This window comes from Manihot esculenta, chromosome 9 (genome assembly GCF_001659605.2).
Source record: "Manihot esculenta cultivar AM560-2 chromosome 9, M.esculenta_v8, whole genome shotgun sequence".
Lineage (NCBI taxonomy): Eukaryota > Viridiplantae > Streptophyta > Magnoliopsida > Malpighiales > Euphorbiaceae > Manihot > Manihot esculenta.
This window is the reverse complement of record NC_035169.2, coordinates 13,052,902-13,185,070: the sequence shown is the minus strand read 5'-3', so window position 1 is coordinate 13,185,070 and position 132,169 is coordinate 13,052,902. Positions and strand designations below refer to the sequence as shown.

Below are 132,169 nucleotides of genomic sequence, written 5' to 3'. Positions count from 1 at the left end.
TCAATATAACCCATCAATAATAATTACTTGTACCGATTAAAGTGTTTAAATTCTAACTATATCACCAATATAGATAACAACTAAACTTTTAATAAACAATAATATTATCTGAAATAATATTAATTCCGCCAAAATAATTTATCTAATCTTATCAAAGATAATAATGCTTCTAACATAGACCTTCAATATTAATTCGGTTATCCAACATAGACCTTCAATATAATCTTAAAGGCAACTCTATCCACTTTTAAGTGATGAATCGAAATATTTATCAAGAAATACATTAGGAATCCATACACTCTATCTATGTCATGTTCTTAAAAGTTGGGTAGACTCTACAATCTTCCTTATTTTTCTCATAGCTAGAGTAACTAATATCTCATTAATGAGATAAACTAACCTCTTAATCATGCCTACCATCTCATAACTATCTAAAGTAACCCCTTAATCATACCTACATAACTATCACTTATTTTATGTGTGTATTCTTCTTGTATCTTCAATCCACTTTTACATAATGTTTAGATAATTAATCTTTTTTTAAAACCCTTCAATCTTGTATAATGATAATTAAAATTTTTTTCCCTCGAAGGTTACGACTGTATTTCGATATCAAACAATCATTACAGTAAAAAGTGAAAAAGAAGTTTGGTCACTAACATGTTCTAGCCTATTTCACCTACTCATGGCTCTCCTTTTTTTCATTTATCTTATATCATAATATTTATAAAATTTCTCTTTTTAATTATAAACAACACAAAAAACAATTATGTTTTTTCGAGTACATTATCGCTGTCATAGAATTTTTCTATACCTTATTACTGATGTCTCTAGTATTTTATTTTAAAAGGATATAAACTTTTATTAGAAGTCACTTCATAGCAATTCGAAACTTGTCATGATACAACTGCATCAAATATACGGCATCTACCATATCCTAGCAGATTCTTAAAAGTGATGCACATAATTTCCACTCAATGCTCCAATGTCCATAATGTAATCTGCAGCTTACAATACACACATTTGCAGCATTGAATAGATTATCGCGATCACGACTTTTGACTATCACCTCTATCTTCTAACACATGTTGAATGTCAAATAACATTCTTAGCCAACTTACAAAAACCTATAGTAGAGTTATATCCTGACCTTAACTTATAAGGTATAAACATTTGCTTATACTTGTTCCTTCTCCTTAATACCTAGAACGGCCTAAACGTTAGCTCTAATACCACTAACTGCAACACTCCTATAAGGTTATTTAACTAACCGAAATGGAGATATCACGTTCCGTGGTGCTTCTCTTATTTTTTCAATTAACTATTATCATGTATTAACGACACCGAGAGAGAAGATACAAAAATAAAGAATCGAAAGGTGAATAGAGTTAGGAGAAAGAACAAAGTCAATATCTACTTTTCTGAAGCCAAAATGGTGGTAAAGCGAGAAGTCTAATTTTTTGTGCGAAGGACGAAGTCGGGAAAATAAATTCGACAGCGAGTGACGGCATCGAAGAGAGCGTTTTATATTTTTCTACACCAATTAAGAATTTTAACTTAACTAACCAAGGATTAATATCTCACCATGGTTATTTAAGGTGTAGCGTAAAGTCCACCGTCAAGTAATAAAAGAATACAATATGGCCTGCTACCGACAGATGCTCCCCCACTTTCAATTCATATTTGGAAAGAATCACCAAATATTTTTAAATCTTAATTTATTGTGCCAAGAAATAAAATTTTGGATTTTTATGCCATTATCCTTTTTTTTTTCAAGCAACAATTTAATTTAGTCTACTAGTGAATGAGGATTTGGGGTAGCTGCGACACTTTGTCTATGCCTTATAACTTCAAATGCCAACTTACGTTTTATATCTAGACTGTGACACTACCTTTTAAGAGTTGTTTTATATCATAAATTGCACCTATTGGCATGCCAATTGCCGTTTCTTTGACAAGCTTTCCAAGTTATTTATTTTAGGTACTTCAGTATGCTCCTACTCTAAGTTATAGTCAAGTTTTGCCAATATTAAGGGTCTAATTCACTCATGGTCTCTTTATGAAAATTGTTCTCCTATATCTTAGATAATTCAGTGATTTCTTTTGTGGCTTTACTTTTATCTATAATCTTATAAACATTATTATTTGCATGTTAATTATTTTAGTCATACTAAACTTATTAAATTTTCATTAAGTAATTCATTCGACTTGAAAATCTATTAATATGGCTTGATTTTACATCGCTGCTATTTGCTAATTAAAGTCTTAACATTTATTATCTTTGGAACGCACCCGAAGGCTGCCTACGTACCTCCAATAATAACATAATGTTTATACTAACATAATTTATTCTAGCTAATAATCAACCGCATTATCACATTATGCTATTCAGAAATAATTTTATTCATTTATTCAATAATATATTGGAGGAATAAGGGTTATATCTAGAATCCAGTAAATAACTAAGGAAACATAAATAATTATATTTTCATAGCTATACTTTGCACAATATATTATTAAGAAACTAAATACCAATATTCAAAACATCTATGCATATATATATATATATACGCACATATTTATATATAAACAGATATCAATATAACCCATCAATAATAATTACTTGTACCGATTAAAGTGTTTAAAATCTAACTATATCACCAATATAGATAAGAACTAAACTTTCAATACAGAACAATATTATCTCAAATAATACTAATTCTGCCAAAATAATTTATCTAATCTTATCAAATATAATAATGCTTCTAGAAAGTTAAAAAGAATAAACTATGGCGGTGATTAATTCGGTTTTCCAACATAGACCTTCAATATATTCTTAAAGGGAACTCTATCCACTTCCAAATGATGAATCGAAGTATTTATCAAGAAATACGTAAGGAATTTATACACTCTATCTATGTCATATTCTTAAAAGTTGGGTAGACTCTACAATCTTTCTTATTTTTCTCCTAGCTAGAGTAACTAATATGTCATTAATGAGATAAACTAACTCATTAATCATACCTGCCATCTCATAACTATCTAAACTAACCCCTTAATCATACCTACCATATCATAACTATCATTTATTTTATATGTATTCTTCTTGTATCTTCAATCCACTTTTACATAATGTTTAGATAATTAATCTTACTTTAAAACCCTTCAATCTTGAATTATGATAATTCAAATTTATTTCCCTGGAAGGTTATGCCTATGTTTCAATCTTGAATTATGATAACCTTCCAGGGAAATAAATTTGAATTATTATAATATTTATAAAATTCCTCTTTTTAATGATAAACAACACAAAAACTGTAATACCCGGCTAGACTCCGGTATCGGAATCCCTACCGTCCGGTGGGATCTCGGATGTCGGAAACCTCTAGAAGGGTAAAACCATGTTTTTATAAAATGTTTTAATGTATTTTATGTTTTTAAGTAAAAAAAAAAAGGAAATTGAGTTTTGAATGAAAAAGACCAAGGAGACATTTCCAGATTCGGCCGCCGAACTTGCATGAGATGTGGGGGCACGTTCGGCTGCCGAAAGGTGGTCTGCCAGCCCTATATAAGAGCTCCATGGCTGAAACGGGCGAGTTTTCTCCCATTTTCGGCCACGGTGAGTTCATGCTCTCCTATGGTTTGTTTTTTATTTTTTCCTCCGATCTTTCATGTTTTAACAAGCTTTAAGTTGATTTGAAGAGATTTAAGCAAAAAGGAGCAAGTTTTGGAAACTTGGAGACCAAAGAGCGGATCTCTCCCATCTCCGAGTTGGATCGTCTCTCCTCTCGTTCTACAAGAGGTAAGAGTAGATCCATAGTTCCTTACATGTTTTAAGTAAGTTTTATGAGGTTTTATGGGGTAGAAATCCATGTGTAGTTTTATGTGAAGTTTATGGGTTTATGTTATGTTTATGAGCAATGTTGGTTGTTTGATGTGTTGTAGATGGGGTTTAGGATAGTTTGGAGCCCCTAGGAGCTTGTATACTGGAGTATGCATGTTGTAGAATAGGAAAATGCATGATTGTATGAGTTGGGAGGCATTTGTGCATGTTGGAGCCGAGTTTCTGCCCTTTGGGAGAAACCAGGTTCGGCAGCCGAAGGCTCTTTCGGCCGCCGAACCTGCCTGTGGTAGCATGAATCGGCTACCGAACCCTGCCCCCGAAAGTGGACTTTCGGCTCTGGAAGGGAGTTTCGGCCGCTGAAGGTGCCGCCGAACATGCATGAGTTTTGTCTCTGGAAGGAACCTTCGGCCGCCGAAAGTGCCGCCGAAGGTGCATGACTTTCGGCTCTGGAGGGACTTTCGGCCGCTGAACCTGCCGCCGAAAGTGCCCTGTTCAGCCATTTCTTGCATGTTTTCTATGATTGTTTTTAGGTGTTTTTAGGGGGTTTTTGGGAGAATGTTTAGACTATGTCAATATATGTTTGGTCCCTCATCTGAGTCCACCTGTGTAGGTTCGGACCCGAGGAACCGAGGAGGTTAGCAGTGCTAGCTGCTTCAGAGTCCTTAGAGCATCAGCCAGAGGTGAGTAGAACAGAACTATGCTTTAAATTTAATGAAATATTTAGCATGATCCATGCATCATAAATGCCATGTTTATGTAAGTTGTATTGCATTAGTGATCACGAATATGATGCATTGCATTTTTACTGTTGATGTGGATGGATGTTGGATGACCCACTAGCTCTCAGTATGTAACCTAGGAAGTCCAGGGCTGCCCATGCCACGCGTCCTGGCACCATGTCAGAAAGTCTCGGGCTGCCCATGCCACGCGTCCGGGCAAATGCATGATTGTTTATGAGAAATGAGAGTTATTGGTGACAAGTCCGTCCTTGATGTGAAATGTCTGTGCTATGATGCATTCCATGAAAGCATGAATAATTAAAATGTTTTATGGTTCTGCTCACTGGGCTTTTTTAGCTCACCCCATTCCCTTAACCCCCAGGTTTGCAGGTACAGGATAGACCAGGAGGTCAGCAGGAGTCAAGTTATGATTATGTAATAGCTAGATGTGGACATGATAAATGATGTAATATGATAGACATGTAATGTAATGAAGTTATTGAGGTTTAGAATTTGTGCTTGACCCCGGTTTATACAGTGTATCCCTTTTGAATACATGATCTGTGTTTTGAGATGTTTATGATGTACTAAGCTTAATGTATGTTATGATACCCCATTGGAGTATTTGATGAGGACTCCAGTGTGTGGTTTATGTTTATGTTATGTGCATGCACAGGTTAAGCTTGGTTAAGGAAAAGAAAAAGTTTATAGTGTTATGGTTATGTTTGATCATGTATGGGATTAAACAGGTTTACAGGTTTATGTTTGGCTTGCTACGGGTCCCGGCGGCCTTAAGCCGATCTGGATCCTAGCGCCGGTAGCAGTCCGGATTTCCGAGCTGTTACAGAGTGGTATCAGAGCCCTAGGTTCACATGGTCGGACCTATAGTGTGTCGGGCTCATAGATGTTATAGAAGGTCAAGCACAATAGGAAAGATCATGTCCACTAGGATAGGATGAGTAGTCCTGTCTTTTGATGATGATGTGAAATGCCATGATTATATGCATGTGCATTAATGATATGCTATGTATGTGATGTATGTGATGCGGGTTCATGTGTCTCCACATGAACCATATGATGCTGATGTGTGCTATGTGTTGTTTTCAGTAAACAGGATGAGGGGAACTCGTCGATCTGCACGATTGACTGGAGTACCACCGGAGGATGAGGGCATGAGTGCCCGTCCCCCTGCATTGCCAAGGGCAATGTCTAGTAGATCCAGCAGAGAAAGAGCAATAAGAGACCCTAGAAGGTCTTTGGATATGAGCAGAAGTAGATCAGTGAGGGGAACAGTTCAAGGCGGAATGTCAGTAGATGTGGGAGATGACATGGATGTGGATGTCTCTAGTATTTTATTTTAAAAGGATATAAACTTTTATTAGAAGTCACTTTATAGCAATTAGAAACGTGTCATAATACAACTGCATCAGATATAAGGCATCTACCATATCCTAGCAGATTCTTAAAAGCGATGCACACAATTTCCACTCAATGCTCCAATGTCCATAATGTAATCTGCAGCTTACAACACACACATTTGTAACATTGAATAGATTATTGCGATCACGACTTTAGACTATCACCTCTATCTTCTAACACATATTGAATGTCAAATAACATTCTTAGACAACTTACGAAAACCTATAGTAGAGTTATATCCTGACCTTAACTTATAAGATATATACATTTGCTTATACTTGTTCCTTCTCCTAAATACCTAGAACGGCCTAAACGTTAGCTCTAATACCACTAACTGCAACACCCCTATAAGGTTATTTAACTAACCGAAATGGAGATGTCACGTTCCGTGGTGCTTCTCTTATTTTTTGCAATTAATTGTTGTCATGTATTTCATGACATTTTTTCCTACCAAAAATACTCTAGAGTCTCCATCCTAAACTGGTTCTAATTCCATCTATGAATAATAAAATTTCACTTCAATGAACTCTCAACCTTTAACCCCCAAACTTCATTCAATCACAAACACAATTTTCAACTCAGATCAACGCTTCTAATAATTATACCAATATAAAATTCTTCTCATGCAATATTAATTACAACCCACATATCTATTATGTACATGCCATATTTGTACAACTTTCATTATATCAAGTGTTAATAGTGAGAAAGGAATCACAAATGAGTGTGTCTAGTTTAGTAATTTTTTTAGGGGCAATGGCATAAATATTCCAAATCTTTGAGGATTTTAAATTTTAATCCAAAAGTTTTTTCCTCTCGAAAATTCAGCAGAGTCTCCTCTATATATTGGTCCTCATTCCATCTATCAATGATAAAATTTCAATTCAGTGAACTCTCAATCTTAACTTTCCTAAACTTCCTTCAACCACAAACACAATTTTCAACTCAAATCAACACTTCATAGGTACCAAGTGTCAACAATGAGAAAGGAATAATGGATTGAGTGACCACATTATTTATTAATATACTTTTAGATAATGGCATAAAAAATTTAAAACTTTAAGGATTTTTGCATTTTAATTAAAAAGATTTAATTGCTATAATAACTTAGAATTTAAAAACATTTAGCGATTCAATTCAAATTTGAAATGTAAATGGGAGAGCATTTGCCGGCTGCTAACGTGGCGTTCCTTATGTATTTTTTTATTACTCAATGGTGGATCATGCGCTACACATTGAATAACCAATGTGAGAAATTAACTACCGGTTAATGGTAAAAATTCAAGTCTGGTGTTTAACTAACCTGACTTAAAGTCAAATTTGGAAATTGTTGCCAGAGCAGTTCAACTACGCCTATCCTATGCGAAGCAACGCTGCAGTCTACAACATCTAGAGAGCTCAAATCATAGTCGTCTAATAACCTAGGATCCTTAGTCATCAGTACCACCGCCGGTGCAGTCTGTGCTACGTGAGTGATCTTACACTCCTTAATTACAGTCAACATTGTCTTCATATCAAATTTACCCATGGACACCACCGCCGCTCCCATAGGTAAAGCCCTCACGAAATAACATAAACCATAAACATGAAAATAAGGCAACGAAAAAAAGGAAGTTACATCTGCCATCCAGGTCGTGTAAACCTCATGACTTACAGCCACCATACATGTGAAATTTCAATGAGTCAAAACCACTCCATTAACTCGATCAGTAGTCCGTGAGGATAGAGAATCATCGCAGGGTTCAATTGGTAAACCTCTCCTCCTTTCATTTCTCCACAGTAAGCTAGACTCATCATCAGCGATTCAAACTCGGGAGAGTCGAGTACGATTGTTTTGAGATTAGGAATTATATGAGTAGGATTCGACGTTACGAACACAATTACAGGTTTTGACAGCTGAATTTGGTGGAGAATCTCAGGTTTAAAGATAATTGATTTTTAAGGAGAGGTAACGACACGAAGAGAGAAGATACAAAAATAAAATATCAAAAGGTGAATAAAGTTAGGAGAAAGAACGAAGGCAATATCTCCTTCTATGAGGCCAAAATGGTGGTAAAGCAAGAAGGCTAATTTTTTGTGCGAAGGACGAAGTCGAGAAATTAAATTTGACAGCGAGTGACGGCGTCGATGAGAGCGTTTTAGGTTTTTCTACACCATTTAAGAATTTTAACTTAACTAACCAAGGATTAATATCTCACCTTGGTTATCCAAGGTGTAGCGTAGAGTTCACCGTCAAGTAATAAAAAAATACAATATGGCCTACTACCGACAGATGCTCCCTCACTTTCATTTCAAATTTTGAAAGAATCGCCAAAGATTTTTAAATCTAATTTATTGTGCCAGTAAATAAAATTATGGATTTTTTATACCATTATCCTTTTTTTTTCAAGCAACAATTTCATTTAGTCTGCTAGTGAATGACGATTTGGGATAGCTACGACACTTCGTCTATGCCTTATAACTTCAAATGCCAACTTACGTTTTATGTCTAGACTATGACACTGCCTTTCAAGTGTTGTTTTATATCATAAATTGCACCTATTGGCATGCCAATTGCCGTTTCTTTGACAAGCTTTCCAAGTTATTCATTTTAGGTACTTCTGTATGCTTCTATATATCCTAAGTTATAGTCAAGTTTTGACAATATTAAGGGTCTAATTCACTGACGGTCTCTTTACGAAAGTTGTTCTCCTATATCTTAGCTAATTCAGTTATTTTCTTTGTGGCTTTATTTTTATCTATAATCTTATAATTATAATTATTTGTATATTAATTATTTTAGTCATATTAAACTTATTAAATTTTCATTAAGTAACTTATTCAACGTGAAAATCTATTAATATGGCTTGAATTTACATCGCTGCTATTTGCTAATTAAAGTCTTAACATTTATTATCTTTGGACCGCACCCGAAGGCTGCCTACGTACCTCCAATAGAGGATCATGTCCACATAGCTCTTAACAATAGATAATAACATAAAGTTTATACTAACATAATTAATTCTTGCTAATAATCAACCACATTACCACATTATATCTACAATCCAGTAAATAACTAAGGAAACATAAATAATTATATTTTCCTAGCTATATTTTGCACAATATTATTAAGAAACTAAATATCAATATTCAAAACATGTATATATATATATATACACACAAATTTGTATATAAACAAATATCAATATAACTCATCAATAATAATTACTTGTACCGATTAAAGCGTTTAAAATCTAACTATATCTCCAATATAGATAACAACTACTCTTTTAATAAACAATAACTATCTAAACTAACCCCTTAATCATACCTACCATCTTATAACTATCACTTATTTTATGTGTGTATTCTTCTTGTATCTTCAATCCACTTTTACATAATGTTTAGATAATTAATCTTTCTTTAAAACCCTTCAATCTTGTATTATGATAATTCAAATTTATTTCCTTAGAAGGTTATGACTATGTTTCGATATCAAACAATCGTTACACTAAAAAGTGAACAAGAAGATTGGTCACTGACATGTTCTAGCCTTTTTCACCTACTCATGACTCTCCTTTTTTTCATTTCTCTTGTATTATAATATATATATAAAATTCCTCCTTTTAATTACAAACAACACAAAAAACAAATATGTTTTTCGGGTACATTGTCGCTATCATAGAATTTTTCTATACCTTATTGCTGATGTCTCTAGTATTTTATTTTAAAAGGATATAAACTTTTATTAGAAGTCACTTCATAGTAAATAGAAACATTTCATGATACAACTGCATCAGATATAAGGCATCTACCATATCCTAGCAAATTCTTAAAAGTGATGCACACAATTTCCAATCAATGCTCCAATATCCATAATGTAATCTGCAGCTTACAATACACACATTTGCAGCATTGAATAGATTATCGCGATCACGACTTTAGACTATCACCTCTATCTTCTAATACATGTTGAATGTCAAATAAATTTCTTAGCCAATTTACAAAAACCTATAGTAGAGTTATATCCTGACCTTAACTTATAAGGTATATACATTTGCATATACTTGTTCCTTCTCCTTAATACTTAGAACGGCCTAAACGTTAGCTCCAATACCACTAACTGCAACACTCCTATAAGGATATTTAACTAACTGAAATGGAGATGTCACGTTTCGTGGTGCTTCTCTTATTTTTTCAATTAACTATTATCATGTATGTCATGATATTTTTTCCTACCGAAAATACTCTAGAGTCTCCTTTCTAAACTGGTTCTAATTCCATCTATGAATAATAAAATTTCACTTCAATGAACTCTCAACCTTTAACCCCCAAAATTCATTCAATCACAAACACAATTTTCAATTCAGATCAACGCTTCTAATAATTATACCAAAATAAAATTCTTCTCATGCAATATTAATTACAACCCACATATCTATTATGTACATGCCATATTTGTACAATTTTCATTACGTCAAGTGTCAATAGTGAGAAATGAATCACGAATGAGTGTCTTGTTTAGTAATATTTTTTAGGGCCAATGGTATAAATATTCCAAATCTTTGAGGATTTTAAATTTTAATCCAAAAGTTTTTTCCTATCGAAAATTCGGCAGAGTCTCCTATATATATTGGTCCTCATTCCATCTGTCAATGATAAAATTTCAATTCAGTGAACTCTCAATCTTAACTTTCCTAAACATCCTTCAACCACAAACACAATATTCAACTCAAATCAACACTTCATAGGTACCAAGTGTCAATAATGAGAAATGAATAATGGATTGAGTGAGCACATTATTTATTAATATATTTTTAGATAATGGCATAAAAAATTTAAACCTTTAAGGATTTTTGCATTTTAATTAAAAAGATTTTACTTGCTACAATAACTTAGAATTTAAAAACATTTAGCGATTCAATTCAAATTTGAAAGGTAAGTGGGGGAACATTTGCCGGTGGCTAACGTGACGTTCCATATGTATTTTTTTATTATTTCACGGTGGATTATACGCTACACATTAAATAACCAATGTGAGAAATTAACCACCGGTTAATGCTAAAAACCCAAGTTTGGTGTTTAACTGACATGACTTAAAGTCAAATTTGAAAATTGTTGCCGAAATAGTTTAACTACGCTTTTCCTAAGCGAAGCAATTCTGCAGGTTACAACATCTAGAGAGCTCAAATCATAGTCGTCTAACAACCTAGGATCCTTAGTCATCAGCACTACCGCCGGTGCAGTCTGTGCTACGTGAATGACCTTACTCTCAAGAATTACTGTCAACATTGTCTTTATATCAAATTAATAAATATCAAATCCTGGAAATAAATTTAGAGATAATTATTTTTATATTCTTACAATTTACTCTAATTAATTAAAATATTAATATAATTTTAAAATTATATTAAAATATTTTTATATTCATATTCAATTAAATAAAAAAATATTTATTAATATTTATTTATTTTAATTGTTAACTTTATTTTAAATAATTAAAATATCTATATAATTTTAATATTATATAAAATACTCTTATATTTTTATTATGTTAATTAAGAATAATATTTGTTAATTTTTATTTATTTTATCATTAATTGATTATTCAAAATAAAAAATCTTTTAATATAAATTCAATTAAATTTTTGTATTTTTATTACAAACCATTGTCTTATTTATTTAGTTTTTGCTAATTAAATCTTTATATTTTTATTTAAAAGTAAAATAAATCCAAATATAAAATATTCTTATTTTTTAATAATAAAATATATTTTTATTAATAAATTTTTTTTATAATTATTTACTATCATTATGTATTTTTTCTATTTTTATATTAATTAAAATACTAATTTCTAATTTAAAAAATAATATTTTGTTAAAAAAATATTATATTAAGTCAGAATTTATTTAGTTCTTAAATAAAACTACATAAATTTGTATAAATAAAAAAAATAGATTTAATTTACCCTTAAATAAAAATATATGAGCTTAAGCAGAGTTATTTTTATAAATTTTTTTATTTCAATTACTTTATTAATAAAATAAAATAAACTATCAATCCTTTTTATCTGTCTTTATATTTTCTCATATTTTTTATATATTTTTTATAAAAAAATAGAGATTTATAATTAATAATAAAGTGTTGGTAATTTAAATAATCTCGAATTAATTGACGAGACCACTGAGTCGTAAATTTTTTAATATGTCATCAATTTGAATATACAAAAAAATCTTTGGTTTTATCGATAAATTAATGGTAAAATGAATACAATCTAATAAATTTTTTAATTAATAAAATAAAAATATTAAAATATTTTAATATAATTTTAAAATTAAAGATTTTAATTGATTAGATTGTATTATTTTAAAATCAAACCGAACTGAATCAGACTAGTTTAATTTAAATTGGATTTTACTAAAATTGATTCAGTTTGATTTTTATAAATATTAAAATTTTAATTTTTAATTTATTCACTTCAATTAAATTTCAAACTGAACCTATCGAATACTAATTTAAATAAACTGCGAAAGTGAAACTTTAACTTTAATTTTTTTTTTCTTGTTATTTATTCTTTAAATTATAAATTTGTTATTATAGATAATATTAAAATTATTATTAAAATTTTTAAAAATTATGATTTAATCTCTCTATTTTAATAAAATTAAATGTTTAATTATACCATTTTGAAAAATTATAATAGTTAGTTACTGTATTTTTTCTTTCGTTTACTTTTTTAATCCTCAAATAATTTTAAGCATTAGATTGAATTTCATTTAAGCATTACAATTTTATAAATATAATTATACAATCCTCTAATGTTTAATTTCATCAGTTTGATTCTAAAATGAATCAGCCGCCTTTTCAAAGAGTTTACCAAATAGATAAAATAGCTCTTTCAAAATGTATTATCTAGATGAAAAAGTTAAACTAAATATCCTCATTAACATTATATGCATATAGTTAGGGATGATTATTCATTCGGTTCGATTTAAAATCAAATCGAATTTAATAAATTAAAAATTAAAATTTTAATATTTATAAAAATTGAATCGAACTGATTTTGATTAAAAATCGAATCAAACTAAATTGATCTCATTCAATTCAATTCGATTCGATTTGATCAGTTTTAATTTTTAATAAATCTTTTATTTTTTACTATTTATTTTTAATATTTAAAATTTAATTAAAATATTTTAATCTTAATATGATTTAATTTCTCTATATCATTGAAAATAACATATTATTATCACTAATCGGTTCGATTCAATTTTTTTAATTTTTTTATTAAAATCAAATCGAGCTAAAATAATTAAAATTAAAAATCAAACCAAATTAAATTGAATAAAAAATAAAACTAAAATTTTAAATTAATTTAATTCAATCAATTTTTTTAATTTCAACTGAATATTACTCACTTTGTTCACTTCTATATATAATTAACATGTTAATATTGATTAGTTATTCATAAGATAGTCAAAGAGTTAACGTTTGAATGATATTTTCTTCTAAATGATGTGTTTCTATCCGAATGAAAAGTTATTGATCCGAATCTAAATATTATCATCCAGGTGTCAAGCATTGATTTAAATGATAAGTATAAAATCAGATTTTATCACTGGAAATTACGAGCGACACGTGTCTATAATTTGAGTGAACATAGTACTGAGCAATATCAGTTATATAGTCACGTAGATTAATTTTCAATTTCACAATTCATACTTGAATTAAATATATTAGCCCTTGAATTCATAATTGATGGTGAACAAATGTAAATACAGTTTATTTATTTACTAATTAGTTAATATATTAATTTTAAAAAATATATTAAACATTCTAAATAATTTTAAAAATTTATTAATTAATTATTCGTTAACTTCAGCTATTAAATATTATAAAAAAATAAAATAATTTTTTATAAAAAAATTAATTAATAATTATTTTATAAGATTGAAAAATTAATTAATGAGACTCTGTCAATTGTGGCCCGTCACTGAGAATCAATCAAATTTTCTGCTCCTGAAGGAAGTTTCACCAAACAGTACTTTGATGTTGGCTCTTTCAAGATCTTGGCACAACTTCCTGCAGCCATTTGTTTCATCATCTTGTCCCACAATTGACATTTGTTTCATCATCTTGTCCCGCAATGAAGTATCAGCTGCATATGTCATAATTAATTTTTTTTAAAATAATTAAAAATAGAAAAGGACTGGAGAGAGAGAGAGGAACAATACGTTCATATTTTTTGGAAGAAAGCATCTGAAGGAAATGAAAATCAAGATTTCAAGCTTACAGCAAACTTATTTTAAACAATAAATTGCACTACTCACTTGTTATCATCTCAACATTCAATCAAGAGGGAAAATAAAAAAAATAAAAAAAATAAAAAGTTGCTAAATTTCTTCATTCCTTTCAAACAAATTATATTGCTTTCAATCGTAGCATATATGTTCACTTTATCAAGTTTGGTTCACATGTTTTGATTTTGGTTCACTTGTATCAAATGAAAAGATGTACTTGTCTTGGTGTGACACTGAGATTGATTTCAAAAGTGTCACCAATTGGTAACATTTTGCAAAATATAAATTTTCAAAGACAGTTTAGAGAACTTTATAAGAGGAAGCATTTTGAGAAAAGCATTGCATCATAGCTTTTATGGTTCCTGTTGGAGAAGTGAGAATTCCACATCGATAAAAGAAAAAAGGAAGAGTTAATAAAGTGAAGTAAGCCCAATCCAAATTGCCTAAGTGCATTTTGAAGATAGCTACCACATCAAGTTCAATTAAACCCCATTATGAGATCTAGCACTCTCACCACATGCAGACTTGGACCAGACCTATCATCAAATTCCAACAGTGATATCGGAGCCCAATTGAAACAGCCAGGCCCAAACTGACACAAATAACTTTTGGGCCCACTTTCCACTTGGCCCAAAATGGTTAACCCAAGTTATTTAGTAGTTTCGTGCTAGCTATTATATACAATTCCAATTTCTCATCCTCTGCCGATGTGGGACGGATTTGCGCCGCAAATCCGCAAGCAGACAGCTTAAGCAGCTGACCATTACACTCGGTCCCGCTAAATTTGCGACGTCCTCGTCGCAACTGAAACCATTACAATTGCTAACAAGAACCGGACCCTTGGGTATTGTGCTTCGCTAATACCTCGGGCGGCTCCACCTCGTCTCACACGGGTAGCCCTTTCCTCGCAGGCCCACTAGCTCCGCACAATTTGTCTGACCCAGGGTGGCTCTGATACCAATTGAAATAGGCGGGCCCGAACTGGCCTAATAACTTTTGGGCCCACTTTCCACTTGGCCCAAAATGGTTAACCCAAGTTATTTAGTAGTTTCGTGCTAGCTATTATATACAATTCCAATTTCTCATCCTCTGCCGATGTGGGACGTATTTGCACCGCAAATCCGCAAGCAGGCAGCTCAAGCAGCTGACCGTTACAACAATAGCCTCACGACTTATCATGGTCCTCTAGAGTGGGTCGAAGGACTCCCAAGTATCCTGACTAAGTCATTACCCACGTGAACAGTGGCATGCAACATGGCCACCAAGCTCTCCTTAAAATTTGCTTTCCATTTCTGTTATTTATCTAAGTAGTGTCCATCATCTAGCCACTCCTTAAGATAGTGCCTAGAAGACAAGATCAAGTAGTGTTGCATTCGTATTTAAATACCAGTATATTGAATGGAAGGGGAGCTCAAATTTAATCCAACAACCTTGGTATATTCTCACCCTAAGAAGAATACTTCTAAACCCAAAAAACTCTAAGAGGCTTTGACTAGGACCTAACATTGGTATCAGAGCCACGACAACCAATAAATAACGAATTGAGAATTTAGAGACAACTCTCAATGGCCTCCTAACAAACCTTGTTTGAATTGAGGAAGGAGTAGCTGACAAACTGCACCAATTGGAAATAACTATTTCGAAACTCTCTAAATCTTTTGTTTCTCATCGTATCTAACTCAACCTATAACCTTCGATCCAGCACTCTAAATTTTCATCTCACCTGACAGGAGAGTCATCACAGAATTTGTGTGAAGGTGCCAGGCCTCCATTTTCCTCTAAATTGGCAAAGCTGGAATTTCCACGCTGTAATACCCGGCTAGAGTCCGGCACCGGAATTCCTGTTGTTTGGTGGAATCCGGGGTGTCGAAATTCTATAAAAAAGGTAGAATTTATGTTTTACTAAGTGGTATGATTTGTATTGATGTTTTAAGGTTAATGGAAGTGAGTTTTGAGTTGAAATAACCTAAGGCAGTTGAGCCAAGTTCGGCCGCCGAAGGTAAGTTCGGCCGCCGAAAGTGTTCGGCTTCCGAAGGTAAGTTCGGCCCCGAAGGTTGCATGAGTTTGCATGCGATTGGGCAGCCGAAATCGAGTTGGCCAGCCAGCTTTTGGGCATCCTTAGTCAGCATTTTGGACAGGTGTTATGTCCACCTTGTTGCCAGAAGCTTGGCCACGTCTCCCATGATTTATTTGCTGAGTTTGAGCAGATCATGTAGGAGTTTCCTAGTGTTCAAGAGATTGTGAGAGTGTTGAAGCAAAAGTTAAGCTTTTGAGGGTTAGTACGGTTGAAGACGAGTTGATCTGTTTTCCTTGGATTCAGAACGTTCATCTTCCTGTTTATAGAGGTAAGGGAAGATCTGGACCTTGTTATATGGTTTCTGAAGGTTTTATGGGGATAAAGGAAGGAGATGCATGCTTAGGGTATTAATGATAGTTTTGATGCTTTATGCATGTATACATGTTTATGTGTTATGTTTGTTTTGGTTGTTGGGGTTATTAGATAGTTTTGGACCCCTGTGAACATATACTTGAGTATATGTATGTTGAGGAGGTGAAGTTTGCATAGGTTGAGAAGTTGAAGGAAAGAAGGAGATGGTTTGCCGTTGAAGCTGAGTTCTGGAGGAACTCAGGTTCGGCAGCCGAAGGTTCATTCGGCCGCCGAACCTCCTGCATGGTGGCTAGGTTGCCACAGCTTGCCCCCGAGTGTTTTTGCATGTTCGGCTCTGTTTGGGGGATTCGGCCGCCGAAGGTGCCGCCGAAGGTGCTTGAGTTTCATCTCTGGAAAGGACATTCGGCCGCCGAACCTGCCGCCGAAAGTGTTTTGTCCAGCTTTTCTTTTGCATGTTTTGCATGAGTTTTAGAGTAAGAGTAAGGGATTTCTTGGGTAGTGTAAAAGAGTTATTCTTAAGATAGTTTGGTCCCTCATTTAAGTCTTTATGTGTTTATACAGACCAGAGGAACCAGAGAGAGCAGCAGTGAGTACTGCTCCAGAGTTTACTGAACCTGCAGAGTCAGTCCAGAGCCAGAGGTGAGTGGAACTAAACTTAATGTTTTTAATGAAACAATGGAATGTTTTAGCATATCTCATGCATCATGATTATGCAAATAGGTTGCCTGCATTAGTATTCACGAATATGTTGCATTGCATTGTTAATTGTTGGTGTGAGTAAATGCTGAATGATCCAATAGTCTCTGAGTTAAGACCAGGAGCCTTTGACTACGCCCTGGCAGGTATAGTAAAGTCCAGGAGCCTTTGACTACGCCCTGGCAGGTATAGTAAAGTCCAGGAGCCTTTGACTACGCCCTGGCAACGGTAAGTACAGAGGTGTTATACACACATATACATATATGACAGGAAGACCAGGTGCTCGATTCTACGCCCTGGCACGGAAGTTACTGAGACTATGTGGTGACAGGTTTACTCTTGATGTGGCTTGTCTGTGTTATGACGCATTTCATGAGATCATATTTTATGACTGATTTTGTTATTCTACTCACTGGGCTATAGAGCTCATCCCATTCCCTTAATCCCAGTCTTGCAGGATTTCAGTGTACAGTGTACAGGGGAAGGTCAGAAGAGTTCAGAGATAAGAAAAGAAACTTGTAATAGCTTAGAGTGGACATGTAATATTACAGAGATATGTTAATTGTGTTTACAGTTAGAATTGTGCTTGACATAGTTGTGTTGTAAATCTTTGGTTGTGTACATGATCTGTTGATGTATATATTTTGCTGAGTATGTGAAAACCCAGGCTTAACAGGTATGAGATAACCCATCTAGAGCCAGCTCTAGACAGGGGTACAGACAGAGATAGTGCATGCACAGGTTAAGCCTTGGATCAGGAAAAGAGTTTTTATTTTCACATAAAATGTATGATCATGTATGAGATTTACAGGTACACAGAGAGTATAACAGGCTTGCTACGGGTTCCGGCGGCCTTAAGCCGACCTGAATCCTAGCGCCGGTGACGGTCCATTTTGGGGTCGTTACAGATTAGTATCAGAGCCCTAGGTTCATATGATCGGACCTATATAGAGAGTGTCGGGCTCATAGAGATTAGAGTTGGTCAAGCACAATAGGAATCATGTCCACTAGGATAGGATGTTGAGTCCTGTCTTTCTGATGCGATGAGATGCATATGCATGTGTTTTATGTTTGAAATATATGTTTATGTGCTGATATGCTATAGTATGTGTTGTTGTACAGAGGTAAGATGCGAGGAACTCGTCGATCAGCTCGATTGACTGGAGTCCCATCAGATAGTGAGGGAGTAGCTGCTCGTCCTCCTGCATTGCCAAGGGCAAGGTCACAAAGATCTAGCAGGGAAGGCATGTCAATAGACCCTAGAAGGTCTGTGGACGAGAGCAGAAGAGGAGTAGTTAGAGGAGGTGGATCAGAAGAAGTGAGGGAGGCCATGGAGACAGATCCGTCTATGGATGAAGGTATGGGAGAATCCGAGGGAGGCGTTCAGGCCTCAGGTTATGGCTATCCATCCTTGTTTCAGGATCCAGAGTATCCGATGGAGGGTATGTCGGAATACTCTCGTTTTGACCCATATCCTACATACATGCCATATATGCCATATCCTCACTATTACCCATCATATCCACCATATCCTATGTATCCACCCTCCCCTATTCATCCAAGTGCAGCACACCCAGAACTAAATGAACCAGCACCTCCACCACTACAAACAGAACCAGTAGCCCCTGTTGCCCAAATTTTTCCATCTAGTTCATCTGGAAGTAAGGTAAAGATGACTGAGTACCTTAAATTGGATGCTCCTAAGTTTACCACAGGAGATGATCCATTTGAGTACCTGAGATTTGTGAAGATGATTACTGATGAGTTGGGTGCAGATGACAGTAGAGCCATAGAGATGGCAGGATTTACACTGAAGTGTAAGAAGGCTCGGGAATGGTTTAAGAACTATATAGAGCCCAGAATGAACAGTATGTCGTGGGGAGAGTTCGCTAATGAGTTTGCAGGGTGGGCTTTTCCTGATAGTTCCAGGGAGATGAAGATAATTGAGTTTGAACAGTTGAGACAAACAGATGAGATGACTGTTGATGAGTTCACAGATAAGTTCCTAGATCTGCTTCAGTACGTGGGTCAGGCCTGTGATACTGATCAGAAGAAGGCGAGGAGATATACCATGAGACTTCATCCTAGGTATTCTTCTTTGATCCTTCCAGCATAAAAGGAAAGTTTTCACTCTATTATAGATGCAGCCAGGAAGATGGAAGCTAGTGCTAATATTCAGAAACAGTCAAAGGCACAGGCTTCGGGTTCTAAGGCCCCCAGTTCAGGTTCTACAGGCAGTAAGAGATGGGATAGAGCGAGAGGAACAAGGAAAGGGTTCTGGAGTAAAGTCAAGTCAGGTCTGGGAATGGGTAGTGGCTCAAGCTCTGGCACAGCTGTTCCAGCATGTAGGAGATGTGGGAGACCACACAGAGGAACTTGTCAGTTGGGATCTACAGCTTGTTTTAGATGTGGACAGGTAGGGCATTTTGCTCGAGAGTGTCCTCAGGTGACTTTTGTGGCACCTTCCCAGCAGATGAGTTCAGGCAGTGTAGCTCAGCCAGTAGGGCAGCCAGCGGCTTCAGCTATGCCTCAGGGTAGTGGTAGAGGTAGAGGGAGAGGGGCAGCCTCTACTTCAGCAGCAGGTTCCCGAGGTGGAAATCCTGTAGCCCCAGCACGGATTTTCACTTTAACTCAGGAGGAGGCGAATACATCGAACACAGTGGTGTCAGGTAATCTCATCATTGGGTGTTCAGATGTGTATGCTTTGATGGACCCCGGTGCTTCTCATTCCTTTATTGCTTCGAGAGCCATAGAGAGATTGGGTTTGATCAGTTCTGAGTTAGAGTATCCTCTCTGGGTCAGTGGACCCAAATGTGACCCATCAGTGGCAGTGTCAGTCTGTCGTTTCAGTCCAGTATTCATAGAGGGTAGATGCCTTCCAGCTGATCTTGTGGTTCTAGACTTGACAGATTTTGATGTCATTCTAGGGATGGATTGGCTATCTGCATATAGTGCTACTTTGGACTGTAGAGAGAAGATAGTGAGTCTCAGAGACCAGGATGGGTCAGAGTGTGTCTTCAGAGGAGACAGGAGAGGTACACCCAGAGGTATGATTTCAGCCCTTCAGGCTCGTCGTTTGCTTAGGAGGGGTTGTCAGGGGTTTCTAGCTCATGTGAGAGAGCTAGACAGTCAGGTTAGGGAACCAGCTACAGTACCCGTGGTCCGAGAGTTTCTCGATGTTTTTCCAGACGAACTTCCAGGACTACCACCTGGTAGGGAGATAGAGTTTGAAATAGAATTGCTGCCTGATACCAGACCTATCTTGATTCCTCCCTACAGGATGGCGCCAGCAGAGTTAAAAGAGTTAAAAGAATAGTTGCAGGACTTGGTAGATAAGGGTTTCATCCGCCCTAGTACCTCACCTTGGGGTGCTCCAGTACTTTTTGTCAGAAAGAAGGATGGATCCCTCAGACTTTGTATTGACTACAGACAGTTAAACAAGGTCACTACCAAGAATAGATATCCTCTGCCTAGGATTGATGATCTGTTTGACCAGCTAGCTGGAGCAGATTGTTTCTCTAAAATAGATCTGAGATCTGGATATCATCAGTTGAGAGTCAGAGAGGCAGATGTGCCTAAGACAGCATTTAGAACCAGATATGGGCATTATGAGTTCTTAGTGATGCCGTTCGGGTTGACTAACGCCCCTGCAGCATTTATGGATCTCATGAACAGGGTATTCAGTGAGTTTCTGGATCACTTTGTCATTGTGTTTATCGATGATATCTTAGTGTATTCCAGAGATGCAGAGGAGCATGCCCAGCATCTGAGGATCGTTCTGCAGACACTGAGAGAGCATGGTTTATATGCCAAGTTCTCGAAGTGTGAGTTTTGGTTGAGGAGCATTTCTTTCTTGGGACATGTGGTATCAGCAGATGGAATTGAGGTAGACCCCAAGAAGATAGAGGCTGTAGCTAACTTGTTGGGAAATCCCGAGATTAATTGCAACCCAGTTGCGCAGCGGAAAAATAAAATTTTGGATTTCCTTTCCCAGAATCCGAGTGCTTCGTTTAAATCATAAGAAGAATATGAGACTAACCTGTTAATCTCGTAAGAAAGATACACTGGCGGACTGATGGTGCTGCCTTTTCAAACGAACACCCTCTATGGTATCCACACGAACGTCTTCTATCCTTCTAGAGTGCTAGCTCTTTCAAAGACGGATAGATCATGTGCTCCACAATCTGCAATCTTTTAGACTGAGTTTTCTCAAAACTTAACATCCCATACTCAATCTGTAGAATGAGTATTTATATATCTCAGTCTTTTATTTCCACACAAATCCTTTTCCTAAAAGGAGTTGTATTTTTCCTACAATTCTTTTCCTAAAAGAATTGTACAACTCTTTTCCTAAAAGAGTTGTGTTCAGAACCCACTATCACAATCTCACAGATACTCAAATATCTTTATGTGATAGAGTCCTATATCTGTAACAGTTACAGATAGACTGCAGATCTTTTAAATATTATTATCTCATAATAATAAATAATTAATATTAATAATAATAACACATTATTATTATTAATTATACTAATGGGCTTTTAGCCCATTAATATAGCACATCAACAACGTTCTTGTGTGTGACCCAATAGGCTCATATTAATTGGCAATAGGCCCAGTCCAACAAGGCCTATAAATCATAAGTGGCCTCTAGCAAGACATTATGACTACCCAACTAATATGAGGATCAATAGTCCGATAAAGCCTATTAAATAGAACATGTATTAATCCCTTTGTCTCACGATATCTAGTTTGAACATAAGTCATGGTCAATGTCAAACTTATATTGTTCAAACTTATGATTTCTCGATCTCTAAGTAGACTGATAAATTCAAATGATATTGATCACACTATCAATTCATTTGAGCACGGCCATGCATTTCTCAGTCTCACTTATCGAGGGGCCCAGAAGATATCTCTCTCATAAAGAGGGACAAATCCTATCTTGATTGTTCATTTTCCTCTACATAATTTCTATTATGTTCAATCATAACCTTTATGATTGTCCGATTAAAGACAACGTTTGATTATGTCAAAACATAATAGTCCTTATGTTGGAAACTATGACAATCTCAAGTCAAAGGATTAAGACATAACTACTTTGAGATTCACTTATGACAATGACCCATGTAGTGATCTCAATGCGGGTCCATCCAATACTTTGTTCTCCAACAAGTATTTATGATTATTGAATTATATCAACATATACATAATCATCTCATGATTATCAATCAATAACCATACCAGTTATATTATTATCATCATAATAATAAGTAACCAGGGATGATAATCATTATTATGTAACATGCAAACAAATAATAATGATAAAAACCTCTTTTATTAATAACCAAAACGACATGCAAAAAGGCCCAAGATAATGGCCTAGGGCATATACACTAACAATCTCCCACTTGCACTAGGCCTAATTATACAAGTATCTAATACCCGTAGACCTAGTGTGCTGATCATGCTTGACCTGTGAAAGAGGCTTGGTCAGTGGATTTGCAATGTTGTCATTTGTGTCTGCTTTGCATATTTTGATATCTCCTCTGAATAAGGTGATATCGCCTGAGTATAATTTTAGATCTCTAGTGAGATCTGGGCTCCTTTGCCTATGCTATGGCACCGTTATTACTATAATAAAGGTCCATAGGATTTGCAATGCTGGGAACCATTCCCAACTCTGAGATGAATTCCTTCAACCAGACTGCCCTTTTTTAGCTGCATCTGATGCTGCTATATACTCAGCTTCTATTGTAGAATCTGCTATAGTGCTCTGCTTGGAACTCTTCCAACTAACAATTCCACCATTTAAGTTGAATATGAATCCTGACTGCGATCTGAAGTCATCTATGTCGGTTTGGAAACTAGCATCTGTGTAACCACTTACAACTAGCTCGTCTTCCAACCCTCCATAAACTAGGAATGCATCCTTAGTCCTTCTAAGGTACTTTAGGATATTCTTGACAGCTGTCCAGTGACTTTCACCGGGATCTGCCTGATATCTGCTTGTTGTGCTCAAGGCATATGAGATGTCTGGTCTAGTACATAACATGGCATACATGATAGATCCAATAGCAGAAGCATAAAGGATCTTATTCATCCATTCTCGCTCATCAGATGTCATAGGACATTGATTCTTGCTGAGATGAATACCATGAGTCATGGGCAAGAATCCTCTTTTGGGATCTTGCATGCTGAACCTTTTCAGCACCTTGTCAATATAAGTACTTTGACTCAGACCGATTATCCTCTTAGATCTATCCCCATAGATCTTAATACCAAGGATATATGCAGCCTCACCTAAGTCCTTCATTGAAAAAGAATTCCCTAATCAAGTCTTAAACCTTTTGCAAGGTAGGGATATCATTTCCAATGAGTAATATGTCATCCACATATTGAACTAGTAACACAACTGCACTCCCACTAACCATCTTGTAAACACAAAATTCATCTTCATCAATGAGTAAAAGTTCACGATTATCAGTCATGAGAAATCCATATCTCTCAGGCTGATGACGTGTCTTATCAGATCTGCATGGGACTTGTGTCACCCTTTCAGTCTCCACAACTGTTTGTGGTACTGGAAGTGGTTCTACTGGCGGTTCAATGCTCTCTTGTGGTGCTTGAGTTTTCTCAAGTCGCACTGTACTCCCACTGAATCTCTGAGAGATAAATTCCTTTTCCAAAAAGGTACCATTTCGAGCAACAAACACTTTGTTCTCTGAGGGAGTATAGAAGTAGTATCCTTTGGTTTCCTTAGGATACCCCACAAAATTGCACTTGATAAATTTTGGAGCTAACTTATCTGAAACTGGGCGTTTCACATAAGCCTCACAACCCCAAATCTTAATGAAAGACAAACTGGGCACTTTCCCAGTCCATAACTCATATGGTGTCTTTTCAACCGCTTTCGATGGTACTTGGTTCAGAATGAATACAGCTGTTTCCAAGGCGTAACCCCAAAACTATAAAGGGAGATCTGTTTGACTCATCATAGATCGAACCATATCTAATAAAGTTCGATTTATCCTTTCAGAAACATCATTCCATTGTGGAGTTCCTGGTGGAGTTAATTGTGAAACAATTCCACAGTTTCTAAGATATTCGTCAAACTCTTGGCTCAAATATTCACCACCTCGATCAGATCGAAGCATCTTAATAGTTCTACCAAGTTGATTTTGTACTTCATTTTGAAAAGTTCTAAACATTTCAAAAGATTCATGCTTATGTTTCATTAGGTAGACATAGCCATACCTACTGAAATCATCAGTGAATGTAATGAAGTACTGATAACCTCCCCTGACACTAATGCTTAGTGGGCCACATACATCTATATGTATTGAGCCCAATAAGTCTGAAGCCCTTTGACCTTGTCCAGTAAAAGGGTCCTTTGTCATCTTACCAAGCAAACAAGATTCACAATCTTCAAATGATTCAAAATCAAATGAATCTAACAAACCATCTTTATGGAGCTTAGATATGCGATTCTCATTTATATGGCTAAGACGATAATGCCATAAATTTGTTGGGTTTAACTCATTTGGCTTAGTTTTCTTAGAAGTTATGTTATAGATATTGTTGTCTCTAGAATCATCTAGATTAAGGACATAAAGGCCATCTTATGAATTTGCAATACAATAAAGCAAATCATCTTTATTAATGGAGCATTTCTTATTCTTAATAAGAAATGAACAAACCTTCATCGTCCATAACAGAAACTGAAATAATATTCCTACTCAAAGTAGGAATATAAAAGCAATTGTTCAGAACTAACAAAAACCCATTGGGCAATACAAGTTCATCTGTCCCTACAGCTATGGCAGCAACTCTTGCTCCAATGCCTTCACGTAGGTCCACTTTGCCCTTTTCAGTTTTCTACTCCTTTTGAGATCCTTCACATTTGTACAAACGTGAGAACCACATCCGGTATCCAATACCCATGAAGTAGAAATAGATAAATTGATATCTATAACATAAATACCTGAAAGCCGTAGTCTCACTACTCTTCTTCTTCTTGCACTCATCCAAATAGAGTTTGCAATTTCTCTTCCAATGCTATGGTTCCTTGCAATGGAAGCAAATTCCTTCCTTAGGAACTATTTCCTTAGGAACTTTTTCCTTGGATTACCATTTAGGCTTGCCTCGTCCCTTAGGCCCATTACCACCTTTAGACTTGGGCTTCCCCTTATTTTTCATGGGCTTACCCTTATTGACATTCAAAATTTGGGTAGGCCTTTTCTTGATATTTACCTCAGCTGTCTTTAGCATCCCATGCAACTCAGGAATGGATTTCTCCATATTGTTCATGTTATAGTTCATGACAAACTGAGAAAAACTGCTAGGTAAAGAATGTAGGATCAAATCCGTGGAAAGTTCTAAACTCAAAGGATAGCCAAGCCTAGCAAGGTGATCAATGTAGCCTTTCATCTTTAAAACATGAGCACTAACTGAATCACCTTCAGCCATTTTGCAATCATGCAATGCAATGGTAGTTTCATACCTATCCTGCCTAGCTTGTTGTTGGAAAGCTTGTTTGAGATGGACACTCATCTCATAGGCCTCAAGGTGCTCCAGATCCTTCTGAAGTTCTGGGCACATAGTTGCCAACATAAGACATCCAATGTCATTAGAATCATCCATATGCCTCTTATGCTTGTTCTTAACAGCATTAGTAGCATCAGCAGGAGGTGGTTCAGGGACAGCTTCATCAAGCACGTAGGACTTTTTCTCTTGCTTGAGAACAATTCTCAAGTTTCTAAACCAGTCAATAAAATTAGTCCCATTTTCTTTCAGTTTATCCTTCTCAAGGATAGATCGCAGTGATAAGGTGGAATTGTTATTAGCAGCCATAATTATCTACAAAAATATGCAAACTTAATTAATTTAGTAAACAAATTAATATTGAGGTGATAATAATCTCCCACTAAAATACAACCCTCAAAATAATAATAATATTTTAGTGGGCTAAGATCCATATTTCACCTAATTCTAAGTCAGCTTTGGCATGACGCTTAGAATTAAGTTATTTAGGTAGGTAACCCCTTACCAATTACATCTAATGTAACTCTTAGATTATGAGGTATTGACATCATATGTCAAATGCATGTTATACCCCATCTAATGCCTTAGGCCCAAAACCGTTTTGATAGCCTAATTAAGCTCAACCAAAATTAAATACATGAGTAACCATTACTCATCCTACCTTACTAGGATAACCTAATGCACTTTGCTTTGGCAAAACCTGCATTTTGGTGATCTTAGTCTTGATAGGTTTTTAATATATGGGTGGCATTAAAACTTAAAATTTTAGAGTGAGGGTTCAATTTTAATTTTAATTATTTTGTCTTGCATATATATATATTATAGCATCCTATATGCATATATATATATAGACAATAATGTATAGTATCTCATACTAACATATGACAAAATAATAAAATATAGTCATTTAAATCTGATTTAAAGACTAAAAGAAAATAATAAAATATAGTCATTTAAATCTCATTTAAAGACTAAAAATAATAATAAAATAGTCATTTAAATCTAATTTAAAGACTAAAAGAAAATAATTTTAAAATATAGTCATTTAAGTCTAATTTAAAGACTAATAATTTTAAAAATTTATTTTCTTATTATTATTATTATTTTAAATGTTATTTTTTTTTTATTTATTTATTTAGGGGCAGGGGCAGAATCGTAATTTCTGCATCATCTTCCTCGTGAAGAAGCCTCGGCCGCCGGCGAGCTACCAGTAGCCCGCCGCCCCCCACTGTCGCGCAATCCGCCGGTGCGCGGCCCACCGGCGCGCGACACGCCGGCGCGCGAGGCACGCCAAGCCAGGGCGCGACCCACCGTCGCGCAACCCTTTCGGGCGCGCGACCCACGGGCGCGCGATCCACTGGTCGCGCGACCCACGGGCGCGCGATCCACTGGTGGCGCGCCCGCCGTCGTTGCCAGCCCAGGAACCATCGGATCGCGCAACGATTGCGCCTCCTTCGGCGCCGGGGCTGCAAGGTCGCGACTCCCATAGTGATCCCGTCGGTGACGTTTGAGCCTGCTGGTGTCCTATAGCCCGACGCCGGCAAGCTCGGAATTGCCGGTTCTCACGAAATCGGGGTTTCGCCGGTGACAGTCACGCGACGGTTGATCGACACATCCGCTGTTTGGGTGTACTCAAACTGTCCATCCCGCAGGAATAGTGTTCATTGTGAACACGATTTCCAGAAATTATTGTTGTTTTAATTTTAAAAATTTAAAACAACAAATCAAAACAATTTTGATTCAAGATCCAGAAAGAAAAATTTTAATTTAATTTTTCTAACAATCTAAATGATCCAATCATTCATCCATAAATTTAACCATAATTATCATGCCATTCTAATAAACATATATCGCATATATAATATTAAACATGGCATAATAAATTTAAACGAAAAGCACAAGTAGGCTTTGATACCACTGTTGGGAAATCCCGAGATTAATTGCAACCCAGTTGCGCAGCGGAAAAATAAAATTTTGGATTTCCTTTCCCAGAATCCGAGTGCTTCGTTTAAATCATAAGAAGAATATGAGACTAACCTGTTAATCTCGTAAGAAAGATACACTGGCGGACTGATGGTGCTGCCTTTTCAAACGAACACCCTCTATGGTATCCACACGAACGTCTTCTATCCTTCTAGAGTGCTAGCTCTTTCAAAGACGGATAGATCATGTGCTCCACAATCTGCAATCTTTTAGACTGAGTTTTCTCAAAACTTAACATCCCATACTCAATCTGTAGAATGAGTATTTATATATCTCAGTCTTTTATTTCCACACAAATCCTTTTCCTAAAAGGAGTTGTATTTTTCCTACAATTCTTTTCCTAAAAGAATTGTACAACTCTTTTCCTAAAAGAGTTGTGTTCAGAACCCACTATCACAATCTCACAGATACTCAAATATCTTTATGTGATAGAGTCCTATATCTGTAACAGTTACAGATAGACTGCAGATCTTTTAAATATTATTATCTCATAATAATAAATAATTAATATTAATAATAATAACACATTATTATTATTAATTATACTAATGGGCTTTTAGCCCATTAATATAGCACATCAACAACGTTCTTGTGTGTGACCCAATAGGCTCATATTAATTGGCAATAGGCCCAGTCCAACAAGGCCTATAAATCATAAGTGGCCTCTAGCAAGACATTATGACTACCCAACTAATATGAGGATCAATAGTCCGATAAAGCCTATTAAATAGAACATGTATTAATCCCTTTGTCTCACGATATCTAGTTTGAACATAAGTCATGGTCAATGTCAAACTTATATTGTTCAAACTTATGATTTCTCGATCTCTAAGTAGACTGATAAATTCAAATGATATTGATCACACTATCAATTCATTTGAGCACGGCCATGCATTTCTCAGTCTCACTTATCGAGGGGCCCAGAAGATATCTCTCTCATAAAGAGGGACAAATCCTATCTTGATTGTTCATTTTCCTCTACATAATTTCTATTATGTTCAATCATAACCTTTATGATTGTCCGATTAAAGACAACGTTTGATTATGTCAAAACATAATAGTCCTTATGTTGGAAACTATGACAATCTCAAGTCAAAGGATTAAGACATAACTACTTTGAGATTCACTTATGACAATGACCCATGTAGTGATCTCAATGCGGGTCCATCCAATACTTTGTTCTCCAACAAGTATTTATGATTATTGAATTATATCAACATATACATAATCATCTCATGATTATCAATCAATAACCATACCAGTTATATTATTATCATCATAATAATAAGTAACCAGGGATGATAATCATTATTATGTAACATGCAAACAAATAATAATGATAAAAACCTCTTTTATTAATAACCAAAACGACATGCAAAAAGGCCCAAGATAATGGCCTAGGGCATATACACTAACATAACTGGCCCAGACCCACTACAGTGACTGAGATTAAAAGCTTTCTGGGACTGGCAGGTTACTACAGGAGGTTCGTACAGGATTTCTCGAAGATAACAGCTCCTATGACCAAACTGACTCAGAAGAACCAGAAGTTTATCTGGTCAGACCAGTGTGAAGAGAGCTTTGAGGAGCTCAAGAGGAGATTGACAACAGCACCAGTGTTAGCTCTGCCTGTCAGTAATGAGGAGTTCACAGTGTTCTGTGATGCATCTCGAGTGGGATTGGGTTGTGTTCTGATGCAGCAGGATAGGGTGATTGCTTATGCTTCCAGACAGTTAAAGAGGCACGAGTTGAATTACCCCACCCATGACCTTGAGATGGCAGCAGTTATCTTTGCACTTAAGATGTGGCGGCATTACCTTTACGGGGTTAAATGCGAGATCTTCACTGATCACAAGAGTTTACAATACATTTTGAGCCAGAGAGAACTGAATGTGAGGCAGAGAAGATGGGTAGAATTGCTTAGTGATTATGATTGTAAGATCCAGTATCATCCGGGTAAGGCGAATGTTGTGGCAGACGCCTTAAGTCGGAAGTCACTAGGCAGTTTATCTCATATAGCAGCAGAGCGGAGACCAATAGTGATGGAGCTTTACAAGCTCATCGCTGAGGGGTTACACCTAGAGTTGTCTGGTACAGGTGCGTTGATAGCACAGATGAGAGTGACACCAGTGTTTCTGGAGCAGATAGCACAGAGACAGCACGAGGACCCTGAGTTGATGAAAATTGCCAGGACTGTTCAATCAGGCAACAGTGCAGAGTTCAGATTTGACAGCAAAGGGATCCTTCGTTTTGGAAGTCGACTTTGTGTACCAGATAATAGCAGTCTGAAGGAAGACATTATGAGGGAAGCTCATAATGCAAGGTATAGTGTTCACCCAGGAGCCACCAAGATGTATCAAGACCTAAAGAGAGTGTATTGGTGGCCAGCCATGAAAAAGGAAGTGGCGCAGTTTGTGATAAACTTGTCAGAGGGTAAAGTTAGAACATCAGAAGCCGGCTGGAATGCTTAACCCATTGCCGATTCTAGAATGGAAATGGGAAAACATAGCTATTGATAGAGCCAAAATTAGACCCATTTTCTATGTTTATATTTATGTCAATTTACACATTTTCTACCTAACTTTGTGGTTTTTGTCTTATTTTGTAGGAAATGGAGCAAAATGGTAATTTGGCTAAAATGGCCTTAATTCTGCCCAAAAGACAGCAAAAGAGAATAAGCATGGTTTGCCCAACTTGATTGCCCAAGCCAAGGAGAAGCTGAGATAAAGAGGAAAAAGTGATAAAGTATGCTGTCCAGACTGTTTGCCCAAACAGCACTGGGCAAACAGCAAAGAAAGTCAGAAACAGAGCATATGCAGCCAACAGTGATCCCAGACAGCCTGTTTGCCCAAACAGCGACGGGCAAACAGCACCCGCAGGCAAAAAACCAGCAGAATCTGTCAAACTTGCTGACCAAGTCAACACGAATCCCCACGCACTCCAAACACGTGGGACAGCTCAGAAACACCTATTTACACCTCAGCACACTCTCCTACATATTCAGGAAGCCAAGAAATAAAAAGACAAGAATGCCCTCCAAGAATTCAAGACTAAATAGGAAAAAGAGTCCTAAACTAAAAAGGAAAATTAGGGCAGCCTCTTCACCTATAAAAAGGCATGCAAACCAGCAAAGAAGACATCCTGGAATTCGGGGGACTATCCTTGGATCAAGAAACCTTCGGCAGAATCACCACAGCAGCTGCGCCCTTGCGCCAGCCCTTGTTTTCTTTATTTCTTGTTTTCTTTCCTTACTTTTATGTTAGTTTCAGCCATGAGTGGCTGAAACCCTTTAATCTAGTTGAAGTTTGGTGAAACTAAGGTTGTTCAAAGGGTTGTGAGATCTGAACAGAAAGTTTTGTCTTTGATTTTATTCAATATTCATGCAATTGTGCTTAATTCTAAGATTGCTTTGTTGTTTTGATCAAATTGGCCACTTGACTCTTAATTGCAAAGATAATTGACTGTTGATTAGGATATTTGTTAGTCCGTAATTGCTGAAAATATTCTGATCTAAGAACACTTGGTGTAAAAACCAAGAAATTGCATGATCTAACATCATCTCATACGTTTGAGTAGTTAGGGTTTGGGTCTTTCTTGTTCTTCATGCAATTGGCAATTGTTTTGATGCCTTTGGCCCAAGGACGTTCCTTGGCAATTTGTTGATTAGTAATTGGTTAGAGGACGTTCCCTAATCAATTTGTTCATAAGGAAAGACATGGTGGTGAGAAGCGTCTTCCACCTCCATAACCAACCTATTGAATCAATCAAGATAACCTTGTTTCAATGATCAACCCAAACAACCAAAGTGGATCCATATCTTCAACTAGACTTTTCTCATATTGATTTCCCTCTTATTTTAGATTACTTGTTGTTCAATTACTTTTAATAGATATTAGTTGAATCAAATCTTTAAAACCCCCAATTTTACTTTTATTGTTTCTTTATTGTTTCTTTGTTTACTTGGTCTTGATAAGGAGAATAAATAGTATTGATTCCCTGTGGATACGATCCCTTTACCACTATCTACAAGTTATTAAGTTGTTGGTAACCAAAAGGGTTATTTTTGACCGGCCTCGACAACCGACTGTCAGCTATGGATTTCGTAGTAGGCTTACCAGCAGCATCCAACAGGATAGACTCTATATGGGTGATTGTGGACAGACTCACGAAATCTGCTCATTTCATTCCAGTTAGGAGTAACTATTCTGTGGATAAGTTAGCACAGGTGTATTTGGATGAGATAGTGAGATTACATGGAGTCCCAGTGTCTATAGTTTCAGACAGAGGACCTCAGTTTACCTCCAGATTCTGGCGAAGTTTGCAGAGTGCTATGGGCACGAGATTAGATTTTAGTACTGCTTTCCACCCACAGACTGATGGACAGTCAGAGAGGACCATCCAGACCATAGAGGACATGCTCAGAATGTGTGTGTTAGACTTTGGCGGTTCTTGGAGGCAGCATCTACCTTTAGTAGAGTTTGCCTACAATAACAGTCATCATGCTAGCATTGGGATGGCTCCTTATGAAGCATTATATGGGAGGAAATGCAGATCCCCTGTTTGCTGGGAAGAAGTAGGAGAAAAAGTTCTTGCAGGGCCAGAGTTGGTAGAAATTACCAGTAAAACAGTGCCAGTGATCAGGGAGAGAATCAGAATAGCACAGAGTAGACAAAAAAGCTACGCAGATATTCGCAGGAAACTGTTAGAGTTTCAGGAGGGAGATTGGGTATTGCTAAAAGTGTCTCCAATAAAAGGAGTGGTTCGTTTTGGGAAGAAGGGTAAGTTAGCTCCACGATACATTGGACCCTTTGAGATTTTACAGAGGATCGGAAATGTATCATATAAGCTAGATTTACCTACTTCTATGGAGAGGATTCACCCGGTGTTTCATGTTTCTATGCTACGGAAATTTGTGTCAGATCCGGATCAGGTTATTAGTGCGCCTGATGTGGAGATTCTAGGGGATCTCACGTATGTAGAGCAGCCAGTACGGATTCTGGACACACAGAGCAGACATCTAAGGAACAAGGAGATTCCGATGGTGAAAGTTTTGTGGAACCACCATAACCTAGAAGAGTGCACATGGGAGACGCGGGAGTCTATGCTCCAGCAGTATCCACATCTGTTTTGAGGTTCGTTTCCTCCTTTTGTTGTGATTGTTGTTTGTTTTAGGAACATCCGAGGACGAATGTTCTTAAGGGGGGGAGAATGTAATACCCGGCTAGAGTCCGGCACCGGAATTCCTGTTGTTTGGTGGAATCCGGGGTGTCGGAATTCTATAAAAAAGGTAGAATTTATGTTTTACTAAGTGGTATGATTTGTATTGATGTTTTAAGGTTAATGGAAGTGAGTTTTGTGTTGAAATAACCTAAGGCAGTTGAGCCAAGTTCGACCGCCGAAGGTAATTTCGGCCGCCGAAAGTGTTCGGCTTCCGAAGGTAAGTTCGGCCCCCGAAGGTTGCATGAGTTTGCATGCGATTGGGCAGCCGAAATTGAGTTGGCCAGCCAGCTTTTGGGCATCCTTAGTCAGCATTTTGGACAGGTGTTATGTCCACCTTGTTGCCAGAAGCTTGGCCACGTCTCCCATGATTTATTTGCTGAGTTTGAGCAGATCATGTAGGAGTTTCCTAGTGTTCAAGAGATTGTGATAGTGTTGAAGCAAAAGTTAAGCTTTTGAGGGTTAGTACGGTTGAAGACGAGTTGATCTGTTTTCCTTGGATTCAGAACGTTCATCTTCCTGTTTATAGAGGTAAGGGAAGATCTGGACCTTGTTATATGGTTTCTGAAGGTTTTATGGGGATAAAGGAAGGAGATGCATGCTTAGGGTATTAATGATAGTTTTGATGCTTTATGCATGTATACATGTTTATGTGTTATGTTTGTTTTGGTTGTTGGGGTTATTAGATAGTTTTGGACCCCTGTGAACATATACTTGAGTATATGTATGTTGAGGAGGTGAAGTTTGCATAGGTTGAGAAGTTGAAGGAAAGAAGGAGATGGTTTGCCGTTGAAGCTGAGTTCTGGAGGAACTCAGGTTCGGCAGCCGAAGGTTCATTCGGCCGCCGAACCTCCTGCATGGTGGCTAGGTTGCCACAGCTTGCCCCCGAGTGTTTTTGCATGTTCGGCTCTGTTTGGGGGATTCGGCCGCCGAAGGTGCCGCCGAAGGTGCTTGAGTTTCGTCTCTGGAAAGGACATTCGGCCGCCGAACCTGCCGCCGAAAGTGTTTTGTCCAGCTTTTCTTTTGCATGTTTTGCATGAGTTTTAGAGTAAGAGTAAGGGATTTCTTGGGTAGTGTAAAAGAGTTATTCTTAAGATAGTTTGGTCCCTCATTTAAGTCTTTATGTGTTTATACAGACCAGAGGAACCAGAGAGAGCAGCAGTGAGTACTGCTCCAGAGTTTACTGAACCTGCAGAGTCAGTCCAGAGCCAGAGGTGAGTGGAACTAAACTTAATGTTTTTAATGAAACAATGGAATGTTTTAGCATATCTCATGCATCATGATTATGCAAATAGGTTGCCTGCATTAGTATTCACGAATATGTTGCATTGCATTGTTAATTGTTGGTGTGAGTAAATGCTGAATGATCCAATAGTCTCTGAGTTAAGACCAGGAGCCTTTGACTACGCCCTGGCAGGTATAGTAAAGTCCATGAGCCTTTGACTACGCCCTGGCAGGTATAGTAAAGTCCAGGAGCCTTTGACTACGCCCTGGCAACGGTAAGTACAGAGGTGTTATACACACATATACATATATGACAGGAAGACCAGGTGCTCGATTCTACGCCCTGGCACGGAAGTTACTGAGGCTATGTGGTGACAGGTTTACTCTTGATGTGGCTTGTCTGTGTTATGACGCATTTCATGAGATCATATTTTATGACTGATTTTGTTATTCTACTCACTGGGCTATAGAGCTCATCCCATTCCCTTAATCCCAGTCTTGCAGGATTTCAGTGTACAGTGTACAGGGGAAGGTCAGAAGAGTTCAGAGATAAGAAAAGAAACTTGTAATAGCTTAGAGTGGACATGTAATATTACAGAGATATGTTAATTGTGTTTACAGTTAGAATTGTGCTTGACATAGTTGTGTTGTAAATCTTTGGTTGTGTACATGATCTGTTGATGTATATATTTTGCTGAGTATGTGAAAACCCAGGCTTAACAGGTATGAGATAACCCATCTAGAGCCAGCTCTAGACAGGGGTACAGACAGAGATAGTGCATGCACAGGTTAAGCCTTGGATCAGGAAAAGAGTTTTTATTTTCACATAAAATGTATGATCATGTATGAGATTTACAGGTACACAGAGAGTATAACAGGCTTGCTACGGGTTCCGGCGGCCTTAAGCCGACCTGAATCCTAGCGCCGGTGACGGTCCATTTTGGGGTCGTTACACACGCTTTGCATATGGGGACCCGACAAAATGGTTTACGAAAGTGGAACCATTCACGCAAAAGGTCCCATTAGCTTCTTTTCATTTGGAAGGTAAAGCTAACCAATGGTGGCAGTGGTTGCACCGGACATGCAAGGAAGGGCAACAAGAAGTCACTTGGGAATCCTTTTGTGAAGAATTATAGGCATGGTTTGGACCCACTGATTGTGAGGACTTCAATGAAACTCTTTCCAATATTCGACAGCTTGGGTCCTTCCGAGAATATCAATATGAGTTTGAGAAGCTGGGAAACCGAGTGCAGGGCTGGTCTCAAAAAGCACTCGTAAGAACCTTCATGGGTGGACTCAAACTAGAAATAGCAGAGGAAATACGAATGTTCAAGCCTAAAACGTTGAAAGAGGCAATTAGTCTTAACTCGAATGCGGGATGAACAGTTGCTCAGACAATTGAAATTTCGACTTCCACCTGAAGGACTTGTCATTCCCAAAGGACAACGATTCCATTCAAAAAATTATCGTGGGACAAAATGCAGAGGCAACGGTCATAAGGACTTTGCTTTAATTGTGATAAAAAATTCTTGCCCGGTCATCACTGCAAACAATCCCAGCTGCTTTTACTGTAGGGGTGCACAATCATGGACGAGGAGTACGACCCGAAGGATCCCTTTCTCACCCCACCAGAAATTTCTCTGCATGCAATGATAGGGTGGACTTTTCCGAACACCATGAGAGTCATAACAACAATTGGTTCCAAGGAGGTAATGGTCCTCATAAACAGCGGCTCTACACATTATTATTGAAAGAATGGCCAATGCTCTAAAATTACCTATGACTCCTACTGAATCCTTTGATGTCAAAATAGCCAATGGAAAAGTATTGCAATGTTGTGGCCAATTTGAGGATGTCAAAATCAATCTCCAAGATATCTCTCTCTCGATTTTTATACTTTACCACTTATTGGGCTGGATATAGTTTTGGGCGTACAATGGTTGTCGTAACTACGAAATGTCATATATAATTGGTCTAACTTGACCACAGAATTCTTCTAGGAGCATACATTTTACAAATTAAAGGGAATCAGTAATTTGCCTATTCAACCAGTGACTATGACCTCTCTTTCTAAGGAGGAGTGACAAGGCAACTCCTTATTTGCACTCTGCTTGTCAATCACAACCACCCAACTGCCGTCCCAAATTCCGTCAGCTATGACTCAACACTTTGAACAATTTGAAGATCTGATCCAAGTTCCAACTCAGCTACCTCCTCACTGAGCCATTGAGCACCACATCATTTTGGAAGAAGGCACCGAGCCCATCAATGTACGGCCATATAGGTATGCCTACTTTTAAAAGTCCGAAATTGAAAAACAAGTTCATGACATATTGCAATTGGAGCTCACTCGACCCAGTACCAATCCATTTTCATCACCTGTTCTTTTAGTTAAAAAAATAAAAAAGATGGATCCTAGCGTTTTTGTAACGATTATAGGGCTTTAAATGTTGTTACTATTAAAGATAGAATTTTGATTCCTACTGTTGATGATATGCTTGATGAACTTTATGGTGCTAAGTTGGACCTTTGAGTTGGATACCATCTTGTATGCATAAACCCTGATGATATTCATAAAACTGCTTTCCGAGCACATAATGTCATTGTGAATATTTAGTCATGCCATTTAGACTTTGTAATGCCCCTTCTGTAATCATGAATTCCATTTTTCATCCTTATTGCCCAAATCCATTTTCGTTTCTCGTTTTCTTCGATGACATTCTAATCTATAGCCCCAATTGGAATTTGCATCTTGAACATGTTAAATAGATTTTTGAAATTTTAAGGCATCTACAATTTTATGTGAAACTTTCAAAGTGTGCCTTTGGTTTACAAGAACTTGAGAATTTGGGTCATATTGTTACTTCTACCGGTGTTAAAGTTGATCAAAGCAAAATTGAGGTTATGATAAAATGGCCTAGGCCTACTAACATTTCAGATTTGCGTGAATTTTTAGGCTTTACAAGTTATTACTGCAAATTTGTGCGCAATTACGAATTGCTGGCTAAGCCATTAACTAATCTCTTGAAGGACAGTTCCAATGGATGGAGGAGGCAGAAAAGGCATTCGAAAATCTAAAAAATGCTATGATCACCACCCCAACTCTGGGTACACCGAATTTCAATGAATCTTTCAACATCAAATGTGATGCCTCCGGTGATAGGATTGGAGCGGTGTTGACACAGCAAGAATGGCCTATAGCGTTCATGAGTAGAGCTTTGGGGGTTGCTAAGAAATCATGGTCTATATATGCTAAAGAAATGCTTGCAATTGTTCATGCCATTCATACATGGCATCCCTATTTACTTAGCAGAAAATTTTATATCCATACGGATTAACACAGTTTGAAGCATTTGTTAGAGCAGCGGATTGTGATACCGGAATAGCAGAAATGGTGGCCAAATTACTTGGGTATCATTATGACATTCATTACAAGCCTGGTCGAGAAAACACCAACACTAATGAATTGTCACAGGTCGTAGGCTGAATTCTAGTACAGTATCACTTATCATGCTTCCATATAAATGACACCCTTTCAAACACTCTACGGTCGGCCACCTCCTACCATCTCTATATATATTGAGGGCAATAGTCCAGTGCATGAAGTTGATAAACTCTTAACTTGCCGCGATACACTGCTCTATCAGCTCAAGACTGCCCTCCATGCTGCTAACAACAGAATGAAACAACAAACTGACACCAAACGTCGCATTCTTGTATTCAATGTCGGCAACCTGGTATTTCTAAAGTTACACCCGTACTGGCAGCATTCTGTTTTAAGACAAGCCTATCACAAATTGGCTAATAAATTCTATGGCCCTTTTCCCATCGAGGAGTGCATTGGTAAGGTTGTCTATTGCCTCACCCTTCCTCCAAGCTCTCGCATTCACTTGGTCTTTCATGTCACACTTTTGAAAAAGCAAATCAGCCCTCACGGGTCCACCAGCTCAACACTTCCTCCGATGACAAATACCACGATTCCTAACATTGTTTTGGACTATCATTGGATTAAGCGGGGCTCCAAATTTATCGAACAAGCATTAATGCAGTGGCATAAACTATCACTAGAAGATGCAACGTGGGAAGACACAACCTTGTTGTGGACACAGTTTCCAGATTTTCACCTTGAGGACAAGGTGGCTTGTCACAAGGACGAGCAATAATAAGCCACATCGGTCCTCTAGAGTGGGTCAAAGGAATCCCAAGTATTATGACAAAGCCACCACCCACGTGAACAGTGGCATACAACGTGGCCACCAAGCTCTCCTTAAAATTTGCTTTCCATTTCTGTTATTATTTCTGAATGGTGGATCATATGCTACACATTGAATAACCAATGTGAGAAATTAACTACCGGTTAATGGTAAAAATTCAAGTCTGGTGTTTAACTAACCTGACTTAAAGCCAAATTTGGAAATTGTTGCCGGAGCAGTTCAACTACGCCTGTCCTATGCGAAGGAACGCTGCAGTCTACAACATCTAGAGAGCTCAAATCATAGTCGTCTCATAACCTAGGATCCTTAGTCATCAGTACCACCGCCGGTGCAGTCTGTGCTACGTGAGTGATCTTACACTCCTTAATTACAGTCAACATTGTCTTCATATCAAATTTGCCCAAGGGCATTTTGGAGAAGGCTATCATATCAAGCTTAATTAAGCCCCATTCTAGACCCAACACTCTCACCACATGTAGACTTAGACTAGGCCCATCATCAAATTCCAACTGTTACAGAGGGCCTACTCAAATTAGTAGTCATGTCTATATTGTCATCATATTTGGAAGATACTATTGAAACAAAATCTAATTTATTAAACAAATTGACAAAGTTTGAAGGAATAGAATACAATAGAGAAAACAATGCCAAGTTAAGATTTTACTAACTACTAGCTCATTAAGGACACGTAAAAGGTAACAAGCTTCAAAATTTCCCTTTCCCATTATTTTCTCCTAATCAAAAGCAATGTTGAAATACGGAAATTCCATATCCTCCCTCAAGATTAATTAAAATAAAAGGCACATATCCACTGAATCAACATATGAGAAACATCAGGGAAATTAAAATTAATTGAAAAGAAAAAAATAGAATCAAGTGATATACCAGACAGAGAGAGGCAAAACTGCAATTAGGTCAATAGATGTGAGAGGCTGAATGAGTGTGGCTGTGTGGGTGCTAGGAATCATAGTTAATAATTTTAGTTTTGAAATGTTTGAAAAATTAATATTTTAATAATAATTTATTTTATAGATGACTTACACCAAATTTATATCATGTAATTTATGGCTTTGTTTTTTTTACCAAAAATCCGGCAGAGTTTTCTCTGAAATATGGACTTAATTTCACCTGTGAATAGTAACGTTACACTTCTATAAACTTCAACCTTAACCCCCAAACTTCTTTTAACTTCAAAATAATTTCAATCCATATCAAACACTTCAAAAACCATCTTACTAATCTCAACACAAAAACTTATACTAGTAACCCATATTTATACCAAAATTAAAATATTCAAATATATCTAATTCAAACTATATACAACTTTATCTCTAAAACTTTATGTACATGCCATATTTCCAAAAGTAACTTTATATAAAGAAATTTACAAAATATACCCAAAGATAGTAATGATGTAACTCTGACTGGGTTGATGCAGATCTTGATCTACTGTTCCTTGGATCTACAACCTGCGCGAGGAAAAATACATTCCTACGCGCTAAGCAAATTGCTTAGTGGTGCTCAACTTCTTTTATATTTAAAAAAATAAATCATTTAAATCAAATTTCATTTATCAACAATAAATCAAACAAATAACAATAAACTATATAGCAAACAATTTGAAACAATTCTAAATCATACTATTATTTCACATATATACAAATTTTAATTTCATAGTCTTTTTCTTTTTTTTTTCATGTAAAAAAAATTTGTTTTCTCTTAATACTTTTATTTATTTATTATTTTTCTTTTGTCCCCTATAAATTTAAATGGGACTGTTAAGTCAGATAAGGAAACTGTATCTGTAGGGCACAAAGTGCCAAATAACTGTATGGCTCAAAAGCCGAGTCTATAACTGTAGAATACCTCATTGTATCCCAAAAATCAGTGTAACTGTAGTGCAGTACTGCAAGATCTGTATATGGCATGCCACACCCTTAAACTAACTCACAATTCCCACCAAACTTACTAGGGCCAACTTTAAATAATTTATACATTTAAATATGGGGACAAAAACTTTCCATACAGTGTAATTTTCAATTACTCAAACTATAATACTTTATCATATTACAACTCTGCCTTTAAACATTGTCATATCATGTAAATCTATTAATTTAATTCAACTACATAAATTACAAATTCATAATTTAATCCTTAATTAATTAACTATTGTTATTTTTATTATTATTATTTTTCTAATCTAATTTTTTTTTCCTATTTATCACGGTATACCATATCTCATTTTTCTTTTTCTTTTAATTTTTACCTACTCCATCTGCCTTTTGGCTGAATTATCAAGGTAATGGCCATCACTAATATTTAATGACAAAGAACAGCCATTGTCGTTAAATAAAGATTCTAATGGCCGCCGTCACCAGTGCAACTCAAGATTTGCCTTTAAAAAATGAAAGTAACAATAATGCCCTCTAAAAGCCTGTAAATAACAGCCATCATATAACATAATGACTATTTAGTTAAAAGCATATTTTCAATATAGTTCAAAAGTACTATTCACAAATAAGTACATAGCACAAAGCAGAGGGGTCTATTGAAAGATATGAAGGTCGGTTGGTACAAAGTGGTCCACTCAAACCTATAGTTTCGACTACCAAGAGACATTTGCAGCACTACAAAGATGAGCTCCATTTTTGAAAATAAGTTGGTTGATATTTTCACTAAGGGAATTTGTAGCAAACATTTCCAAGGTTTGGTTTGCAAGATGGATGTACAAGATATCTGTGCACCATCTTGAGAGGGAGAGTTGATAATATTCTTCCCTTTAGTTTATTGAACAGTCCTAATTAGGGTTCCTAATTAAGGTTGCAATTAACGTTGTAAAATGAGCAGTTATATTTTTGTATACTCAAATTTATGCACCATCTTGAGAGGGATAGTTGATAATATTCTTCCTTTTAATTTATTGAATACTCCTAATTAGGCTAGGGTTCCTAATTAAGGTTGCAATTAATATTGTAAAATGAGCAGTTAAATTTTTGTATACTCAAATTTCCTAGTTTAGAATTATTGTATAAATAGGTTTCATTGTAAAGTTCAGAACTACTATGATAAGAACTATTCAATTTAATCTCGTCTTCTCTGTCAAAAACGTGTAATATGAAGATGACAACTGAATATAGAACTAACCACTCAAAGCAGAGTCTTGGGCTTTCGAGTAGTTATATTGTCAGTGACCAGCCTAAAACCTTGATGAGCATCAACAATCTCCACGATGGTCATGGCACCAAGCAGGAAAAACACGACCTCACTTACTTCTGCAGAAGCATGTGTCAACTCCGAAACAGCTATATCAGTCGAAGGTGCCTGCTCAAGAAAGTGATAGCTAAATATTACAGTGTAATAGACAATACCTGGAACTTATGGTTGTTTTCATGAAACATAAAAAGGGACCCGCTTTTGCATGATAGTTATGGTGGGAGACTTTGGACTTATACTGGCAGGGTCAAATTTATTTGTTTGCATACTTACAAGCATTGATAATTGATAATTGATATTTGAAACACATCAATGTGGAATTCTATAGTTCACGGTTCAGTTATCAGGAAGCCATTATAAACCATGCTGCCAAAAAATTTTGCTTCCACGCACTAGTCTATCAGTTTATGGCATCCCAATTCAGAATCCACTACAGCCTAATTGTGGAAATTATTTCACCAAGGGAGTTCCAGCTACATGATGATCCAAAATTTCTTCAAAGAAAAGAAGGTAAATATACCCAAACATCCACCCACACCAATCTTGACTTGGTCTTCTTTGTAGTCTTTGATTCCTCTTTTGTTTTTTGTATTTAATTGTGAATGGAATTCTTTAAGTGAAAGACTTTTTCGTGGCTCTTGGGACTGATCTTGCAGTATTTAAAATGGATTTGGACTTCTGCACTTTTGAATTTCAGTTTTCTGCACTTTTCCCGCTTCTGCTGTATTTTCTGGCATCAGTGTGATTTGGGCGGGTGATTTGGGCAAATCGCTTGCCCAAATCGTTTCTGTATGTTGCCTCCAGATTTCTGCCTTAGCTTTCTGCTTCTGATCTCTGCGGGTGATTTGGCCAAATTACTTTGACCCAATTACTTTTTCAGCTTTTCCTGCACTTTTTCTCCAACTCTCCATTTTCTTCCTTTCCTGTAAAAACATAATAAAAACCATAGATTAAGCTGAAAAATGTGTAAATAAACAGTAATAAAGATAGTAAAAATGTGGCTAAATTATGTTTGATCATCTACCAAGCTTGACCTATACCATACATCATAACTGTAAACATAAAAACCCCTTACTAGAACCCTCATCAAATGCTCTAGTAGGGTCAATATCTCATATGTCAAGTCTGGTTCAACATATCTCATCATTAAAACATTTACATAAAGATCATGTACAACAGGGAATTTACAATAAACATTAGGGCCAAGCACAATAATTATCCTCATTACATTTCTTTACATTACATGTCCACTAAAACTCTATTACATGACATAGCCATTACCCTTGCTGACTTCCTGCTATCTCTGACCCTGCAAACCTGGGGGTTAGGGGAAAGGGGTGAGCTACTAAAGCTCAGTGAGCAGAACAGTAAAAACAGTTAATAAACATATGTTTTCATGAAATGCATCACATCACAAATAATTCACATCACGTATGGACTTGTCACCAATAACCCTCTACATATCCAATGCCCGGCCCACAACGGGACTCCTCAGGACTTTTGCTTAACATAACATAACATGTCCAACTGTGCTAGGGGCGTAGTGCAGGCCACACCTGGTCTTCTCTTACATATAACATATCATAATATGTCCAACTGTGCCAGGGGCGTAGTGCAGGCCACACCTGGTCTTCTCTTACATATTACCAGGGGCGTAGTTCAGGCCACACCTGGTCTTTTCTTACATATTGCCAGGGGCATAGTTCAGGCCACACCTGGTCTTTCCATCTCATATCCTATCATATCATATCGAGGACTAATGGATCATCATCCATCCACATCAACAATAAATAATGCAATGCGTCATATTCGTGAATTCTAATGCAACAACCTATAAATATGGCAATCGTAATGCATGAACATGCTTTAAAAAATTTAGTTACTTTAAAATATAGTTCAGTTCTACTCACCTCTGGCTGACGCTTTACTGACTCTGTAGCAGCTAGCTCACTGCTGACCTCCTCGGTCTCTCAGGTCCGATCCTACATAGGTAGACTCAAATGAGGGACCAAATATACTCTAATCATGACTCTAAACATCTCCCCAAAAATTCCCCTAAAACATCATAAAATATACATTGAAAACAGACAAAGGAAGGCTGGTCTGGGGACTTTCGGCGGCAGGTTCGGCGGCCAAAGGTCCCTACAGATCCGAAAGTCAGGCACTTTCGGGGGCAGGGTTCGGCGGCCGAAAGCCTTCACAGACCCGAAAGTCACTAACCTTCGGGGGCAGGTTCGGCGGCCGAAACTCCCCTCCAGAGCTGAAAGTCCAACTTTCGGGGGCGAGTTTAGGCGGCCAAAATTGCCTCCTCTAGCAGGTTCGGCGGCCGAACCTTGCTTCGACGGCCGAACCTGGATCCTCCTGGGTGGCAGAACCCGATTCTACCATCCCACATCCAACCATCCAAACTTTCCAACACACATCCACCTATTCTAAAACATGCATAAACACATTTTCAAGCATATAGGGGCATAAAACTAGCCTATACCCCAACAAACATCACATTTAAAATACATTTATCATTAAACTAACATAAACCCTAACATTTTAGTTCTACTCTAAAACATGCATCATATACCCTTAATCCCTTTTAAAACTTACTTAAAACATGTAAAAAGGTATGGATCTACACTTACCTGTTGAAGATTGAAGGTAGGCGTGATCCAACTTGGAGATGAGGAGGAAACGAGTTCTGGAGGTCTCCAAGCTTCAAAACTTTGGTCTTAGCTTAAAAATCTTCAAAACAAGGTAAAAACTTATCAAAAACTTGAAGGATTTGAGGAGAATATACAAGATCATCAAGGGGGTGGCAGAGACTCACCTTGCCCGGAAATGGAGAGAGAAAACTCGCCCATTTTTGGACAGGGGGCCTTTTATAGGTGGCTGGGCAGACCACCTTTGGGGGCCAAAAGTGCCTCCGCAACTCCACCATGTTCGGCGGCCGAACATGAGGTTCGGCGGCCGAACCTGAGTTTCTCCTCTAAGGCATTTTCTTTCAAAACTCAATTTTCTTTCTTTATTAAAACCATAAAAACATTAAAACATGATATGAAAACTTTCATTTCTACCCTTCTAAGGGTTTCTGACCTCGGGATTTCAAATTCCAATGGAGATTCCGCCGAAAAGTTGGAATTCTGATGTCGGAGCTTAGCTGGGTATTACAAAAGCGCCATGTCGATCTCAAGAAAATGAGCTCGGTACTGGTAAAGCTAATAGGAAGACCAAATCAAGGCGAGGCGAGGCGAATCCTAAGCAAAATGCATACCAAGATAGAGAACCAAACAAAGGACTAGGGGCAATCATAAGAGGCACCGACCTCAAGAATTGACTGCTCGCACTAAACCAGCTCAGCTAGCCTAGAGAGAGGTCTAAGCAGCAAAAAACCCACAAAACGCTCGAGGGTAGACAGCCTAGAAAACACTCGGGGGTAAAAAACCCAACTAACCGAGACATATCCGAGAACCAAATGCTCAGATAAAGAATCAAGGAGACAGGAGCAATGTAAAAGGCTGAATAAACCATTCTGAATGACCGGATGGGGCAGTAGAAAGTCCTGACTCATTAGAATATAAAAGAATCGAACCGCAGTATGATCAAGTCCAAAACAGATAGTCCGATCTCTTCAATCCAGGGTCGATCTCTCTAGAAGCTTGGAGGGGCCTTATGTCTGTACCGGCAAGGCTATAAGCCTATAAAAGAAAAGTTAAAGCCGAACAAACAATCAGTCAGACTGAAACATAGCCTGTATAAGACTCGACAAGAAAGCTAGAAATTAAGTCCAACTTCACAAAAGATCTCGGGGCACCAAAGTAAAGAAAACGAAATCCCGAACTCTCGAGCTCATAGCACAAGCAGCATCACGAGCTATAGGCATAAAAGCCTAAGTAAAGAACAAAAATCTGAACTCCCGAACTCGCAGTACGGACGGACTCACAACAAGTAAACAATCAAGCTGAATAAAGCTAAGTGTAGAAGCAACAACAGAGAGCCGAGCTCCCTATATGAAAAGGCCCGCCAATGCGAAATGCACAAAAGGATAAAGGAAAGCGAAGGGTCGTGCTCACAGCTCGGATTACCCCACAGTAAACAAACACTTAGCAAAGGTGATCCAGGAAGAGGAAAAAGACAAAAGGCCAAGCTCCCTATCCCAGTGGAGCACACAGCTCAGACCGCACTGACCGCCAAAAGGTTACATCCAGGGGGACAAAATGTCCGAGCTCGTAACAAGAATAAGATTTAAAATCGTCTAATGCGGGGCACTCATGCAAATAAGATTCCTCTAGGTATAATATATCCGAGCTCGCAGCACTGACGAGGTCATGAGCTAAAAACAGAAATGCCCTCATGAGAATAAGAAAAACTCGCAAGTCAGAAGCTTAGCCAGACGCCGAGCTCTTAGCCCGGGTCAGTTCGACTAGCAAAGTCCCAGTAGAGATAGCCTGGTCCATCAATTAAGTAAAATTGATAAAGCCAGAAAACAGTCTGAATAAAAAATAATAATGAGGTACAGGCCAAGGTGAAATACCATTCATCATCAAATACACATCTCCAGATCGCCATACATTCAAACATCAAAGTAAAGAGACAAAGAAATAAAAAGGCAAGGAAAGGACGCTTTTGACAGGAGCAGTTCTCGGGCCATGCGGTCATAAATAAAGTTTAGGGATTTACCCTCTCGCCACTCATGTAATAACTGCCGAGGAAGTAAAGGGGCAATTGATGACCGTCGGGCTTCCTCTACCCTAGGCGAGACTGGGCCCAAGAGGAGAACAATGGCCCAAAGCCCATCAAGCCCTCCTTAGTCTGACCAACTCAGCATCTCAGGCCTCGACCCAGACACGCCGGGCCGGATGGGTTACCCGCGAGTCCAGACGCAGCAGGAAGAAGCCCAGCCCAGTGATGTAATGTGAGGGAGAGGAGCTGGTCCAGTCACTTCGCTACCCTACCCGCACGCGAGCCGGGGAAATTAAATAACCGCCTAGCGTGGAAAGAGGGTCTGACACGTCCGTATGTACGGGTCTGAGTGACATAGACAGGTAGCACAATAGACGTGAGGAGCAGGTAAAAAGGAGAGGGTCTTCTCTTTCCTTCTTTTTTTGGCTTCTTCCTCAGCTCCATATTTTTTTTTATTTTTCTCTGCAACTTTTACCTATCCATACTACGCTAGTTCATGAATCTGACTTGAACGTCGGAGGGTCTCCACCGGGGTATCCCCGATAGACCCCTGAACATCTTTCCTCATTTTGCAGGTCCTTTCATCAAATAGAATATTGAGATACCCATTTGATGGACCCATATGATGAAGCAAGAAAAAAACCAGATCTATCATGGATGGACCCATATGATGAAGTAAGAAGAAAACCAGATCTATCATGGAGTAAGAGGAAGATCATATTTATCAAATTTAATTAATTATTGATATTAAATCATTTGATAATATCAAAATATTAAATTTTAATTAAAATTGAAATATTTGAATTGAATTATATAATATTTAAAATAAAATATAAAAAATTATTAAATAGTTGGATTAATCTAATTGAATTGAATTCAATTAATCTAAATTAAATCAAACTAGATCAGTTAGATTTAGATTTATTTTTCTCTTAATTAATTAAAATACTTTAATTTTAAATTTAAATTTATACCGAACATCTAAATGTTGTGGGCTAGACACCCGAATAGCCTCCTATTGACGCCACCCGGATGAAGGTTAAAAGCTCCAATATTTCTCATCATTGGAATCCCATCAGGTTTAACCAAACCAAGCACTCCGGCGGGAAGAAGCAAAATCAAGCACTAATCTTTCCACCAATATACGGGAAGGCTAACTCATCAACAGTCAAAAGGAAAGAGAAAGAAATGGGGCCTTAGAATCTGAGTCTCGTTCAATCGAAAAAATTTTTTTAATTTAAGATTTTGACTTCTAAGTATATATATATTTTTTTACATCAACAATTATATTTTTTTATTTTTTTCAATCGAAAAAATTTACTTTTAATTTAAGATTTTGACTTCTAAGTATATATATATTTTTTAAACTACTTATAAAATAAGTATTCACTCATTATTTAATTTATTTTTATACGTTCACTATTTATTATTATAAAGTAATAGTTATTTTTATTTATTTATATTTATGCTATTGAAATTATATATTAGACTATATTAATTTATAAAAAATAAATTTTAAATTAAAAAAAAAGAGTATAGAGAGTAATGGTTAGAATATTTAATGAATTTAATATGTTATGAATTAGATTATTTTTAAAAAAGCTTTAATATAGATAAAATAAGTTGTAGTGTTTAAATGGATAATAGGTCAAGTTAAAAAGATTTTTAAAAATTTATATGTGAACAAATTAATTTAACTCTATGTGAATTTTCTTTGGTTAATTTGACTCTCAGAATTTTGTCTCTAATATATATATATATATATGCATAAAATTATTTTTAAAATAAATAAAACTAGAAATTTTATTGAAAAAATAAAATTGAGCCCTTGATTGAAATTTTTATATCCGCCACTGGCGAGAACTATCCATAGAAATAGAGAGAACTCCAGCAGTGAGTTCTCAATTTATGTAGATATCACCAAGTGAGAAGCTTTTCTACTCTTATTTGTTGATTGCTTTTAAAGCTCTCTGCGATCCTTGACAATGGTTCGTATGTTTCTATTGCAGCCTTGAGCAGCTAAAGAGCTCAAGGACTTGAAGAATGCAGTTATAGGTGAGAATGGAGATAACTCAAATGCAACCTTTCACCTTGAAAAGCATATTGATATCACTATTATAATTTTAGTTGTATTTTTTAATTGTATAATAATTTATTATCGTTGTCTTAAACTTATTTTTGTAATAGTGTAATTTCTAGCAAAGAATTAAAAACTTTTTACAATCACTTCTGGTTGGGATATCACTAATGGGCATATGCCCATAATCAAGAAGATACCTACATCAGTACTCTGGGGATATTTTGCTTATATGGCCATTGATAGTCTTCCTGTGAGCTGGTTATGGGAAAGGCTGATGCTGCTTTTCATTATTCCTAGCCGGCGATACAGGAGAGTTATAAGTTTTCTCAATGCCTGTTTGTAAGATCCAAAGCTATTAGGTATTTTGACACTTCTGCTATTTAGGAGACATAAAAACTGAAAATCTTTCCCCTGGCTTACCTTCATGAGTTGGATGCTGCTGAATATGAGGAAATTGATGGAGCTCCTAAACGTAGTCACAGTCTCTCATTCAAGGTACATGGTCTCATTGTCTTTATGGCTGATTCTCAGCTGCTCTTGAAAATGCAGGATGTGATTCTGGAACATTTGGCGGACAGCTGCCTGCTGCTAGCTAGATTAGCTAGCATTTCAGATTGCAACAGTACTTCATTGAACTTCAAATTCTGGAACATTTGTTAGGACCAAAATTTGAATGCCTTGTGTGTTGGCAGGAATCAATGGAGAATGATGATAATTCTGACAATTCTGGATAAGGTAAATATTTACTAATAAAGATTATGGCTAACAGGTTGCCAGATCTTTCATAGCATAATTAAATAGAAGCAGAATGAGACTTCTGCATTAAAAAAACAACCGGTTCTCATCTGCCCATTTCTTCATATGACTCCTAGCTTTCTCTAACTGAGCGCGGGAGTTCACAGTTGGTGACTTGGTTATGGTGAAGCTATTACCAGAGCAGCTGAGATTCCTTCGCAACCTTGACAAAAGATTAGTCCGGAAGTATGAAGGACCAGTACCAGTAGTTGCCAAGATTGGACCAGCCGCTTACAGGATCGAACCTCCGAAGTGGATGACAGTCCACCCAGTATTTCACGTCAGCAAATTGAAGCCCTATTATGCCGATGAGTCAAATGCAAGCCGTAACACGGCATCACGACCAGCTGTAACCCGCGCACCACCTGTCAATCAAGGAGTGGAAGAAATCTTAGCGGAACGAATCGTCCAGTCTGCCAGGCGTCCACCACACATAGAGTACCTTGTCAAGTGGAACGGCCTTGGTGTTGAAGAAACTAGTTGGGAGAAAGAGTCAAGTCTACAGGCATACGCACACAAGATAGAGGACTTCATTAACGCTCAGTCGACGAGGACGTCGACCATTTAAGGGGGGAGTGACTAGTTGGCCACCAGCAAGGGCTGGGCCCGACTGGCCACCGTAGGCTTGTTGAGTCCCTGGATTGTGCCTTCTCTTCTTGCAGGTGTTCCCCCTGTCTGCAAGTTGGGAATGGGTCGTTGACATGATTGTGTAATGACTATTTTGCCCCTGGAATAAAATAAGTAGCCCATTCAGTAAATCTCTGTGCTTGGTTGCTTGTTGATGTGCTTGTATTGCTATAATTGCCTGATCATGATATTTTCATATGATAACTGTGGTATTTCCCGTTTTTACGAGAATGGGGCACGAGGTCCTAACCTTTACGTTCCTTTTGTCCAGGTGAACGCGTAGAGAGCTTGGCTGACTTGGCTTGGAAAGAGTTCAAACCAAGTGCCACACGGTTCCAGGCTAGTGTCAAAATCTGAAACCGTGACAATTGCAGTTCACTTTATAAAACTTTCCCGAAATGAGATTGGACGGAGCATGCCTTCCACATATTACGTGGACCAGCTAGCTTTTCTGGATAAAGTATTAGAAGGTCAACTCCAATCATTTTCTACTGATTTCTTACCAAATAAAGAAAGGAGATAGTTGCAAAGTCAACAAACCGACAACTGATTGGAATATAATTGTACATCACAATCAGCAATCCATGCTAGCCAAACAATGTGGGAGGAGAGAATAAAAAAAGTTGAATTTGTGAAAATAAAAGCTATGGAAAATGATTTAAACGCAACTGCACTTATCATGGATTCAGCATTAGAATAGAAATTACCTTTACAGTTAGGATCTGCCCCATAATCCAGCAAAAGAAGCACACAGTTTTCGCTTCCCTTTGATGCAGCTATATGCTAATAGACATAATGTTTTGGAGAGCAGAGAGGATAGAGATAGAGAGAGCATCAGTAATATAGAGAAAACACATTAATATGGGGAAAGGAAATGGTTACAAGTTTCACTTTCACATACCAGAGCCGACCTCCCATTGTTGTCTGATTCATTTGGATCCAATCCCCTTTTTAACAACTGATGTAACAAGGAATCGTCACCCCTAAGTGCAGCGAAACATAGACTGAGAGGTAGGTCCATTCTACCGCGAGCTAGCATGTTCTCTGTCTCATGCAAAACTCCCTCCATAAGTGGGTCCTTTTGTTCTTTCAAATGCTGCCCCACCGCAGAAGTATAAAACATTAGAAAAGTTCACAAGCAAATACAAGCTAACTTTTTGGAAACCTCCATGTTTAAAGAAAGGTTGGTATTCATGGATTCAATTTCACCGGGTTGATTTGCATCTACTGACCTGAAGGAGGTTATTCATGATTATGGTCCCATCTCCAACATTGGCCTGAACAATGTTCAAGAATGTAGTACGGTTCAGTCTTAGTAGCTGGCTCAATCTTTTGGTGCGCACAGTAAAAAGCTGTGGCCTATAATAAAGCACCCCAATCTCACCACAAAGCTCACCACTTTTTGCTTGCCCAACAACCTGCAATGATCCAACATAATTTCTTCATTAGAAAATGAATTATAAAACTACAATCTTGATGCCATAAGTATTTTCTTTTAAGAAAAATACTTTTGGAGATTTTCAAGCAGGACTTGCCTGTTCACCTCCACTTCTGTAAACAAGAAGATCCTGTTAAAAAATTCAGCAATTAGAGACCTCAATTTGATAAACTTTACTTAAAATTGTACATATTATTTTTTGATGGAATATGTGCCTCTACTAGCAACAGAGTGGACCTAACTTCAGTTTCAAGTTGCACATAGGTAAAAATTTAGGGAAAGTGTCTTTACCACGGCGCCAGTAACAAGTATATAGAAGTCTGTTGGTGCTTCATTCTGCAAAATGACATCTTCTTTGGGGGGAAAATACTCAGCTTTCATCTCCGAAACCTTTGGAATTCATTTGCAGAAAAAAAAAAACAAACACAAACATCTATTTAACGAATTTATTATACAAATCAAGTACTAAAGTAACACAAATTTTTGGGTGAATTACCAGTTGGAAAAGTAAGTCATTGGAAACCCCACGAAATAAGTACACCCTGTCCAGGAGTGAGTAAAAGAGATAATGTGAAATGCTAGAACGAATTGCTTTTGGAAGGGAATCAAGAGTTTCTTGCTGCTGAAGTCCTTCTGAATCAGTCCTGAACTTCAAACATAGATGTGCAAGCATCTGATCTTGCAGGCGCAGAGGCAGTTGGTTCCTCTGAGCAAAACTCGAAGCTGCTTGTATGGCATCTCGCTGGGAATTTCGAAAATACAGGGGAATCTATGAATAATGAATTCATGAATTGGAGAGCATGATTACCATTTCAATGAATAAGGATTACTCACAAATCTTCTAGTTCGACTGGTCCCATGAACAACCAAATTGGTCATATTTCCAATCAAATATGCTGTCAATCCAAGGTTAATAGAGCATATAGAAGATGTCAAAGATCATCTCCCTTGTATTCACAGGATGGAGATCACCATAACCAACAGTTGTTAAAGTAGTAATAGACCAGTACATTGAAGTCACATATCGGATCCATACACTCTGTTGAAGAAAATTGTCCCCCAAAGATGCTCCAATCCACGTCTTTTCAGGGTTAGGATAACGAGCAGCAATAAGATAATAAAAGCATCCAGCAGAGTGAACTGCGAAAAGAGTGACCTACAGAGAGCATCACATACTAATAAGATCGAATAACTGGAATTGTAATTCATACTGAAACCATGCTTGACTTGAATACTTACACAAATAAGTTTGGCACATCGAACCCAGAAGTAATTATAGTTCCTATCCTTCTCCAATCTGTTAAAAGAAATTATATTGCTGAAGTTACTAACACTTATAACAAATAATAAAACACTTACTTCACGGCTGCATCAAACTGACAATGCCCAAAATTTTCAGTTTGGTTAAAGTGCAAAGCTACCTGAGGGAGAAACCTTTTACCTGGAAAATAGAGCACTAACTCTTCGAAGTCGCCAAAGGCGAAGCATGTTGAACAAGCCATATGACTGGAATGGTTTAGGGGAGATCTTCCGAGCAAGTTCAGATGGGATTGTGGATATGAAATCAAAAACAAACCAGGACCTAGTATACTTCCAAGCAATCTTTTTCGGATCGTCCACAAGTAAGTAGGTCGTCTTGTCGAGGTAAGCCACAATGAACGTAAGAACAATGTCTATAGCAAAGAATCCATTTACAACATTATCAGCAATGGAGAGTGGTCCCTCAGGTTTCTTGAGAAATCCAAATTCAAAGGGCGATACCCAAGCTGTATAGATGACCAGAACAACAAGAAAAGTCTCCCATATTCTGCAAGATTCAATTAAAGCCTTAAGCTAATTTTAGAACACTTGTTCCTTATTCTCTACAACTACTATACATTTTTATGCCACAGAAAATGCAAAATAAGTGAAATTGCAAGTAGATAAAACTCTGCTGCTGATTGCTTACTATCTGAAATCATTCCAGAAATGCAATACAAGTCAAAGCCCAATGTTTCCCCAAGTTCCATTATTTTCTATTTTGACATCAAAAAGTGGGGAAAAAAATATAAAATTTGCAAATGGGCATTGCATAAAGTGGAAAAGAAAGCAAAAAACATATAATAAAAGTACCTGAAGAAAGCTATCTTTACCAGTCAAACCAGAAGATTTGCAGGGCCTCCAATTAGGTGTATCTCTGGTATGACTGGGCGACAATTCAACAAAATCATCCTAACCCACTAAAAATTTACTATTAGATCTCTCTCTTTTAGACTAGGATTCCCAGTATTTCAAACCCATGTGAAGAACCACCAAAAAAGTTCAAAATAAGTTAACAATATCTTTGATTGCCAAAGAATAATCAACCAGGAAAAGGGCCATCATGTTTGGCTAAGAATCTAAGCAAATAATCAAGTAACATAGAACTCTCAGAAAAAAAGTTAAATCTGATAGTTCCAGCAAATGGTGAAGGAAGATTCAGAAAGGCTTAAATTGATTCCGAAGATTTCAGAAACCAACCTTGTCCACCCGACTCCCAAACTCCCACCCAGAAAAAAAAAATAGATAAAAAATATATTTACTGATAGAAAAACCAGGAGACCCTTTTCCAGCAGACAAGGTTAAGAGAAAAAAAACAAAAGAAAACAAGAAAAGAGCAAAAGGAAGTTGAAACAAAATGCACAGAAACAGGTAATTACAGCAATAAACACAAAATGACAAAGAAGAACTTTGAAATCCCCCACCCCACCAAGAAGAACCCAGAAAGATAAAGAAAAATAAAGTCTTCGATCTATTGCTTGTAAAATAAATTTTACTATTATATATGTCACTTTTTAAAATCAGTCATTTGAAGGATTTTGAAAAATTAAAATTTTAATTTTAGCTGTTCCCAATACTTTGAAATTTTACATATTTTATTTTAATGAATTTTTATAAAAAAAAATATTATATATGTAATAATTAAATTTTATCTAAAACACTTATTACCATCAAATTCGCAAATAATATCTATTGACAAAGTTTCACCCTTTGCTGGCACGGAGAGTCACGTCGGTGCCAACTTCTCTTCTAATTGACTGTTTAAGAGAGTAATTTTGACTCATTAATTACGGGATTTCAAGAAAATCGCTTGTATTTCATAAATATCTTTGTGGAGAATTAGAATTGCCACATTAAAAAGGAAAAGTAATATTATACGAAATTTCAAATACTCACACTATATTATTATTTATTATTATTGATGTTATAAGCTTTATATTTCTAAGAATATAAATTAGTAAAATAAAAAAAATATCGAGTGAATTTATTTTAGTAATTTTTTCAATATTTAATAGAAATATTGAATAAATAATTAAATAGGTTATTAAAAAAATAATATATTTGATTATATAGTTATATAGTGAATTGAATAGAATTTAAATATTATTAAAATATATGAGATGATAGAGTTATATTGTAGGATGTGAAATATTGAATGGATTAGAAATTATAAAATAAAATATAAAATTCTAATGGATAAAAATAATAATTTAATACGAATAATATTTCATTGTAATTAGAATTCTAGCAGTTTATTAGGAGTTTAAAGTAAATTGAGATTCGAGTTTAATATATTTTAAAATAAATTATATTTTAGTTTTTAAATTTTAATATAATTAATAGATCGATCCATGACCAATTGCCATGATCTAGCCTATTTCACCTACTCATGGCTCTCCTTTTTTTCATTTCTCTTGTATTATAATATATATAAAATTCCTCCTTTTAATTATAAACAACACAAAAAACAAATATATTTTTTGAGTACATTGTCGCTATAATAGAATTTTTCTATACCTTACGACTGATGTCTCTAGTATTTTATTTTAAAAGGATATAAACTTTTATTAGAAGTCACTTCATAGTAATTAGAAACTTTTCATGATACAAATGCATCACATATAAGGCATCTACCATATCCTAGCAGATTCTTAAAAGTGATGCACACAATTTCCAATCAAATGCTCCAATGTCCATAATGTAATCTGCAGTTTACAATACACACATTTGCAGCATTGAATAGATTATCGCAATCACGACTTTAGACTATCACCTCTATCTTCTAATACATGTTGAATGTCAAATAAATTTCTTAGCCAATTTACAAAAACCTATAGTAGAGTTATATCCTGACCTTAATTTATAAGGTATATACATTTGCTTATACTTGTTCCTTCTCCTTAATACCTAGAACGACCTAAACGTTAGCTCTAATACCACTAACTGCAACACTCCTATAAGGTTATTTAACTAACCGAAATGGAGATGTCACGTTCCGTGGTGCTTCTCTTATTTTTTGAATTAACTATTATCATGTATTTCATTACATTTTTTGCTACCTAAAATACTCTAGAGTTTCCTTTCTAAACTGGTTCTAATTCCATCTATGAATAATAAAATTTCACTTCAATGAACTCTCAACCTTTAACCCCCAAACGTCATTCAATCACAAACACAATTTTCAACTTAGATCAACTCTTCTAATAATTATACCAAAATAAAACTCTTCTCATGCAATATTAATTACAACCCACATATCTATTATGTACATGCCATATTTGTACAATTTTCATTATGTTAAGTCTCAATAGTGAGAAAGGAATCGCGAATGAGTGTGTCTTGTTTAGTAATATTTTTTCGGGCCAATGGCATAAATATTCCAAATCTTTGAGGATTTTAAATTTTAATCCAAAAGTTTTTTCCTAACAAAAATTTGGCAGTCTCCTCTATATATTGGTCCTCATTCCATCTGTCAATAATAAAATTTCAATTAAGTGAACTCTCAATCTTAACTTTCCCAAACTTCCTTCAACCACAAACAATTTTCAACTCAAATCAACACTTCATAGATACCAAGTGTCAACAATGAGAAAGGAATAATGGATTGAGTGACCATATTATTTATTAATATATTTTTGGATAATGGCATAAAAAATTTAAACCTTTAAGGATTTTTTGCATTTTAATTAAAAAGATTTTACTTGCTACAATAACTTAGAATTTAAAAACATTTAGCGATTCAATTCAAATTTGAAATGTAAGTAGGAGAGCATTTGCCGGTGGCTAAAGTAACGTTCCATCTGTATTTTTTTATTACTTAACGGTGGATCATACGCTACACATTGAATAACCAATGTGAGAAATTAACTGCCAGTTAATGGTAAAAATCCAAGTTTGGTGTTTAACTAACCTGACTTAAAGTCAAATTTGGAAATTGTTGCCGGAACAGTTCAACTATGCTTTTCCTAAGCGAAGCAACGCTATAGTCTCCAACATCTAGAGAGCTCAAATCATAGCCGTCTCACAACCTAGGATCCTTAGTCATCAGCACCACCGCCGGTGCAGTCTGTGCTACGTGAGTGACCTTTCGCTCCTAAATTACTGTCAACATTGTCTTCATATCAAATTTACCTATGGACACCACCGTCGCTCCCATAGTTAAAGCCCTCACGAAATAACATAAACCATAAACATGAAAATAAGGCAAAAGGAAGTTGCAGCTGCCATCCAGGTCGTGTAAACCTCATGACTTACAACCACTATACATGTGAAATTTCGATGAGTCAAAACCACTCCATCAACTCGACCAGTAGTCCGTGAGGATAGAGAATCATCACAGGGTCCAATCGGTAAACCTTCCCTCGAGTACGATTGTTTTGAGATTAGGAATTATACGAGCAGCATTCGACGTTACGAACACAATTACACGTATTGACAGCTGAATTTGGTGGAGAATCTCATGTTTAAAGATAATTGATTCTTAAGGAGACCTAACGACACCGAGAGAGAAGATACAGAAATAAAGAATCGAAAGGTGAATAGAGTTAGGAGAAACAACAAAGGCAATATCTACTCTTCCGAAGCCAAAATGGTGGTGAAGCGAGAAGTCTAATTTTTTGTGCGAAGGACGAAGTCGGGAAAATAAATTTGACAGAGAGTGACGGCATCGAAGAGAGCGTTTTATGTTTTTCTACACCAATTAAGAATTTTAACTTAACTAACCAAGGATTAATATCTCACCTTGGTTATCCAAGGTGTAGCGCAGTGTCCACCGTCAAGTAATAAAAAAATAAAATATAGCCTGCTACCGATAGATGCTTCCCCACTTTCAATTCAAATTTGGAAAGAATCGCCAAATATTTTTAAATCTTAATTCATTGTGCCAAGAAATAAAATTTTGGATTTTTTATGCCATTATCCTTTTTTCTTCAAGCAACAATTTAATTTAGTCTGCTAGTGAATGAGGATTTGGGGTAGCTGCGACACTTCGTCTATGCCTTATAACTTCTAATGCCAACTTACGTTTTATATCTAGACTGTGACACTGCCTTTCAAGTGTTGTTTTATATCATAAATTACACCTATTGGCATGCCAATTGCCGTTTTTTTGACAAGCTTTCCAAGTTATTCATTTTAGGTACTTCAGTATGCTCCTACTCTATGTTATAGTCAAGTTTTGGCAATATTAAGGGTCTAATTCACTCATGGTCTCTTTATGAAAATTGCTCTCCTATATCTTAGCTAATTCAGTGATTTCTTTTGTGGCTTTACTTTTATCTATAATCTTATAAATATTATTATTTGCATGCTAATTATTTTAGTCATACTAAACTTATTAAATTTTCATTAAGTAATTTATTCGACGTGAAAATCTATTAATATGGCTTGAATATACATCGCTGCTATTTGCTAATTAAAGTCTTAACATTTATTATCTTTGGACCGCACCCGAAGGCTGCCTACGTACCTCCAATAGAGGATCAGGTCTACGTAGCTCTTAACAATAGATAATAACATAAAGTTTATACTAACATAATTTATTCTAGCTAATAATCAACCACATTATCACATTATATCTAGAATCAAGTAAATAACTAAGGAAACATAAATAATTATATTTTCATAGCTATATTTTGCACAATATTATTAAGAAACTAGATATCAATATTCAAAACATGTATATATATATATATATATATACACACAAATTTATATATAAACAAATATCAATATAACTCATCAATAATAATTACTTGTACCGATTAAAGCGTTTAAAATCTAAGTATAATACCAATATAGATAACAACTAAACCTTTAATAAACAATAACTATCTAAACTAACCCCTTAATCATACCTACCATCTTATAACTATCACTTATTTTATGTGTGTATTCTTCTTGTATCTTCAATCCACTTTTACATAATGTTTAGCTAATTAATCTTTCTTTAAAACCCTTCGATTTTGTATTATGATAATTCAAATTTATTTCCCTAAAAGGTTATGACTATGTTTCGATATCAAACAATCGTTACACTAAAAAGTGAACAAGAAGATTGGTCACTGACATGTTCTAGCCTATTTCACCTACTCATGGCTCTCCCTTTTTTCATTTCTCTTGTATTATAATATATATAAAATGCCTCCTTTTAATTACAAACAACACAAAAAACAAATATGTTTTTCGAGTACATTGTCGCTATCATAGAATTTTTCTATACCTTATTGCTGATGTCTCTAGTATTTTATTTTAAAAGGATATAAACTTTTATTAGAAGTCACTTCATAGTAATTAGAAACTTGTCATGAAACAACTGCATCAGATATAAGGCATCTACCATATCCTAGCAGATTCTTAAAAGTGATGCACAAACTTTCCAATCAATGCTCCAATGTACATAATGTAATCTGCAGCTTACAATACACACATTTGCAGCATTGAATAGATTATTGCGATCACGACTTTTATCTTCTAATACATGTTGAATGTCAAATAACATTCTTAGCCAACTTAAAAAAACCTATAGTAGAGTTATATCCTGACCTTAACTTATAAGGTATATACATTTGCTTATACTTGTTCCTTCTCCTTAATACCTAGAACGGCCTAAATGTTAGCTCTAATACCACTAACTGCAACACTCCTATAAGGTTATTTAACTAACCGAAATGGAGATGTCACGTTTCGTGGTGCTTCTCTTATTTTTTCAATTAACTATTATCATGTATTTCATGATATTTTTTCCTACCGAAAATACTCTAGAGTCTCCTTTCTAAACTGGTTCTAATTCCATCTATGAATAATAAAATTTCACTTCAATGAACTCTCAACCTTTAACCCCCAAACGTCATTCAATCACAAACACAATTTTCAACTCAGATAAACTCTTCTAATAATTATACCAAAATAAAACTCTTCTCATGCAATATTAATTACAACCCACATATCTATTATGTACATGCCATATTTGTACAATTTTCTATATGTCAAGTCTCAATAGTGAGAAAGGAATCGCGAATGAGTGTTTCTTGTTTAGTAATATTTTTTCGGAGCAATGGGATAAATATTCCAAATCTTTGAGGATTTTAAATTTTAATCCAAAGGTTTTTTCCTATGGAAAATTCGGCAGCGTCTCCTCTATATATTGGTCCTCATTCCATCTGTGAATGATAAAATTTCAATTCAGTGGACTCTCAATCTTAACTTTCCTAAACTTCCTTCAACCACAAACACAATTTTCAAATCAAATCAACACTTCAAAGATACCAAGTGTCAACAATGAGAAAGGAATAATGGATTGAGTGACCACATTATTTATTAATATATTTTTGGATAATGGCATAAAAAATTTAAACCTTTAAAGATTTTTTGCATTTTAATTAAAAAGATTTTACTTGCTACAATAACTTAGAATTTAAAAACATTTAGCGATTCAATTCAAATTTGAAATGTAAGTGGGAGAGCATTTGCCGGTGGCTAAAGTAACGTTCCATCTGTATTTTTTTATTACTTAACGGTGGATCATACGCTACACATTGAATAACCAATGTGAGAAATTAACTGCCAGTTAATGGTAAAAATCCAAGCTTGGTGTTTAACTAACCTGACTTAAAGTCAAATTTGGAAATTGTTGCCGGAACAGTTCAACTATGCTTTTCCTAAGCGAAGCAACGCTATAGTCTCCAACATCTAGAGAGCTCAAATCAAAGCCGTCTCACAACCTAGGATCCTTAGTCATCAGCACCACCGCCGGTGCAGTCTGTGCTACGTGAGTGACCTTTCGCTCCTAAATTACTGTCAACATTGTCTTCATATCAAATTTACCTATGGACACCACCGTCGCTCCCATAGTTAAAGCCCTCACGAAATAACATAAACCATAAACATGAAAATAAGGCAAAAGGAAGTTGCAGCTGCCATCCAGGTCGTGTAAACCTCATGACTTACAGCCACTATACATGTGAAATTTCGATGAGTCAAAACCACTCCATCAACTCGACCAGTAGTCCGTGAGGATAGAGAATCATCGCAGGGTCCAATCGGTAAACCTTCCCTCGAGTACGATTTTTTTGAGATTAGGAATTATACGAGCAGCATTCGACGTTACGAACACAATTACAGGTATTGACAGCTGAATTTGGTGGAGAATCTCATGTTTAAAGATAATTGATTCTTAAGGAGACCTAACGACACCGAGAGAGAAGATACAGAAATAAAGAATCGAAAGGTGAATAGAGTTAGGAGAAAGAACAAAGGCAATATCTACTTTTCTGAAGCCAAAATGGTGGTGAAGCGAGAAGTCTAATTTTTTGTGCGAAGGACGAAGTCGGGAAAATAAATTCGACAGGGAGTGACGGCATCGAAGAGAGCGTTTTATGTTTTTCTACACCAATTAAGAATTTTAACTTAACTAACCAAGGATTAATATCTCACCTTGGTTATCCAAGGTGTAGCGTAGTGTCCACCGTCAAGTAATAAAAAAATACAATATGGCCTGCTACCGATAGATGCTCCCCCACTTTCAATTCAAATTTGGAAAGAATCGCCAAATATTTTTAAATCTTAATTCATTGTGCCAAGAAATAAAATTTTGGATTTTTTATGCCATTATCCTTTTTTCTTCAAGCAACAATTTAATTTAGTCTGCTAGTGAATGAGGATTTGGGGTAGCTGCGACACTTCGTCTATGCCTTATAACTTCTAATGCCAACTTACGTTTTATATCTAGACTGTGACACTGCCTTTCAAGTGTTGTTTTATATCATAAATTACACCTATTGGCATGCCAATTGCCGTTTTTTTGACAAGCTTTCCAAGTTATTCATTTTAGGTACTTCAGTATGCTCCTACTCTATGTTATAGTCAAGTTTTGGCAATATTAAGGGTCTAATTCACTCATGGTCTCTTTATGAAAATTGCTCTCCTATATCTTAGCTAATTCAGTGATTTCTTTTGTGGCTTTACTTTTATCTATAATCTTATAAATATTATTATTTGCATGCTAATTATTTTAGTCATACTAAACTTATTAAATTTTCATTAAGTAATTTATTCGACGTGAAAATCTATTAATATGGCTTGAATATACATCGCTGCTATTTGCTAATTAAAGTCTTAACATTTATTATCTTTGGACCGCACCCGAAGGCTGCCTACGTACCTCCAATAGAGGATCAGGTCTACGTAGCTCTTAACAATAGATAATAACATAAAGTTTATACTAACATAATTTATTCTAGCTAATAATCAACCACATTATCACATTATATCTAGAATCAAGTAAATAACTAAGGAAACATAAATAATTATATTTTCATAGCTATATTTTGCACAATATTATTAAGAAACTAGATATCAATATTCAAAACATGTATATATATATATATATATACACACAAATTTATATATAAACAAATATCAATATAACTCATCAATAATAATTACTTGTACCGATTAAAGCGTTTAAAATCTAAGTATAATACCAATATAGATAACAACTAAACCTTTAATAAACAATAACTATCTAAACTAACCCCTTAATCATACCTACCATCTTATAACTATCACTTATTTTATGTGTGTATTCTTCTTGTATCTTCAATCCACTTTTACATAATGTTTAGCTAATTAATCTTTCTTTAAAACCCTTCGATTTTGTATTATGATAATTCAAATTTATTTCCCTAAAAGGTTATGACTATGTTTCGATATCAAACAATCGTTACACTAAAAAGTGAACAAGAAGATTGGTCACTGACATGTTCTAGCCTATTTCACCTACTCATGGCTCTCCCTTTTTTCATTTCTCTTGTATTATAATATATATAAAATGCCTCCTTTTAATTACAAACAACACAAAAAACAAATATGTTTTTCGAGTACATTGTCGCTATCATAGAATTTTTCTATACCTTATTGCTGATGTCTCTAGTATTTTATTTTAAAAGGATATAAACTTTTATTAGAAGTCACTTCATAGTAATTGGAAACTTGTCATGAAACAACTGCATCAGATATAAGGCATCTACCATATCCTAGCAGATTCTTAAAAGTGATGCACAAACTTTCCAATCAATGCTCCAATGTACATAATGTAATCTGCAGCTTACAATACACACATTTGCAGCATTGAATAGATTATTGCGATCACGACTTTTATCTTCTAATACATGTTGAATGTCAAATAACATTCTTAGCCAACTTAAAAAAACCTATAGTAGAGTTATATCCTGACCTTAACTTATAAGGTATATAGCTTATACTTGTTCCTTCTCCTTAATACCTAGAACGGCCTAAATGTTAGCTCTAATACCACTAACTGCAACACTCCTAAAAGGTTATTTAACTAACCGAAATGGAGATGTCACGTTTCGTGGTGCTTCTCTTATTTTTTCAATTAACTATTATCATGTATTTCATGATATTTTTTCCTACCGAAAATACTCTAGTCTCCTTTCTAAACTGGTTCTAATTCCATCTATGAATAATAAAATTTCACTTCAATGAACTCTCAACCTTTAACCCCCAAACGTCATTCAATCACAAACACAATTTTCAACTCAGATAAACTCTTCTAATAATTATACCAAAATAAAACTCTTCTCATGCAATATTAATTACAACCCACATATCTATTATGTACATGCCATATTTGTACAATTTTCTATATGTCAAGTCTCAATAGTGAGAAAGGAATCGCGAATGAGTGTCTTGTTTAGTAATATTTTTTCAGAGCAATGGGATAAATATTCCAAATCTTTGAGGATTTTAAATTTTAATCCAAAGGTTTTTTCCTATCGACAATTCGGCAGCGTCTCCTCCATATATTGGTCCTCATTCCATCTGTGAATGATAAAATTTCAATTCAGCGGACTCTCAATCTTAACTTTCCCAAACTTCCTTCAACCACAAACACAATTTTCAAATCAAATCAACACTTCAAAGATACCAAGTGTCAACAATGAGAAAGGAATAATAGATTGAGTGACCACATTATTTATTAATATATTTTTGGATAATGGCATAAAAAATTTAAACCTTTAAAGAATTTTTGCATTTTAATTAAAAAGATTTTACTTGCTATAATAACTTAGAATTTAAAAACATTTAGCGATTCAATTCAAATTTGAAATGTAAGTGGGAGAGCATTTGCCGGTGGCTAAAGTAACGTTCCATCTGTATTTTTTTATTACTTAACGGTGGATCATACGCTACACATTGAATAACCAATGTGAGAAATTAAATGCCAGTTAATGGTAAAAATCCAAGTTTGGTGTTTAACTAACCTGACTTAAAGTCAAATTTGGAAATTGTTGCCGGAACAATTCAACTATGCTTTTCCTAAGCGAAGCAACGCTATAGTCTCCAACATCTAGAGAGCTCAAATCATAGCCGTCTCACAACCTAGGATCCTTAGTCATCAGCACCACCGCCGGTGCAGTCTGTGCTACGTGAGTCACCTTTCGCTCCTAAATTACTGTCAACATTGTCTTCATATCAAATTTAGCTATGGACACCACCGTCGCTCCCATAGTTAAAGCCCTCACGAAATAACATAAACCATAAACATGAAAATAAGGCAAAAGGAAGTTGCAGCTGCCATCCAGGTCGTGTAAACCTCATGACTTACAGCCACTATACATGTGAAATTTCGATGAGTCAAAACCACTCCATCAACTCGACCAGTAGTCCGTGAGGATAGAGAATCATCGCAGGGTCCAATCGGTAAACCTTCCCTCGAGTACGATTGTTTTGAGATTAGGAATTATACGAGCAGCATTCGACGTTACGAACACAATTACAGGTATTGACAGCTGAATTTGGTGGAGAATCTCATGTTTAAAGATAATTGATTCTTAAGGAGACCTAACGACACCGATAGAGAAGATATAGAAATAAAGAATCGAAAGGTGAATAGAGTTAGGAGAAAGAACAAAGGCAATATCTACTTTTCTGAAGCCAAAATGGTGGTGAAGCGAGAAGTCTAATTTTTTGTGCGAAGGACGAAGTCGGAAAATAAATTCGACAGAGAGTGACGGCATCGAAGAGAGCGTTTTATATTTTTCTACACCAATTAAGAATTTTAACTTAACTAACCAAGGATTAATATCTCACCTTGGTTATCCAAGGTGTAGCGTAGTGTCCACCGTCAAGTAATAAAAAAATACAATATGGCCTGCTACCGATAGATGCTCCCCCACTTTCAATTCAAATTTGGAAAGAATCGCCAAAGATTTTTAAATCTTAATTCATTGTGCCAAGAAATAAAATTTTGGATTTTTTATGCCATTATCCTTTTTTCTTCAAGCAACAATTTAATTTAGTCTGCTAGTGAATGAGGATTTGGGGTAGCTGCGACACTTCGTCTATGCCTTATAACTTCTAATGCCAACTTACGTTTTATATCTAGACTGTGACACTGCCTTTCAAGTGTTGTTTTATATCATAAATTACACCTATTGGCATGCCAATTGCCGTTTTTTTTGTAAGCTTTCCAAGTTATTCATTTTAGGTACTTCAGTATGCTCCTACTCTAAGTTATGGTCAAGTTTTGGCAATATTAAGGGTCTAATTCACTCATGGTCTCTTTATGAAAATTGCTCTCCTATATCTTAGCTAATTCAGTGATTTCTTTTGTGGCTTTACTTTTATCTATAATCTTATAAATATTATTATTTGCATGCTAATTATTTTAGTCATACTAAACTTATTAAATTTTCATTAAGTAATTTATTCGACGTGAAAATCTACTAATATGGCTTGAATTTACACCGCTGCTATTTGCTAATTAAAGTCTTAACATTTATTATCCTTGGACCGCACCCGAAGGCTGCCTACGTACCTCCAATAGAGGATCAGGTCTACGTAGCTCTTAACAATAGATAATAACATAAAGTTTATACTAACATAATTTATTCTAACTAATAATCAACTACATTATCACATTATATTTAGAATCCAGTAAATAACTAAGGAAACATAAATAATTATATTTTCATAGCTATATTTTGCACAATATTATTAAGAAACTAGATATCAATATTCAAAATATGTATATATATATATATATACACACACACAAATTTATATATAAACAAATATCAATATAACTCATCAATAATAATTACTTGTACCGATTAAAGCGTTTAAAATCTAACTATATCACCAATATAAATAACAACTAAACTTTTAATAAACAATAACTATCTAAACTAACCCCTTAATCATACCTACCATCTTATAACTATCACTTATTTTATGTGTGTACTCTTCTTGTATCTTCAATCTACATTTACATAATGTTTAGCTAATTAATCTTTCTTTAAAACCCTTCGATTCTGTATTATGATAATTCAAATTTATTTCCCTAAAAGGTTATGACTATGTTTCGATATCAAACAATCGTTACGCTAAAAAGTGAACAAGAAGATTGGTCACTGACATGTTCTAGCCTATTTCACCTACTCATGGCTCTCCTTTTTTTCATTTATCTTGTATTATAATATATATAAAATTCCTCCTTTTAATTACAAACAACACAAAAAACAAATATGTTTTTCGAGTACATTGTCGCTATCATAGAATTTTTCTATACCATATTGCTGATGTCTCTAGTATTTTATTTTAAAAGGATATAAACTTTTATTAGAAGTCACTTCATAGTAATTAGAAACTTGTCATGAAACAACTTCAGATATAAGGCATCTACAATATCCTAGCAGATTCTTAAAAGTGATGCACAAACTTTCCAATCAATGCTCCAATGTACATAATGTAATCTGCAGCTTACAATACACACATTTGCAGCATTGAATAGATTATTGGGATCACGACTTTAGACTATCACCCCAATCTTCTAATACATGTTGAATGTCAAATAACATTCTTAGCCAACTTACAAAAACCTATAGTAGAGTTATATCCTGACCTTAACTTATAACGTAAAAACATTTGCTTATACTTGTTCCTTCTCCTTAATACCTAGAACGGCCTAAACGTTAGCTCTAATGTATCTTCAATCCCCCTTTACAATATGTTTAGTTAATTAAACTTTCTTTAAAACTCTTGAATCTGTTATTATAATAATTCAAATTTATTTCTCTCGAAGGTTAAGACTATGTTTCGATATCAAACAATCATCACAGTAAAAAGTGAACAAGAAGATTGGTCACTAACATGTTCTAGCCTATTTCACCTACTCATACATCTCCTTTTTTTCATTTCTCTTATATCATAATATTTATAAAATTCCTCTTTTTAATGATAAACAAAACAAAAACAATTATGATTTTTGAGTACATTGTCGCTCTCATAGAATTTTTCTATACCTTATTGCTAATATCTCTAGTATTTTATTCTAAAAGGATATAAACTTTTATTTGAAGTCTATTCATAGCAGTTAGAAACTTGTCATGGTACAACTGCATCAAATATGAGGCATCTACTATATCCTAGCAGATTCTTAAAAGTGATGCACACAATTTCCACTCAATGCTACAATGTCCATAATGCAATCTGCAGCTTACAATACAAACGTTTGTAGCAATGAATAGATTATCGCGATCACGACTTTAGACTATCACCTCTATCTTCTAACACATGTTGAATGTCAAATAACATTCTTAGCCAACTTACAAAAGCCTATAGTAGAGTTATATCCAGACCTGAACCTATAAGGTATACACATTTGCTTATACTTGTTCCTTCTCCTTAACACCTAGAAACGCCTAAACGTTAGCTCTAATACCACTAACTCCAACATCCCTATAAGGTTATTTAACTAACCGAAATGGAGAAGCACCGTGGTGCTTCTCTCATTTTGTCAATTAACTATTATCATGTATTTCATGACATTTAATATATTTTTGGATAATGGCATATAAAATTTAAACCTTTATGAATTTTTGCATTTTAATTAAAATGATTTTACTTGGTACAATAAGTTAGGATTTAAAAACATTTAGCGATTCAATTCAAATTTGAAATGAAAGTGGGGGAGCATTTGCCGGTAGCTAACGTGACGTTCCATCTGCATTTTTTTATTACTTAATGGTGGATCATACGCTACACATTGAATAACCAATATGAGAAATTAACCATCGGTTAATGGTAAAAATCCAAGTTTGGTGTTTATCTAACCTGACTTAAAGTCGAATTTCGAAATTGCTCACGGAATAATTCAGCTACGCTTTTTCTAAGCGAAGCAACGCTGCAACCTGCAACATCTAGAGAGCTAAAATCTTAGCCGTCTAACAACCTAGGATCCTTACTTATCAGCACCACCGCCGATGCAGTCTATCTTACACTCCTGAATTACTGTCAGCATTGTCTTCATATCAAATCTACCTATGGACACCATCGCCACTCCCATAGTTAAAACTATCACGAAATTACATAAACCATAAACATGAAAATAAGGCAACGAAAAAGAAAGAAAGTTGCAGCTGCCATCCAGCTCGTGTAAACCGCATGACTTAGGGCCACCATGCATCTGAAATTTCGATGAGCCAAAACCACTCCATTAACTCGACCAGTAGTCCTTGAGGGTAGAGAAATGTCCCAGGGTCCAATTGGTAAACCTTCCCTCCTTCCATTTCTCCACAGTGAGCTAGACTCATCATCAGCGATTCAAACTCGGGAGAGTCGAGTACGATTGTTTTGAGATTAGGAATTGTGTGAGCAGCATTTGATGTGACGAACACAAGTATAGGTTTCGACAGCTGAATTTGGTGGAGAATCTCAAGTTTAAAGACACTTGATTTTTTAGGAGAGGTAACGACACCGAGAGAGAAGATATAGAAATAAAGGACCGAAAGCTGAATAGAGTTAGGAGAAAGCACGAAGGCAATATCTCCTTTTCTGAGGCCAAAATAGTGGTGAAGCGAGAAGGCCAACTTTTTGTGCGAACGACGAAGTGGGGAAAATAAATTCGGCAGCGAGCGACAACGTCGATGAGAGCATTTTAGGTTTTTCTACACCATTTAAGAATTTTACGTTAATTAACCAACGATTAATACCTTGCCTTGGTTATCCAAGGTGTAGCGTAGAGTCCAGCATCGAGTAATATAAAAATACAATATGGCCTGCTACCGACAGATGCTCCCCCACTTTCAATTAAAATTTGCAAAAAATTGCCAAATATTTTTAAATCCTAATTTATTGTGCCAAGAAATAAAATTTTGGATTTTTATGCCATTATTCTTTATTTTTTCAAGAAACAATTTCATTTAGTCTGCTAGTAAATGAGGATTTGGGATAGGTGCGACACTTCGTCTATGCCTTATAACTGAACTACGACACTGCCTTTCAAATGCCAACTTACGTTTTATATCTAGACTGTGACACTGCCTTTCAATTGCTGTTTTATATCACAAATTGCACCTATTCGCATGCCAATTTTCGTTCCTTTGACAAGCTTTCCAAGTTATTCATTTTAGGTACTTCTGTATGCTTCTATCCTAAGTTATAGTCAAGTTTTGGCAATATTAAGTGTCTAATTCACTCATGATCTCTTTATCAAAATTGTTCTCCTATATCATAGCTAATTCAATGATTTCTTTTGTGGCTTTATTTTTATCTATAATCTTATAAATATAATTATTTGTATGTTAATTATTTTAGTCATATTAAACTTATTAAATTTCCAATAAGTAATTTATTCAACATGAAAATCTGTTAATATGGCTTGAATTTACATCGCTACTATTTGCTAATTAAAGTCTTAAAATATATTATATTTCAACCGCGCCCGAAGGCTGCCTACGTACCTCCAATAGAGGATCAGGTCCACGTAGCTCTTAACAATAGATAATAACATAAAGTTTATACTAACATAATTTATTCTTGCTAATAATCAACCACAATATCACACTATGCTATACAAAAATAATCTTATTCATTTATTCAACAATCTATTGGAGGAATAAGGGTTATATCTAGAAACCAGTAAATAACTAAGGAAACATAAATAATTATATTTTCATATTTTTATACCTATACTTTGCACAATCGTATTAAGAAACTAAATACCAATATTCAAAACATATATATATATATATATACACATATTTATATATAAACAGATATCAATATAACCTATCAATAATAATTACTTGTACCGATTAAAGTGTTTAAAATCTAACTATATCACCAATATAGATAAAAACTAAACTTCCAATAAACAACAATAATATCTCAAATAATATCAATTCCGCCAAAATAATTTATCTAATCTTATCAAATGTAATAATGCTTCTAAAAAGGGAAAAAGAATAAACTTTTGTAGTGATTAATTCGGTTTTCCAACATAGACCTTCAATATAATCTTAAAGGCAATTCTATCCACTTCCAAGTGATGAATCGAAATATTTATCAAAAAGTACATTAGGAATTCATACACTATTTATGTCATGTTCCTAAAAGTTGGATAGACTATACAATCTTCCTTATTTTTTTCCTAACTAGAGTAACTAATATGTCATTAATGAGATAAATTAACCCCTTAATCACACCTACCATCTCATAACTATCACTTATTTTATGTGCGTATTCTCCTTGTATCTTCAATCCCCCTTTACAAAATGTTTAGTTAATTAAACTTTCTTTAAAACTCTTGAATCTGTTATTATGATAATTCAAATTTATTTCTCTCGAAGGTTAAGACTATATTTCGATATCAAACAATCATCACAGTAAAAAGTGAAGAAGAAGATTGGTCACTAACATGTTCTAGCCTATTTCACCTACTCATACCTCTCCTTTTTTTCATTTCTCTTATATCATAATATTTATAAAATTCCTCTTTTTAATGATAAACAACACAAAAACAATTATGTTTTTTGAGTACATTGTCGCTCTCATAGAATTTTTCTATACCTTATTGCTAATATCTCTAGTATTTTATTCTAAAAGGATATAAACATTTATTTTAAGTCTATTCATAGCAGTTAGAAACTTGTCATGGTACAACTGCATCAGATATAAGGCATCTACTATATCCTAGCAGATTCTTAAAAGTGATGCACACAATTTCCACTCAATGCTACAATGTCCATAATGCAATCTGCAGCTTACAATACAAACGTTTGTAGCGATGAATAGATTATCGCGATCACGACTTTAGACTATCACCTCTATCTTCTAACACATGTTGAATGTCAAATAACATTCTTAGCCAACTTACAAAAGCCTGTAGTAGAGTTATATCCAGACCTGAACCTATAAGGTATACAGATTTGCTTATACTTGCTCATTCTCCTTAACACCTAGAAACGCCTAAACGTTAGCTCTAATACCACTAACTCCAACATCCCTATAAGATTATTTAACTAACCGAAATGGACAAGCACCGTGGTGCTTCTCTCATTTTGTCAATTAACTATTATCATGTATTTCATGACATTTAATATATTTTTGGATAATGGCATATAAAATTTAAACCTTTATGAATTTGTGCATTTTAATTAAAATGATTTTACTTGGTACAATAAGTTAGGATTTAAAAACATTTAGCGATTCAATTCAAATTTGAAATGAAAGTGGGGGAGCATTTGCCGGTAGCTAACGTGACGTTCCATCTGCATTTTTTTATTACTTAATGGTGGATCATACGCTACATATTGAATAACCAATATGAGAAATTAACCATCGGTTAATGGTAAAAATCCAAGTTTGGTGTTTATCTAACCTGACTTAAAGTCGAATTTCGAAATTGCTCACGGAATAGTTCAGCTACGCTTTTTCTAAGCGAAGCAACGCTGCAACCTGCAATATCTAGAGAGCTAAAATCTTAGCCGTCTAACAACCTAGGATCCTTACTTATCAGCACCACCGCCGGTGCAGTCTATCTTACACTCCTGAATTACTGTCAGCATTGTCTTCATATCAAATCTACCTATGGACACCATCGCCACTCCCATAGTTAAAGCTCTCACGAAATTACATAAACCATAAACATGAAAATAAGACAACGAAAAAGAAAGAAAGTTGCAGCTACCATCCAGCGCGTGTAAACCGCATGACTTAGGGCCACCATGCATCTGAAATTTCGATGAGCCAAAACCACTCCATTAACTTGACCAGTAGTCCTTGAGGGTAGAGAATTGTCCCAGGGTCCAATTGGTAAACCTTCCCTCCTTCCATTTCTCCACAGTGAGCTAGACTCATCATCAGCGATTCAAACTCGGGAGAGTCAAGTACGATTGTTTTCAGATTAGGAGCAGCATTCGATGTGACGAACACAAGTATAGGTTTCGACAGCTGAATTTGGTGGAGAATCTCAAGTTTAAAGATAATTGATTTTTTAGGAGAGGTAACGACACCGAGAGAGAAGATATAGAAATAAAGGACCGAAAGCTGAATAGAGTTAGGAGAAAGCACGAAGGCAATATCTCCTTTTCTAAGGCCAAAATGGTGGTGAAGCGAGAAGGCCAACTTTTTGTGCGAAGGACGAAGTGGGGAAAATAAATTCGGCAGCGAGCGACAACGTCGATGAGAGTGTTTTAGGTTTTTCTACACCATTTAAGAATTTTACGTTAATTAACCAACGATTAATACCTTGCCTTGGTTATCCAAGGTGTAGCGTAGAGTCCAGCATCGAGTAATATAAAAATACAATATGGCCTGCTACCGACAGATGCTCCCCCACTTTCAATTAAAATTTGCAAAAAATTGCCAAATATTTTTAAATCCTAATTTATTATGCCAAGAAATAAAATTTTGGATTTTTATGCCATTATTCTTTATTTTTTCAAGAAACAATTTCATTTAGTCTGCTAGTGAATAAGGATTTGGGATAGGTGCAACACTTCGTCTATGCCTTATAACTGAACTACGACACTGCCTTTCAAATGCCAACTTACGTTTTATATCTAGACTGTGACACTGCCTTTCAATTGCTGTTTTATATCACAAATTGCACCTATTCGCATGCCAATTTTCGTTCCTTTGACAAGCTTTCCAAGTTATTCATTTTAGGTACTTCTGTATGCTTCTATCCTAAGTTATAGTCAAGTTTTGGCAATATTAAGTGTCTAATTCACTCATGATCTCTTTATCAAAATTGTTCTCCTATATCATAGCTAATTCAATGATTTCTTTTGTGGCTTTATTTTTATCTATAATCTTATAAATATAATTATTTGTATGTTAATTATTTTAGTCATATTAAACTTATTAAATTTCCAATAAGTAATTTATTCAACATGAAAATCTGTTAATATGGCTTGAATTTACATCGCTACTATTGGCTAATTAAAGTCTTAACATATATTATATTTCAACCGCACCCGAAGGCTGCCTACGTACCTCCAATAGAGGATCAGGTCCACGTAGCTCTTAACAATAGATAATAACATAAAGTTTATACTAACATAATTTATTCTTGCTAATAATCAACCACAATATCACACTATGCTATACAAAAATAATCTTATTCATTTATTCAACAATCTATTGGAGGAATAAGGGTTATATCTAGAAACCAGTAAATAACTAAGGAAACATAAATAATTATATTTTCATATTTTTATACCTATACTTTGCACAATCGTATTAAGAAACTAAATACCAATATTCAAAATATATATATATATATATATATATATATATACACATTTATATATAAACAGATATCAATATAACCTATCAATAATAATTACTTGTACCGATTAAAGTGTTTAAAATCTAACTATATCACCAATATAGATAAAAACTAAACTTCCAATAAACAACAATATTATCTCAAATAATATCAATTCCGCCAAAATAATTTATCTAATCTTATCAAATGTAATAATGCTTCTAAAAAGGGAAAAAGAATAAACTTTTGCAGTGATTAATTCGGTTTTCCAACATAGACCTTCAATATAATCTTAAAGGCAACCCTATCCACTTCCAAATGATAAATCAAAATATTTATCAAAAAGTACATTACGAAATCATACACTATCTATGTCATGTTCTTAAAAGTTGGATAAACTCTACAATCTTCCTTATTTTTTTCCTAGCTAGAGTAACTAATATGTCATTAATGAGATAAATTAACCCCTTAATCACACCTACCATCTCATAACTATCACTTATTTTATGTGCGTATTCTCCTTATATCTTCAATCCCCTCTTACATAATTTTTAGATAATTAAACTTTCTTTAAAACTCTTGAATATGTTATTATGATAATTCAAATTTATTTCTCTCAAAGGTTAAGACTATGTTTCGATATCAAACAATCATCACAGTAAAAAGTGAACAAGAAAATTGGTCACTAACATGTTCTAGCCTATTTCATCTACTCATACCTCTCCATTTTTTCATTTCTCTTATGTCATAATATTTATAAAATTCCTCTTTTTAATGATAAACAACACAAAAACAATTATGTTTTTTTAGTACATTGTCGCTCTCATAGAATTTCTCCATACCTTATTGCTAATATCTCTAGTATTTTATTCCAAAAAGATATAAACTTTTATTCGAAGTCAATTCAGAGCAGTTAGAAACTTGTCATGGTACAACTGCATCAGATATACAGCATCTACTATATCCTAGCAGATTCTTAAAAGTGATGCACACAATTTCCACTCAATGCTCCAATGTCCATAATGTAATCTTCAGCTTACAATACAAACATTTGTAGCATTGGATGGATTATCGCGATCACGACTTTAGACTATCACTTCTATCTTCTAACACATGTTGAATGTTAAATAACATTCTTAGCCAGCTTACAGAAGCCTATAGTAGACTTATATCCAGACCTTAATTTATAAGGCTTGTTTCTTCTCCTTAACACCTAGAAAGGCCTAAACGTTAGCTCTAATACCACTAACTCCAACACCCCCATAAGGTTATTTAACTAACCGAAATGGGGAAGTACCGTGGTGCTTGCTTCTCTCATTTTGTCAAGTAACTATTATCATGTATTTCATGACATTTAATATATTTTTGGATAATGACATAAAAAATTTAAACCTTTATGAATTTTTGCATTTTAATTAAAATGATTTCACTTGGTACAATAAGTTAGGATTTAAAAACATTTAGCAATTGAATTCAAATTCAAATTTGAAATGAAAGCGAGGGAGCATTTGTCGGTAGCTAACGTGAGGTTCCATCTGTATTTTTTAGTTCTTAATGGTGGATCATACGCTACACATTGAATAACCAATATGAGAAATTAACCACCGGTTAATGGAAAAGTCCAAGTTTGGTGTTTAACTAACCTAACTTAAAGTCAAATTTGGAAATTGGTCACGGAACAGTTCAACTACGCTTTTCCTAAGCGAAGCAACGCTGCAACCTGCAACATCTAGAGAGCTAAAATCTTAGCCGTCTAACAACCTAGGATCCTTAGTTATTAGCTCGACCGCCGGTGCAGTCTATCTTACACTCCTGAATTACTATCAACACTGTCTTCATATCAAATCTACCTATGGATACCACCGCCACTCCCATAGTTAAACCTCTCACGAAATAACATAAACCATAAACATGAAAATAAGGCAACGAAAAAAAATAAAGTTGCAGCTGCCATCCAGCTCGTGTAAACCGCATCACTTAGGGCCACCATGCATCTGAAATTTCGATGAGCCAAAACCAATCCATTAACTCGACCAGTAGTCTGTGAGGATAGAGAATTGTCCCAGGGTCCAATTGGTAAACCTTCCCTCCTTCCATTTCTCCACCGTGAGCTAGACCCATCATCAGCGATTCAAACTCGGGAGAGTCGAGTACGATTGTTTTGAGATTAGGAATTGTATGAGCAGCATTCGACGTGACGAACACAAGTACAGGTTTCAACAGCTGAATTTGGTGGAGAATCTCAAGTTTAAAGATAATTGATTTTTTAGGAGAGGTAACGACACCGAGAGAGAAGATATAGAAAAAGTATCAAAAGGTGAATAGAGTTAGGAGAAAGCACGAAGGCAATATCTCCTTTTCTGAGGCCAAAATGGTGGTGAAGCGAGAAGGATAACTTTTTGTGCGAAAGACGAAGTTTGGAAAATAAATTCGGCAGCGAGCGACGGCGTCAATGAGAGCGTTTTAGGTTTTTCTACACCATTTAAGAATTTTACCTTAATTAACCAAGGATTAATACCTCGCCTTGGTTATCCAAGGTGTAGCGTAGAGTCCAGCATCAAGTAATAAAAAAATACAATATGGCCTGCTACCGACAGATGCTCCCCACTTTCAATTCAAATTTGGAAAGAATCGCCAAATATTTTTAAATCCTAATTTATTGTGCCAAGAAATAAAATTTTGGATTTTTATGCCATTATTCTTTATTTTTTCAAGCAACAATTTCATTTAGTTTGCTAGTGAATGAGGATTTGGGATAGGTGCGACACTTCGTCTATGCCTTATAACTGAACTACGACACTGCCTTTCAAATGCCAACTTACGTTTTATATGCAGACTGTGACACTGCCTTTCAATTGCTGTTTTATATCACAAATTGCACCTATTCGCATGCCAATTTTCGTTCCTTTGACAAGCTTTCCAAGTTATTCATTTTAGGTACTTCTGTATGTTTCAATCCTAAGTTATAGTCAAGTTTTGGCAATATTAAGGGTCTAATTCACTCATGGTCTCTTTATCAAAATTGTTCTCCTATATCATAGCTAATTCAATGATTTCTTTTGTGGCTTTATTTTTATCTATAATCTTATAAATATAATTATTTGTATGTTAATTATTTTAGTCATATTAAACTTATTAAATTTCCAATAAGTAATTTATTCAACATGAAAATCTGTTAATATGGCTTGAATTTACATCGCTACTATTTGCTAATTAAAGTCTTAACATATATTATATTTCAACCGCACCCAAAGGCTGCCTACGTACCTCCTCCAATAGAGGATCAGGTCCACGTAGCTCTTAACAATAGATAATAACATAAAGAGAGAAAATAGAAGAAATGGAAGAGAATGAGAGGATATGGAAGGAAATAATTGAAAACGAATACAAAATGAGGGAAAATAAGAAAATTAAAAAATGAGAGAAAATAGAAATAAAAGAAAAGTAGAAGATATGAGAGAAAGAAAAGAATCAAATATAAGAAAATGAGAGAAATTAACAAATGAAAAAAAATAGAAGATATGAGAGAAAATAAAAGAAAATGATAAAAGAGAAGAAAAATGACAAAAAAGAATGTGACAAAAAGCAAGAAAAAAAGAAGAAAAAATGGAATAAAATATAAGAAAATGATAGAGAAGTGAAGAGAAATGAGGAAAAAAGGGGAGAAAATGAATAAAATGTAGAAAAAACTAGAGAAAATGATAGAAAATAGAAGGAAATAAAAGTAATAAAAAGAGAAAATTGAAGAAAATGAAAGAAAATAAGAGAACAACAAAAAGAAGAATTAAAAAAAATGGCAAAAAAGGAATATAAGACTAAGAAATTGAGGAAAAAGAAGGAAGAGAAAATAGAGAAATTAAGAAAAAAATGAAGAAAATGAAAGAAAAAATTAAGAAAGACAAAAATTGAAAGCAAAGAGAAAATGAAGAGAGTAAGGATAAATGAAGAAAATGGATAAAATAAAGTGAAAAGGAAAAAAACGTGAGTGAAAATAGAAGAAAATGGAGAAAAAGTGAAAAAAGATGGAAAAAAGAGAATGTGGGAAAAGGGAATCACGTGAAAGAAAAAAAAAGGAGAAAAAAATCAAAGAGAGAGTAAAATGAAATGAAAATAAGAGAAAATTATAGAAAATAGAAGGAAAGGAAAGGAAAGGGAAGGAAAGGGAAGAGATGCCGAGAGAAATTGAAAAAAAGATGAGAGAGAGTGAAAAATACTAATATAAAAAGAAAATAGAAGAAAATAAGAGAAAAAGAAAAAATAAGAGAGAAATTGAGAAAAAAACAAAGGAGAAAGGAAAAATAGAAGGTGAAAGAGAAAAGGAAGAGAAAATGATAGGAATCGAAAGTGAAGAGAAAATGATAGGAATTGAAAGTGAAGAGAAAATGAAGAACAAGAAAAAATGAAGAAAATGGAGAAAAGTGAAAAAAAAAAAAAGAAAAAAGATGAGAAAATGAAAAAAAAAAGGGAATAACATGGAAAAAAAGAGAGAGAATCAAAGAAAGGGAGTAAAATAAAATAAAAAGGAAGAGAAAATTATAGAAAATAGAAGGAAAGGAAAAAAAAGAAAGAGATAATTAGAGAAATTGGAAGATAACGAGAGATAGAAGTAAATGAAAGAAATTGAAAGAGAAAAAAATGACTGGAAAGAAATGAAAGAAAAAAAAAAGGAAGAAAAATGAGAAAAATGAAAGAAAATTTGAGAAAAATGAATAAGTTAAAAAGAAAAAGAAAAAGAAAATAGAAGGAGATGAAAGAAAATAGAAGAAAATGAAAGAAATGGAAGAAAAGGAAGAAAAAAAATACCAAAATTGAAAGTGAAGAGAAAACGAAGAAAAAAAAATAAAATGAGAAAAATGGATAAAATGAGGAAAAAAAAGGAAAAAAAAAAGGGTGAAAACGGGAGAAAATGGAGAAAAAGTGAAAAAAAAGATAATGATGAAATATGGAAGAATATAAAAGAAAATGGAAGAAAAAGTAAAAAAACATATAAAAAGGAAGAAATGAAATAAAATAGAAATAAATGAAAGAAATTGAAAGAGTAAAAAATTATAGAAATGAAATGAAAGAAAAAGGATGAAAATATGAGAAAATGTGAAAAAATGGAAAAAAATGAAAAAAAAAAAGCTTAAAATGAGAGAAAAGAAAAAGAAAAAGAAAAAATAAGAGAAAACGGTAGAAAATGAGAGGAAGAGAAAAATGAGGAAAAAAGAAAAAAATTAAAGAAAATATAAAAAGTTAAGAAAAAAAAGAGAAAATTAGAGAAATTAATCAAAAAAGAATGAGAGAAAATAGAGATAATTAAAGAAAATGAGAAAAAATAAAAAAAATAAAAAGAAAAAATAAAAAAATATTGCAATAAATTTTGAAATCTATTAATGAATGATTTAGTAATAAATTTAGCAATAAATATATTACCAATATGCTCGTTAGTAAAATAGAAAAAAATAGTGGAATATAAAAAAATAATAAGGAAATATTAAGGAGAGAAAATAAAGAAAAGGCGAAAAATATGAAAGAGAAATAAATAGAAATGGACAAAAAGAAAAATGAACAAAATGTGAAAAGAGAAAGGTCCGAAAGGAAAGGAAGGAGAATATGAATTTTTTATTTTCTTTTTTGAAGGGTTTGTAAAAATCAAAAGGCGATATTATTTACTATAATTTAATAATAAAATTCAAATTTTGTTACTAATGAATCGCACTCGACAATTGAGTTCATAAATCAGTAACGGATTTGACAATTCATTACTAAAATTAATAAGAGATTTAAATTTGTTTCAAATTTAAACCACACATCTTTAACACTAACAATAAATAATAGATTTCAATAATAATGGATTGTACAATCCATTACTATCCGCTGCTGATTACAAATTTAGTAACGGATTTTAATATTCGCTTAACTTTTCAGAATAAACTTAAAATATTATAGACATTACCGTGTAACTGTACTGCACAATGAATGACATGCATATAAAATTGCTGAAATTGTAATCATGAGCAAAGATGAACATTTCTTCCATTTATCTATTTTTTTCATAATACATTCTTACCACATAAAAAATCATAAGAACTCTATAAGACGCATCTAATAGCAAGATATATTTGACAATAGATGCCTGAATTTGACCAGGATCAATAAAAAATATAGATTATTTTAATTAAAGAAGTATTTTGTTCAAAATCTGAACTTATAACTCAGAAAGGGTTGTAACTTCAGTATCATTGAACTTCCTACAAAATTCAATACTTGGCAACATTTTCGGAGACCAACTTCTCCCTGGGAACTAACTTCCCAGAAGCTAAATTAAGAAATAAAAATCACTTCAATTTACAGCTTTGCAGACAAGAAGGTACCTTAAATTGCTGACGCCAAGTTAAGGACTGAACAAGAAGTAGAGTTTGCTGAATAGGATGAAAGTCCATACTTGTTGGATCAGAACCCTGATTTAATGTAGTGTCACAGTTTTGGGCAGTTCATCAACTACATTAAAAGCCAGTCCATGATGATCTTGAACGGAACTATTTCCTGGCATCATTATGTGCAGAAGGTATAAGAGGTATAGAAGTAGAAAGCAAACCCAGATATGAATAATGTTCTCATTTAGTTAATAGTTCAACAAACGTTGTCTGGAACTAGATATCTTGCTTTTAGAGCATCAGAATCTTCAAGACCTTTTGACATTGCAGCTATACCAGACAATTTGATGATGTTAAATATTAAACTATCAAAAAATTTCTTTGTTGATTGAGATATACATGTGAGTATTTAAGGATAATTAGCATCTGCATTAAGCAGCTAAAACTTTATTGCTTACAGCAAGACGGACACATGGATCACTGGGACTTTGGCTTAGCTATTACATACCAAGGTCAGTACATTCTTTATGGCTGATCAGAATTTCTACACCAAGATCAAACTTCAAAACTTTATCACTGGAATAAAGCGAAAACAAAAACAAAGACAGCAGCATTCATTTGAAAATAAAAGAAATTTTCTTTCTTATTCTCCTAAAAGCTTACTTGTCTTTGATTGACAAGCGTCCGCAACCCTGAGCCTTCTATGTCGGGAAATTGCAATTTATTGCGGAAAAGGGCATTAGCCTGGTTAAGCTTATTTAGCTCGCGCCACAGAATTTTCCTGCAGTATGATCTAAGGACCCAATAATCACCAACTTAAAAAGGAAAAGGAAAAGAAAAATAATCCAAATGACATTCATACCGGAAATTATCCAATAGGAATCTAAAGTCACAGCCCGATCAAGCCTGGTAAATTATGGGATCGTAAGCAAGCGCAATATGAAAGCCGAACCAAAAACAATAGTAAAATAATTTCACCCAATCCCGATTCTTGCTAAACCTAGCCAACAAATGAAACGAACTGCAAAATTCTGAAGATGAGAAGACTTCATAAACCAACAATATGATTTCACCCAAGAAAAGAAACAAAAATAAAAGAATTCATAAATCCCATGGAAGGACTCTCATTGAATGAAGATTTCACTAATCTTTCGTTGAAAAATGAAAGAAACTTTCATTCAAGTGAAAATCAAAATTAAAAAGAATTCCGCGATCGCACAACGAAAATACCGGTTTACTGATCAAGATCATTCAAATGCAACAAAGAAATGCTAAAAAGAAAATCAAGAAACACAAAAAAAGCCCCCCATTTATTTGAGTGAGAGAGAGATGGGGGGACTCTCATTGTTAATTAAGGGAAAATTTTCACCCATTTTCATTGAAAAATGAAAGAAAACTTCATTCAAGTGAAAATCAAGATTAGATAAAAAAAATTTCCCATCGCACAATGAAAACACTGCTTTATTGATCAAGATCATTCAAAGACAATAAAGAAACGCTAAATGTTTTCAAGGTATAATTCAAATTAGAAAGTAGGAAAAATTGGGGGTCTTCAGATATTAGAAACAGTAAAGAAATTTGAAACAGAGGATGAAGAAACAGAGCAATTCTTCAATCTTCAGCCTTTTTCTCCCACTCAGCTCTCCACTCTTTCCCCATATGACGTTTCTGCTTGAGTTTTGGAGGCTCTTGAGCCTCGCGTCTTGAGCGAAGGGAAACCTATAATAGAGGAGAGGCGGTGTTGTCTAGGTACATAGTCACGCTCTTATTAAGCAAGTGCTGGTATTTCCCGTAAATTTTTTATTATAAAAATAAATTAAACTTAAAGAAAGTATTTAATTTTTTATTATAAATTTATTAAAGTGATGTTCGTTTTGAAATTTAATTATTTTACAGAAAATATGTTTAGTTATAAAAACAATATAAATATATTTTTATACAAATTAATATCATAAAAATTATGTTTAATTAGTAGCATTATGACACTGTATAACGATTGTCCAATGCTACAATTGTTCAATACTACATAAAGATCATTCAAAATAAGTCATGAATTGTCACTATAAAATAGAGGCGTAAAAATATGATAAGTAAAAAATATAGTTCCATTCAAAAAAAGTAAGATCCGAACACCTCCAAACATCCGGTTTATCATCAATACTCGCTTTTTTCTGGACAAGACAAGTATCGGTATAACGAAAATACCGATCGCACAACGAAAATACCGGTTTACTGATCAAGATCATTCAAATGCAACAAAGAAATGCTAAAAAGAAAATCAAGAAACACAAAAAAAGCCCCCCATTTATTTGAGTGAGAGAGAGATGGGGGGACTCTCATCGTTAATTAAGGGAAAATTTTCACCCATTTTCATTGAAAAATGAAAGAAAACTTCATTCAAGTGAAAATCAAGATTAGATAAAAAAAATTTCCCATCGCACAATGAAAACACTGCTTTATTGATCAAGATCATTCAAAGACAATAAAGAAACGCTAAATGTTTTCAAGGTATAATTCAAATTAGAAAGCAGGAAAAATTGGGGGTCTTCAGATATTAGAAACAGTAAAGAAATTTGAAACAGAGGATGAAGAAACAGAGCAATTCTTCAATCTTCAGCCTTTTTCTCCCACTCAGCTCTCCACTCTTTCCCCATATGACGTTTCTGCTTGAGTTTTGGAGGCTCTTGAGCCTCGCGTCTTGAGCGAAGGGAAACCTATAATAGAGGAGAGGCGGTGTTGTCTAGGTACATAGTCACGCTCTTATTAAGCAAGTGCTGGTACTTCCCGTAAATTTTTTTATTATAAAAATAAATTAAACTTAAAGAAAGTATTTAATTTTTTATTATAAATTTATTAAAGTGATGTTCGTTTTGAAATTTAATTATTTTACAGAAAATATGTTTAGTCATAAAAACAATATAAATATATTTTTATACAAATTAATATCATAAAAATTATGTTTAATTAGTAGCATTATGACACTGTATAACGATTGTCCAATGCTACAATTGTTCAATACTACATAAAGATCATTCAAAATAAGTCATGAATTGTCACTATAAAATAGAGGCGTAAAAATATGATAAGTAAAAAATATAGTTCCATTCAAAAAAAGTAAGATCCGAACACCTCCAAACATCCGGTTTATCATCAATACTCGCTTTTTTCTGGACAAGACAAGTATCGGTATAACGAAAATACCGATCGCACAACGAAAATACCGGTTTACTGATCAAGATCATTCAAATGCAACAAAGAAATGCTAAAAAGAAAATCAAGAAACACAAAAAAAGCCCCCCATTTATTTGAGTGAGAGAGAGATGGGGGGACTCTCATCGTTAATTAAGGGAAAATTTTCACCCATTTTCATTGAAAAATGAAAGAAAACTTCATTCAAGTGAAAATCAAGATTAGATAAAAAAAATTTCCCATCGCACAATGAAAACACTGCTTTATTGATCAAGATCATTCAAAGACAATAAAGAAACGCTAAATGTTTTCAAGGTATAATTCAAATTAGAAAGCAGGAAAAATTGGGGGTCTTCAGATATTAGAAACAGTAAAGAAATTTGAAACAGAGGATGAAGAAACAGAGCAATTCTTCAATCTTCAGCCTTTTTCTCCCACTCAGCTCTCCACTCTTTCCCCATATGACGTTTCTGCTTGAGTTTTGGAGGCTCTTGAGCCTCGCGTCTTGAGCGAAGGGAAACCTATAATAGAGGAGAGGCGGTGTTGTCTAGGTACATAGTCACGCTCTTATTAAGCAAGTGCTGGTACTTCCCGTAAATTTTTTTATTATAAAAATAAATTAAACTTAAAGAAAGTATTTAATTTTTTATTATAAATTTATTAAAGTGATGTTCGTTTTGAAATTTAATTATTTTACAGAAAATATGTTTAGTCATAAAAACAATATAAATATATTTTTATACAAATTAATATCATAAAAATTATGTTTAATTAGTAGCATTATGACACTGTATAACGATTGTCCAATGCTACAATTGTTCAATACTACATAAAGATCATTCAAAATAAGTCATGAATTGTCACTATAAAATAGAGGCGTAAAAATATGATAAGTAAAAAATATAGTTCCATTCAAAAAAAGTAAGATCCGAACACCTCCAAACATCCGGTTTATCATCAATACTCGCTTTTTTCTGGACAAGACAAGTATCGGTATAACGAAAATACCGATCGCACAACGAAAATACCGGTTTACTGATCAAGATCATTCAAATGCAACAAAGAAATGCTAAAAAGAAAATCAAGAAACACAAAAAAAGCCCCCCATTTATTTGAGTGAGAGAGAGATGGGGGGACTCTCATCGTTAATTAAGGGAAAATTTTCACCCATTTTCATTGAAAAATGAAAGAAAACTTCATTCAAGTAAAAATCAAGATTAGATAAAAAAAATTTCCCATCGCACAATGAAAACACTGCTTTATTGATCAAGATCATTCAAAGACAATAAAGAAACGCTAAATGTTTTCAAGGTATAATTCAAATTAGAAAGCAGGAAAAATTGGGGGTCTTCAGATATTAGAAACAGTAAAGAAATTTGAAACAGAGGATGAAGAAACAGAGCAATTCTTCAATCTTCAGCCTTTTTCTCCCACTCAGCTCTCCACTCTTTCCCCATATGACGTTTCTGCTTGAGTTTTGGAGGCTCTTGAGCCTCGCGTCTTGAGCGAAGGGAAACCTATAATAGAGGAGAGGCGGTGTTGTCTAGGTACATAGTCACGCTCTTATTAAGCAAGTGCTGGTACTTCCCGTAAATTTTTTTATTATAAAAATAAATTAAACTTAAAGAAAGTATTTAATTTTTTATTATAAATTTATTAAAGTGATGTTCGTTTTGAAATTTAATTATTTTACAGAAAATATGTTTAGTTATAAAAACAATATAAATATATTTTTATACAAATTAATATCATAAAAATTATGTTTAATTAGTAGCATTATGACACTGTATAACGATTGTCCAATGCTACAATTGTTCAATACTACATAAAGATCATTCAAAATAAGTCATGAATTGTCACTATAAAATAGAGGCGTAAAAATATGATAAGTAAAAAATATAGTTCCATTCAAAAAATGTAAGATCCGAACACCTCCAAACATCCGGTTTATCATCAATACTCGCTTTTTTCTGGACAAGACAAGTATCGGTATAACGAAAATACCGATCGCACAACGAAAATACCGGTTTACTGATCAAGATCATTCAAATGCAACAAAGAAATGCTAAAAAGAAAATCAAGAAACACAAAAAAAGCCCCCCATTTATTTGAGTGAGAGAGAGATGGGGGGACTCTCATCGTTAATTAAGGGAAAATTTTCACCCATTTTCATTGAAAAATGAAAGAAAACTTCATTCAAGTGAAAATCAAGATTAGATAAAAAAAATTTCCCATCGCACAATGAAAACACTGCTTTATTGATCAAGATCATTCAAAGACAATAAAGAAACGCTAAATGTTTTCAAGGTATAATTCAAATTAGAAAGCAGGAAAAATTGGGGGTCTTCAGATATTAGAAACAGTAAAGAAATTTGAAACAGAGGATGAAGAAACAGAGCAATTCTTCAATCTTCAGCCTTTTTCTCCCACTCAGCTCTCCACTCTTTCCCCATATGACGTTTCTGCTTGAGTTTTGGAGGCTCTTGAGCCTCGCGTCTTGAGCGAAGGGAAACCTATAATAGAGGAGAGGCGGTGTTGTCTAGGTACATAGTCACGCTCTTATTAAGCAAGTGCTGGTACTTCCCGTAAATTTTTTTATTATAAAAATAAATTAAACTTAAAGAAAGTATTTAATTTTTTATTATAAATTTATTAAAGTGATGTTCGTTTTGAAATTTAATTATTTTACAGAAAATATGTTTAGTCATAAAAACAATATAAATATATTTTTATACAAATTAATATCATAAAAATTATGTTTAATTAGTAGCATTATGACACTGTATAACGATTGTCCAATGCTACAATTGTTCAATACTACATAAAGATCATTCAAAATAAGTCATGAATTGTCACTATAAAATAGAGGCGTAAAAATATGATAAGTAAAAAATATAGTTCCATTCAAAAAAAGTAAGATCCGAACACCTCCAAACATCCGGTTTATCATCAATACTCGCTTTTTTCTGGACAAGACAAGTATCGGTATAACGAAAATACCGATCGCACAACGAAAATACCGGTTTACTGATCAAGATCATTCAAATGCAACAAAGAAATGCTAAAAAGAAAATCAAGAAACACAAAAAAAGCCCCCCATTTATTTGAGTGAGAGAGAGATGGGGGGACTCTCATCGTTAATTAAGGGAAAATTTTCACCCATTTTCATTGAAAAATGAAAGAAAACTTCATTCAAGTGAAAATCAAGATTAGATAAAAAAAATTTCCCATCGCACAATGAAAACACTGCTTTATTGATCAAGATCATTCAAAGACAATAAAGAAACGCTAAATGTTTTCAAGGTATAATTCAAATTAGAAAGCAGGAAAAATTGGGGGTCTTCAGATATTAGAAACAGTAAAGAAATTTGAAACAGAGGATGAAGAAACAGAGCAATTCTTCAATCTTCAGCCTTTTTCTCCCACTCAGCTCTCCACTCTTTCCCCATATGACGTTTCTGCTTGAGTTTTGGAGGCTCTTGAGCCTCGCGTCTTGAGCGAAGGGAAACCTATAATAGAGGAGAGGCGGTGTTGTCTAGGTACATAGTCACGCTCTTATTAAGCAAGTGCTGGTACTTCCCGTAAATTTTTTTATTATAAAAATAAATTAAACTTAAAGAAAGTATTTAATTTTTTATTATAAATTTATTAAAGTGATGTTCGTTTTGAAATTTAATTATTTTACAGAAAATATGTTTAGTCATAAAAACAATATAAATATATTTTTATACAAATTAATATCATAAAAATTATGTTTAATTAGTAGCATTATGACACTGTATAACGATTGTCCAATGCTACAATTGTTCAATACTACATAAAGATCATTCAAAATAAGTCATGAATTGTCACTATAAAATAGAGGCGTAAAAATATGATAAGTAAAAAATATAGTTCCATTCAAAAAAAGTAAGATCCGAACACCTCCAAACATCCGGTTTATCATCAATACTCGCTTTTTTCTGGACAAGACAAGTATCGGTATAACGAAAATACCGATCGCACAACGAAAATACCGGTTTACTGATCAAGATCATTCAAATGCAACAAAGAAATGCTAAAAAGAAAATCAAGAAACACAAAAAAAGCCCCCCATTTATTTGAGTGAGAGAGAGATGGGGGGACTCTCATCGTTAATTAAGGGAAAATTTTCACCCATTTTCATTGAAAAATGAAAGAAAACTTCATTCAAGTGAAAATCAAGATTAGATAAAAAAAATTTCCCATCGCACAATGAAAACACTGCTTTATTGATCAAGATCATTCAAAGACAATAAAGAAACGCTAAATGTTTTCAAGGTATAATTCAAATTAGAAAGCAGGAAAAATTGGGGGTCTTCAGATATTAGAAACAGTAAAGAAATTTGAAACAGAGGATGAAGAAACAGAGCAATTCTTCAATCTTCAGCCTTTTTCTCCCACTCAGCTCTCCACTCTTTCCCCATATGACGTTTCTGCTTGAGTTTTGGAGGCTCTTGAGCCTCGCGTCTTGAGCGAAGGGAAACCTATAATAGAGGAGAGGCGGTGTTGTCTAGGTACATAGTCACGCTCTTATTAAGCAAGTGCTGGTACTTCCCGTAAATTTTTTTATTATAAAAATAAATTAAACTTAAAGAAAGTATTTAATTTTTTATTATAAATTTATTAAAGTGATGTTCGTTTTGAAATTTAATTATTTTACAGAAAATATGTTTAGTTATAAAAACAATATAAATATATTTTTATACAAATTAATATCATAAAAATTATGTTTAATTAGTAGCATTATGACACTGTATAACGATTGTCCAATGCTACAATTGTTCAATACTACATAAAGATCATTCAAAATAAGTCATGAATTGTCACTATAAAATAGAGGCGTAAAAATATGATAAGTAAAAAATATAGTTCCATTCAAAAAAAGTAAGATCCGAACACCTCCAAACATCCGGTTTATCATCAATACTCGCTTTTTTCTGGACAAGACAAGTATCGGTATAACGAAAATACCGATCGCACAACGAAAATACCGGTTTACTGATCAAGATCATTCAAATGCAACAAAGAAATGCTAAAAAGAAAATCAAGAAACACAAAAAAAGCCCCCCATTTATTTGAGTGAGAGAGAGATGGGGGGACTCTCATCGTTAATTAAGGGAAAATTTTCACCCATTTTCATTGAAAAATGAAAGAAAACTTCATTCAAGTAAAAATCAAGATTAGATAAAAAAAATTTCCCATCGCACAATGAAAACACTGCTTTATTGATCAAGATCATTCAAAGACAATAAAGAAACGCTAAATGTTTTCAAGGTATAATTCAAATTAGAAAGCAGGAAAAATTGGGGGTCTTCAGATATTAGAAACAGTAAAGAAATTTGAAACAGAGGATGAAGAAACAGAGCAATTCTTCAATCTTCAGCCTTTTTCTCCCACTCAGCTCTCCACTCTTTCCCCATATGACGTTTCTGCTTGAGTTTTGGAGGCTCTTGAGCCTCGCGTCTTGAGCGAAGGGAAACCTATAATAGAGGAGAGGCGGTGTTGTCTAGGTACATAGTCACGCTCTTATTAAGCAAGTGCTGGTACTTCCCGTAAATTTTTTTATTATAAAAATAAATTAAACTTAAAGAAAGTATTTAATTTTTTATTATAAATTTATTAAAGTGATGTTCGTTTTGAAATTTAATTATTTTACAGAAAATATGTTTAGTTATAAAAACAATATAAATATATTTTTATACAAATTAATATCATAAAAATTATGTTTAATTAGTAGCATTATGACACTGTATAACGATTGTCCAATGCTACAATTGTTCAATACTACATAAAGATCATTCAAAATAAGTCATGAATTGTCACTATAAAATAGAGGCGTAAAAATATGATAAGTAAAAAATATAGTTCCATTCAAAAAATGTAAGATCCGAACACCTCCAAACATCCGGTTTATCATCAATACTCGCTTTTTTCTGGACAAGACAAGTATCGGTATAACGAAAATACCGATCGCACAACGAAAATACCGGTTTACTGATCAAGATCATTCAAATGCAACAAAGAAATGCTAAAAAGAAAATCAAGAAACACAAAAAAAGCCCCCCATTTATTTGAGTGAGAGAGAGATGGGGGGACTCTCATCGTTAATTAAGGGAAAATTTTCACCCATTTTCATTGAAAAATGAAAGAAAACTTCATTCAAGTGAAAATCAAGATTAGATAAAAAAAATTTCCCATCGCACAATGAAAACACTGCTTTATTGATCAAGATCATTCAAAGACAATAAAGAAACGCTAAATGTTTTCAAGGTATAATTCAAATTAGAAAGCAGGAAAAATTGGGGGTCTTCAGATATTAGAAACAGTAAAGAAATTTGAAACAGAGGATGAAGAAACAGAGCAATTCTTCAATCTTCAGCCTTTTTCTCCCACTCAGCTCTCCACTCTTTCCCCATATGACGTTTCTGCTTGAGTTTTGGAGGCTCTTGAGCCTCGCGTCTTGAGCGAAGGGAAACCTATAATAGAGGAGAGGCGGTGTTGTCTAGGTACATAGTCACGCTCTTATTAAGCAAGTGCTGGTACTTCCCGTAAATTTTTTTATTATAAAAATAAATTAAACTTAAAGAAAGTATTTAATTTTTTATTATAAATTTATTAAAGTGATGTTCGTTTTGAAATTTAATTATTTTACAGAAAATATGTTTAGTTATAAAAACAATATAAATATATTTTTATACAAATTAATATCATAAAAATTATGTTTAATTAGTAGCATTATGACACTGTATAACGATTGTCCAATGCTACAATTGTTCAATACTACATAAAGATCATTCAAAATAAGTCATGAATTGTCACTATAAAATAGAGGCGTAAAAATATGATAAGTAAAAAATATAGTTCCATTCAAAAAAAGTAAGATCCGAACACCTCCAAACATCCGGTTTATCATCAATACTCGCTTTTTTCTGGACAAGACAAGTATCGGTATAACGAAAATACCGATCGCACAACGAAAATACCGGTTTACTGATCAAGATCATTCAAATGCAACAAAGAAATGCTAAAAAGAAAATCAAGAAACACAAAAAAAGCCCCCCATTTATTTGAGTGAGAGAGAGATGGGGGGACTCTCATCGTTAATTAAGGGAAAATTTTCACCCATTTTCATTGAAAAATGAAAGAAAACTTCATTCAAGTGAAAATCAAGATTAGATAAAAAAAATTTCCCATCGCACAATGAAAACACTGCTTTATTGATCAAGATCATTCAAAGACAATAAAGAAACGCTAAATGTTTTCAAGGTATAATTCAAATTAGAAAGCAGGAAAAATTGGGGGTCTTCAGATATTAGAAACAGTAAAGAAATTTGAAACAGAGGATGAAGAAACAGAGCAATTCTTCAATCTTCAGCCTTTTTCTCCCACTCAGCTCTCCACTCTTTCCCCATATGACGTTTCTGCTTGAGTTTTGGAGGCTCTTGAGCCTCGCGTCTTGAGCGAAGGGAAACCTATAATAGAGGAGAGGCGGTGTTGTCTAGGTACATAGTCACGCTCTTATTAAGCAAGTGCTGGTACTTCCCGTAAATTTTTTTATTATAAAAATAAATTAAACTTAAAGAAAGTATTTAATTTTTTATTATAAATTTATTAAAGTGATGTTCGTTTTGAAATTTAATTATTTTACAGAAAATATGTTTAGTTATAAAAACAATATAAATATATTTTTATACAAATTAATATCATAAAAATTATGTTTAATTAGTAGCATTATGACACTGTATAACGATTGTCCAATGCTACAATTGTTCAATACTACATAAAGATCATTCAAAATAAGTCATGAATTGTCACTATAAAATAGAGGCGTAAAAATATGATAAGTAAAAAATATAGTTCCATTCAAAAAAAGTAAGATCCGAACACCTCCAAACATCCGGTTTATCATCAATACTCGCTTTTTTCTGGACAAGACAAGTATCGGTATAACGAAAATACCGATCGCACAACGAAAATACCGGTTTACTGATCAAGATCATTCAAATGCAACAAAGAAATGCTAAAAAGAAAATCAAGAAACACAAAAAAAGCCCCCCATTTATTTGAGTGAGAGAGAGATGGGGGGACTCTCATCGTTAATTAAGGGAAAATTTTCACCCATTTTCATTGAAAAATGAAAGAAAACTTCATTCAAGTGAAAATCAAGATTAGATAAAAAAAATTTCCCATCGCACAATGAAAACACTGCTTTATTGATCAAGATCATTCAAAGACAATAAAGAAACGCTAAATGTTTTCAAGGTATAATTCAAATTAGAAAGCAGGAAAAATTGGGGGTCTTCAGATATTAGAAACAGTAAAGAAATTTGAAACAGAGGATGAAGAAACAGAGCAATTCTTCAATCTTCAGCCTTTTTCTCCCACTCAGCTCTCCACTCTTTCCCCATATGACGTTTCTGCTTGAGTTTTGGAGGCTCTTGAGCCTCGCGTCTTGAGCGAAGGGAAACCTATAATAGAGGAGAGGCGGTGTTGTCTAGGTACATAGTCACGCTCTTATTAAGCAAGTGCTGGTACTTCCCGTAAATTTTTTATTATAAAAATAAATTAAACTTAAAGAAAGTATTTAATTTTTTATTATAAATTTATTAAAGTGATGTTCGTTTTGAAATTTAATTATTTTACAGAAAATATGTTTAGTTATAAAAACAATATAAATATATTTTTATACAAATTAATATCATAAAAATTATGTTTAATTAGTAGCATTATGACACTGTATAACGATTGTCCAATGCTACAATTGTTCAATACTACATAAAGATCATTCAAAATAAGTCATGAATTGTCACTATAAAATAGAGGCATAAAAATATGATAAGTAAAAAATATAGTTCCATTCAAAAAAAGTAAGATCCGAACACCTCCAAACATCCGGTTTATCATCAATACTCGCTTTTTTCTGGACAAGACAAGTATCGGTATAACGAAAATACCGATCGCACAACGAAAATACCGGTTTACTGATCAAGATCATTCAAATGCAACAAAGAAATGCTAAAAAGAAAATCAAGAAACACAAAAAAAGCCCCCCATTTATTTGAGTGAGAGAGAGATGGGGGGACTCTCATCGTTAATTAAGGGAAAATTTTCACCCATTTTCATTGAAAAATGAAAGAAAACTTCATTCAAGTGAAAATCAAGATTAGATAAAAAAAATTTCCCATCGCACAATGAAAACACTGCTTTATTGATCAAGATCATTCAAAGACAATAAAGAAACGCTAAATGTTTTCAAGGTATAATTCAAATTAGAAAGCAGGAAAAATTGGGGGTCTTCAGATATTAGAAACAGTAAAGAAATTTGAAACAGAGGATGAAGAAACAGAGCAATTCTTCAATCTTCAGCCTTTTTCTCCCACTCAGCTCTCCACTCTTTCCCCATATGACGTTTCTGCTTGAGTTTTGGAGGCTCTTGAGCCTCGCGTCTTGAGCGAAGGGAAACCTATAATAGAGGAGAGGCGGTGTTGTCTAGGTACATAGTCACGCTCTTATTAAGCAAGTGCTGGTACTTCCCGTAAATTTTTTTATTATAAAAATAAATTAAACTTAAAGAAAGTATTTAATTTTTTATTATAAATTTATTAAAGTGATGTTCGTTTTGAAATTTAATTATTTTACAGAAAATATGTTTAGTTATAAAAACAATATAAATATATTTTTATACAAATTAATATCATAAAAATTATGTTTAATTAGTAGCATTATGACACTGTATAACGATTGTCCAATGCTACAATTGTTCAATACTACATAAAGATCATTCAAAATAAGTCATGAATTGTCACTATAAAATAGAGGCGTAAAAATATGATAAGTAAAAAATATAGTTCCATTCAAAAAAAGTAAGATCCGAACACCTCCAAACATCCGGTTTATCATCAATACTCGCTTTTTTCTGGACAAGACAAGTATCGGTATAAAGTTACCGTTATCAGACACAGTATAATGTATCCTTATTACGTCTGTAATCACAAAATCACCAGTCTATCCGCTGACGATATCTCTTATTAAGCAACCGGCTATATAACCGCCGGATTAATATTTATTTACATCTTCTTATAGTATAGTATGAAAGCAAAAGGATCGCGGAAATAAAAGTACGATATTTTTTTACGCTACTCAAATTCTAAGTAATTCATTATCTTTGGTCTATTCTCTAATGACTGTTCTGCACATCCACCACCTCATATTCTCTTTTTTTGGTATAACTAATCACAACACAACTATATTTTCTAACCGCATCACATTATTATTAATTAAAAATAATATTTTATTGATATTATTATTTTTATATTTTAAAATATTAATATTTCTTATATTTTTAAAAAAATTACTTTTTATTAATTTAATAATTTTTTAAAATGATCACTCTACATAAATACCCACCATTCCACATAAATTTGCAGTACGAAATATTATAGATTTTAATTTTTAATTTTTTTTAAAAAAATATTATGTTTATATATTCTTTAAATTTATTTTCTTTTTTCGTTAACATTATATATTTTTTCATATGATTAATTGCGAGAATTTAATTCATTATATAAAAAATTAAATATAAATTTTTCATAAAATATGCTTAGTATAAATGTCTTGAAAAAGAGAGGTAGAAAGAAACGGTATTTAAATATTTTATATTTAACAGTAACACTGATGAAAATAACTTATATTTTGATAAAATTAAAATACAAAGATTAAATAGTTTAATTTTTATGGAGCAATTAAACATTGCTATTATTTATACCTCAGAATTTTGAAAAACTTTTTAAAAGCATATGACTTTTACCTCTGTTAATCATTCATAGGCCTTGTTTATGGTTATTCATAAGAGAGGCAATGATGTTGATCAATTTGTGTTGAATTAGCCATTGTTTGGTACAAGTTTTTCAATTGCTCAGTTTGGCTACGAAGGTAGGATTTGAAAGGATACCTAATGATTCTCCAGCCACCTATAAGAGGCCTTCAGCCCGAAAATCAGAGAGCTTTCTCTCTATTTTCGGGCAAAGGTGAGTCATTGCCCTCCTTTTGATGCTCTTGCTGTTTTTCCTTTAATTTTCTTAGGAAATTCATGAGTTTTTCCTTATTTTTGAAGATTTGAGTTTGAATCTAAGTTTTTAAACCTTGGAGACCTCCGGGGATCGATTTTCTCTCATCTCCAAGTTTGGGTTGCTGCTACTTTTAAATCTCCAAGAGGTAAGCCTTGATCTTTGCTTTTTCTATGTTTTAAATAAGTTTTAAAGGGGGTTAAGGGTTATTAATGCATAAAATGGTTAAATCTAAAGTTTTAGGGTTTGGGTTAGGTTGATAATGAATGTTTTCTCTTGTATTGTTTTTGTTGTTGCTTGATGGGGATTAGTCTAGTTTTTATGTCTCTTATGCATGTTGAGTGAGTATAAATATTTATGAGTTGTTGGGTGTGAGGATCGGAGTGTTTGGTAGCTGTGTACATAGAGCATAATCGGGTTCTGCCTTGCTAGAGAATCCAGGTTCGGCCGCGAACCTGTAGACAGATGTAGCCTTTTGGCTGCCTAATCTGCCCCCGAAAGCATGGACTTTCAGATCTGTGAAGGGGTTTAGGCCGCCGAACCTGCTCTCGAAAGTCCCTGACTTTCGGATCTATGAGAGACCTTCGACCGCCGAACCTGCCTCCTAAAGTCCCTTGCCCAACCTTCTTTTGCTTGTTTTATATGCATGTTTTGGTATGTTTAGGGGGTTGTTGAGGAGTTATTTAAAGTCTTGTAAAAGTTATGTTTGGTCTCTCATTTGAGTCCATCTGTGTAGATCGGACTTGGGAGACCGTAGAGGCCTGCAGTGATATAGCTGCGGCAGTGTTAGGCAAGCATCGGCCAGAGGTGAGTAGAACTGAACTGATATATCTTTTAAAAAATCAAACGTTTTAAGCATGCTCATGCATCACGAATGTCATGTTTATGTATTAGGTTTCCATTAGAATTCACGAATATGATGCATTGCATAATTTACTGTTATTGTGGATGGATGTTGGATGACCCACTAGCCCTCGAGTATGATATATTATGACGGATATGGAAAGATCAGGGCTGCCCATTCCTTCCTTCTTTAGAAAAGATTCGTCCTCGAATCTTGCTGATATTTATGTTAAGGAGGGAAGCTTTAGGAATCAATGCATCTTCAAAAACCTCTTTTTTAATAGGTAGAAATAGCATAAAACGTTCGTCATGGATATTTTCATCAACAACCTGCACATCAAGAACAAATGAACTAGACATAAAAATATTAGTCATAGAAAGATCATGTGGATGTGACCCATTCTCCTCTACAACTTCCAAAACAGCCTCATTCACCTCCTCCACCTCATCAATCATGTGCTGCCTATGTCCACCATAATTCACAACCTCTTCTATAAGCTGATTGATGGAATTTTCAGCAACAACTACATTAACTTCATGCATTACAACTTCCTTTTCAATTTCAATCTCTATGGAAGTTGAGATTGAAACTTTAGCCTCTTCTTTCTCCTTTTCTTTCTCCATCTTCCCTCCTTGAATTAGTCTTGTCAACCTGTTGTCCAAATCCCTGTAAAAGTGTGAAGGGATGAATCTCTGGCACATCAACTCTTCATCTCGAACTTGAGGCCTATTGGAATAAAGAGTTCTTTGAGGCATTCTTGTTGTAGTGGGAGCTTGTGAGACATTCAAACTCTCCATAGTTTTAGTCAACCTCTCAAGAGTCTTATAAATCCTTGTAAACTCACCACCAACTGACTTTTTGAAAAGCTTATAATCACTAGCCATATCCCATTCACTTTCATCATCACTATCCACCATATGTTTGTATTTACTCATCCTGCCTTAAATCAATAAAGAACAAAGAGAACTAGCAAATATCGTGTTAGAAAAGAAAGCACTCAAGTGTTTGCACTCTTACCACTCTTTTGCTGATTCTTCAATTGCACTTCAGAAATTAAGGTCAACCAACCAACCACAAGGTGCGTTTAATAAAACAAAGAAGAAAACCTAAAGAAAGAAGGAAACACGCAAAACTAGAATGAAGACACTGACAATTTGGAAAGTAACACAAGAACTAGGTTTTGTGCTACTTGAAAAATATCACCTAGAGTATAGATACAAGCAAACAATACTCCAATAATGTCAAGGAAGTAAAAGCAAGTTTAAACCAAAAAAGGAAACTTAGAATTCAAACAAAAAAGAACCTGGACAAAAGTTTGAATTTAATTCACTTCAAGGTAAATTAAATATGGATCTATTTAAATCTACCCAAAAAGGCTAGTATCAAGACCCACAAATAGAAACAGAAAAAAAAAAATTCAATAGGCAGATTTCTTTTGTCTCCTAATATGGATTCAACCCAAGTCAAAATTGAAATTTCAAAATTGATTCCCATAAATTACAACAATCAATTGAGATAGGTAAGGCAATATGGATGAAAAAGGAAGCACATCACAATTTCAGCTAAATCAAGATAAATAAGGCAAAAGCGATTTTTGATTTTTGATTTTTGATTTTTGATTTTATTTTTTTTTAAAGGATTTTGATTTTTTTTATGATTAATAATCAAGAAGGTGCAGTTATGGACACACAAGCTTTCACCGAAATCAACAACGAATAAAAGGAAAACTCATAAAATCCTAGATCCTAAGATAAATAAGAATTTACCTCACTTTGGCTCTAATACCAATTGACGCGGAACCCTATGGCACAAGCTTCAAACCCACACGCACAAGTAGATACAGAATCCAAAGATTTGATAAACCCACCTCCTATGTGTAACGACCCGGAAGCCGGACCGCTATCGGCACTAGAATTCAGATTGACTTAAGGTCACCGAAACTAGTAGCAAGCCTATTATACATCCTGTGTACCTGATAAAATCCCATACATGATCATACATTTACAAAACAACTTAAACATTTCATGAAACCAAGCTTAACCTGTGCATGTATCATAAACTGAAAACATAAAACCCATACTAGAGCCCTCATTATATGCTCAGTATGGTTAACATACATGCATCAACTTGGTTCAACATAACATATACATAAAACTTTTACATAAAGATCATGTAAACTTGGATTACAAAACTATCATTAGAGCAAAGCACAATTCTAATCCATAAGATATTACATGTCCACTACTATTCTATTACATTAAAACTGTACCAATAGCTATGCCGACTCTCCCAAGCTATCTGCGCTCCTGCAAACCTGGGGTTAGGGGAAAGGGATAAGTTACAAGAGTCCAGTGAGCAGAACATAAAAACAGTTTAATAAACATATGCTCATATGGAATGCGTCACAGCACAAACAATTCACAACAACATGGACTTGTCACCAGTAACCCTTTACATAATCCAATGTGCCCGGCCCTCGATGGAGCTCCTCAGAACTTTAACTTAAACATAACATATCCATAAATGCCAGGGGCATAGAATGGGCAGCCCTGGTCTTTCTCTTACATAGTACCAGGGCGCGTAGAATGGGCAGCCCTGGTCTTCCGTATCCGTCATAACATAACCTGCTCGAGGGCTAGTGGGTCATCCAATATCCATCCACAACAACAGTACATTATGCAATGCATCATATTCGTGAATTCTAATGTAAACAATCTATTACATAACATGGCATTCGTGATGCATGAACATGCTCAAAAAGTTTAGTTACTTTGAAAAAATAGTTCAGTTCTACTCACCTCTGGCTGACGCTTGCCTAACACTATAGCAGCTGACTCACTGCTAGCCTCTACGGTCTCCCAGGTCCGATCCTACACAGATGGACTCCAATGAGGGACCAAACATAGGTATTACATGACTCAAAACAACTTCCCAAAAAACCCCTAAAACATTCCAAAACATGCACATAAAACAAGTAAAGGATGGCTGGACAGGGGACTTTCGGCGGTAGGTTCGGCGGCCGAAGGTCCTCCACAGATCCGAAAGTCAGGCACTTTCGAGGGCAGGTTCGGCGACCGAAACTCCATCACAGATCTGAAAGTCACTAACCTTTGGGGGCAGGTTCGGTAGCCTAACCCCTTCACAGATCTGAAAGTCCATCCTTTCGGGGGCAGGTTAGGCGGCCAAAGACTGCCTCTACAGGCAGGTTCGGTGGTCGAACCTGGGTTCTTCAGAATGGTAGAACCCGATTCTGCCTTATGCACTCAGCCACCAAAACTCTCCAAATCCTCACACCCAACTCCTCAAAAGCATACATACTCACTCAAACATGCACAAGGGGCATAAAAACTAGCCTAAACCCCAACAAACAACAATAAAAACATCATAAGAGCAACATTCATAAACAACCCAACTCAAACCCTATAACATTAGATCTAACCCTTTCATGCATTTTTAATCCTTAACCCTTTCTTAAAACTTGATTATAATGTAAGGAAACCAAAGATCTAGGCTTACCTCTTAGAGATCTAGGAGTGACAGCAACCCCAACATGGAGATGAGTCCAAATGGTCTCCGGAGGTCTCCAAGGTTTCAAAACTCGGATTTAAGCTTAAATCTTCAAAAGCGAGGGAAAATGATGTAAGCACGACCAACAACACCAAAAATGATGAGCTAGCACTGCCTCAAGGACCAATTACAAGGCTGAGATCCAAGAGGTTGAAGGAAGCACTTCAAGGATTTATGAAGGAATATGTTGAAGCTTTGCAAGTTCATTTTGAAGTTGAAGAACAATCTGGCCATTCCAAGTCAATTAGGCCAAATGTGTCCTTATTGACAATTCAAATTTTGTATTTATAGTGGGTAGTTGTTTAGTAGTTGGTAGTTAACCAGTAGTGGGTAGTTATTTGGTAGTGGGTAGTTAAATAGTAGTGGGTAGTTAAATAGTAGTGGGTAGTCATCTAGTAGTGAATAGTGGCATAGATCATGGGTCCATGCATAGTTGTGGGAAGTGGCAAAGATCATGGGTCCATGTATAGTAGTGGGAAGTGGCAAAGATCATGGGTCTTAATTTAGGCTATATAAAGCATCTCTTTTTCTATATTGTATACATAGATTATCAATTATTCAATACAATTGCTTTATGCGATTCTTCTTTGAGAGCTTAAGAGAGATCTTGGTTCTTGACATTGCATCACGAATAAGGTTTGATACTCACTTGTATGTTTCTTATTCTTGCTGCTCTTAAAATCAATCCATTATAAGTGTTCTTAATTGCATGTTAATTAAGGGTGCTTTAGATTGGGGAATTATTTTCTGAATTAAGTTCTTTTTACTAGGGTATGTGTAACGACCCCAAAAAGGACCGTCACCGGCGCTAGGATTCAGGTCGGCTTAAGGCCGCCAGAACCCGTAGCAAGCCTGCTATACTCTCTGTGTACCTGTAAACCTCATACATGATCATACATATTCTGTGAAAATAAAACTCTTTTCTAAACCAAGGCTTAACCTGTGCATGCACTATCTCTGTACTCTGTACTCATGTACTCTGTACTCTGTATCCCTGACTAGAGCTTGCTCTAGATGGGTGAACTCATACCTGTTAAGCCTGGTTTTCACATACAGGAAAACATATATATACATATATAGATCATGTACAAAACATACATCACTAGGTCAAGCAACAACTATTACATCTCTTTAATATTACATGTCCACTCTAAGCTATTACAGATCTCTTTACTTTTTCCTGCACTCTGCTGGACTGTCCCTGTACACTGTACACTGAACCTGCAAAACTGGGGTTAAGGGAGTGGGATGAGCTCTATAGCCCAGTGAGTAGAACAGTAAAACATCTCAGTAAAATATGATCTCATGGAATGCACCATATCACAGACAAGCCACATCAAGAGTAAACCTGTCACCACATAGTCCCAGTAACTCTGTGCCAGGGCGTAGAATCGAGCACCTGGTCTTCCTGTCATATATGTATATGTGTATATAACACCTCTGTACTTACCATTGCCAGGGCGTAGTCAAAGGCTCCTGGACTTTACTATATACCTGCCAGGGCGTAGTCAAAGGCTCCTGGACTTTGCTATACCTGCCAGGGCGTAGTCAAAGGCTCCTAGACTTCCTGTCTGAGACTATTGGATCATTCAGCATTCACTCACATCACCAAATAACGATGCAATGCAACATATTCGTGAATACTAATGCAATCAACCTATGGCATAAACATGATGCATGAGATATGCTAAAAGCAGTTTGTAGTTCAATTAAAAGTCATAAGGTTAGTTCCACTCACCTCTGGCTATCTGGACTGACTGACTCTGCAGGCTCTGAACCTCTGGAGCAGTACTCACTGCTGCTCTCTCTGGTTCCTCTGGTCTGTACCTATACAGATAGACTCAAATGAGGGACCAAACTAACGTATCAATACCTCTATTAAACTTCCCAAGAATCCCCTTAAACTCACTCAACTATTCATGCAAAGCATGCAAAAGAAAGCTGGACAGGACACTTTCGGCGGCAGGTTCGGCAGCCGAATGTCCTCTCCAGAGACGAAACTCAAGCACCTTCGGCGGCACCTTCGGCGGCCGAATCCCCCAAACAGAGCCGAACATGCAAAAACACTCGGGGGCAAGCTGTGGTAACCAAGTCACCATGCAGGAGGTTCGGCGGCCGAATGAACCTTCGGCTGCCGAACCTGAGTTCATCCAGAACTCAGCTTCAACGGCAAACCATCTCCTCCTTCCCTTCAACACTTTCTAACATGCATCCTTCACGTAGTCAACACACATATACTCAAGTATATGTTCACAGGGGTCCAAAACTAGCTAATAACCCCAAACAACAAAACAAACATAACACATCAACATGTATACATACATAAATCATCAAAAACTACCATGAATAACCTAAGCATGCTTCTCCTTCCTTAACCCTTCAGAAAACATATAAACAGGGTCTAAAACTGCCCTTACCTCTGGAAACAGGAAGATACACACACTGAACAAAGGAAAAACAGATCAACCTCTCTTCAAACTCTCAACATCTCAAAAGCGTAACTTTTGTTTCTCTCAACTCTCAACACCTTTGCAAGCACCTCAAACTGCTGTAAGAACAACCAAAAACATGTACAGATGAGTCATAAGAGACGTGGCCATTCCATGGCAAGAATCTGAGGCCAACACTTGTCAAAAAACATGACTCAGCTCACTAGCCAACTCAGCTTCGGCTGCCCAATCGCATGCGAAACCATGCAACATTCGGGGGCCGAACTTGAATTTCGGAAGCCGAACATTGGGCACTTTCGGCGGCCGAACTCATCTTCGGCGGCCGAACTTGGCTCCTCTGCCTTGGTTCATTTCAACTCAAAACTCAAAACTAAAGAACTGTAAAACCAGAAAACACCTCATAATACTGAGAAAACATAACTCCTACCCTTCTATAGAATCCCAACACCCCGGATCCCACCAGACAATAGGAATTCCGGTGCCGGATTCTAGCCGGGTATTACAGTATGTGTCATTTCAGTCTCTAATAGGCTGGGGTTCCGCATCAATTGGTATCAGAGCTAGGCTTAGTAATAATTTCTTAACTATTCTTTCCTTCTTTGCATTCAATTTTGTCCATTATTGGCTGAATATATCACTTTGAAAATCTGGTTTGGGATACCTATTAGAGTCGACTACATTATTTGGTTGCTGTTCAAATCAAATTTCACCCTAAATTCTTATTTAGGCGGAATTACTATCTTTAGTGATTTGGTTTATGCTTTCTGCCCTAATTCATATGCTGCTATTCTAATACTCTTAGAATAGTATTTCCAGTGTTTTACTTCTGTCCATATAAAAAAAAAAAACCAAAACAAAACAAGAAGAAAAAAAAAGAAAAAAAAAAGAATTTCTGCCACTTTGGGTCATTTGTTCAAACTTCATTCTGATTGATATCCACTGATATAAATCATATTTCATAAACCTTGAACATATTTCTGGGCTTGGAATTCGAAATATATGTTTGGGGTAGGTTTAGGGTAAATTTGGGTAGTATTTTCACAAAACAGTTGTACTTAATACTTGCTGTTTTAAGTGTCTATTTTGTTTGCCTGCTTTCAATTGTTTTTGTTGAGTCAATATTAATATCAGTTAACCTAGGATTGCATGCTTAGGGAAAACTTCGTGTTAAGCACATCCATCTTGTCAATTTTTGATTCTTAGTTGGTCAATTTGGTGTCTTTCTATCTGTTGGTTCCTTACATTTAGTTTGACAAATTGCATATTGTTGAACATCTAATTACATTTAGTACACGAAATTTAACTTTTGTGTGCTAAATCAATCTATTTGTTCATTTTGGTCAGTTTGCATCTAGTGTTGTTTCCTATCTTTTCTTCTTAGGTCTTTCCTTGCTTTCCTTATTATTTGAATCATACAAGCTTGGCTTATTGAGTCTTTATTCTGAAGTGCACTTTTGAGATACCAAGTGAGTGCTTGAAAATTAAACACGTGAGTTGAGAGAATTGTGAATTTTTTTCTATAATGTCTGGGCATAATACTAGTGATACTTCTGACCCTACATTTGATCTTAAAGATATATATAAAGCTTTCATGGATAGCTTTCATAAGCTAAATTCGAGAATGGATAACCTTGAGGACAACCTTAGATCTTCAAAGGGCAAGTCCATTCAGAGGGATGATGATACACACGATCCATCCTATGAAGAGGAAAATGAGGCACAATCAGCCCCTGTCCGAGCCAGAAGGTTCAATGATCATGTACCATATGTAGATAACAGTATGAACTTCATAAAGATGAAGATTCCAAGCTTCAATGGTAAGGCTGATGTTGATGCCTATTTAGAGTGGGAGCGTAAAGTGGAGATGGTTTTTAACTGTCAAAACTATTCTGATGATAAAAAGGTAAAACTTGCTGCCCTTGAGTTTTCGGATTATGCACTAATATGGTGGGATGAGCTTGTGAAATCTAGGAGAAGGAATGGAGAGTTACCCATTGCTAGTTGGGACGAGATGAAGCGAATCATGAGGAAGAAATATGTGCCTACTTATTACCATAGAGATCTCCATCATCAGTTGCAAAGATTAACTCAGGGATCAAAGTTTGTTGATGAGTATCATAAGGAGATGGAGTTGCTCCTGATCAAAGCAAACATAGTGGAGGAGGAAGACCAGACTATGGCTCGTTTCTTTGGTGGTCTTAACAAGGAGATTGCTGATGTGGTTGATTTGCAACCATATGTTGATTTGGAAGACTTGGTGAACATTGCAATTAAGGTGGAAAGACAAAGAGGCCGAAATAGATGGGGGAGCAACAGAGCTGCTCAAAACTCCAACAGCAAATGGGGTTCCAAATGGAACACCAAGCCTGATCCTAAAAGGTTTGATAAGTCTTCAACTCAAAAAGGCATGTTACCTTCCAAAGAAACATCCAACTCTCATGGTAAAAATGAATCAGCCCCTAAATCAAATAGAACTAGAGATATTCAGTGCTTTAAATGTAAAGGGCGTGGGCATTATGCCAATGAGTGTGTTAATAAGCGTGCCATGATAGTGAGGGGAGATGAGATAGTCTCCGAAACTGATTCTGATTCTGATGAAATACCACCTTTAGAAGATTGTTCGGATGTAGAGATAGAAGAGTATCCTGTTCAGGGAGACTCCTTAGTAATATTGCGTACTTTAAATGTTTCTATTAAAGAAGAAGGACTTGAACAGCGTGAAAACATCTTTCACACTCGTTGTTTGGTAGGTGGTAAAGTATGTAGCATGATAATAGATTCGGGTAGTCAAGTTAATTGTGCTAGTTCTATTTTAGTTGATAAATTAGGACTAGAAACTATTAAACACCCTAATCCTTACAGACTTCAGTGGTTGAATGATAGTGGCGAAGCAAAGGTAACCAAGCAATGTAAAGTTTCATTTTCTATTGGCAAGTATGTAGATGAGGTTACTTGTGATATTGTACCCATGCAGGCTGGACATATTTTGTTGGGTAGACCATGGCAATTTGATAGGCGTGTCATTCATGATGGGTATAGTAATAGGTTTTCTTTTACGTTCCTTGGTGTAAAACATATACTTGTACCATTATCTCCTAAAGATGTATATGCAGATCAAGTGAAATTACAACAATCTGCTAAATTTGGTAAGAGAGGTGAGACAAGTAAAAAGAATGAGAGAAAAGAGGCCAGTAGTGAAAAGAAGGTTTTCCAATGGCCCAAAGGAGAGTGACTGCACAGGAAAGGATAAAAATGAGAGACATGCAGGAGAGAAAACGTTAGTGAGTGTGGAGTTTAAAGGAGAGTTGAGTGAGAAGAGTGAAGAATTCAGCAAGTCTTCCTTTTATTGTAAAGCGAGAGAGTTGAAGAAAGCATATTTAGGGAAGAGAGCTTTGATTATATTGTGTTTTAGTTCCAATTTTATGATTGAGACTAACCCTACTGTTGAATTGCCTAGTTCTTTTTCTAAGTTATTGCAGGACTTTGCGGATGTATTTCCTGAGGAGGTGCCATCTGGGTTGCCACCCATTAGGAGAATAGAACATCAAATCGATTTTGTTCCTGGAGCTCAGATTCCAAACTGTCCAGCTTACCGTAGCAATCCTGAGGAGACGAAGGAATGGCAAAAGCAAGTTGATGAGTTGCTAGCTAAGGGACATATCAGGGAGAGCCTTAGTCCATGCGCAGTACCTGTTTTGTTGGTTCCAAAGAAAGACGGAACAATGCGCATGTGTGTTGATTGTCGTGCGATCAACAAAATCACTGTAAAGTATCGCCATCCTATTCCTAGATTAGATGATATGCTTGAAGAATTATGTGGTGCTGTTTTCTTTACAAAAATTGATTTGAAAAGCGGTTATCATCAAATTAGGATGAAGTTAGGTGATGAGTGGAAAACTGCCTTTAAGACTAAATATGGTTTATATGAATGGTTAGTGATGCCTTTTGGCTTAACTAATGCATCTAGCACATTTATGAGATTGATGAACCATGTTTTGCGTGATTACCTAGGTAAGTTTGTGGTTGTGTATTTTGATTATATATTGATTTATAGCCGAAACCTGGATGATCATATTAGGCATGTTGAACTTGTTCTACAGAAGTTGCGTGAACATGAATTGTCTGCTAATCTTAAGAAATGCACATTTTGTACTGATAGTGTCATATTCCTAGGATTTATTATTAGTTCACGTGGAGTGGACGTAGATACTGAAAAGGTTAAGGCTATCCAAGAATGGCCTACACCTAAGAATGCTAATGAGGTGAGATCCTTTCATGGATTAGCAAGCTTCTATAGGAGGTTTGTTAGAGATTTCAGCACTATTGCTGCACCTCTAAATGAGACTATTAAAAAGGCTGTTGGGTTTAAGTGGGGTAAAGAACAGGAACTTGCATTTAACACATTGAAAGAAAAACTTACTACCGCTCCTGTTTTAAGGTTACCTGATTTTTCTAAAACCTTTGAAATTGAATGTGATGCTTCTGGGATTGGTATTGGTGCTGTTCTTATGCAGGAAGGCCGACCCATAGCATATTTTAGTGAGAAGTTAGGTGGCGCACAATTGAACTATTCCACCTATGACAAAGAGTTCTATGCACTGATTAGGGCTCTTGAAGTTTGGGAACACTACTTGCTGCCTAATGAGTTCGTGATTCATACCGACCATCAGTCTCTCAAACACTTGAAGGGACAAGGTAAGTTGAACAAGCGTAAGTGGGTTGAGTATCTCGAAATTTTTCCTTACGTGATTAAATACAAGCAAGGTAAAGAGAATGTGGTTACCGATGCATTATCTAGATGTTATGCATTGACTTCCATGCTTAGTTCTAAGTTGTTAGAATTTGAGCATTTGAAAGATATGTATGAGAATGATACTGATTTTTCTGATGTATTTAAGGCATGTGAACATGGGGCATTTAAAAAGTTTTATTTGCATGATGGGTTTCTTTTTAGGGGGAAACAAATATGCATACCTAATTGTTCAGTGCATGAGTTGCTTGTTAGAGAATCACATTCAGGAGGATTAATGGGACATTTTGGTGTGCAAAAGACTTTAGACATGTTGAATGAACACTTTTATTGGCCTAACATGCGAAAATATGTAGAGAAAATTTGTGCTCAATGCTTTGCATGTAAACAGGCTAAATCTAAGTCCTTGCCACATGGGTTGTATACTCCTTTGCCTGTACCTACTGAACCTTGGACTGATATATCTATGGATTTTGTGATAGGTTTACTTAGGACAAAAAGAGGTAGAGATTCAGTGTTTGTTGTTGTAGATCGCTTTAGCAAGGTGGCACATTTTATTCCATGTCATAAAACTGGTGATGCAACGAACATAGCTGATTTGTTTTTCAGGGAAGTAGTCTGTTTGCATGGTATACCTAGGACTATTGTTTCTGATAGAGATTCAAAGTTCCTTAGTCATTTCTGGCGTGTCTTGTGGGGGAAGTTGGGTACTAAACTTTTATTTTCTACTACTTGTCATCCACAAACAGATGGCCAAACTGAAGTTGTTAATAGGACTTTAGGAACTATGCTTCGTGCTATTGTGGGTAGGAACTTGAAAACTTGGGAAGAATGTTTGCCATATGTTGAATTTGCTTATAATCGAGCAGTCCATTCTTCTACTGGTTATTCACCTTTTGAGGTTGTGTATGGTTTTAATCCATTAACTGTATTAGATTTAATGCCTTTACCTTTGAACGAGTTGTCTAATTTAGATGGAAAAGCGAAGGCTGAAATGGTTAAATCAATACACGTGAAAGCGCGTGAGCATATTGAGAAGCGTAACAGCATATATGAGAAACAGGCCAATAAGGGTCGCAAGAAAGTTGTATTTAGACCAGGTGATTAGGTTTGGATCCATATGCGAAAGGAGAGATTTCCGAATCAAAGGAAATCAAAACTTGATGCACGAGGGGATGGACCATATCAAGTGCTGAAACAGATCAATGATAACGCATACATAATTGATCTGCCAGGTGAGTTTGGTGTAAGTGCTACCTTTAATGTTTCTGATTTGTCTCCTTTTGATTTTGGTACAGATTCGAGGACGAATCCTTTTCAAGAGGGAGGGGATGATGTAAGCATGACCAACAACACCAAAAATGATGAGCTAGCATTGCCTCAAGGACCAATTACAAGGCTGAGATCCAAGAGATTGAAGGAAGCACTTCAAGGATTCATGAAGGAATATGTTGAAGTTTTGCAAGTTCATTTTGAAGTTGAAGAACAATCTGGCCATTCCAAGTCAATTTGGCCAAATGTGTCCTTATTGACAATTCAAATTTTGTATTTATAGTGGGTAGTTGTTTAGTAGTTGGTAGTTAACCAGTAGTGGGTAGTTATTTGGTACTGGGTAGTTAAACAGTAGTGGGTAGTCATCTAGTAGTGAATAGTGGCATAGATCATGGGTCCATGCATAGTTGTGGGAAGTGGCAAAGATCATGGGTCCATGTATAGTAGTAGAAAGTGGCAAAGATCATGGGTCTTAATTTAGGCTATATAAAGCATCTCTTTTTCTATATTGTATACACAGATTATTAATTATTCAATACAATTGCTTTATGCGATTCTTCTTTGAGAGCTTAAGAGAGATCTTGGTTCTTGACATTCCATCACGAATAAGGTTTGATACTAACTTGTATGTTTCTTATTCTTGCTGCTCTTAAAATCAATCCATTATAAGTGTTCTTAATTGCATGTTAATTAAGGGTGCTTTAGATTGGGGAATTATTTTCTGAATTAAGTTCTTTTTACTAGGGTATGTGTCGTTTCAGTCTCTAATAGGCTGGGGTTCCGCATCAGAAAACTCATGAATATTTTGAAGGATTTGAAGGAAAAACAACAAAATCAACAATGGGAGGGCAAGAACTTACCTTTGCCCGAAAATGGAGAGAGAAACTCTCCCATTTTCGGACTGGAGGCCTCTTATAGATGGCTGGCTAGACCACGTTCGGGGGCCAAAAGGAGAGCTCCCGCGGCAGCACCATGTTCGGCGGCCGAACTTGGGTTTTCCTTCCAAAACATTTTTCTTTCTTTTAAAAAATTCTTTAACACAAAAACCAACAGTAAAACCATAAAATTCATTTTGTGAAAAACTTATTTTACCCTTCTAAGAGGTTCCGACATCCAAGATTCCGGGCTCCAATGGGGATTCCGTCGGAAGGTTGGAATTCCGACACTGGAGTCTAGCCGGGTATTACACTATGGCACCCCACACTTAGAGAAGCTGAAGCACCAATGATCAAAGGATTTAGATGAGAATCCGACAAACGCCACAACGAATAGTTGATAAGTTAGCCAAGACTCTTGGTGCAATTGATGAAAGCAAATCCTCACTCTCACTCAAAGCAATACACGCCAAAGGCATGAAAAGAATTCTGAAAATTTTTTAATTCAAAGTTCCCTCTTACAAGTGTTTCTTATCCTTATATAGTACGGAGAGAAAATAAAACCCTAAGAAACTCTTTTTAGGTCTGACCGAACTATGCACAAGAGCCAAGCTTAATCACACGCTAAAATAACACATCAAATACATAAGTATTAAAACATAAGCCCAAAACATGGCCCAACATTCTAAAACTTAAAAGATAAAATATGGCCTGAATACAAGCCCAAACAAAGCTAAAATAAAACAAGTGTTTAAATAATAAAACATAGCAAGCCCAACATAACAAAGCTAAATCTTCATAAAAGCCTTTCTTGATCTTCACTTTAGGCTTCCCTTTGTGTAGTTTTAGCCCATAGGTTTGATTAGGCTCCCTAAGCCTATGATTGCAAGTGTTGCACCAAATCTGCCCCATATGAGTTGAAGCACGCCCCAAATATATATGGGTCATATGAATATGATTTTGAACTCCTTTTATATCCATTTGAATGACATAAGTTTGCTCCACACCATTGTTAGAAATTTGCCCTATTGGATCCGTATCATACCTTTCCTCCCACTGCTCCGTCAAAAGCACGGTCGAGTAGGACTAATAGAGGTGAAACGTCAAGGGACCCTAAAAGGACTTTTGATGTAAATAGAAGAAGAACAGATCCGGGAAGGATGTGTGCAGATATTAGGGAAACGGTGGAGGATGATCAAAGAAGAGACGAAAGTCTGGGTGTGAGTTTTTCAGGAGAGGGTATGGGAGAATCTGAAGGAGGCGCTCAGGCCTTGGGATTTGCTTACCCACCTCAGTATCCATCCCTACCCACAGGGACCAGGGCATCCGATGGGAGGCACATCGGACTACTCTAGCTACCACCCGTACCCCTCATTTATGCCCTATCCTCCCTACTACCCACCGTATCCACCTCACCTTATGTTCCCACCTCCATTTTATTACTAGAATCCAGCAAACCCTAATCCAGGGAGTGCTGCACCACCTCTTCCCCTAGTAGAGCCAGTAATTCTTGAAGCTTAACCACCCAAACCTAACCAATCAGCAGGGAGTAAAGTCAAAATGACAGATTATCTGAAGTTGGATGCTCCAAAGTATAAAGAGGGAGACAACCCATTTGAATACATCAAAGCAGTAAAGATGATAGCCGATGTGTTGGGAGCTAGTGACAGCAAAGCCATTCAGATGGTGGGGTTCACTCTAAAGTGCAAGAAAGCAAATGAATGGTTCAAGAGTTACGTGGACCCAAAACTGGACGGCTTATCCTGGGAACAGTTTGCAAATGAGTTTGTAGGATGGGCCTTTCCAGACAATTCGAGGGAGTTGAAAGTAATAGAGTTTGAACAGCTGCGACAGACTGAAGATATGAGCGTGGATGAGTATACAGATAAATTTTTGGAGTTGCTTCAGTTTGTGGGTCAGGCTTATGACACTGACCAGAAGAAGGCTATGAGGTATACCATGAGACTCCACTCTAGGTACTCCTTCTTATTTTTAGCAGCAGAAAGAGAGAGTTTCCACACTATTATGGATGCAGCCAGGAAAATGGAGGCTAGTGCCATCATTCAGGGAACGGGAAAACAACAAGTGGCACAGTCCTCGGGTTCCAAAACCTTGAGTATAGGGAAATTTGATCTCTCTTCTCTGGGTGCAGCTGCCACAAGCAGTAAAAAGTGGAATAGATCACCTAAGAAGACAAAGAAGAACAAGTTCTGGAATAAGTTAAAGTCTGGTCTGGGAATGGGTAGTGGTTCAAGCTCTGGATGTATGAGGTGCGGTAAGCCGCACAAAGGGCTTTATTGATTTGGGACTACAGCTTGTTACAAATGTGGTCAAGGGGGGCACATGGCACGTGAGTATCCCAATGCAGCTAGAATGGCTCAGTCCCAACAGACAGCTTCTGGTAGAGTGGCTTAGCCAACAGCTTTAGCCACATCTCAGGGCAAGGGTGAGGTAGAAGGAGAGGGACAACCTCTTCTTCAGCAGGTTCCCAAAGGGAAGGTCCTTCAGCTCCAGCACGGATCTTCACCATGACACAGCAGGAGGCCAACACATCAAACACTATGGTTTCAAGTAAACTCACTATTGGGTGTTCTGATGTGTATGCTTTTATGGACCATGGTGCCTCTCATTCTTTTATTTCTCCGAGAGCCGTAGACAGTTTGGGTTTGATAGCTTCCAGGCTAGAGTGTCCTCTTTGGGTCAGTGGGCCCAAGTGTGATCAATCTATGGCAGAGACAGTCTGCCGGTTCAGCCTAGTTATAGTTGAGGATAGGTGCCTTCCAGCCGACCTTGTGGTTCTAGATTTAACTAATTTTGACGTCATTCTAGGGATGGATTGACTCTCTACTCATGGTGCTACCTTGGACTGCAAAGACAAGGTAGTTAGGTTCAGAGAACAAGATGGATCAGAGGTTGTCTTTCGAGGAGACAAGATAGGTATGCCTATAGGTTTGATATCGGCCCTACAGGCTCATAGGTTGCTTAGGAGGGGTTGTCAGGGGTTACTTGCTCATGTCAGAGAGTTTAATGGTCAGGTTAAGGAACTAGCTCCAGTGCCCGTTGATGCGGAACCCCAACCTATTAGAGACTGAAACGACACATACCCTAGTAAAAAGAACTTAGTTCAGAAAACAATTCCTCAATCTAAAGCTGTAATACCCGGCTAGACTCCGGCGTCGGAATTCCAACTTTCTAATGGAATCTCCGTTGGAATTCGGAATCTCGAGCACCAGAACCTCTAGAAGGGTAAAATATGTTTTTAAAAAATGATTTTCATGATTTTATTGTTTGGTTTTGAGTTAAGGTTTTAAATTGAAAGAAAAACATTTTTTAAGAAAGACACCAGGTTCGACCGCCAAACCTCATGTTCGGCCGCCGAAAGTGGTGCTGCCGCGGGAGCTCTTCGGCCCCCGAAGGTGGTCTAGCCAGTCACCTATAAGAGGCCCCCAGTCCAGAAACGGGCGAGCTTTTCTCTCCATTTTCGGGCAAAGGTGAGTTCTTGTCCTCCCTTTGTTGATTTTATGATTCTCTTTCAAATCCTTCAATGTTTTTACGAGTTTTCATCTTGTCTTGAAGTTTTTAAGCTTAAATCGAAGTTTGGAAGCTTTGGAGACCGTTTGACTCATCTCCACGTTGGGGTTGCTGTCACTCCAAGATTTCCAAGAGGTAAGCCTAGATCCTTACCTCTCTTATGTTTTTAATTAAGTTTTATGAGGATTTATGGGGTAAAGATGCATGTTGTGGATGGATATAGAGCTATAGGGTTTGAGTTGGGTCTTTGATAAATGAATGCTCCCTTTTATGTTTTTGTTGTTGTTTGTTGGGGTTTTAGGTTAGTTTTACACCCCTTATGCATGTTGAAGTGAATGTGAATGCTTTTGAAGTGAATGTGAATGCTTTTGAAGTGTTGGGTTGGGTTTTGGCGAGTTTTAGAGGCTGAGTATTTGAGGCAGAATCGGATTCTGCCATTCTGGCTAACTCAGGTTTGGCCGCCGAACCTCTGTAGGCATATTTAAAAAGATGAGAGAAAAATATTTATAAAAAAAGTGAGGAACATATATCTTTTAAAATTTATTTTAATATTGCTTTCATCTTAAATAATAAATTTTAAATTTATTGAATGTAAAAAAAAATAAAACTTTACATTTAATTATAATAATAATAAAAAATTAATTTTAAATAATAAAATTTTAATTTTTAAATTTATTAAAATTATAACTATTTTCTACAATAATTTATTTAATTAAATATAACAAATTAAAATTGTATATTTAAAGACGATTATAATAAAAAGAATATTATAAATAAACCTTTTAATTTTTTTTTTCAATTATGGCTAACTCTTATTTTGATCAATTTTTTAAATGAATGTATGTGCTTTCTCATATTATTTATTTACTCTTTTAAATATTAATTAAATCTATATAATTAATGTTTTAATTATAATTAATTATATACTCTAAAGACATTTAACTTTTATTATTCTAATCCCTAATTTAAAATTTGAAATTCTCATTTTGAATAAATTTTAAATCTACTTACTTAGTTTTAAATTAGAAAATTTAAAGTTTAAATTAGAAATTATGACAATAAAAATTAAGTATTTTAAAAATATATGATTAATTAGACTCAATAATAGTTTATAAACTAATATTTAAAAAGGGTAAATTGATGTGGAATTCAGTCTATTAGAGACTGAAATGACACATACTCTAGTAAAAAAATTTAGTTCAAAAAATAATTTCCCAATCTAAAACGCCCTTAATTAATATACAATCAAGAACACTTATAACTGATTGATTTTAAGAGCAGCAAAAATAAGAATCATATTGTATTGACCTAGAAACCGGACCGCTATCGGCGTTAGGATTCAGATCGACTTAAAGTCGCTGGAACCCGTAGCAAGCCTACTATACCTCCTGTGTACCTGATAAAATCCCATACATGATCATACATTTTCATAAAAATTTAAACTTTTCATATACCAAGCTCGACTTGTGCATGCATCATAAACTGTAAACATAAAACCCACACTAGAGCCCTCATCAAATGCTCTAGCATGGTCAACATCGCATACATCAATCTTGGTTCAACATAACTTATCATTAAAACTTTTACATAAAGATCATGATAAACAGGGATAAACAAAACATAAACTAGGGCAAAGCACAAATCTAATCCATTACATAGAACATGTCCACTACTATTCTATTACATAATCATATACCAGCTTCTAGCCGACCTCCCGAGCTATTCTTGACCCTACAAACCTGGGGTTAGGGGAAAGGGATAAGCTACAAGAGCCTAGTGAGCAGAATATAGAAAACAGTTTAATAGTCATATGCTCTTATGAAATGCATCACAATACAAACAATACACATCAAGATGGACTTGTCACTAATAACCTTCTACATATCCAAATAATGCTCGGCCCTCGACAGAACTCCTTAGGACTTCCTTTTAAACATAACATAACATATCCAACTGTGCCAGGGGCGTAGAATGGGCCTATACCTGGACTTTCTCTTATATCGTGCCAGGGGCATAGAATGGGCCTCGACCTGGACTTCCATATCATAACATATCATATCATATCGAGGGCTAGTGGGTCATCCAATATCCATCCACATCAACAGTAAAATTATGCAATGCATCATATTCGTGAATTCTAATGCAACAACATATTTCACAATATGGCATTCATGATACATGAACATACTTAAAAGTTTGATTACTTTAAAAATAATAGATTAGTTTAGTTCTACACTTACCTCTTGAAGATCTAAGGTTAGATGTAGCCCAAACTTAGAGATGAGGAGGAAAACGGTCTCCGGAGGTCTCCAAGCTTTAAAACTTTGGATTCAAGCTTAAAACTTCAAAAATAAACGAAAAGTCATAAAAATTTGAAGGAAAAATACAAAATCATCGAAGGAAGGGCAAGAACTCACCTTTGCCCGAAAATGGAGAGAGAAACTCCCCCATTTTTTGGACTGGAGGTCTCTTATAGGTGGCTGGCCAGACCACCTTCCGGGGCCGAAAGAGGGCTCCCGCGGCAGCATCATGTTTGGCAGCCGAACATGAGGTTCCGCGGCCGAACCTGGGCTTATCCCTCAAAAATATTTTTCTTTTATTTTTAAAACTTTAACTCAAAACCAATCAATAAAATCATGAAAAATATTTTGTAAAAACATATTTTACCCTTCTAAGAGGTTTCGGTATCCGAGATTCCGGATTCCAACGGGAATTTTATTGGAAAGTTGGAATTCCAACCCCGGAGTCTAGCCGGGTATTACACATATAAGTTAATATCAAACCTTATTCGTGATGTAATGTTAAGAACCAATATCTTTCTTAAACTCTCAAAGAAGAATCGCGTAAAATAATTGTATTGAATAATTGATGATCTGTCTACAATATAGAAAAAGAGATGTTTTATATACCCTAGGGTAGCCTAGCCTAATTAGAAAAAGAAAATAAGTAAAAACCTAAATAAAAAAACCATGATCTTTGTCACTATCTACTACTATGCATAGACCCATGATCTGTGCCACTACTCACTACTGGTTAACTATCAACTGCTAAATAACTACCCACTATTGAATTAGTGATGAGAAATCTGTTAATGCAAATATAAAATTTGAATCGTCAATACGAATACATTCGGCCTAATTGACTTGGAATGGCCAAATTATTCTTCAACTTCAAAATGAACTTTCAAAGTTTCAACATATCACTTCATGAATCCTTGAAATGCTTCCTTCAACTTTTTGAATCTCAACCTTGTAATTGGTCCTTGAGGTAATGTTAGCTCATCATTTTTTGTGTGCTTACATCATCAATAAATAACATTTTGCATGATACTTTGTACGAATTTAAAATTGGTTAAAATTATTTTAAGAGATCACTATAATTGCAAAAAATAAATAAATAAATAAAAGTTTTGGGTATAATATGTAAGTTTTGGCTATAGTAGTGATTATCTGTAAATTTTTAAACTGTTATATCCAATTGGATAAATTATCTTAGAAATTAACTATAATTGCAATAAATTTAAAACTTGGGTTTTTGTCAACTAAAACTGAAAATTTTTACTATAATCATGATTAAAAATCAAGTTTATATCCAACAGGCTTTATTTACACACGACTGCAAGATCAAGAAAAGGTAATAAAAAATCAAAAGCGAAAACAAAATAATAATGACAAATCAAAATGTAAAGAGGGTATAGAAAATGAATTCAAATATAGATTCGGGATATTGACAAAGTTAAGTTAAGCTTTCTCATACTCAAGCCTCTGTATTGCTGGTCATTCCTTTTTTGATGGTACGTTCTTCTTTTTCCTTAAATTATGAAGGATGAGTTTGTAACTTTGAGTTTTTTTTCTATACATTCAAAATGTTCAATTTGCACTAATAATGTCTAGAACATCTTCTTGTTTAAAGAAACGATTTGAGACTATATATAATACTTGGCTAAGCTCCAACGTCGAAATTCCAACCTTCCGATGGAATCCCCGTTTGAGTCCGAAATTCCCGAAGCTAGAATCTCCTTAGAAGGGTAAAATAAGATTTTCATAAAATGAATTTGAAACTTTTTCTTTGAAAGTTGTGTTAAAAAGAAAGAGAAGAGTGTTGAAGGAAAACCCCATGTTCGGCCGCCGAACCTTCAAGTTTGGCCGAAGAAGGGAGGCTACTTTAGGCCGCCGAAGGTGGTTCCTGTTCAGCTGCTGAAGGTGGTTTTTCCAGCCATCTATAAGAGGCCTTCAGCTCGAAAATGAGAGAGTTTTTCTCTCCATTTTCGAGCAGAGGTGACTCCTTGCCTTCTTTGGGTGCTCTTATTGTTTTTCCTTCAATCTTCTTACAAGATTTATGAGTTTTCCTTGTTTTTGAAGATTTGAGCTTGAATTCAAGTTTTTGAACTTTGGAGACCTCCGAAGACCGTTTTACCTCATCTCCACGTAGGGGTTGCTGTCACCCTTAGATCTCCAAGAGGTAAGTTAGATCCTTGTGACAGTCGGTTGTCGAGGCCGGTCAAAAATAACCCTTTTGGTTACCAACAACTTAATAACTTGTAGATAGTGGTAAAGGGATCGTATCCACAGGGAATCAATACTATTTATTCTCCTTATCAAGACCAAGTAAACAAAGAAACAATAAAGAAACAATAAAAGTAAAATTGGGGGTTTTAAAGATTTGATTCAACTAATATCTATTAAAAGTAATTGAACAGCAAGTAATCTAAAATAAGAGGGAAATCAATATGAGAAAAGTCTAGTTGAAGATATGGATCCACTTTGGTTGTTTGGGTTGATCATTGAAACAAGGTTATCTTGATTGATTCAATAGGTTGGTTATGGAGGTGGAAGACGCTTCTCACCACCATGTCTTTCCTTATGAACAAATTGATTAGGGAACGTCCTCTAACCAATTACTAATCAACAAACTGCCAAGGAACGTCCTTGGGCCAAAGGCATCAAAACAATTGCCAATTGCATGAAGAACAAGAAAGACCCAAACCCTAACTACTCAAACGTATGAGATGATGTTAGATCATGCAATTTCTTGGTTTTTACACCAAGTGTTCTTAGATCAGAATATTTTCAGCAATTACGGACTAACAAATATCCTAATCAACAGTCAATTATCTTTGCAATTAAGAGTCAAGTGGCCAATTTGATCAAAACAACAAAGCAATCTTAGAATTAAGCACAATTGCATGAATATTGAATAAAATCAAAGACAAAACTTTCTGTTCAGATCTCACAACCCTTTGAACAACCTTAGTTTCACCAAACTTCAACTAGATTAAAGGGTTTCAGCCACTCATGGCTGAAACTAACATAAAAGTAAGGAAAGAAAACAAGAAATAAAGAAAACAAGGGCTGGCGCAAGGGCGCAGCTGCTGTGGTGATTCTGCCGAAGGTTTCTTGATCCAAGGATAGTCCCCCGAATTCCAGGATGTCTTCTTTGCTGGTTTGCATGCCTTTTTATAGGTGAAGAGGCTGCCCTAATTTTCCTTTTTAGTTTGGGACTCTTTTTCCTATTTAGTCTTGAATTCTTGGAGGGCATTCTTGTCTTTTTATTTCTTGGCTTCCTGAATATGTAGGAGAGTGTGCTGAGGTGTAAATAGGTGTTTCTGAGCTGTCCCACGTGTTTGGAGTGCGTGGGGATTCGTGTTGACTTGGTCAGCAAGTTTGACAGATTCTGCTGGTTTTTTGCCTGCTGGTGCTGTTTGCCCGTCGCTGTTTGGGCAAACAGGCTGTCTGGGATCACTGTTGGCTGCATATGCTCTGTTTCTGACTTTCTTTGCTGTTTGCCCAGTGCTGTTTGGGCAAACAGTCTGGACAGCATACTTTATTCGTGTTGACTTGGTCAGCAAGTTTGACAGATTCTGCTGGTTTTTTGCCTGCTGGTGCTGTTTGCCCGTCGCTGTTTGGGCAAACAGGCTGTCTGGGATCACTGTTGGCTGCATATGCTCTGTTTCTGACTTTCTTTGCTGTTTGCCCAGTGCTGTTTGGGCAAACAGTCTGGACAGCATACTTTATCACTTTTTCCTCTTTATCTCAGCTTCTCCTTGGCTTGGGCAATCAAGTTGGGCAAACCATGCTTATTCTCTTTTGCTGTCGTTTGGGCAGAATTAAGGCCATTTTAGCCAAATTACCATTTTGCTCCATTTCCTACAAAATAAGACAAAAACCACAAAGTTAGGTAGAAAATGTGTAAATTGACATAAATATAAACATAGAAAATGGGTCTAATTTTGGCTCTATCAAATACCCCCACACCTAGCCCTTTGCTTGTCCTCAAGCAAATAGGTTTAGTCAAACAAGCTACTTTTTCCACTTGATCCTTATTACCACTTAAGCTCATACCCTAGACCCCTACTTTGAAGCATTGTAGTGAAGTGTGCATGCACCAAGGTTACTTTCCTCTTTTCCTTGTCTCCCTTTACTTACCATGGCTAGGATTTATTTTCCTCAAGAGAGATCATGCACATTATATGTTAAGACTTTTTCTAGCTTTTGGTGTGACTTGCCCTTACCTTGAAGTACTTTATTCAGGCTTTTGCACTTTAGATTTTGCTTGGAAAGATCACCAACCTTTTGACGTGAAGGTACATATTTGTGATACCCACCCCCAGTTACTTAGTTGATCACCTTTCCAAGTGGCTACTAGCTCTTTTCATAGTCTTTTTGACCATTGGAATATTCTTTTGTTTTGTGCTTTTGAGGACTTTGCCTTTGCTGAATTTTCTTTCTCTCAATGATTTGGGCAAATCAACACCAATTGCTAAATCAAGCCACATTAAGTTCATTCACACAAATTTAATTTTTTCTCAATCGATTGAGGGTCATCAATATATTTTTCACCATGGCAAGCTCAAGGATTCAATTCAAAAGGAAATTCCCAAAAATGAATGCAACTCACTACAAGTGATTCAACTTAGGTTTAAAGAGTTATCACATCAATGGGGTCATGGAAAGAAGGCTCATCCAACATAGCCTATGTATTTGAGTAAAGCAAACCAAAAAGAAGAAGAAGGTTGGTTGTGGTTGTGTGTGTATTATTGAAAGCATAAAAATGAAAAAATTTTGCCTAATGTGTGCTAATTAAAAATTAAAGCATAAATGAACTAAAAAGAAATCAAAAAGAATGCATGAAGCATCAAAATCAGAGATGTGCACCCCCACACCTAGCTCATGCATTGTCCTCAATGTATGGAAAAATTAAAGTTCAAAAAGAAAAACTGGTACTTCCCTGGTGTGGCTGTTTGCCCAGGGCTGTTTGGGCAAACAGCTGGGTGAACTAGCTGTCTCTGCGTGCAGGTGGCAGAATGTGCTGCACCAGTAGTTCCAACATGCTTTCTATGTGTGTGAGCCTGGCCTCGATTCTGTTCAAGCGATCTGCCTCTGCTTGCTTAGTTGCTGGAGGTGGGACGTGCTGTGGGTCTGCTTGCTGGGCAGGCTGGGTTGCTGCTCTTGTGTTGGGCTGTCGTTGGCCCAGCTGTGTGGGCATGTAGTAGCCTATCCTTTTGCTGAGTTGATTTCCATTGTTTGCCCAGTTTGTTTGGGCAAACAGATTGGCCAGGCAGCTTCTGCAAAAGAGCTAAAAACCTGGAAGTGGGTTAAAGCACTGATTTCTGGACCCCTGGTGGTTGCCCTGGCTGTTTGGGCAAACAGTCACATATCTCTCTCTCTTTTTTTTTTTTTTTTTTTTTTTTTTTTTTTAGGCGAACAGATGTTCGTCAGGAAAGTCTTCCTGAATTGCACAAGGTTCAGAATCAAGAATTCGGCTTAGGTGGTCAGCCACTAGGTTTTCCTTCCCTCTTTTGTCTCGAATCTCTAGGTCGAATTCTTGTAATAGTAAGATCCACCGAATGAGTCTCGGTTTTGCCTCCTTTTTCTTGATCAAGTATCGCAAAGCAGCATGATCTGAGTAGATTATGACTTTGGTCCCTAGGAGGTATGGTCGGAATTTTTCTAAAGCAAAGACAACAGCTAAGAGTTCCTTTTCTGTGGTTGAGTAATTGCTTTGGGCAGCGTCTAGAGTTCGAGATGCATAGTGAATCACGTGAGGGGTATTTCCTACTCGTTGTCCCAAGACTGCCCCTACGGCGTAGTTGCTTGCATCGCACATGATTTCAAAGTGCAAGTTCCAGTTAGGTGCTTGAATGATTGGGGCAGTTACTAGTAGCTTCTTTATGAGATCAAATGCTTCCTTGCAGCCTTTATCAAAATCAAATGCTACATCTTGTTGGAGTAATCTGCATAATGGTTGTGTGATTTTGGAGAAATCCTTTATAAATCTTCTGTAGAATCCTGCATGGCCAAGGAAGGAGCGGATTTCTCTCACATTCGTGGGGTAAGGTAGATTTTTGATGGTGTCCACCTTGGCTTTGTCTACTTCAATCCCTTTGGCTGAAACAACATGGCCTAGAATTAAGCCTTGGTTAACCATGAAGTGGCATTTTTCATAGTTAAGCACAAGATTCGATTCAAGGCACCTCTGTAGGATCTTTTCTAGATTGACTAGGCATTCTTCGAAAGAGTTACCATATACTGTGAAGTCATCCATGAAGACTTCAATGATTTTCTCCACATAATCGGAAAATATGCTCATCATGCATCGTTGGAAGGTGGCAGGTGCATTGCATAATCCGAATGGCATTCTTCGAAATGCAAAGGTGCCAAAAGGGCAAGTGAAGGTGGTCTTTTCTTGGTCTTCTGGGGCCACCGGAATCTGGTAAAATCCTGAATAACCATCAAGACAACAATAATGTGATTTACCTGCGAGTCTTTCTAGCATTTGGTCAATGAAAGGTAGAGGGAAGTGATCCTTTCTTGTTGCTGCGTTTAGCTTCCTATAATCCATGCATACTCGCCATCCGTTTTGAATGCGAGTGGGAACAAGTTCTCCCTCGGAGTTTGGAACAATGGTTATTCCAGTTTTCTTTGGTACGACATGTACGGGACTCACCCATTTACTATCAGAGATTGGATAGATGATTCCTGCATCAAGAAGCTTTACTATCTCCATTTTCACTACTTCCATCATGGGAGGGTTCAGCCTACGTTGAGCATCTCGAACAGGCTTGCAATCGTCTTCCATATGGATTCTATGCATGCACGTGGCAGGTGAAATGCCTTTTATGTCGTCAATGGTCCACCCTATGGCTCCTTTATGCTTTCTAAGGACTCGTAATAGGCTCTCTTCTTCATGTGGTTTCAGTTGATTTGACACTATCACTGGATGTGTCTTTTCAGCTCCAAGGTACATGTATTTCAGGTGTCCGGGCAGGGGTCTTAATTCTGCTGCTGAACTTTTCTGCCCTGCTAGCTGCTGTTTGGGCAGACAGGATTCTGTCTTTATTTCATCTGTTGGGTGTTTGATCAAACAACAATTCACTTGTTCCAGTGTTCTGGTTGTGCTGCATTCTCCTCTTTCATACTGTTTGGGCAAACAGTAACTTGCTGGTTGGTTTTCTGCTGAATTTGCAGGTGAACGGTGTTCTGCCACAGCCGTTTGGGCAACTGATGTGGGCAAACTGAGTTTTTCTTGCTGGATTGGCTTGGGTGGTCTGCATTCTTCCTTAGTTGACTGCTGAACCTGTTTGGGCAAACAGATGCTTGCCTGTTCTGCTTTTACTGGCTGTTTGGGCAAACAGTCATCTGCATGTTCTGCCTCCTGTCTGCTTGTTTGCCCAGTCTGTTTGGGCAAACAGCAGTCTGTTTTCTGCATGTAGCAATCCATTGCTGTCCGTTCCAGCTCTTCTTGGCTTCTTTCCTTTTCATGGTTGTCCTCCCTACAAAAATCATTGGTTAGTACATCATTTTGGTCCATATCAAAAATTTCTTGACTTAAGCAATCTATGATATCTAAACCATAAACGGGGGACATGTCATGGGGGTATTTCATAGCATCATAAACATTGAACTTTATTACTTCCCCTTCAAATTCCATGGTTAATGTGCCATCATGCACATCGATTTTGGTTCTGGCCGTGCTTAAGAAGGGTCGTCCAAGCAAGATATCTGAAGTGGAGTTGCTATTGTCTTCCTCCATATCTATTACATAAAAATTAGCTGGAAAGACAAGCTGGTCCACTTGGACTAGAACATCTTCAAGAACGCCTTTTGGGTACACCACGGATCTATCAGCCAATTGGATGACCACTTTTGTGTCTTTAAGTGTACCTGCATTCAAGGAGTTATAAATGGAAAGTGGCATAACATTTATTGACGCACCCAAGTCACACATGGCTTTCTTGATGCCAACATTGCCTATTGTGCATGAAACAGCAAACATGCCTCGATCTTTGCATTTGGCTGGCAATTTCCTTTGAATAACAGCAGTGACTACCTCACCTACACTTACCTTTTCCTTTTCAGCAAGCTTCCTTCGGTTTGTGCACAACTCTTTTAAGAATTTTGCATACCTTGGTATTTGTTTAACCGCATCAAGCAAGGGTATATTGATCTCCACCTTCCTAAAGGTTTCAAGTATCTGTAACGACCCGGAAATCCGACCCGTTACCGGCGCTAGGATCCAGATCGGCTTAAGGCCGCCGGGACCCGTAGCAAGCCTACATACCTCCTGTAAACCTGTGGAATCCCACACATAACAACATATACATGATCTGTAAAATTTTTCTTTTCTCTTATCCAAGCAAAACCTGTGCATGCACAAAATCATACATAAACCCCACACTGGAGTCCTCATCAAATACTCCAATGGGGTATCATCATCATACATATCAGCTTGGATAATCATGGTCATTAACATCATTACTCATTAAACACTCTGTACATCATGGGGATTCACACACCTCTAGGTCAAGCACTACTATAATCCTCAATACATCATCAAATCATTCATTACATTACATGGTCATAAATACTCATTACATCATATTCATGTCCACTACTATCTATTACAACATACATGACTTGACTTCACTCTAGCCGACTTCCTGATCTATCCTGTACCTGCAACTCTAGGGATAAAGGGAGTGGGGTGAGCTACTAGAGCCCAGTGAGCAGAATAATAAAACATCAATTTAAATCATGCTTTCATGTATGCGCCATAACACAAACATTTCACAACAAGGATGAACTTGTCACCATTTAGCCCCTATCTTTCTTACTTATACATGCCGGGGGTGTAGAGCCGTAGCAGGCACACCCGGACTTCCATAATCTGTCATAGTGCCAGGGGCGTAGAGCCGTAGCAGGCACACCTGGACTCACATAGGCTATCATGACATACAAGGGCTAATGGATCATTCAACATTCATCCACATCAACAACAAGGTATGCAATGCAACATATTCGTGAATTCTAATGCAAACAACCTAATATATCTCATGGCATTCATGATGCGTGAATCATGCTAAAACATTTCATTAATTTGCTTTAAAACTTAAAGTTTATTCCACTCACCTCTGGCTAGCTCTGAAGAGACTCTGAAGCAGCTGGCTCACTGCTGGGGGTCTCGGTTCCTCGGGTCCGAACCTACACAGGTGGACTCAAATGAGGGACCAAACATACATGAGTATGACTCTAAAATACTCCCCAAAAACCCCCTAAAACACCCTGAAAACATCACATGAAAACATGCAAGAAATGGCTGAACAGGGCACTTTCGGCGGCAGGTTCGGCGGCCGAAAGTCCTTCTGCAGCCGAAAGTCATGCAGGTTCGGCGGCACTTTCGGCGGCCGAACCTCCCAGACAGAGACGAAACTTGAGTTTCGGGGGCAGGCTTCGGCAGCCGAAACTGCCTCCACAAGGGGGATCGGCGGCCGAAAGTCACTTCGGCGGCCGAACCTGAGTTTCTGCCGAAGGGCAGAAACTTGGCTCCCTTGTGTCCACAGCCTCCAAAACGCCTCAAAACATGCATAAACTTGTTTCTACACATGCATACACATCATACATCACACCTAGGGGTCTCAAACTATAATATACCCCAACTACAACACTTCAAACAACACATTTCCAACATACATTGTTCAAATCACAACATAAACCCATAAACCTAACAACAAGCCTAAACATGCATTCTACCCCATCAACTTGTATAAAACTTTCATAAAACATAAAAGAAGCATAGATCGAAGCTTACCTCTTGAAGATCGAGAGGAAGAACGACCCTAGCTCGGAAAATGGAGGGATTTAGCTCCAAGACTTCCAAGCTCCAAAACTTGTTTCAAAAGCTTAAATCTTCAAAACCAAGGGAAAACAAGTGAAAATCTTGAAAGATTTAGAGGAAGAACATCAAAAATGGGTGAGGGGCGGCGGAAAGCTCACCTTGGCCGAAAATGGGGAAAAACTCGCCCGTTTTCGGCTAAGGGACCCTTTTATAGTGGCTGGCCAGACCACGTTCGGGGGCCGAATGTGCCTCCGCATGCATGCCATGTTCGGCGGCCGAACATGAGGTTCGGCGGCCGAACCTGGACTTCCCTCACTCATGCTTTCGGGGGCCTAACGTGCCTCCAAAACGCATGCATGTTCGGCGGCCGAACTTGACTTTCGGCGGCCGAACCTGGGTTTTCCTCCAAAGACTTTTCATGTAAAAACTCATTAAATTTCATACTTAAAATCATTAAAATTCATGAAAACATTTTATAAAACATGTTCTTACCCTTCTAGAGATTTCCGACGTTCGAGATCCCACCGGACGGTAGGGATTCCGATACCGGAGTCTAGCCGGGTATTACATTCTCCCCCCCTTAAGAACATTCGTCCCCGAATGTTCCTCAACTAACACATGAAACATGGCATCAACGTGGCATAAACATAACATACAGCATAGCATACATACAGACACTCAAAACAACTAACACTCACCTCAAAACAGATGGGGGTATTGCTGGAGCATAGACTCCCGGGTCTCCCAGGTGCATTCCTCTAAGTTGTGGTGGTTCCAAAGGACCTTTACCATCGGGATTTCCTTGTTCCTCAACTTTCTGATCTGGGTGTCAAGAATCCGCACTGGCTGCTCTACATAGGTGAGATCCTCTTGGATCTCTACATCAGGCTCACTAAGAACCTTGCTCGGATCTGACACGTACTTCCGTAACAGAGAAACATGGAAAACCGGATGGATTCTCTCCATCGAAGCAGGCAAGTCTAGCTTGTACGACACATTATCGACCCTCTGAAGCACCTCGAAAGGACCGATGTACCGTGGAGCTAACTTACCCTTCTTCCCGAACCGAACCACTCCTTTCATAGGAGACACCTTGAGCAAAACCAAATCCCCCTCCTGAAACTCTAGCTGCCTTCTGCGGATATCTGCATAACTCTTCTGCCGACTAGCAGCAGTCTTGATCCTCTCTCTGATAATGGGTACCACCCTGCTGGTGATCTCAACTAGCTCGGGTCCTGCTAAGGACCTCTCTCCTACCTCTTCCCAGCAAACAGGTGATCTGCACTTCCTTCCATATAAAGCTTCATATGGAGCCATCCCTATGCTAGCATGATAGCTGTTATTGTAGGCAAACTCCACCAAAGGTAGATGCTGCCTCCAAGAACCGCCAAAATCTAGCACACACATTCTGAGCATATCCTCTATTGTCTGGATGGTCCTCTCTGACTGTCCGTCTGTCTGTGGGTGGAAGGCAGTACTGAAGTCTAATCTGGTACCCATAGCGTTCTGCAGACTCCGCCAAAACCTGGAGGTGAACTGGGGCCCTCTATCTGACACTATAGATACCGGGACCCCATGCAGTCTGACAATCTCATCTACGTACACCTGCGCCAACTTGTCCACAGAGTAACCACTCCTGACAGGGATGAAGTGAGCAGATTTGGTGAGTCTGTCCACAATCACCCATATGGAGTCCAATCTGTTGGACGTCGCCGGTAACCCCACTACGAAGTCCATAGCTATATTCTCCCATTTCCATTCTGGAATAGGTAGCGGGTTAAGCATTCCAGCCGGCTTCTGATGCTCTAGTTTCACCCTCTGACACACATCGCAGGCTGACACGAACAGTGCCACGTCCTTCTTCATAGCTGGCCACCAATACACTCTCTTCAGATCCTAATACATCTTGGTGGCTCCAGGGTGAACACTATACCTGGTATCATGGGCTTCCCCCATAATATCTCCCTTCAGACCAATGTCATCTGGCACACATAATCTGTTCCCGTAGCGGAGGATCCCCTTATCATCAAACTTGAACTCATTACTCTGGCCTGACTGAACCGTTCTGGCTATCCTGACCAACTCTGGGTCCTCATGCTGTTTCTGAGCTACCTGCTCCAGAAACACGGGTGTCACTCTCATCTAAGCCACTAAGGCACCTGTGCCAGACAACTCCAACTGTAATCCCTCACTCATAAGTCTGTGGAACTCCTTCACCACCGGCCTCCTCTCTGCTGAAATGTGGGATAGACTGCCGAGTGATTTCCGGCTCAGGGCGTCTGCCACAACATTCGCCTTACCCGGATGGTACTGAATCTTGCAATCATAGTCACTCAACAGCTCTACCCATCTCCTCTGCCTCAAGTTCAGTTCTCTCTGACTCAGGATGTACTGCAGGCTCTTATGATCTGTGAAGATCTCACACTTTACCCCATAAAGGTAATGCCTCCACATCTTGAGTGCAAAGATCACTGCTGCCATCTCTAGGTCATGTGTGGGGTAATTCAGCTCATGCTTCTTCAGCTGCCTAGAAGCATAAGCGATCACCCTCTCATTCTGCATTAGCACACAACCCAGTCCCACACGGGACGCATCACAATACACTGAGAAGTCATCATCACCTTTTGGCAGAGCTAACACCGGTGCTGAAGTCAACCTCCTCTTAAGCTCCTCAAAGCTTTCCTCACACTGATCGGTCCATATGAACTTCTGATTCTTCTTTGTCAATTTGGTCATAGGAGCAGCAATTTTTGAGAAATCCTGAACGAACCTCCTGTAGTAACCTGCTAAACCCAAAAAACTCTTGATCTCGGTCACTGTGGTGGGTCTAGGCCAGTTAGCTACAGCCTCTACCTTCTTGGGGTCTACTTCAATACCCTGTTCTGACACAATGTGCCCCAAGAATGAAATGCTCCTAAGCCAAAACTCACACTTGGAGAACTTGGCATACAAGCCATGCTCTCTCAAGGTCTGCAAAACTGTTCTCAGGTGATGGGCATGCTCCTCTGCATTTCTGGAATACACTAAGATATCATCTATGAAAACAATAACGAAGTGATCCAGATACTGACTGAATACTCTGTTCATGAGGTCCATGAATGCTGCAGGGGCGTTGGTCAACCCAAACGGCATCACAAGGAACTCATAGTGCCCATACCTGGTCCTGAAAGCTGTCTTCGGTACATCTTCATTCCTTATCCTCAACTGATGGTACCCTGATCTTAGATCTATTTTGGAGAAACAACCTGCTCCTGCTAGCTAGTCGAATAGATCGTCGATCCTCGGCAAAGGGTACTTGTTCTTGGTAGTGACCTTGTTCAACTGTCTGTAGTCGATACAAAGTCTGAGGGATCCATCCTTCTTCCTCACAAACAAAACCGGAGCACCCCAAGGTGAAGTACTCGGTCGGATGAAACCCTTATCTACCAGCTCTTGCAACTGTTCCTTCAGTTCTTTCAATTCAGCTGGTGCCATCCTGTAGGGAGGGATAGAGATCGGTCTGGTACCAGGCATTAACTCAATCTCGAACTCTATCTCCCTAGCAGGTGGTAACCCTGGCAGCTCGTCTGGGAAAACATCTAAGAACTCACTCACCACAGGCACTGAGGTGAGCTCTCTGACATGACTATCTAACTCCCTCACATGAGCTAGAAACCCCTGACATCCCCTCCTAAGCAACCTACGAGCCTGAAGAGCTGAGATCAGACCTCTAGGTGTACCCCTCTTGTCTCCTCTGAAGACGACCTCTGACCCATCCTGATCTCTGAATCTGACTACCTTGTCTCTACAGTCCAAGGTAGCACCATGGGTCGATAACCAATCCATCCCTAGAATGACGTCAAAATCTGTCAAATCTAGAACCACAAGGTCGGCGGAAAGGCATCTTCCCTCTATGAAAACTGGACTACATTGGCAGACTGCCTCTGCCACTGACGGGTCACACTTGGGTCCACTGACCCATAGGGGACACTCTAACCTAGAGACCATCAATCCTACCCTCTCCACGACTCTCGGAGCAATAAAAGAATGAGATGCACCCGGGTCCATTAAGGCATACACATCAGAACAACCAATGATGAGATTACCTGCCACCACGGTGTTGGATGTGTTGGCCTCCTGCTGAGTCATAGTGAAGATCCGTGCCGGAGCTGATGGACCTTCACCTCTGTATCCTGCTGATGAAGAGGCTGACCCTCTCCCTCTGCCTCTGCCACTGGCCTGTGTTGCGGCTGGAGCTACTGGCTGTACCACACTGCCGGAGGCTGTCTGCTGAGACGGTGCTGCAAAGGCTGCTCTAGGACAATCTCGAGCCAAATGACCCGCCTGTCCGCATCTGAAACATGTGTTTGTCCCTGCCAGACATACTCCCTTGTGTGGTCTCCCACATCTCATACATGCTGTAACCTCTACGCCAGAGCTTGAGCCACTGCCTAAACCCAGACCTGACTTGATCTTGTTCCAGAACTTATTCTTCTTAGATTTTCTGTGGCCTCTGTCCCACTTCTTACTGCCTGCAACTGCTGTACTCAGAGAAGAAGAGTCTAACCTTTCCCCACCTGGGGTCTTGGAACCAGAAGACTGTGCCACTGACTGTTTTACCTTCCCCTCAACGATAGCACTAGCCTCCATTCTCCTAGCCATATCCACTATGGCATGGAAACTCTCCCTCTCTGCTGACTGTATCAAAGAGGAATACCTGGAGTGCAGTCTCATAATATATCTCCTTGACTTCTTTTGATCTGTGTCCAAATTCTGCCCAGCATATGGCAACAACTCCAGGAACCTGTCTGTGTACTCCTCCACACTCATCTGATCAGTCTGCCTCAACTGCTCGAATTCTATCATCTTCTGCTCTCTAGAGCTCTCAGGGAAAGCCCATCCTGCAAATTCATTTGCGAACTCCTCCCAGGACATACTGTCCGCTCTCGGGTTTACATAGTTCTTAAACCAACCACGTGCCTTCTTGCACTCCAGTGTGAACCCAGCCATCTGAATGGCTCTACTGTCATCAGCCCCTATCTCATCTATAATAGTCTTGACCCTGCTCAGATATTCAAATGGGTCATCGCCTGCTCTGTACTGAGGAGCACCCAACTTCATGTAATCGGTCATCTTGACCTTGCTCCCTCCAGATGAGGTAGGTTTGGGTACTTGTGTTTCCGGGACAGTAGGTACTGGTGGTGGTGGAGGTGCAACATCCCCTAGGGTAGGGTCTGCTGTACTGGTATAGGGAGGTGGAGGTGGGTACATGGGGTACTGAGAGTATGGTGGGTAGTAAGGTGGGTATGGCATATGTGGAGGATAAGGGCTAAAACTGGGGTAATCCGATGTACCTCCCATCGAATACCCTGGATGGTGTGAATAGGGTGGGTAGTGATGTGGCTGGACATAACTCGAGGCCTGAGTGCCTCCTTCTGATTCTCCCATGCCCTCTTCCGGCATGCTCACACCGAGACTGCCATCCCTCCTCTGATCTACTTCCATATCCTCAGACATTCCTCCCTGCACTGTTCCCCTTACTGATCTGCTTCTACCCAGATCCAAAGACCTTCTAGGGTCTCTAGCTACTCTGTCTCTGTTGGACCTACTGGACATTGCCCTAGGCAATGCTGGAGGACGGGCATCAGTGCCCTCGTCCTGAGGTGGCACTCCAGTCAATCGTGCAGATCGACGAGTTCCTCTCATTCTATCTTCTGAAAAACAGCACATAGCACAAGCAATCATTAGCATCATATGGTTCATGTGGAAACACATGAACCCTCATCACATACATAGCATCACATCATAGCATTTATGCACATGCATATCATCATGGCATATCATATCATCATATAGACAGGACTCTACATCCTATCCTAGTGGACATGATTTTCCTAGTGTGCTTGACCTTCTAGAACATCTATGAGCCCGACACTCTAGGTCCAACCATATGAACCTAGGGCTCTGATACCACTCTGTAACGACCCGAAAATCCGACCCGTTACCGGCGCTAGGATCCAGATCGGCTTAAGGCCGCCGGGACCCGTAGCAAGCCTACATACCTCCTGTAAACCTGTGGAATCCCACACATAACAACATATACATGATCTGTAAAATTTTTCTTTTCTCTTATCCAAGCAAAACCTGTGCATGCACAAAATCATACATAAACCCCACACTGGAGTCCTCATCAAATACTCCAATGGGGTATCATCATCATACATATCAGCTTGGATAATCATGGTCATTAACATCATTACTCATTAAACACTCTGTACATCATGGGGATTCACACACCTCTAGGTCAAGCACTACTATAATCCTCAATACATCATCAAATCATTCATTACATTACATGGTCATAAATACTCATTACATCATATTCATGTCCACTACTATCTATTACAACATACATGACTTGACTTCACTCTAGCCGACTTCCTGATCTATCCTGTACCTGCAACTCTAGGGATAAAGGGAGTGGGGTGAGCTACTAGAGCCCAGTGAGCAGAATAATAAAACATCAATTTAAATCATGCTTTCATGTATGCGCCATAACACAAACATTTCACAACAAGGATGAACTTGTCACCATTTAGCCCCTATCTTTCTTACTTATACATGCCGGGGGCGTAGAGCCGTAGCAGGCACACCCGGACTTCCATAATCTGTCATAGTGCCAGGGGCGTAGAGCCGTAGCAGGCACACCTGGACTCACATAGGCTATCATGACATACAAGGGCTAATGGATCATTCAACATTCATCCACATCAACAACAAGGTATGCAATGCAACATATTCGTGAATTCTAATGCAAACAACCTAATATATCTCATGGCATTCATGATGCGTGAATCATGCTAAAACATTTCATTAATTTGCTTTAAAACTTAAAGTTTATTCCACTCACCTCTGGCTAGCTCTGAAGAGACTCTGAAGCAGCTGGCTCACTGCTGGGGGTCTCGGTTCCTCGGGTCCGAACCTACACAGGTGGACTCAAATGAGGGACCAAACATACATGAGTATGACTCTAAAATACTCCCCAAAAACCCCCTAAAACACCCTGAAAACATCACATGAAAACATGCAAGAAATGGCTGAACAGGGCACTTTCGGCGGCAGGTTCGGCGGCCGAAAGTCCTTCTGCAGCCGAAAGTCATGCAGATTCGGCGGCACTTTCGGCGGCCGAACCTCCCAGACAGAGACGAAACTTGAGTTTCGGGGGCAGGCTTCGGCAGCCGAAACTGCCTCCACAAGGGGGATCGGCGGCCGAAAGTCACTTCGGCGGCCGAACCTGAGTTTCTGCCGAAGGGCAGAAACTTGGCTCCCTTGTGTCCACAGCCTCCAAAACGCCTCAAAACATGCATAAACTTGTTTCTACACATGCATACACATCATACATCACACCTAGGGGTCTCAAACTATAATATACCCCAACTACAACACTTCAAACAACACATTTCCAACATACATTGTTCAAATCACAACATAAACCCATAAACCTAACAACAAGCCTAAACATGCATTCTACCCCATCAACTTGCATAAAACTTTCATAAAACATAAAAGAAGCATAGATCGAAGCTTACCTCTTGAAGATCGAGAGGAAGAACGACCCTAGCTCGGAAAATGGAGGGATTTAGCTCCAAGACTTCCAAGCTCCAAAACTTGTTTCAAAAGCTTAAATCTTCAAAACCAAGGGAAAACAAGTGAAAATCTTGAAAGATTTAGAGGAAGAACATCAAAAATGGGTGAGGGGCGGCGGAAAGCTCACCTTGGCCGAAAATGGGGAAAAACTCGCCCGTTTTCGGCTAAGGGACCCTTTTATAGTGGCTGGCCAGACCACGTTCGGGGGCCGAATGTGCCTCCGCATGCATGCCATGTTCGGCGGCCGAACATGAGGTTCGGCGGCCGAACCTGGACTTCCCTCACTCATGCTTTCGGGGGCCTAACGTGCCTCCAAAACGCATGCATGTTCGGCGGCCGAACTTGACTTTCGGCGGCCGAACCTGACTTTCGGCGGCCGAACCTGGGTTTTGCTCCAAAGACTTTTCATGTAAAAACTCATTAAATTTCATACTTAAAATCATTAAAATTCATGAAAACATTTTATAAAACATGTTCTTACCCTTCTAGAGATTTCCAACGTTCGAGATTCCACCGGACGGTAGGGATTCCGATACCGGAGTCTAGCCGGGTATTACAGTATCTCTCTTTCTTCTTTCTCCTTTTGTGATTTTTCAAACCTTTTTGGAAAGGGGGGAGGAATTTTAAAGTTTGCTTGCTGGTTTACCTTCTGCTGCTGGTATGCTGGTGTTGTTTGCCCAGTCTGTTTGGGCAAACAGTGCTCTGTCTCCATGGGCAGACTGTCACTGCCTGTAGTCTGTCTGCTTGTTTGCCCAGTCTGTTTGGGCAAACAGCAGTCTGTCTCAATTTCTGGCAGATTCCTTTCAACAGTTTTTCTTTGCAGTTCTGGATTTCCACCATCAGCCTTAATTTCTTGAAGTTCTTTTCCACTTCTCAACAGTATGGCACTTATGTTTTGCTTGGGATTTGCTTCAGTTTGGGATGGCAACTTCCCTTGAGATTCGAGCCTATTTATGGAGGTGGCCATTTGTCCCATTTGTTGTTGCATCATTTGCATGGTCTTTACTACCTCATCAAGAGTGTTTTTGAAATTGGAAGGTGCTGGTTGAGCTTGATTTCTTTGGTAGTTCTGATAGTTGTTGGTTCTCCCATAGCTAAAATTTGGGTGATCTCTCCAACCCGGATTGTAAGTGTTAGAAAATGGATCATGCCTAGGCTGATTATTGAATCCTCCCATGGCATTGACTTGCTGGTGGTCTTCTTGAAGGGTAGGACATTGGTCAGTTGGATGACCCACATATGAACATATCCCACATGGCCTAGGTGGCTGGG

The 132,169-nt window shown here is 36.5% G+C and overlaps 2 long non-coding RNA genes and 1 pseudogene across 4 annotated transcripts; all 3 read right to left on the bottom strand.

Moving 5' to 3' along the window:
* Window positions 1-13,857: 13,857 nt before the first annotated feature.
* LOC122724613 lies at window positions 13,858-81,354 on the bottom strand (annotated as a pseudogene). Its single transcript, XR_006352072.1, has 13 exons — window positions 80,455-81,354; window positions 80,256-80,373; window positions 79,590-79,761; window positions 52,798-53,183; window positions 52,596-52,653; window positions 52,191-52,512; window positions 51,853-52,098; window positions 51,648-51,746; window positions 51,454-51,486; window positions 51,151-51,336; window positions 50,820-51,014; window positions 50,626-50,701; window positions 13,858-14,120 (listed from the first exon to the last, which is right to left on the bottom strand). The product of XR_006352072.1 is annotated as a potassium channel AKT1-like (transcript).
* LOC122724615 lies at window positions 42,621-47,749 on the bottom strand. Its single transcript, XR_006352075.1, has 2 exons — window positions 47,391-47,749; window positions 42,621-42,665 (listed from the first exon to the last, which is right to left on the bottom strand). It is a non-coding gene; the product is annotated as an uncharacterized LOC122724615 (long non-coding RNA).
* On the bottom strand, window positions 48,524-50,150 carry LOC122724614. 2 transcript variants are annotated; one of them, XR_006352074.1, is made up of 3 exons: window positions 49,734-50,150; window positions 48,917-49,656; window positions 48,524-48,829 (listed from the first exon to the last, which is right to left on the bottom strand). It is a non-coding gene; the product is annotated as an uncharacterized LOC122724614 (long non-coding RNA). The 2 variants fall into 2 exon arrangements; XR_006352073.1 differs by having other exon boundaries at window positions 48,917-50,150.
* Window positions 81,355-132,169: the final 50,815 nt, after the last annotated feature.